The sequence below is a fragment of the Aythya fuligula genome, chromosome 4 (genome assembly GCF_009819795.1).
Source record: "Aythya fuligula isolate bAytFul2 chromosome 4, bAytFul2.pri, whole genome shotgun sequence".
Classification (NCBI taxonomy): domain Eukaryota; kingdom Metazoa; phylum Chordata; class Aves; order Anseriformes; family Anatidae; genus Aythya; species Aythya fuligula.
Genome location: NC_045562.1, coordinates 4,274,355 through 4,405,029, shown reverse-complemented (window position 1 = coordinate 4,405,029; position 130,675 = coordinate 4,274,355). Strand labels below are relative to the sequence as shown.

The following is a 130,675-nucleotide window of genomic DNA, read 5'->3' as shown; positions in this document are numbered from 1 at the left end:
TCCTGCTCAAGTCATCCAGACAGGCAAAAGAGCCTGAGGGACGTATTCAAACCTGTAAAAAATAAAAAAAAATAAATCACAGAGACATTTAAAAATAGTGCTATTGCCTACATGAAAGCACAGTAACAAGCCAAATGACAAAACTGCAATATATATATATATTTAAGTTGTTAAATCACATGAGGGTGATATCTAGGTTTCCCTTTGGCATTGTAACCTGTAATATGTTTCATATAATTTGCAGGAAACTATAACCAAGGATTTCTGCTACAGGCAAAACTTAGACAAAGACTCCCTCAAATATAAATGCTTCCTTTGGTTTATTATCAGAACTATTAACATGTCATCTGTCGTGTTATCTAACCATGTAAAGGCTCTTTTTAGTATTATAAATAGTTTGAGGGAAACTATGAAATGCTTTCATGGTATATTTGCAGGTTAATACAGAAGGGAACAAAGCCCAGCACTTTCCAACAGTTTTTTCTTCTATGTTCATAGAAGCACGTAGTTGAAGCTCACTTTTACCTGGCTTACCTAGTTGAACTATGATATTATTCTGCACTCACTGTGATAATGCATCATAGTTTTAATTTTAAGCAATGAGAGTAATTCAGACTCATTTCAATTCCATGACAGAATAAATTTCACCAAATTTGGAGGAACCACGAGTTCTTCAAACACTGCTTTGTAAAACTTGGCAGTAGCATGTCTCTTGCAGCATTACGTAGTAGTCACAAACACAAAAGCATGGCCAAAGAACTTGAACTTTATTCTGAGGCACTTACATTGCATCACGTACAGTAAGCTCTAGTGAAATACAAAAAAAAAAAAAAAAAAAAAAAAGCAAAAACATATAAAAGCACTTCCAGAAAGAAATCACAATCCACAAGTCAGGTAAATTTTAGGCTTTCTACACAGTCTCTGTTCCCTGTTCACCGATGCAGTATCATGATTTTCAGTCATCTTCAGTGGATTTCTAAGGCAAAACAGAGCAGGAGGACGGGATCCAATGCAGAAGTTAACGGAGGTCTGACAACTGGAGATTAGCAACAAAAGATCAGGACGGAGGACAAATCCCAAATATAGACATCTGATGATTTCAGCTAGAGATGTCACAGAAGAAATTGATGACAGAAATAAAGGCTCAGATGTTTGTCAGCCTCACAGAGGTCATGGGAATACACGACAGAAATACAAGCTCAAATTTCTGCCAGTGTCACAGCAGGCATTTTAAATAAAAAGGTTTGTTGGACATGCTGACCCTATCCATGGAACCTTCTTCTAGTTTTCAATCAGAACTAACTAAATGAAAGCAAAGATGAACACAGTAACCAAGTGGTGCCACAAAACAAATATAAATCAACCTCTTTGAACAATATATCCTCTCTATGCATACACTACACAACACGTTTTATTTGAAAAATAAACACTTGAATCGTTTTTAAAATTATGTAACATTACAAATACATTCCAGCAGGTTCTCAAATCAGAAGTATATCCTTAGGTCACAAACTGTTCATTTTAGCAGTCAAGCCTTAGAAGGATCAACTTATTTGATCTGAAAAGTGCTGCAAAAGTAAGTTTGATACAGAATCAGGTAGAAATATATAGTGCAGATATATACCCTTGCTTAGGGCGCTTTTTTTTGTTGTTTTAAAACAAACCCACAGGACAGAACACATCCGAAAGAACTGAAGGCAGTTGTACCAAAAGCATGGAAGTGTTGGCTATGCAAGATGCCATATTAACTCACACAAAACACTTTTTCCTGATAGATCTTATCAGAAGCATCAACTATGAGGAAACCTAACATTTGACCTACATTAAAAATCACCTGAGAATTCAACTCTTCTGTGCCTCTGATTTACTCACTGTGCATTTTTATTTTAATTTAAAATAGCACTGATGTTTTACAATAGCATACCCTCGGTGTACGTCCACCAAAGGAATCGAATTTCAGTTTCCACACTTCTAGTGTAAAGGGAAAGATAACGAAGACTTGATAATTTTTTTTTTTAAACATGAGGAAGAATATCACAGTAACTTTCAAACCAGTATATTCACATCAGCATTTAATGTATTACTTGCTGGAAAGTGTAAAGCTTTAGCCAAAGTCTTGCTTCATTCCAGCTGAGTCTTTTACTTCATTCTGAACCATAAGATGTCCGTGTCTTTCAGAGATCTGTCTTATCCTCATACCGACACATACAGGCAGCTCTCTGGCTGTCCAGGTATGGCTTACATCCTAAATGTATAACTGCATCAAACAACAGCTGGACAGTCGATTCACAAGCTGTAAACAAACAGAAGTTAAGTGAGAAGCGGTCTTTAGATAGAATATGAAACTATTAAACATGACTCTGGTAAACTGAGAAGGATTTTAAAAAGCAATCTGCTCTGGGCATAGCAAACCAAAGACTGAGAGTGTCAAACAAAGAGTGTCAAACCAAAGACTGAACCAATACAGGATCATTGACGTTGTGACTGAAGCTTTTACTTATGCCAATGAAAACAAGCAAGAAAGTTCATGGAATAGGGTAGGTTACCAGTGTTAGAAACATCATTTAGTTCTGGCAAGGTAAAAGAACTGTTTTATCCTTCGCTTTTTGCATCCCAATTTATGCAAAGGTTGCTACCTTTAACAGCAACTCAACAGAACCGAGCAAACATTCGTCAGTTTTGACACAAAGCACTAACATGACAACTCCTTTGCAGTTGTGTGAATCTGAGAAGTTCAAACAGCAGCTTGTTCTAAAAACTGATTGCTCTCAGTGGGACTACTTACTGTAAAAGTGCCATTGTCCACGTTAAGTGTGGTTATGTCATGCACTGATCAGATGCAGGCCAACAAGCAGAAGGAATCCAATCATAGGATTATGGGCTGTTCAGGAAAAACCTAAGATGTATGCACTAAGGGACAGCATTAACTGCTTCCGCTATAACAATATATTATTCTAGTATCTTATTTCATAAAAGGAGACAATTCAGTATTGTCCCACTGTTTACTAGCAATGACGTGTAGTAGACGTTTAGAATTCAGCCAGCAAAACAGTGAATATTGAGCTACACCACAGCAAATGCAACAATTACAGTTATACTTGTGTTTTGATCAGGTTGTATTCCCAGCTAGCTACTCCTACACGGGAATCATTATTTTTTCTCCATTTTCCCCTGATCATTTTCCTATGCTGTGTCATTGCTCAGCTGTACGAGTGTCTGGGCTGCATGACAGAGGGGCCGAATAAGGCATCTTTCAGCAATAGCTTCAGCTTAAGAAAACGTGGCGTTGCTGTGCTGCACAAAGAGTCTTTGCCAAACAAGCTCAGCTAAAGTCGGAAAAACAAAGGCATTTTTCAGGCTTACCCTGCACGCTCTCTGATATTCCAAGTGTTTTCTGCACATCTCTGCAAATTTTGGAGAGGCAGGACTGAAATTCCTCATCACAGTCATTTTTTTTATTGCCACAAGTATCGTAACATCTGTCGTGGTGGTTGCAGCACTTTGTCATCGAAGGGATCCCAATGTCAAACTGTGAAGAAAATCACATTGGTGGTACAATTAAGGCTGGAATCTTGAGATATTACATAAGAAAGATGTGGGCTATGAATCTGATAGAATACGAAAGTTAGAAATTAAGAACTAATGCAACCTATCCAGCTGTCATTCAGTTATCTCTGTAGTTTGTTGTTCACCACGAGTAAGCTGTGCTGGCTTGACCCCGGCCAGCAGCCAAACACTTACACAGCTGCCTGCTTAACCCCTGCCCCCTCGCAGGACAGGGGAGAGAATAGGAAATGCAGAGGCAAGACAACACATAGTTCTAGATAACAGTTTAATAGGTGACCAAAAGAGGGGAAAAAAAAAACAAAGCAGGCTGATGCCTAGCCTGTCCCTGAGCAACAGCCACCTTGGAAGGTAATTCCTTCCTCTTGCTCCCTTCTTTTTTCACTACGCCAGTTTTCCTGCTGAACACGATGCTGTACGGTACAGAATATCCCTTCTGAGTCAGCTGTCCTGGCTGTGTCCCCTCCCAGCTTCCTGCCCAGCTGGGCAGAGAGGGGAAAAAAGAGAAAGCCGTAATGCTGTGCAAGCATTGCTCAGCAAGAGACAGAACCAGTGGCCTGTTACCTATCGATGCTGTTGTAGCCCCACAACCCAAACACTGTGTGATGCAGGCTGCTGTGAAGGAAGTTAACTCCATCCCAGTCAGACCCAGTACAACCCAGATTTTCTTTAAAGGAAAATGGATTAGCATTGGTAAGGTGGGAGCCAAAACCTCCACTCTCACAGGGCTACTGTTCAGTTGTTCAGTGCCTTCAGGACTGTGAGAATGAAACGTTATTGGTTAAAAAATGAGAAGTTAATCATCATCACTATTTTATCCCTATAATATTTATGATGTTGATGAACATGTTTACGTTTTGTTCATTTATAATCCTACTATTTCCCACATGCTGTTACCAAAGCACGTGCTGGAGCTGATAAAGGCAGGGATGCAGTACATGGCTGATGGCTCACCCTTGGGATATGGGAGGCAGAAAACACCCGCATCAAGGAAAGTCCACGTGTGAAAATCCACATGCACAAAGAAACCCCAAAATGGACTCACCTGAACCCCAAACAGAGGGGATCCACAGCCATTTGGTGGCGAAGGTTTATACCCGTAGCGAGGAAAGGGCTTTGATCCTGCAAAAGGTGATTTATAATGCCTCAAATATGTTTTTTCCACAGAATTTTAGTGCCGCCAAAACTCACCACGGCCATCTGCTGGGCTTGAGACGGCTGCATTTTTGGCATAAGTATGTATTCAAGCACCAGAATATCACCAAGTCTTCCCAAATTGCAGTTTGGGAGCACTGAGCACTTTGTCAGCAAGGGGGGGAGAAGGCACCTGAGCAAATATTCGCTTTGGTTTCCATGTTAAAACAAAAATAATTTTGAGTCACCACAGTCGATGCACGACTTGTGTGCGATGCACGGGATTATATTTAAAAGGAAGGGCTCTCTGAAGCATTAATGAGCTTTAAGGTGCTCCACGCTTTGTACACAGCCAGCACCGCCGATCCTAAGGGTTAAACGACAACCAGGGACCCAAACGGACCCAACAACCCTCAGCGCCCGGGCGTTTGCACCCCCACAGCCCGCTGAAGCCCCGTCCCCCCGGAAAGGGCGCAGCCCTGGCGTCCCGACCCAATCCGGATCGCAATCCGGATCCCAATCCGGAGCCGGGAGGCGACCCTTCACCTCCTTTCGCTGCCTCGCACCAACGAGGGAGGCGAGGGCACGGCCGCGGCGCGGCGCTCCCAGTCAGCGCCCAGGGGCGGCCATGTCCCCCCCGCGCCCCCCTCACCGTCGCTGCACTTGTAGTGGCACAGCCCGTCCTCGCCGCCCAGCAGCTCCAGGGCGGCGTTGAGGTACACGTCGATCTTGTGCACCCCGTTGCGGATCGTCTTCAGCGTCAGCCGCCAGTCGGGGGTCCGCGGAGCCTCCTGGCTCGCACCCGGCCAGGCGCAAGCCAGCAGCAGCGGCAGCAGCAGCAGCAGCGGGGCGCCGGCCATGCCCGGGGCCGGCCGCTCGCCTCCAGCCCCCGCCGCCCGCCCGCCGCCATCGGCTCGCCGGGCGCCGCCCTGAGCCCGCCTCTGGGGAGGCGCTGCCAAGGCTGAGGCGGCGACACCAAACCTGAAGGGACACCTCCAAACCTGAAGGGACGCCCCCAAATCTGAGGGGACGCCCCCAAACCTGAAGGGACGGCTCAAAACCTGAGGGGATGCCCCAAAAGCTGAGGGGGTGGCGGGGTAGGGGTGACCGTGCCTCAGCGCTGAGCGTTGGGGCTGTGGCGCAGAAAAGCGACCCAAATGAGGCCGCTATATTTATATATCTCTATATTTCAATCCTACGTGCTCCTCAGAGGGGGTGAAGTGGAGCCGTGTGGGAGCTGGTTTAGTTTTTGTAGGGAAATCTTTGTTTTAAGGTGGCGTGGGATTGGCCCCAGCGTGCCAGCAGCAGGATCTCGGGAGAAAAGTAACTGTGGTGAAAAACGGGAGGTGGAGGGAAAACTCTCCAGATAGAGCGGGGAGATACACGGTAAATACTGTTTTTTCTTTGCAACCTCTTTGGATTTAGTATTAACCAGAGGTAACTGAAGAAAGAGGTGGAAAAAGTTGAAGTATGCTAAGTCAAACAAAAGAGGGAGCTCTTCCTACACCTGTCCTGCAAACAGCCTTTCCCTGTGATTACTTCATAAAGACCGTGGTTCAGCAAAGTATTTACAAGGAAGGAATATGCTTAAATGCTTTCCTAAATAGGAAGCTTTGTTAGGGGCAGATAAGAGAAGTAATTCATACCCTTAACTTCAGCTGTTGGTGACTGACAGGGTCCTTACTTGATAAATTCATGCTGATTTTTTCTACGAGACAGTGGAAGATAAAGAAAAGTCAGGGAAAACGTAAAACTTCTGTCTGAAGCAGACAGCAGTGAATTATTAAAAAGCATAACCACCACCAGCAAAAAATGCGATAAAACACACAAAAAGCACCTCCCTCCCCCCATCAACAGCTTGTGTGAACAAATGCTATTGATTCAATGGGATAATTCACTGAGAGAGATAAAGTAAAAGAGGTATTAAAACTCCTGTAAATTAGAATCCAGTGAAGTATGTTACAAAACTCGTGAGCGGTTTGACAGGACTGAGCTGGTCCTGAAGTCATTTAACAGTTCTGTGTTGAAACTACCAATCCAAAAAACAAATTCTGGCCCTTTTAAGAGCACAGTGCTAGTGTCTCTTCTGGTTGACTCGCAGCCTTGCCTACCTTCTGCATAATTCTTTTTGTGGATAACCCGTGCTGAATGTCTCAGCTTCCGTGTCAGTTCATGCAGTGGCACAATTCCCCCTGGCTGCATCATACAGGATCTGGCCCTTGTAAGGATGTGGTTTGGTGTTTTTGTTTGTTTGTTTTTCACATTATTGTTTCATGCTTCTGTATATTGCTGTAGGAAACTTGTGCTAATCTGAGAAACTTTTTTTTTTTTTTTTCTGGCTTTGAGTATTCATTTTAAGCTAAGGTCTGTAACTTGTTTGTGTAGAATTAAATCTATATGTGTAATGTACAGACTTTTTATGTATTTATATTTATTGTTTTATAAATATGTACGCAAGAAAACCCTATATGATGTCAAGAGTTTGTCAGATGTTGGAAATACACATACACAGGCAACCTAAGACAGTAAAGACACTTTTTATTTAGTTTATGAAGTCTTGAATTTCCTCTGTTCTTTGTGATCGGCTGTGGTTAAATTAATACAAAAATTGCCCTAAGCTAGATGATCAGACACAGAGTACTAACTATATTAAAAATTGTCTGTGTTTTTAGCTGAAAGAACTACCACCAGAGTAATCTTTGAGTAACAAACATCACGATCATATTCAATCCGTCAGTTAACAGGAGGTCTGAAGTCTGATTGCTCAGTAAGCCTACAGAATCGCCTGCCAAGCAGAGCAGCATCCTGAGGGTTTCTAATGACCTAGGCCTTGAGATGATGGAATTCCTTTCAAGTTCTGTGCTTGCTGTCCTTTCTGCGATGCTTGCATATTGCTGCTGCAGTTGTTTCCCAAGCACTGCTTTCACTATGGTTGTCCATTTAAAATACATAAATAAGCAACAACTGCAGCTGAAATACAATGTGAAGTATGGAGAGAGGAAAAAAATAATGACAAGAAGACAGACACTTCAAGTTCCCTGCAGTAAGCATGCTTTTATTTGAGAATTTTGCTGTGAAGTCATGTCACCATAAAATTCTTTTCCTACAGGCTTCTGCAAAATTGTGGTATTCACAGAGAATTAAGCATTTTCGAAACAGATTATTTCAAGATTTGTGCTCATAGTTGCTAAGGTACATGGCTGCTGATTGTAAAAAAGGCCTAGTGTTCATTATCGCGTGGATGACAACAAGGAAGTATTTCGTTTCCTGAGCTTCAGATATTGTACCGTGAAATGAGACTCCTTGTCACGTGATGGCTAATCCAGTCGTAATAGCTGGCGACTTTGGTGTAGACACCGGGGTGACCAGCCTCCCCGCAGTTTTCACCCCAGCTCACAACACCCCAGACATACGCCACGTTTTCTGCATCAAAGCAGACCAAGGGTCCTCCTGAATCCCCTTTGCAGCTGTCTATGGAGCCATCGTAAGTACCTGGAGCAAAAAAAAGGAAACAAAACCAAAAGTTCATATACAAGCGAGCACACAAAGGAATGCACAGGAGTTTTTTTAGGTCTGTGTCACTGCCTGACAGATATTTGCCACAAATGGTCACCAGTACTGGAGGTTCCTAACCTCTTTGGTCTATTACTTCTTATTTCTTTTCTTTAGAATTGTGACTGGCCCAAATGCTCATTTGCTTGGACATCAGTGATATGTTTTGTGGTTTACCCTGTGCAATAGAGAAGAATTCAGCCATACTGCATATTATATCATTAGAAGAAGTGCACAAAAAGTGGAGGAAAGCTAGAACAAAATGGCAAAAAGATTTGTAGGCTGATTCCTATGGAAATTAAGCTATCATGATGTGTGCATGCTGAGGTGTCTGCCGTTGGTGTCCTCTCTACCCAGTAATTCACTGGCCAGTTTCATCTGAGCTACACGGAGAGGTAGGAGCCTCTAAATTCATCGCTGTACAGGCTTTGTGGAAAGAGGTGGGCAGGCCAAGGAGAAACGTGAATGATGGGACGGGAGAGAGCGCAACTCTCTTCAACTGAGTCCCTGTTGTAACAACAAAAAAAATGTAAAATCTTTCTCAAATCTCTACATTGCCAAGAAAGAGCCTTGTGAATGTTTGAGAGTTGGAATGACTAATCCTATAAAGCTAGATTTTGTTGTCCTTACTCAGTTGAATTAATAACTTGTATAACTAGCTCCAGTGGATACCAGTCCTTAATTCCAAACTTTGCAGCCGCGTCAGCCTCATGCTGAATATATAAAAAACTAGATATAAAAGCCAAATCATTTGTGATTTTCTTTTTCTTGTTAAGTAGTTTGTTTAAACATTGCCTTTACTTTCAGAGTTAAACAACAGTTGAAACTATCTGTTTCAACTCTTTTGGAAGTGTATTTGTGCTCTTTTAGAAGTGTATTTGGTGATACCTTTTGTTACTTGAGAAGCAAAAACGTGTTCTCAAAATGCTTATTTTAGTACTAGGAATGACAACCGGTTTCCTGGCCAGACTAATCTTGGTTTGAGAAGTTTATAGGATTTTTCCTGGGGTGCAGTTTGCAGGTAGCAAATGTCCAAGCAGATCATTGGTCATATCCCAGTCAACAGAACTACGAATGTCCTCCAGGAAAGGCACTTGCTTAAAGATGTTCCTGGATCAGACTAAAATAAAGGTAGGAAGAAGTTTGGTGGGCTGCAAAGTGCTTTTGTATTTAGAAAACACAACTCCAACTGCAAGCTGAAATTTGCCCACAAGGACCAAAACCTGGCATACTGTCATCAAAACTGTTTCTGTGGAGCTATGGAGCAGCACTGCAGGTAGGCAGCAAGGGCTGGCGTTTTGCTAGTGGTGACACAGTGGCATTTGGTTTATTGTGTCTTCCAAGTCTAAAAGATTTCCCAGCCAGTCATGTCAGACCTAGAAAACTGTGGGTTTGATAGCAAAGAAATTATAGTAAGAAAGCTCATGCTTGCCTGCACATGCCATTTTCTGAAAAAATCGTCCTGGATACATTTCAGAACAATTGTGAAATAAATTAACATTGCCCCACTTGAGCACATACTGCTTGGTATAACCTAGAAAAGAAAAGAAAAACCTTTTCTAAGTTAAAAATGATAAATGCATGGGACATTTAATATCATAAGTTGAAAGTTACATATTTGCTTACCTATTGAATATAACCTTACCTATTATAGACCAGGTATGTTAAACAGCCACTAAGACTCACCCCATACGTCATGCAGTACCTTGGCCATATGTATCCAAATAAAAGCAGCGTGGTTTAATTGCAGCATTAAATACAGTAGTTTCATTTTGTTGTATTTTTACCCTTTCCCTTTTCTTGTCCTCATTTTTTTTCCCATGTTTTCCATACCAAGGTTTCCATACACCAGGAAACCAGTACATTGTTTTCTACGAACTGGAGAAATGCCTCCAATCCTCCTTGTCACCTTTTTTCCCAATTCTACTCATTCTTTTTGAGAAGAGGGGCCCAGACTTTGAAGATAGAGGTGAACAATACATTCCACGGTTAAGGACATTCTCTGTTTTGTTCTCTGTCTGTTTGCTCATAATTCCCAGCTCTGTGTTTGCTTTATGGACTGCTACCAAGTTTGGACAGAAGAAGCCCCACAAAGAGCACGCGGCAGCTCTGACACCGGGCTGCAATCGTTCTGTGACATGAGACAAATCTTCGAAAGTGCGACTGCATTGCACTGCTCCGTCCCCGTGCAGCCCTCTTGGAACTTGTACACGGCTAAGATGTGCTCGGATGTGCCAAGTTTTGTAACTGCTGGGATCTGGGGACGGGGCAGTGGCTGTGGGCCATGTGTTCAATGCCATTACCAGCTCTCCACAGCTAAGGTAAACCTGAGATCCGTGATTTCAGCCACCTCTGGGTGCCTACGAGGTACTGAAATGCTCTCATCTCCTTTGAGCAGTGTGTAGGGGATCAGCACAGCAGTTTCCTTGCTACGTGCATGTCCTCCAGATGCTGCCATCTGACTCCTGCCATCCCACTCCAACTCCCACGCTCCCTGCTCCACTCCCAACACCAGTGTATGCACTGCCAGGGGTCAGCCTGCTCAGGGAACTGAACGTTTCTTTTGGTCAGGGCAGTTCTCAAACAGAGGTGTTCTCCACAGCAATTTACTTAATAGTTGAGGCAAGAGAGGAAGCAGTGCAGAACGGAGAACAAAGTGGCAGCCTGGCGCCAAAGCACGACCGCTGCTCTCTGTGCTCAGCCTCCCGCGAGCATTTTCAAAATGAAAGCTGACCACGCTTTGAAAGACGGTGATAAAAGTAATACATTCTCATAGTAAGCACTAAATCCAATACCTTTCTCAAGTCCCCATCCAGAAACTTTGCATTTATCACCCGTGTTGAACATATACTCTGACCAGGGAATGCAGGCAGGCGTGCTGTATTTCAGGGAGCACTCTCCTGTCCCGTGACCTTTCAGCTCCATCAGAGCGATGTCGTTTTCATACGTTGCAGCATTATAATTCTCGTGGATTATCAGCTGCTTTAGCCTGTAGGTGTCTGTCTCTTTGTCGTACCGTATTGTATCCAACAGTCCAATCCAGACACGGTACAGGTGAACTCGAGTTGCTCTGGAAAAGAAACGATGAAATAAAATATGTTTTGGTACCTAACCCAGGCACTGTGTGCTTCACTGAGCCATAAACTTTTGCGTTTTATCAAAGTTTTTGTAGAATAAAAATTCATATTGCGTACAGATAGTTTCTTTCTGGACTTGATGTCCAGGTTTTCCTGAAATGTAGCAAACGCAAGGCTGATGACACTTACTGCTGAGTACTGCAGCTAATACAGGACAAAACCCCTAAAGGCCATCCTCTGTGTTTAGTGCTGTCTCGTTAAACTCATCAGTGCTTTTTCATCTTTCTACTCACAGCCAAAATTCTCTTTCTCTGAATCTCCCCTGCCAGTAATGTGAGCGAGCCGCTGTCTTCAGTTGTTTTATTCAACAGGCAAACAGGAATTAGCAAACAAGCAGCTGAGAAGGGCAATAATGCCCAAATTAATCTTTCTACCTTGCAAAGAAATCATTTCCCAGGTTGTTGTTTTTACCTGACACAGTGTGCAGCAGTCAGAACCCAACAGCCACCAATATAAACCCCTCCACAGTACACTGTTGCACCTTCAGTGCCAGTTTCTTTAATTGCCACTTGCCAAGGGAATTCACCCTATTCAAACAACAAAAACCCAAATAACGTGAAATTATAATTGCACTATTTTTCATGCATAAAGGGAAAAACAATCCTTTGTATCACCTCATCTCCTTGACTAAAGCTGACTGTAAATTCAAAATCTGCTGTTGAGAAGTTGCCCATAAATTGGGCTCTACACAATATACAGGGTATAATTGAATAGGATATAGTATAGGATATAAAGGGTGCATATTCTAAATTACAGCAGTTTTGCTCAACCTTCTGACTTTGTGCAATGCCTCCCTCCCCCCAGCTCTCTATCATGAAATTCCTAGTCAGAGGAACAGAGGTAGCATCTGATCTGGTACAATCGGGTACTTTTTTTTCATTTGTCTGTATTCTGTTTTGTAAGAATTGTCATTTTTAGCTACATTTTTAAATATTTTGCTGGATGCTGTAATGCTCCTTTTTGCAACCTGGCATTTTATGTTATAAATTGTGCTCCTCTTCACATTCATTCAGTGCAGCGCCAGTACTGCTGCAAAACATGAAGCCAGTGTTGTTGCCGATTTTGTTATTTCTACATATTTTAACAGAAGGATAATAATACCCATTTAATGTGATACTGAATGAATGCAGATGAGCACATATTTGTTAAGGTTTGCTTGTTGGTTTTTTGTTTGTTTGTTTTTACCTTGCTTGCAATTTCTCCACCTACGATTCTTTTCCGTCGAGTTAACGTGTGATTAACAACACCACAGTGTATTTGGGGAAGAAAGGTCTTTGTCAGTTTTCTTTCTTTAACAAAAAGGAAAAATGTGTCTCAGAATTCAGGCATTCATTCTCAGTTTGGAGACAGGTTTATCTTTGTTTTGAAATCACAAGTGCTGTGAGTATGCGAGTAGCTGAAGCAGCAGGAAAGCAAAGACCAAAAATTTCAGCATCTGTTTTTGCTTAGAAAATTGCTTATGTCTTAACATCACATTGTTTCTTTTTATTTTCCACTGTTGCTAGTGTTCAGGAAAAAAGAATTAAAGCAGTTCCCATAGATTTGCTTGGGGTTTACCTCTGTCAGCTGCCAAAACATGCAGATGTGGATCCTCGGCCAGGATAAATTATTATGGCATTCTTGAAATTAGTGGAAAGTGAGGCAAATGGTAAGCCCCTGAGTGTGTACTCCTAAATCATCAAGTCCACATATCTGAGTGTTCTGGATCCGGCCAGCTGGCTGGTAGCTAGCAAGCCACTAATAAGCAGGTTTGGGGGGTTTTGGTGAGTTACTTACCTGTATCCATACTGTAATATTCAACACGCTTTGGTTTGCCTGTGGTGGAATAATAAAAGACTAAAAATGTTTGCAAATATTTAAAATTGCTCTGTTACTTAAATGTAGGTTTGTGTGCCAAAATCCTGGTACACTTTTAAAACGTGTAGGTGTGCACTATTTCACATGGACAAAAACGTTGTTCAAGCACAGTGCCTGCTGTTTTCTTTACTAGGCACTCTTTGGCTGCCACAGCCTACAAGTGACCTACATCCAGCAGGCAGACACTTGTTTATAACTATACGAAATCTACTCTTATTTTCTTGCCTTCTGCAAAGGAACCCTGTGAAATGGCCTTTCTTTTCTGATCTCTAAAGCGATAGCCCATTCTCCTCCACCAGGAAACACCAGACATTCCTCCTCCTGCCCCATCAACTTTTTGGAGCTTTGTGAAGCCCAAAGGAGCGTTAGATAAAAGGATTATTTTTTTTTTTCTTTCTGATTTAGATGCTGCTTCTGTATTCTGTGTACCTCCTTTAATAGAGTAAAGGAGATTACTCAACACGAGAGGTAAATTAAATGCTTCCCCTATCTGGTTTGCCAGCTTTTATTCAAACAAAATGCCCACTGAATTCAGTTCCTAAATAGGGGCTGAGGATTGGGTCTGCTCTCGTGTTACTGACGAGTGTTTACCTTTCGAGTTCAGTTTACCTATTACCATGTACCAAAAATGTTTACTTTTTGGCTTTAGACTTTGTCTCTTAGCAGAGCAAGGAAAAACATCTAAGTTCAAAACAAAATCCTTTCGATGGTGAGGAGAACAGCACAGAAGAATCATTGTATTAACTGTTCATTACATGTGAGGAAGATATTCCTGCCAACTCTGTCTACATTGTCTTCAGAAATATGAGATATCAGTTTGATAGATGGCCAAATGAGCAAAAAACATAATCTTTATATAAGCTTTATATCTCCTAAAATGTCACCTGTTTCTTATTTCATTTAGCTTTCTCGCCATTCTATTCTAGAAGGAAGGCAAGGAAAAGTACCTAACCTTCTCTTAGTCTCCTAGTATGTAGAGCATACTGTAACATCAGAAAGACTAATTTTCACATGCGTTTCGATTTTGCTAATTGTTAAATGATTTAATAATACGCATTGTGTAGTCTCTAGGTGTCACTTAGCACAATGAAAGGAAAAGCAACAAAAACATGTCTCAAATGGAAACCTGAGCACAAAGCTTGAGCTTCATCCTCTCCTGTGAGGCAGTCGACTTCTTTGTTACAGACATTCTTGCTTGGAATACAGATATTTGACCGACAGTGGAAACTGCTGTTTCTGCATTCTGTAATATAGGAGAATTCCAACTTAAAATGTGAACACAATATAATATCCATGTTATGGGGGTCTCGGCTGTTCATAAACAGATCGTGAAAGCAGGCTCTGTAAGTGTGAAATGAAATGAATACTTGGCTCTCCTCGTTTTACTATCTTGATGTTTGTTTTAAGACTTAAAAACAAAAGTCTCTCTACAAGTTCAGTACTGTAGGTGTCACTCCTTACCAGTTTCACCCCCATGTGCCTACACTCAACCTCAGCCAAAAGACCTCCAGTTTTACCAGCATTATGGATCATCTCAGATGAGGAATTTGTGATGCTTGGGTCAAAGTTCCCTCCAAAATCAGAGGCCGAGTTAGGCTTTTGACTGAATGGTGTACATGTAGCACTAGGAATTGAGTCCTATTTTGAAATTCCTGGCTTTAGTAACTTATTTCTTCTAAAATTCTTCTTCCTTTTCTAAAATCCATACAGCTGAGACAGAATTTTGGTCAAATGGAATTTGAATAAATGTCCTCTAAATATGTGAAGCCACAGGTACTTACTTTTATTTCCAAAATTCCTGTCACTATGTTTTCATGACTACCAGATTAAATGTACTGACAACGGTAAAACTACAACATCAAGATTATTTAGTGATGGTATTTGTAGCCTGCATTACAGTTTGGCACCTGAAACCCAACTTCTGAATGTTTTCTCCTGCATTCAGATTATGCCAGATCTGCTTCTAATAAAAGCTGTTAGAGCTGGAATTGCAGGTGCTGAAAGAATGACACGCACGTGGAGGTGTTCATGAACAAGCTATGCAATGGGAACCGTTCACACACATTCTATGGATAATCTTGTATTAGTGAGAAATTTAAGAAAGATCTTACTTTGGTTTAGAGGTAGCTCATTGGAAACAAACAAACATTTTTGATTAATTACTATTAATTTTGCCTTCCAGAAAATACATTTCATTCTATTTAACACAGCTCTTCCTTTTTTTATGTATTTTTCTATACAGAAATTATGGTCTGGTTGCCTTAATGTAATGACTTTGCAAAGGATATTTTATTTTTACATCACTCTAAGTATTCTTTGGGTGTGGTTTTCTGCTGAGATGATTTTCCAATAGCTAAGAAAGGCAATTATTACCTTTACAGCACAGTTCGTCGCTTAGGTCTCCACAGTCATTGATTCCGTCACAGGTTTTGCTCAAAGAAATGCACTTGGCATTTGCACAAGTAAACTCATCAGCTGAACATTCTGTGCAGCAGGATGAAAGCAAAGTTAGTGTGGAAATGCCTGTAGGTTCACAACTGCCAAGGAAATTCTCAGCTTACATGTTTTATTCATTCAATAGTTTGGTCTGTCAACAGTTGGCGTTGTGGGACCTGGTAATGTACAGAGGAGTCCTTTTTTTATCCTTTTCATTGCCTCCTCTTCAAACTTTCAATGTGACCACTTATTTTCCACCTCCATCTTTCAGTGGCCTGGCAGAAGTGAACTTTATTTCTTGTAGACAGGGATTAAATAAGAGGCTCGAACCCCCTGTAAATGATTTATGTGATTAAGGTGATGCGTGCTCCCCCTCTTGAAGGAACTCATCAAGAGTCTCCAAGCTGCTTCTGTGGCACAATTAAAAGCTGAGACAAATCATAGCTCTTGGGCTGACTGATGCTTATCAATGCCAAAGAAGTCATACTACAGGGACAGGAAAGCTGTTAGAGGTCAGAACAAAGACTCGATTCCTGCTTGTAGCAGTGAGAAACCGAGGAGCCCCAGATGTGCCAGGAAGACACGAGCAGTTCAGTTCCAGTCCCACTTGTCTGGCTACATAGGACTGACATCCTAATTGATCTCCCTGATAGACCAAGCAAAGAGGAGGTCATCACCTGTCTCCTGACGAGTTAACCTGAGAGAGGCAAGACTTGCAGGGTATAATATACCTCGGTGCCTTTGGAAAGGATGGGGGAACAACCAGAACCATAGGTGAAATATGTCCACTTTGGAGCATCATCTGCTGAATATCCTAGGAGCAGCAGTGAATTATTTTCCAAGGTCACGAACTCAAGACTGCCTCAGTTATCTTAAATGTTGCAAAGGATTATTTAAAAAGGTTTCATTGCAGGTTTGCGGTGGCTGACAGTTCAACAAAATAGATCCTAAACACAAATACTTAAAATAACATGAAGAACCTTAAATACATTTTAAACCCCGAACCTACTAACCTCGGAGAGCTTTCTGGCACTGGAGTCTAACAAATCCATCACTACTACTCCTCAGTTTCCTCTTTATAAAACATTCGGCAAGACTTGTCTCTAGGCCCTTGCAAGTTATTCGGAAACAGTGTGACGCATTTAAGGTGTATTCTGTGATGTTGAAGAGGGTATTGTAATACTCAGCACCTCTGTGAAGATAGAAATAACAAGTTCTGTAATTTCACAATGGATTAGCCACTGCTTTTATGGTTTAGAATTTATATGATTTTCCCAATGGCTAAGGAAAAAAAGGAAGCATCCTGCATGGGACACCAAAAACCAATGGATACTGAGGAAGCTCGGGGCACTGCAAGATTGGCATTATTTTAAAAGTAAGATACTTTCGGCTTGAATAGTTGTTATTTGTGATAAAATAGAGAAATCTGTGGTTTAGCTTTCACTCTCAGGTGTCAATTTAAGAAGGTTTATTGTAGCCAATACATGCTTTCTGATTTTTTTGCCTTAACAGCTGGCTGTGACTGACCCTTATATAAGCATCACTACTTTCTCAAATCCATTGTGGTTACTGAGAGAGAAATTCCCCAGACTTACAATTCAAAGCCAAGGTGCCTGCAGGCCACATTTGCTTCATTCATAGTCCACTTATTGCCACATACAAACAGGTTCTCCATACTCACAGGTTTTACTTGAAGCAAACTTGAATTCTTATGCTCCGAGATTTTAAATGTTTCTACAAAAAAAAATAAAATCCAAAAAATCCCAAATAAAATTATCTTACATAGATGTATTTAGTGGAAAGACCACACAGGAATCAACGAGACATAAAGTATCCAGTAGCCACCCAAAGTTCAGGTGGGAAGACCAGTCGGTTGGGACTGAGGAGCTTGATTCTTGATTTTTCTGAGGGCTGACTTTATGACTTTAAGCCTGTCACTTTTTCAACATATACCAGTTTCAGGAGAAATGAGGATAATGGGTTGTGCCATGTAGGAGTATTGGAGCTCTGCTGAGGAGAGGTTGCGTCTTAGTCTAAGGCTTTCATCAGAGAACTTTTTGATAAGCTGCCCCTCCTGCCAGCAGGAGAGGTGGGGCTGGAAGATGGGTAGGAACGGTGCCTGCTGCTGCTGGCATTTGCAGAACCCTTTTTCTATGTACTTAGGCAGAGGCTGAGCTGACAAGGTCAGGGGCTGAAAAGCAGCTTGATGCAGCTTGCCAATCTACAGATCTGCTGGTTTGTAGGGGAACATCTTTCTGTTCTGATGAAATCTGCAGAGTGAAGACTGAGGTGACCGTGCCTTACTTTCTGCCCAGGTACCCCAGCCTGACCTCAGCAGCAGGACTCTGTTCCTCGGACTCTTCCTCCCCAAAATATACCCTCTCTGCTCGTGTGCTCTGCAGGCCCTCTCCCTCCATGCCTCCCACCATGCTCAGCACCCCCACTCGGAGCCTTTGAGCTCTTTTTCCTTTGTCTATTTCTTCCTACCTGATGATTTGAGCAAGCTACCAGCAGCAGCGTAACCTGGGCCTCTCAATCTCTTTATTTTTAAGGAAATCACCAGGCACCGTCAATTTTCAGGACTTGTCACTTCCTGTTTCGTATTTTTACTAGTGCAAGGAAATGAACAAGTTTTCTGAGCTGTGAAAAAGAGCAAAGCATCCCCTTGGCCAACAATGCCTGCTACATTTGGGAAGAGGAGATATTGGTACCTGTAGGCACGCAGCTGCCTTTGTTCAGAAACTTAGCTTCGGGACGTTGGCACTCGTAGCTCTTGAGGTGGCAGTACGTGCTGAACTGCCTTCCGTTGGTGGAACAAACCAAAGTGCCATTCTTCGGGCACTGGTAGGGAAGCTTACAGAGGCATTTTCCATCCACACAGCGTTCCCATGGGTGACAAAAAACTTTCGCACAGGACTTGTGCGTGTATTTGTTGCTTACGCATTCTTCTATGAGGTAAGTGTCCTGCCCAACTGGCTCAGCAGGCCCAACCTGTGGAAATGGCTCTTCTGTAGAGTAAGGTGTTGGGTTCTGCAAGGCACAAAATAAATAAAAAAAAACAGTGAACAGGACTAGGAATCGCACCAACATTTCTGCAGCCCCCCTACCGACATCAACAAAGCGTTTGTTTGTAAACCTTTCCCTATCTTATGAGCAAAGAAATGCTCAATATTCATTATCTCCTTGTCTTGGTGACCTCATCTTTCTCAGTTTTTCTTCCTTTTTTGGATCATTCTGCTGGTGCGACCTTCACTTCTGCTCATCTCCCACAGCCTTTATTTTCCTTACTCTTCAAACATTGGCTGAAGCACCCAACAGATGAAAAACATTTTAAGCTGGTGTTTTACAACACTCCACAACAACAGGATTGTAAACAACTTAAACATCAGGGGACTTAAACACCAGGAAAATAAATTTTAAAAAAGTAGCAACTTGATTTTTTTTAGACCTTTTCACTGGTCCAGTTGGCTTTGAGTTTAACTACCACCTATAAATATTTAGGAACCACTTAGAAGCGAATAAAGAAGTCTGAAATTAATTATTTGTTTCACGGCAAGACTGCTGAAGCAATAAGTGTAAGTATTGTCAAGAAATGTGAAAAATAAGTGCTCCTCCTTATCAGTTCCCTTCCTCTATCTTGCAGAGCAGTGGATTTGTGGTGGGGTTGTTCCTGGACAGCAAGCATGGATCCTGATCCTCCATCTGGCTGCCTATGGGAGCCATTGCTGGCCACGTGCTTTTGCTTACTAAGATCTATGAGTAGGAAGAATGTTGAAACTTGAAAAACGCATGGATGGACTTTGCATAAACGTGGGAGAGAACGCCAGTCATCAAATGGGATTTATCAGCTTTCGCTGTGTCCACCGAATCGATAGAGCTGAAGTTTAAAGTTCTCATGAAGAAATCCTGGCCTGAGTAAAGTCAGCGGGGATGTTGCTGGGGCAGAAATTAATCCTCCCCCCACTGCCCACCCGCCTTTAATGACTGTATAACCTCAATGCATTCTTCCTGCTCTCCTCGGGTGAGTAGAATCCAACGTGTTCTTGCTGGATTCTCATGGCAAACAGATCTGGCTTGGCACAGCTCCCATATCGCACTAGGCGTTTCTCCTGGGTCCCGAGTGAACGGCCACCCAAAAGCATTGCTTTCTACCTTTGGGGTTTCTCTGAAAGGCTCAGGGGTTGCTGAACATGGAGCCCACCCGGACTTCAGGACAGACTGCTGCTGGAAGCGGTTCCCCAGCACAACCTCAGGCGTTACAACACGTGGCGTTAATACCATGGAAGTTAAAGCTGTGGTCTCATTCCTCCCAAAAAGGGGGAAGAGGGGAAATCGCTGCACCTTTGTGTGGCCGGCCATGCCTGCAGATTGGCTTTGGGATGGGTTCACGGTTAAAACCTTTTCCAGCAGCCTGCTGGCGTAAACCCTGGTGGGATCAACATGCGAAAGAACAAGATGCAGATACACAGATCAGGCTGGAAATAAAGGTATGAAATAGAAAAAAAATGTGAAAGGAAACCTTATAACAACCCAGCTGGCTTTGTCTTCATAGCAATGGCCTCCTGACTGCTCTGTGAGTGCCACGGAATGGGGTTAATTAGGTTAATGAGGTTAATGAAGCTAATGGTCCCCCAGCAGACCCTTACCTCGGCTCCACAGCCCCAGAGGAGGCAGAAGCACGCCACCAAAAGCCCCCTCATGGCCCAGCTTCCCCCCGGAGGAGCCCTGCGGGTGCTGCCGCTCGCCCCCGGAGCAGCTCCCTGTCTAATTTTTAACCACCAGCCCCGTTCCTCGTTTATTTACTCATTTATTTATTCATTCATTCATTTATTTATTTATTTTGGAAAGCGGCGCATGGGGGAGAGAGGGGGGAGCCTTAACCATTAACCCAGGGCCCCGCCCTGCCCACGCGGGTCGGTTTGGGTCGTTTTTACATAAGAAAACGAAAAAAAATAAAAAAAATAAAAAAATTAAAAAAAAATAAAAAAAAAGGGTGGGGGAACAATACCAGGGGAGCCCCCCCTCCCATTTCGTGACGCTGTCGCGCGGCCCCGGCTCTGCTTTACGGCAGGCGGCGCGCTCGGCGGCCCGCCCTCGCAACGCCTCGCAGCGCCCGCGTGGGGCTGCCGTTACGGCCGGTAAAGCCGTTAGGGCCGGTGGGGACCGGCAAAACCGCCCCTGAGGTGAGAGGGGAGACGGCCCTGAGGGAGGCTGGGCGCGGTGGAGGGGCTGGGGAAGGGGCTGCGGGTGGCTGCTGCCGCCTCGTGTCTGTCCCGCGTGGTTTTAGCCGGGGTGGGGGCGGCAGCCAGCACGCGGGGCCGCCGGTGCTGGCCTCTGTTCGTGCCCGGATCCGTAATAAATGCCTTCTGCTCCTTCACCAGCTGGTGCCCTGCCGTCGCCGTTCAGGAGGAGGTAGAGGATGGCTTTCCGCGGGAGAGGAGGAAGAGGTGGCGGAGGAGGAGGAAGAGGAGGCGGCTTTAATCGCGGAGGAGGCGGCGGCGACAGAGGGGGCTTTAACCGCGGTGGGCGAGGGGGCTTCGGCCGGGGAGGCGGCCGAGGAGGCTTCAACAGAGGTGGATACGACCAGGGGCCTCCAGAAACGGTAGTTTGTAAGTTACACGGAGAGATTTTATCCCTTTAACGTAAAGGGGCTATTCGAGATCTTCAGCTTGTTTGTCGTTTATTGCAGTGTTGGGAGAGTTCATGCATCCGTGTGAAGATGACCTCGTTTGTAAGTGTAAAACAGAAGAGAACAGGGTGCCTTACTTCAACGCGCCCGTGTACCTGGATAATAAGGAGCAGATTGGCAAAGTGGATGAAATCTTTGGGCAGCTAACAGATTTTGTATCCTTCAAAAGTCTGTGTGACGTGGTGTTTGCTTTTTTAAGGGCTGATTGACCATTCAAGAGGTTTGATGTAGAATTTGGAAACGGTTCATTTTCCTGTCCCTCTCTAAATGGGGACTAAACACACAGGTTTAAAACCTTCTCACAGTCTGAATGTATTAACGTACAGGTTTGCTTCCTGCATCAGAATTGAATTTCAGAAACTTGTTTTCCTGTTACAGTGTACAAAGAAATAAAAAGGGGGCTAGAGTGCGTTTTGCAGCTCCTTGGTTCTCCATTTAATCTTGAGTTTTATTGAGCAGAGTTGGCCAGCAGCAGCTCATGGTCTTTGGAACTACACAAAAATGCCCTTACACGCTGAAGAGCCACAGGATAAGGACAGGGTTGCCTGGGGAGCTGCACAGTGTCCACCACATCCCTGTAGGATAAGGATGAGCTTGTGGTTGGGTCGAGCAGCCCCTGCTGCCTCATCTCATCCCCCAGCCAGGCAGTCATACAAGCCAGCACAGCGCTAGCAAAGGCCCTGCAGCATCTCTGCTGTTCCGGATACACCCTGTGGTCACCCTGGAGCTATAGAGATAGGTACTGGCCAAGCAGATTTGTTTCTTTACAATTACATTTTTATATACTCTTTTCACCAGTATGTTCTTTTTTATGCCTCAGTAAGTGGGAAGAAAAACAAATTTACTACAAAATACGGTGTTTGTAACTATGAGAAAAATTAGAAATGGTCTCTACCGATCTTTCGGTTGTAACTGTAATTTGTGGTAGTGATGTCTAGCTTCTTCTGTAAAATGCTAATTTATATATTGTCTGAAATGTCTAAATTCTATTGTGTGATAATCAAAAGTGCTATTCAAATGTTCTATTCCTGGTGTGTTCCTTAATGAAACTCACAGTATTTTTCAGTGAAATTGTCTGAGAACATGAAAGCTTCTTCATTTAAAAAAATGCAAAAGGTTAGCCAACCTCAATAACACAGTTCTTGTGTATGTTATCTGTTAGATATGTCATCAGTTAGATGATACTTTATTAAGAGTTTTTATTGACTTTTAAAGCTATATGTACTTAGAAAATGTTCATTTACTTATCGTTCTCAGTTTTGCACCTTTTATGCTCTTCCCTCCTAAAGAACAAAAAAGGAAGATAGATGTAATGAATGAAAGGCGTTAAATACAAATATCACCTATATTTTAATAATTTCCTAACATTTTATTATTCTAACAATGGGTTAAGATCAGACTGTGAGCGTTTGTAAAAGAAGAGAGATGTTAAAGTGCCCTTTAACCTCAGTATTCTCAAAGCCTAAAGTAACTCTTTTCCTGCAGTTTTACATTGATCCAGCAAAGCTGCTCCCCCTTCAGAGGTTTTTGCCAAGGCCTCCAGGAGAAAAAGGTGCTCCCCGCGGAGGTGGTAGAGGAGGACGTGGTGGTGGACGTGGAGGAGGAAGAGGCGGAGGCAGAGGTGAGATCCCAAAAATGAAAGCTGCAGAACATTTGCTTGTTTGCTTTTGGTAAAATTACAGTTAAATAGTTGAATAAACAGTTGTGTTCATTAAAGAGAAACATTATGCATTTTTCTGTTTGATAGCTCAGTGGAGGAGATAGTGACACCTTTCCATAGGCAGGAGGTTGTTTTTTGTAGCTAGCTAAGTAATCGCTTCGAAATGCAGGAAAGAGAGTACACTGATACATAATGAAGAGAGAAAGCATGAGCACGAATCAACTTGTGGTAAACGGTAGTGGATTATACCCACACAAACCAGCAAAAGCTGCATTCGTAATATACTCTAAAAATCTAGTTTGGGCAAAATACTTGAAATGCAGTGTTTTGAGAGAAGAGGTGAAGATACGGTAGATCTCATCCTTCTCTGCTTGTTGATCATGATCTGTAGTGTACTCCTCAGTTTATGCTGGAATTAAGCATTTTCTCTTATATTAGATTTTTTTCTCTTTCCTCCCCACCCTGCCCCCTTGTGTGCAGGGAGGCACATATACTTCAAAATTCTTTGATCTATTGATTTCACATATCACAGTTGTGGTTAACTTATTTTTCATGACAGCCAACAATTACCTTGGAGTTTCATTAGCGTGTTCAGAATTCTAGGCACTGGATACTCAACAACATCTAAAATGCTGCAGATCTTCCCTCGAAGAGAAGGTACCAGGATGACACAGTTAGCCATTTCTGGTTGGGTTTGGTTTTCTTTTCAGAAGCTGTAAATGAAGTAAATTGTTACACTTCTTAGGAGCGTGTAAATTCTTTATGTTTAATTTCTTTCCTCTCTTCAGGAGGAAGAGGTGGAGGAAGAGGAGGAGGATTCAGAGGAGGTGGAGGAAGAGGAGGAGGATTCAGAGGAGGAAGAGGTGGTGGAGGAGGCTTTCGGGGTAAGTGTGCAGTTCTTATATTTCCATAATAAGAAAAGCTCCCAATTTATAAACTTTTAAATATTAAACATATTTTTATTTCATATCGGTGTTCATAGTTTTATACAAAAAGGTTGCTGTGCATCACAGTAGCTAGCTTAAACCAAAGCTCAGTATTCTTTGTTTTTTTGATGCTTTGTAAAAACCATGCTAATTTCTGCATGAAAAAGGACTATAAGTTGAAGAGTTAACAATGAAGAATTATTTCACCAATTCATATAGTTTTGTGTATCATTTATTTGCTTTAAAAGCATTGAGGTTGTGTATTATTCAGTCTATTTTTCTTTCTTAAAATAGGGAGAGGATATTAAGAACAGAACAACGATTATCTTCCTGCTGTCTTACCGTATCATCTACAGAGGTGAAAAGCAAGAAAAAAAATCCTAAAGGATCCTGAAAAATTCTTTTTATAAAGAACTTGAAACTATGAAATGACCATTATTGTTAATGACTATTTTTCAACATGGGAAGAACTGAAGCTTGCTTCGAATATCCTTCAACATTTTAAACTAAGCCAAGATTCAATGTTATTCTTAAACTGTTTGCTTCTGACAAATGACTTAGCCAATGCTTGACTTCGTGTCGGAGTCTGGAGTAAACAATCATTTGAAATCTTTTTTAGAAAAAGAAACACCGAGCAGGTTCACCACATGCACCTTTGTCAGTATGAACCTGTTACCATGTGTGATTGATCCCTTGTTCTTATCCCCTTTTTACATGGAGTCTTCTGGCTTGCTCTAAAATGGACATGCCTTTTAAATAACCATAGTGAACTATTTTTTACCAACTTAAAAATGTTATGTCTACAGACTTTTTTTTTATGCGTAGTAACATATATGAGAAAAGGAAGATGGCAAAGAGTATTTTATGGGTTTTTATGTATGGATCTCAATGAAAGCCAAAGGCATTAAGACCTGTTCTTCTCAGAAGATACTGTCTAATGAACAAAACAAGGTTAATTCTATTCTTGTCACCTAATTGTATCTAATTACACCAATACTAAACGCGCTAAGGGTTTTTAACTGTCCTCACCTTCTTAGCCTGTTTCTCTCGAGGTTTTGATGTTCCAGTGCTCTGAGGTCGCGGAGGTGTGAGATTAAATAGCCCATCGCAGGGCTCCTCTGCATGCAGTGCTTTCAGTTAAGCATTGCTTTAAAAAGCCTTGAAAAAGGCTGCACAAGCCTTCAGTACAGATTTGGTCTTTTTAATCGGATGTATTGTGGGGGGTGTTGAAAAGCTAATAACTGTGTTTTCTTAGAGCATGTAGAAGCACCCTGATTCTCTCTATCCTTAGCTTTGGAAATTGAATATGAATAGAGAAGTAGAATCTTCCTCCCTGGATTTCATTTGGAGTGGGGAGTGTTGGCAGACCCTCATAGCAAGCATTTTTGAAAAGATGTCTGTAGAATAATCTAGGTGAAAAATATTTTGAGCACCATGCACAGGGTGGAAAGGAGTACATTTTGAAATTGAACATGCTGTTACACTTCCCAATAATGAACACAGTTGCAGGAAAATGAGTTCTAATAGCCTTTGTCAGTGCCAGAACTGGGCAAGACTCCTAGTTTTGAACCATCTTTGAAACAAAACTTGAAACAAGCTAGGAAGAAAGCTTCAAGGATTCAGTTACGCAGTCTGAACGCATGCTATGTAGGATAACAGATAAAAATGCTTTTCAGTAAAAGCAAAAATACATTGAAACTTCTGCTAGGTCTGCTTTTATAAGAAGAATTGGAGTCTACTATTCAACCACAGCACAATTGGGAAGTAATAACAACAAAATAGTCGGTATCCCTTACTACAGACCTAATTTTAATTGGGTCAATTAAATACAGACTTTTAAAGGTATTTAGACTGCTGTTACCATGTGTTGCCAGGCCTAAGCAACTTAGGGCTCTGACTTGAGGCGTGGTAGAATTAGAATTGCCCTTTATCCAGACAAAATCTTGCAGCTATTGTAAGCTCTCTCTGGGATACGACGTTGCAACTCAATGATACTGCCTCATCGATACTGCCTGCTCTCAGCCGGCTGCTGCTGTCACCTTCCAGTTGCATTGATGCGGCAGCTGGGGAAGTGCCAGTACTGCAGCACAGGGCACGAGGCATGTGCTTCGACTCACAGCAGGTGGAGCAGTGAGTCGTGCTCAAGTCTGAAGCCGTGTTGCAAGGCAAAAGAAGACTTTCATGTCAGAGGGTAAAGAGCAATGTTAGCCATTGTAGTTCCAGAGGAAAGATCGGGCTCTGATTGCAGAGAAGTGGATTACCTGCCTTACACCTGTAGGCAAGGTTGGATGGGATAAACGCACAACCAGAGAGAATTCGTAATCTTAAATCTTTGCAGAGGTTTTAGGACATACAAATGCTGATGGAAGAATATCCTTAGCAATCGGGTGTGAAATGAGCTGCCGGATGAGGAAGCAGTGTCTGGATTCCTGTGTTGATTTCTGCTGTGTGTCATACCTGTCTTTTTTACAAGGTGCTGGGTAAGAATGTATTTAGTCTGGCAGGGCCCATCCAGTCCCAAGTCTGCCTTGCCACCTCTGTGCTATGGCACCTGATCCCACCTACCCACTGAGCAGTTGCTAATTGTACTAGAGAAAAAAAAAATATTACTGTCTGTAAAATGTCATTTCTTGTCTGCAATGTGATGCTGAAATGAACTAAAATACAGGGTCCATGATTTTATATGACTCCTCTCCCCCTCTCCTGAGCCTTTTGTTCCAGTCCTGTATGTGGTTCTGTCGCTGTGCTCCTGATCCCAGTGTGCAAAGTGTTTGGGTTTTATATTTGTGCAAGTCACGCTGCAGTCTGAAAGTGGGTGCGGGGAGGGGTGGCTTAATGGTGCTGAAGGCTTTCAGTGACAGTTTGGTGCTCCTTAGATTTCTCCTCCCCAGCAGCAGCCTCGGGGGCAAATGTTCAGGCCACCTGAAGAGCCTCCCGAGTACCCCTTGCTCTGGCAGCGAGGTAGGAGCTGCAGAATTCCTCTGAAGCTCAGGAGCAGCTTCAGCATGCCCCGAAAACTTGGCTTCCCCGCCCAGGACCCTCGCAGTAGCGGTGTCCCCTACCTGTGTCCTTGCGTCCTCATCAGTGCCTGCACGTGCTGGCTGCTGGCTGGGGCAGCGCATCCGATAACCGAGCCCTGCTCTCCGAACGCGGTTGCAAGTGAGCGTGTTAGTCACCGCAGCATTTGACCCAGGCAGAAGGTTTAACTTTCAGCTGACTGGCAGCTGCTGAATCACTGGGATCAGATTGCTTAAGGTATCTTGAACCTGTTGGCTGTGCCGCACTCGACTTCTGGTTTTATATATGTATAATTTTAACGTGGGATCTAAATTTTTGCTGAACAGAATAACACACGAAGTGTATAGTAAAGCTTCCTAGCTATTAAGACTGAGCGTCTCTAAAAGTCATACCTGGAGGGATGTTTCTCGCCTTGTCTCTTCTGTAGTTGCTGTGGAAGGATCATTTGATAGAGCTCACAGATTTATGTTACTTTGACAGAAATTTGACAAAGTGCAGAAGATAATTGGGATGTTTTAACCCAGGGCTGCAGCACTGGTTGTTGTAGAACAGAACGATTCCCTCTAGCACTGACAAGAAGCCGTGGCCATCTTCCTGAGGCAGTACTTGACAGTCACTTTTACAGTGGTGCAGAGTTACTTTCAGTAGTGCCAAGTATTGTCTTGGCAAGAAAAGGTGTACTGGAAAATGGATGGTTAATGGATCAAGCATGACAAGTAAAAAGGTTTTTGGAGTCCCTTACATTTTTCAGGGTGTTTTGTTCAGCCAGCTAAAAGTCTTTTGCTTACAGACTCAAACTTTTCTAATCAGCAGTTTAAATCTAGAGACTTTGTGTGGGAAGTAAAAATATGATTTATTACATTGTTTGCCTTCAGTTTTGAACCATTTAAATGTTTATAGAAGTAAGATTAAAGGGAAGCACTGCCTTATACAGCCCTCTAGTGTTGATACACCTAATAAACATGAGGTAATTTCTTTTTAATGCAAACAGAAAATTTCTCTACTCTTACTACCTGTGGATTAAAATATGCTTTTGAATACTTTATATGTAACCGAAATGTTTGCAACTTGCTAAGCCCTGTAATGAGTCTTGCATTGCCCCGTATCTGTACAGGTGTCTACAAATTGAAGAATCGACTCCAATAGAAATTGCATTTTGTTCCTACTGATCTGGGCCAATTAGAACGGAAAAGCTCTATTGTTTGAGGTTATTTGTGTATTTTAATAGTGAATTCCTCTATATTTTGGCTTTGTTCTCTAAACTGTTACTTTTAGGTAATGTCTTTAATTTTGACTGTTTTCCTCTCAGTTCCTGTTACGTTAGTATTAGACAAATTTAAGCAGAGATGGAAACAGGATGGACTGCACATATTAGAAACTCTGATTTTAACCAACAGGTGTGTATAAAATCTGCATGGTCTCATTAACTCTGCTACCCAAGTCCGGAATCCGATCTGAATACAAACAGAGATGCTTTGCTTTTTGAGGCAGTCAGCATTGCAAGCTCCAAGTTCTGTGGAAGTTTTGAGCTTAGAGATGCTTTTGTAAACCTTGCCAAAGTTTCAGGGGAGGAGAGTGAAGGTATAAAATTTTCATTATGCTTTTATCTTTCATGGCAGGACAATGGGGCGCTAGGGAAGTAGCTTTGTTGCTGAACAGGTCATTTCCCCTTTTGATCCGCTCCCACCCTGATCCTGCCTAGTTCGTTTCTGACAGGAAAAATAGTGTATTGATACAATTACCCTGGGAAATAAGAGTGCATGAAGGTAGTTCTGTGCCATTAACACCTTCGCTGGTAGACCTGTGACTCGTGATCTTCTGTAGCAATGACAACAAATTGTCACGACTGCCCAAGTTTTAGATCAACGTTTACTTACCTTTGGATTGAAGTAGCCGAAAGACAGAGGATGTCTGCTTTGGAAAGCTGAGGAGTGGGAGGGAAAGCTTTAGGGGTGTTTCACAGGTTAGAGATGAGTAGCACTGGTTGGTTGTCCTTGTGACTTTTATCCCCACTATAAGAACAGAACTGTAAAGAGGAGAGCTGGAGGTAAACAGCTTTGATTGCTGAGACTGAAGCTGCATCTAAGCTCTGGGCAAGGGTTTGTTGCAGCTAATATTTGCACAGGGTTTTGCACAAGGCCTTGAGCATCTCGCTGGTGTGCTGGTGCCTCATCACCGAAGAGAAGAAAACAATCTCCCACTGCTCAACCTTTTGGAAAATGTCTAATTATTTTCTGCTTAGGAAAACTTGCCCAAGCCTACCTGTGTGTGTCTGGGAGAGGAAGTGTCTTCAGGGTTGTAAGGCGCGTTTAACACCTGTTCTCTGCAGACCCGGCTGCTTGAAAAATATAAAAATTGAATTTTCTGAAAGTCACGTTTTGCTTTAGGAAATACTGGGCTGTTCTTGGGGGTGTTGTCAGTCTGAGTGTTTAAATCAAACTAAGAGTCCTGAAGAGGAGAAAGTAGGTCTTTATGTATTTGAAGGGATGGACTTCGGAATAAACACACCACGCTTTTTAAAGAAATCACCATTTGTGCTTTTCTGCTGTGTGCTCTCTAGTGACTGGAAGTATTTCCGAGCCAGGCTGATGACCAACTGACCCAAGTCAATTTTTACTGAGGTTTCTGAAGCATTGCACAAGAGGTTTGAAGCAAAAAGTCTCGGGGCATGTGACACTTAATCTCTTTAGCAGTAAGAATAAAGTTTAAGTATCCTGTTGGAAATGTACGCAGTTCTGTGCTGTTCTTTGTTTTAATTAACGAGCTTTTCTCCTGCATAGATTGGGAGCGTAAACTTCTTTGCACTTTAGTCCAATTAAATCATTCTTGGAGGCTGTCAGTGGTGGGGCAGCTCTCCCCCGCCTCTTTTTTTTAATTGTTCAGTGAGTCTGTTGGATAAGGAAAGAATTTGCCTGACAGGGCTTTGTAGCGTTTCCTCGTCTTGATGAGCGCTTGCAGAGGACAAACGACAAGTCTTTTTTGTCCAAAATGCATTGGAATGATTCATCCGGTTCCTCACAAAGTGACAATGAAGCTCATTCAGCCTTTACACAGACTGAGCACAACATAGTTGCAGCTTACTTAATAACAGCAGGTATGGGCACGGGCAAATAACTTTATTTTTTTAAAATAGAACTAGATTTGAATGCTCATTCTGTGTAGTAGCAGCAACGGTATGTCGTTTTTGTGTTACACACCTCTGATTGCTTTTATCCATAATTTTCTGACAATAATCGGGCTGAACAAAGTGTGCAGAAACATAAGTTTTCTGGTCGGTGTTTGAAGGCAGCGTTGTGTGTTGAAAAATACATTTTGTTGATATGTAATTATAGAAGAGTGAGAATTAACTTCTGCCAGCTTGCAAAAGAGATAAAAATAGGACATAGCTGTCACATCTTGCATTTTTCTGTGATGTGCTTGAAGCTATCTTGAGATTTCTCTTGGGCCACATGTTCACGGTCATATACGTGTAGTCTGAGCATGTGAGGGGTGTCTCTTGGGGGGATGTAAGGGGAAGGGTTGGAATGTGACTGGGAGGGAGGGAGCTGGTCATTAATCAGGGAAGAGCAGACTCCACCTGCAGCTGTATTTTTCATTGATGACACGTTGGAAAAAGCCCACTGGAAGGCTTGACATTTTGTGTTGTCTATGACTGCAATGGCCTCTGGCTAAACTTGAATGATTATGGATTTTTTTTTTTTGAAAACATTCTTATTGTTATAGCTGCAACTGTTTCAGTGATGTTTTTTTTGAACCCTTGACTGCTGTAGCAAAGAAATATCATCCTGACCAAATGCTGAAACCTACAGTGTTTTTGAAAACAGGCCTTCTGTATTTTTATTATGTAAAATTAAATTTATAAATACTTTAATTATAGACTGTATTGCATCGTTCATTTTCTACATTTTAATGGCCTTTTGAATTCCTTTAAAATATTAATGTACTTGGGGTTTATATGAAATAGTGTTGATGATGGTCACGTTTTATTTAGCATATCTGTTTGAAGTGGGAAGTATCAAATCCCTGGTCTCATAAAGAGAATGTTTTTGAATGCAAAGGCAGTAGGTATTTTCAGATTTTTACAGAAATTGGTAGAGTAGTTACACAGCTCCCTAGACCTGTTGAGAAGCTGTGGAGATGGACGGTGGTGAAGTATTGGAAGACTCGATACACTCTGCAGTGCTACCATACTATTTGCAGGTAACTGGCTCTGTTAGCTGCTGCAGATATGTAGGATACTTGGTTATATTTTAATTACGATGGATTACACCGAATGTAACGAGGTGGTCTTTTCAGCTAGATTGACCATCTGGTGTTAACGATAAAAGCTATTGCACTGTTAGCAGTGGGGTTAGCAGTTATGGAAATTAAATGCCTTTAAAAAGTAAACAAAAAAAAACCACCTTGGGCTTATTTCGTATTATAACTGGGGAATCTAGTAAGTCTTTTGGCTGTGACTTGACCTTTGCTTTCTTTGTGAGGAATGTTTTTGACAGTAAGGTCTATAGCATCTTTGAAAGTCTGATTGTTTGCTTTTCAAATGCCTTACCATGGCAAATCTCACATCTGGAAAATGTGTTAATAAGGAGGTGTCCAAGAAAAAAGAATGAAGGACAGGTACAGTGTTGCTTTTTAAAAGGCTTGAACATTTCTTTCTTTGACAAGTAATTGCTTTGTTTTCTGAGAAAGAAGTCATTGCTAGGTACCGCAGTCTGCGGTGGTCAGCGTACTAATTTTAGTGACGACAGCAGGCATGCTCAGCCCGCAGGAAGAAGCTATGTGGTTATCTTCCACCTTGTAATGGTGAAGTGCTCTGGTGTCATTTTTAAATGCTAACTGGAAAAGTAAATTCCACGTCACATGTGGACCTAACCTAAGCTACTTTATTTTGATGCTACTACCCACATGTCCTGCTGTGCTGTTGGGGCTTGTATTTGCATGCAGTCTACCTTTAGTTTTCGTTGCTTCACTGGGAAGAGGAACAATAACAGAATTTTCTGTCCCTGATCAAGTCATATATGAGGTTTTTATCTGCATATTGAAAAAATCACAAGATTTAATGGGAAAAATATGGGAATAGTTGTCTAGCCCTAAGATATTTCACAGGCCAAATGGCAGCATCTGCATGCTGCTTCTGAATCCAATGAGTTTGTCGTGGCTGACAATATCAGGTTACTAAAAGTCTTGGGCTCGCTCTGTGCTCTCTGCCCTCTAAGAAACGAGCTCTCGTTAACTGCTGCCTGGAGAAACTTGGTTCTTCTATTTGACCTCTTTCTCAGAGGGGAAAAAAGCCAGCTGTTGCATATACATGTGTTTTCTTGCTTTGTTTGAGATTGAATCTTTTTTCTAGATTTTTTTCCTTGTCTTTTTCTTCTGAAGATTATGCTCTGAAGCACTAAATGTGTCTAGCAGGATCCTTCCTTCACCTCAAGTCTGAGTTTACAGTTGTATCCCTGATTTCATTCTTGGGAGATGTAAAATCTGTTAAAGCATGTCTTGTAAGAAGCCTGTACTGTTTTGTAAACTTGTGAGTCGTGTTCTTCCTATCTCCCAGGAGACAACGCTACCTGTCAGAAGAGAACTGGCAGAGCTGGCATTGGAGGTGCTGCTTGATTCACATCTGGTCCCTAGCTTCCTGCTTTTGTTCATTTTAGGGGCTGATGGCATCACAGTGTTCCTGGAATGTGTGAAATACAATAGGGGATGGCATCTGTGTGGCTGTGCACCTCCAGCATCATCTGTAACCTAGTTTTATGTAGGCAGGGGACTTCTACCTGAGAAAAGACATGCTTGTTTTTTTTTTTTTTTAAAAAAAAAAAAAAAAGAATGGAAAAGAGAAATAGCTGAGAATTAATTATAATTTTTCCACTTTTAATTTTAAAATCAAATCAACTGAATCTCTTAAATGAGCTTCTTTTAAGAATGAGCTTCTTTTAAGGGTGGGCAACAACTGAAAGAAGATGGGTGTGCACTTCAGAGTTGGAGAGGAGGTGAGGGTGTGAAACTCTTACCCTGTGCCTGTCACGGGACCTGTGAGAGCAGTGCAGACCTTATTTCATTCCTGAGGGCAAAGGTTGGGTTTCACTCTGCCGAGTAGCCTGCTGTTTTGATTTCACCGAGCCCGATTGTGTGTACTTCTCTATGTCTGCTAGGCTGTACAGCTGTGGGAATATGGACGAAAAGTTAAAATCCTGTGTAGAGCCAGATGCTGTGATTTTGTTTTCTTGCACTATATCCAGGGTGACAGCTATTCACTCAAGCTCCTTTCAGAATTACCCCTCCAGTTCTGTAAAGCTGAAAAGTACAGTGTTTTGCTTCAGGGGTGAAATGTTTTAACAAAAAAAAAATAAATAAAATAAAATTCTGAGGGGCATTTCCATGGATACTGTGTTGTTTGACTTTTACCAATGTAACATTCTTCTCTGCACTTGTAATGTAAGGTGCTCAAGTTATACAAGTGTTTGTAAGTTTAGTATTTGGTTCAGTGATATTGTGACTGCTGTATGAGACAAGGAAATCTATGAGCAACTTACAAATTCCTGTTACTATTTACATTTTTTTTTTATGGCCAGTTTTCTTGAACATTCTGGAATTCTGCTTTTTGGTGAGGTGCAAAATCGTATTTGTAACCTTATTGGCTCTTGTTATTAATGATGGGCTGGTACAAGTCTACAGGATAGTTGTTTGCTCTGAATGTTTCTGAGTCTAAAGAGAATGAAATCAGAACAAAAAAAAAAACCACACCCCATTTTGTGGGATTGCCATGTGAACTTATTTCAAGGGCCAAGCAGAAGGATTTGGCTAGAATAGGGAGGAAGAGACAGAGAAAAGAAGAATGTGGGGTTCTTAATATAGGTCACGAGGATTAGAAAAAGCTTGAAGGAGGGTGTAGATGCTAGCTTTAGTACTGTATTTCTTTATTACTATTCTTAGGCAACACAAGAAATTGCCAGTAGACAAATAGTAGTCTTTGGGCACAGTCCAACTGTGCTCAGTGCCACCTGTGTTGCACCTTTCTGAAGAATTTAATTGTAAAAGCACTTACATTAGGGATTGGAGAATGCTTATTTTTAACTTTCTGGGGCACATGGAGCTTGGGTTCTGGAGCCCTAGTTCAACAAAGAAAGCAGAGGCCTAACCTGTGCCAGAAAGGAAAGAAACAAGGTAACAAGACCAAGCCCTGCCATAAAGGTTTGCAATTACAGGGAATAGTGAGGCAGGAGGGTGTTCACAAGCTGGGCTTGTGCCATGGTTGTGATGCAGCCCTAGAGCTTGGAGCTGGTCGGGTGAAGAAAACAGCTCTTTAGGCCCAGCTAGGCCGCTGCGGCAGGCTGCAAGGATCATCTACGTTGCTTGATGAGGCTTAAATGTGTGGCTTGCAAGTTATATAATAAGAAAAGCTTTTCTCTCTTTCAGGTATCTTTCTGCTTTGCAAAACTGTACCTGACCAAATATAAAACTTCTTTAGGACTTAAATATTGCAATAGGCTGCCTTTGCTTTTGTAAGTGCATTGCTGGCTTGCCTTCATCTTTTGTAAAGTTTCTATTTCTGTTTCTACAGGAGTGATAAGCATTTTCAGTAACATTGTTGTGCTAGGGATCTTTGTTAAGTACAAAGAACTTCGGACAGCAACCAATGCAATTATTATCAACTTGGCTTTTACTGACATTGGCGTCAGTGGCATTGGCTACCCCATGTCAGCTGCCTCAGACCTTCATGGAAGCTGGAAATTTGGACATACTGGATGCCAGGTATTGTAATTCAGGCAGGGAGAAAGTTTTGAGCACTTCAACACAAACTGAGAAATGAATAATAGCTCTACTTGATAGTAGTTCCTTTAAGAGGTGGAGATGCAAAATTTGACTCTCAACCTGAAGCTAATGTTATGTGAAATGAACAATTTCTGCATGTTGAATCCGGTTTTAATTCCATTCCAAAATTATAATTTCAAGCCTGAAAACGTTGACGTGTAACCTTACATTTATCATCCAGAGATATTTTAAAATAGCTTTAAAAAAATCTTAGGACATGAAGTCCTGAAATGAAGAAGGTTGTAGTTTGACTCATTTGACTGAGCTGGTTGTTAAAAGACTTTGGATATGGCTGTTGTTTTGGTGGTGAGCATGACAGACCTTAATGGGTTTTGCTTAACAAACATATCTTCATCAGGATGGGACTAAGGATTTCCCAGGTGTAGGCCTGCAAGGCTATTAAAGGGCTCCATTATAGATCTGGCTTAGCTTTAATAGCTATCTGTTTCTTAAAAGTTCAGACTAACTGACAAATTATGCTTCTCTAGCAGAGAGTGCCATTTGCTCACCGTGTATTGTGATTTAAGTCTACTTTTAAACAGGCTGTTGGGCTTAAGTGCTCAGAAAAATTAGTAGTAATATGAAGGTATATGCTGAAAATGTGATTTGAAAAAAATATTAACAGCACTATATGTTTTTGGCCTGCATATAATAGGTATTTATAGCAATCTGACATCACCTGCCTGGGTATCCAATAATTTCAAGCTCAAAATTCTTTAACATTCTTTAACAGGAAGCGTTACTTTTAATATCCTTGGATCAAGACTCACAGTGGGTTGACGTTGATGTGAAATCTCATTTCCAAAGCTTTGGGAGTTCTTGAGGTCATATGAAGCACAACCCATGTCAACATAAACTAGATGAAACCTTCTTTAGGAATTCGGATGAGCAAATAGGAAGGTTGCTTATGAAACATTTAGTTTTAAATGAGCTACCTCTACATTGCCTGCATTGAATTAGTTCATTCTGTACTCTTGTTTACAGAAGAGAACGCTGTCTGAATATAATGTATCATAGTGCTTTAGATTCAGTTCACAAATTTATGTTTGTACCTTTGAAAGATTTCTCAGAAAGGATATGTTGCTTATTTATTTTTTAAATTTCAGATCTATGCTGCCTTAAATATCTTTTTTGGGATGGCGAGTATTGGTTTGCTCACTGTTGTTGCAATTGACCGTTACCTGACAATCTGCAGGCCTGATATAGGTACTGTATTTTTAGTCAAAAATCACTCACTTGCAGGCTTCTATGAACTAAGACTCAAACTGTATCATTTTATTGTGCGTGGCAACAGTTTGTGATAGTATGTGTTCCTTTGCAGGAAGAAGAATGACTACCCGTACCTATGCTACCCTGATCCTTGCTGCTTGGATAAATGCCGTCTTTTGGGCTTCCATGCCCACTGTAGGCTGGGCTGGCTATGCTCCAGATCCAACTGGAGCAACATGCACAGTCAATTGGAGGAAAAATGATGCGTAAGGTTCCTTCTCACCCTTTCTTTTAAATTCCTTCTTATTGAGGGTTCAGACTGTTTAATTTACTGCTGTATTAAAAAAACAAACAAACAAACAAACAAAAACACACACACACACAAAAAAAACCTTCTTGCTAAAGTATGAATCTAATTTATAAAAGTAATTTAAAAGCAATGGAAATAATCTAGAGCAACTGCAGAAAATAAGTTAAAATAAGAAAATGAGCCATGCTTGAAAACAGCAAGACTTGTAGCTGCTAATAAAAAAAAAAAAAAAAAAAAAAAAAAAAAGCTAAAGAAATTTTTCTTAATTCTGTAAAAGCTTATTTTGAACTTCATAATGAAATCAAAATATCATATTATTCAGTAACCTTTCACGGATGGATATTTGCAAGTTACTGTGTTTTGTTTTTCTGTCTTATCAGGTCCTTTGTTTCCTACACAATGAGTGTAATTGCTGTTAATTTTGTTGTACCCTTAACAGTCATGTTTTACTGTTATTACAATGTTTCCCGGACAATGAAAAAATACACCAGCACTAACTGCCTGGAGAGCATCAACACGGATTGGTCTGACCAAGTAGATGTAACAAAGGTATGGTAAAAGAGGGCATGTTTCATTTTAAGCATGTTTTTTTGCCCCAGAGTTCTGAGGGCAAAGGAACACTGCAGCCTCTTAAGCATTTCTGTTTCCTACATTCTCTCTTTTCCTTCTTTCTTACCAAATATTAACTGAAATTTAGCCTTGGTGAAAACTCCTGGTTTGACTTACACCACTAGATTCCTTACTCTTGGTGTAATACTCCTCCTGGACAAAAATAGCTACTTCGAAGGCTGGGAGCCATGTGAATTTGCCCTGCTGCTGTCCTCTGTCACTGCAGAAAATTGTAGCTCAGAGATGTCCTAGGAGGATTCTCTAAGATAGTTTTACTCTTTTTGACTGCGCAGTCTTTAGGCTCTCTGCCAGGTTCACAGGTGTAACCGGTCAGAAATGGATTGGTCAATGCTGATTTACACTTATGGCCTACAAATGAAAGCACATTTCTAAGCTCACAAGCTGTGCAATTCCCCTTGTTCTTTTCAGTCTGTTGAGTTTATCTCTTTCTTAGGTAAAGAGTAGCAAATGTGAATTATGGCATAGAATGATACATCCTGCCTGGAAAGTTAACATTCTTTTAACATTTAAGAGTCCTTGAGAAATCTTTAAGTGCGCTGGCTCCTTTGGTTTTGTGTAAATATACGGTTTATGGTTGGAGACAAGAAAAAAAAAAGAATAAAAAAAAAAAAAAGCCAGAAATTAGGAGTAGACTGAAAAGAATGTCCTTAACGTTAAAAACTTAACATTCCTTGGAAAATGTTCTCATTGATAAATTATGGAAAAAAAAAATTGACAAGTAGTATTTATGAACATCTCACATTTCTGAAGAAGTTTCAAAATGCTTTAAACTGAGGATTCAGTTATAAGTTTACACTGACATTTGTGAAGAAGATGCATTTTTCATGCTTTACCATTGACCAGGAGTTACATTAAAATAAATAAATAAATAAAAAGACTAAATAAAATAAAATAAAAAGACTGAAGCTTTGGAGTTCAGCATTATCCTTCTTTGGAGCTGGATTGCTTTTTTTTTCACAATTTGGCATCCTTTAAGCTTTCTGTGCACCAAACTCTTCTAAATGAAAGTGTTCTTTCATGTGAGAGTCGCTATTCTTTTGTAATTATCTGTAGATATTGTGTTTGTGTTTAAACAGGAATCTTCTGTGGAGAGAGTCACAGCTTACTTGTTGGCGATACTCTAGAACAGCTTGCACAAAATAGTTGTTTATTTCTTGTTTCTCATTCTCCCTCACTGATGGCCAGAATATGGGTGTAGGTAAACAAAGCTAGGGCATCCAGTGCATACAAGGAGCCCTGCTGTTTTGTTTGGTTTCCTGGTGATTTGTTTTGTCATCTTGATTAATTTGTGATTTCCATTCCAGTTTCTGTTACTGATTTATGTCCCTGACAAAAGCCAGAGAATCAAGTGTTCCAGTTGATTCCACTCTTGTCCACTTGTGCTCTCCAGAATGAGCAAAATGTTGTATTCTGACCTCTTTTTCTTGATGTGTATCTCAGGTCTGTTTTGAAGGGGAACCTATCATTTTGGCAGAGCCTTTTATCTTCAGGAAACAACTTGTGATATTCTCTCTAGCAAGGTTAGAAAGTAAATTTCAGGGTACCTACACCTGAACAGAAAACAGAGGTAGTGGCTGGAAAGTGGTTAAATGAGGGTGATTTATGCAAAAGTTGGTAGCTTCGGTGACTTAGATAATGTTGATTACTTGATCATTTTTAAACGTGGCATTTTATTTTCATAGATACCTACCCACTGGTGGATATTGGGGCGCACCTTTTTCCAGATATATATGAGAATGAAAGCAAGGCTACAGTTACTGTAACATGTATTTTGGAGTAGAGGATTTGCTGGTATCATGCAGTGCATTGCCACCTCTGAAGTTGTGGCCGTAATTCATGTGTGAAGTCTTCTGTGTCCCTTTAATTTTTTTGATGGATGAATTTACATAATCATTAATGCTAACAATGAAGAAAAATTGTATGTAACAAAACAACAGTGTGGCAAAATACAGCATAATGTGCACTTAAATCCCCAAAGTGAGATTTTATTATATGTCAAAATTTGTCAGATGTGCTTATTTACGTGTCATTATTTGGTTCTGGATAGCTGCATTTTCACACAGGTACATATACTTTTGTAGTTAGGTTGTAAGGTCTTAATATTCAGGTTATGTGTGTATTCCTCTTGTTTTACAGATGTCTGTTGTGATGATTGTAATGTTCTTGGTGGCGTGGTCTCCCTATTCCATTGTGTGTTTATGGTCTTCTTTTGGAGACCCAAAGAAAATTTCTCCTGCAATGGCCATCATAGCTCCTCTATTTGCAAAATCTTCCACGTTCTACAATCCATGCATTTATGTCATTGCAAACAAAAAGTAAGTGATCCTAAGTTAATAATGGTCTATTTCATTATTTTAGCATACCATGTAGCCATAGAAAGATCATCTGTAAAACACAACAGATTGGTGAAGAGGTGAAAGGGTAAGCTGCTGTTGATTTACCAAAGATGACCTTTTGTACGGGCAAGTCTAAAAAGAAATTGTTTGGATCAGCATCAGAAGATAATAATTGATACAGATTTTTGAGAATGCATCATTGAAGATTTTGTACAGTCATTTTGACCACAACTCCTTGTGGTTTCTCAGAGGGACTCATTGTGGAAGTTGGGTTCATCAGCAGTAGACTCCTTATTTTAAGGATTATGGTCAAAAATTGTAACATCTCAGTGATGTACAACTTCTAAGGAGTTCCTTTCTTGGTTTGGGATGTGCCCCATGGTGATTGATTAGGATGGATTGACACTTTCCAGTAAAGTGAATAAGTTAAGCCTATTCTGCTGTTCTGAGCAAGTATATCAAATGCTCTAACTAAGCCATTGCACCCAAGTGGGAACTGGGTTTTGCAAGAAGGCGTCCTTCCTTTCTGTACTACCAGCCTACAAGCAGAGCTTGTGACCTCTTTCTAGGTTATCTGGTCTGATTCTGCTGAACCAAATAAATTACATCATCTTTTTTCCTCAATTTGTAAGTTTTCCTTAGTTGTAGCTATACCCAGTCCTGGGATAAGCAAAAGCTACTTAAGGCCATCTTATCCACTTTTTATTTGTGCTTGTTTCTCCAGCTAATGACCTTTCTGATTTCCCTTTTGTCCTTTGCAGGTTTCGGAGGGCAATCCTGGCAATGGTGCGGTGTCAAACAAGACAAGAGATAACTATAAACAATGCCTTGCCTATGAGTGTATCACAAAGTGCACTGACATCGTAAAACTCATTTCATTTGTCTGCATAGATTATGTGGAATTGAGTCAAATCTGGGTTATAATTAATATTCTGGAACATCCGTTTGCCTCTTTCATCCATTGGTTTTCTGTTAATCAAATTTTAAAGTGTTTTTTAGATAGGTTAAAAATAATAATAATAAAAAAGAACAAAACAAAGCACTAAGGCATTAGTTTTCAAGAATTAGGCTTATTGGCATGATATTTCAGGCCCAAACAGAAAAGGAAGGTCAGCAAGGTGTTCAGTGTGACTCTTACAGGGTTGGACAAGGTGACATGGAGCAGAGAGAAACTGAAGCAGGAATTGCTTAGGTTCAGTAGCATAGATTTTGCACCTCTAATTCCTCTTGTAAATGACTTTCAGCTTCCCTTGAAAATTTCCAGATTTGAATTGCTGTGGATTCTCCATACTTGTATTTATTTCTATATCAAGTATCTGTATTGACAAGCCTTGCAAAGTTTTGTTTCTGTGAACATGTTAAGTTTATCAGAATATCTAGCTAAACCTGATGTCAGCTTTCAGGATTTTGAAAGAGTTTAATGACATTTCATGTATTTTTGAAATTTTGTCTCAGAGAATCAAATGAATTTGTGGGAATTGAAAATGGAAAATGAATTTGTAGTGCTTGTGACTGCATAGCAAATCCTGAAAATGAGACAAAATGCACTCTTAAGCTTGACACTCAGATGGCACATAAAACTGAATAAATCTGTACGGTGATTTCTAAAATTTCTAAGTCAATCTCATGATTGTATAAGTCTGTTGTATATTTTTCAAAAAAATAACTTGCACAGTGAGAGCAATGAATTTATTCAGGATGACTGTGTATAGAGTTATTTATGGATGGGTATTACATGCATTCTTGATGATTCTCAGGTTTTGAGAATAAATATCTTCTCAATGGCCAATCCGAAGTCTGTGGTCCTTCAGACAAGTCTCAGCCACTCTGACTTTATGCAGCTAGAATTAGTTTCCCAGGTTCTTGTTCTTCTAAGAGCTCTAGTATCTGTCTGGTGAAGCACCACGTTAAGTGATACAGTCATTCTGGAAAGCTAAATATTCAATTAATGAATTTGCATCAAATATAGAAAAACAAAATCCAATGACATTATTTTTTTGAGGCCTCCAAAAATGGTGGGAAAATGAAACTTTTTAGAAAGTGTATTTTAAACCTGACCACATGAGATTTAACTTCACAGGACTTTTGAGTACAATTTGCACTAACAGGTGATTCATTTTTATCACTTTATTTTGATATTATTATATATGCATACACTTAATGGTTACACATTTCAAAGCCACACTTATTTAAAATATATGTGTGTTGTTGTGAAAACCCATCTCTACAAGATTTTTAGGAAGTTCTACAATCTAAGCTTCCTTTTAATTTGTACTTTTTAGTATTAAAATAAATGTCATGCGATATCCTCTTGCTGTACTAGCTTTCTTCCTGGAACCTTGTGGCACCTGTATGGACAGTAACTCCTCCAAAAGGAGCAAAGGAGTATTTTACGTACTAACCCTGCAACCACAACTGCATATTAAAATAGCCTTGAAACATGTCACATATAATCTGAAATGGAGTGCCTTCTTCTGACATGGTAACGAACAAGCAGGTTCAACTGATCCCTTTCAGGATACGTTTGAAGGTTAAGCAACTTCAGATCTCAGCTAATCTGATGTAATCTGCTGTTACTAAATGGATGTCTACATTCACATTTCTAGCACACTGCACATGAGTGCATAGGAATAAAGTTTTCAAAAATTTTTTTTGTGTGTCAGTTCTGCTGGGAAGAAGCCATGTATCTGTTTTTTTACTTACACCTCATAATGAGCTTTCTTGAAGAAGCATGTGGTTTTTGTCCTTCACAATGCACTTGCATTTACCATGGCCGAAGTGATGGCACTGGAACAAGGTATGCATTTTATTATTTGTTATACAAGGCAAAAGGATTGAGGACACTGGAAATAACATTCTCTTGTACACTGCAAATTACAGTTTAGCATAGTTACTTAGAAATAATGGCATAATTTATTTTAGTGTTACATGGCTCCTGAATAGATCCTGAATAGGAGCAGATGGTCATTATGCTTTGTTTTAATGGCTTTGTTTTTAACAGCTAGCTACTCTAAATCTTCAGCTTTTGCACAAGGCAATTTTTTTTTTCTGCTCATGGATTTTCCTACTCCTGTAATGTCCTTTCTATTTCTACAAAACTGCTTGTCTACTGTGAAGTGATTCTGGTTTAAATAACGACAGTATATTCTTCTGTTCTTAATCTGCAGGAAAATCATATAACTGGGTAATGAGGAATTAGGTTAATTTGATGATATTGATGTTGTCATGTCAATTTTGTGAGATACTGTTCCACCTATTTATTGTCACAACATATCTAGTATAAAGCTGCAGGAGAAGAAAGTAAAATAGAAGAAGAATATAGAGGAAAAGGTGGAGAAAATTAAAGATAGATTTCTTGACGGGATGAGAATCTTTAAACTAATTGTGTGCACACAACATACCCGAAAGGAAGGGAAACATCCTGACTCTTGAAGATTCTGAGAAATCTCATTTCACTGAAATCATGGGAACAGAACATCCTTAGAAACTCTGAAAAGCAGGTTGTTTCTATTAAGACACCAGGAATACAGCTAGAAATCTCTCATTTAGAGAAATATGCTAACATTCTCAGGTTTTGGTCTATTCTGAAAGGTAAAGGAAGGTACGCAAATACTTTGAGTGTTCACCATGTGGAAAAATTAGTATCAAATAATCTTAATTTTAGTAAAATATGTCAAGTAGCTCCCACTTGAGGTACATACATGTATTATTCCTTATATAGTTTCTTCTACTTTTCAGTTGCCAGTAAAATGATAGAAGATGGTGCTTATGCGGTTTAGAATAAGACAAATCTTGATTTCATATAGAAGTATCATTGCTATTTATATTCATTTTTCTCCTTAGAAAATCCACATTTGTCATCTTAAATTTTAAATGCACACTGTTCTTGATTAGGCACTTCTTAGTCTGCCGGTAGTGTTGCAGAAATTAATAGCACTTGCATTTAAATCAGAAATATTATTTGTGGTAAAGAAATGCAGAACCCTCTTTCTTATTTTTGTTGTACAATGCTAGGTCTGTGCTCTGCAATGACCCTGACATGTTTGAGATCCCCGTGAATGTTCCTGTGGACACTGTAAAACTTCGAATAGAAAAAACTGTCATACGAAGGATCCCGACCGAAGCCTTTTACTACCTAGTAGATCTCAAGTACCTGTGGGTAACTTACAACTGCGTGGCCAACATCGATATCAGCAGCTTCTACAACTTGAAGCAGCTGCATGAGCTACGGCTGGATGGTAATCTGCTCTCGACTTTCCCCTGGGAATCTCTGGCAGAGATGCCCAACCTGCGGACTCTTGACTTGCACAACAACAAATTGACCAGCATCCCGGCCGATGCTGGCAGGTACCTGAGGAACCTCACCTACCTGGATATATCCAGCAACAGGCTGACCACCTTGCCGTCAGACCTGATGGACGTTTGGCCCCCCTTCTCAGAAGCTGTCCCCCGCAAGAGCACGGATGTTCTGCAGACCCAGAGGGTCATTTTGGGTATGGTAAAGAGCCCGTCTCGTTCCTTCTTAACATGCTCCTAAATGTTATGCAGCAAGGGGACCCACCTGGGATTCAGGAGGGTTTTAATCCAGGTCATCCTTCTGGTTTGCTCTGCAATTAGTTTATTTTCTGCTGGTGACAGAAAATTTTAAAACGAATTTTAAAACACTTGCAGCTGTTTTTTCCAGTGGCTCACAAGCCAAATGAGTAGCTAGAGTCAATGTATATATGAAATTCAGTCCTGAAATACAGTGCTGCAGAGAGTGGTGGCTTGAGAGAGGGCAGCTCTGCGCTTCCCATGACTCGTGTTGGCTTTGAATTGCTTGCTCTAAAGCTGGCTGATTATCCTCAAGTTTTGCCAGTTTATGTTGTGAATACAAGAGGAAAAACAGGACTCTAGTGCATTCCACTTCACAGTACTTTCTGTAGTATTTAAGGTGAGGGTTTAAGAATAGTTTGGCCAGACTGTCATGGTTCATAATTTTATTCCATCTCTAGTTTCTAGTAGACCACCCCATCAGTTCTTTTTTTTTTTTTTGTGGCATTGTGCTCTATCTTACACTTTCTGCTCATTTCCTAGCCTTTCAGGTAACCCTTTTCTCTTCAGTTTTAGAGCATGGCTGGATGAGGTCCATCAATAGCTTTCTTTTTCTGTCGTGTAAGTGCATGTTTTGGCATTTTTGTAGTGTAGTGTAGCAGGCAGAAGGGAAAACCAGTGCCAGGTAATAGCTGGCTCCCCACAAACTAACTGCAGGAGTGCTGTACCCATGGGTAGAGATCTGCCCTGCCCTGTGCTGCCCAGTAGTCCCACCTTCTCGATCTGAAGCCACTACTCAGCGTTCATCTGTTCAGCTGCTTTGTTTCACAGCAGAAACTGTAACTCGAAGCTCTTTTTCAGAAAGGATTGTATGTAATTTACTCAATAGAAGTACGTGGGCTGAACAGGTTCCCCACATACATGGAACTGTAAATCTGCAGCATTGAAAGGATCTTGGTTTATGCAGTTTTTTTTTTTTTTTTAAAAAAAAAAAAAAAGCTGTAAGTCCAGCTCGATGTCCCTGTCCCCACACTGAAGGCTAAAGGAGGCAATAGCTTCGAAGCTGACTGTGCTGGATCTAATCCTCCTGATGATCTATATCCTCATGTGGGAGTCCCAGAGGTTATTCAGCTGCCTTTTCTTACGTAGCTCTCGCTGCTGCTGCTGCTACTACTACTAAATAAATAAATAAATATATAAAACAAACAAACAAAACACAATAAACCACACACTCTCCTCCCCTTGCCTGCCTGTCCTCCCCCTCTGCCCACACATCTGCAGGCTCTGTTTGTGCGCACACTTTGCCAGCTCCCTTTAGTCCTGGCAACGCCTCTGGTACAAGCACTGCCTTTTCCAGAGACTTAGGGTGCAACCTTTGGATCATTTTCCTTTATGAACTGCAACTGGGCACAGCTCCGCAGAGAGGAATGCGTGCCGGGCACAAACTGAGCCTTGCTTCTCCTTTTTTAATATTACACTCAGAGGGAGGCTCTGTGCAGTTATTATAGATTTGGATCTGAGACTATGGTTTGGTGGTACTTCCATTGTCCATGCGCTGAGTCAGCCTACCTCAGGCAAGCTGTGGATAACTTGGTGGTGGTGTATAGCCTTCATATGCCTGCTTCTCAGTGCAGACATACAGAGCTTGCTGTGTAAGAAACGCTGTAGTGAATTAAAAAATACGTTCCCCTCCTCTGGAGATTAGGAAGTGTGTAATGCTTTCAATGTTGCTGGTTATTTTGACAAGTTTAGTCTTGACTGGGTGTAAGTTTTATTATCTATATTAATAGATAATAGTTTGCAAAGGTGCAATTATGCCGCTCACACCCATAGCAAGAGGTCCTTCCTTAGGTTGTTGTCAATGGATGGTTATAGAGGAGTCAGTTTTTTGGAATGTAATGTTGGGGAAAAAAAACAACGAGAAGGTTGCCCTAGGAATCGAGGTGTCTCTGTAATGCTCCAGCCCTAGGAGATGTTGGCTGAGAACAACTGGAGCAAGGTGTGACGTGGCTTCCTCTCGGACACCCCTCACGCCTCTGCAGGACTGCTGGAGGCTGAGGGAGGAGGGTCATACCCCACAGATGCTCCTTCCCCCCTCTGAAGTGGAGGCAAGGATCACAAGCACGCAATTAGGAAGGATTTCAAAAAGGCCTCTGTCCTGCTGGGGTGCAGATCCAGGTGAGCTGAGCTCTTGCTAACCTTTGGCCAAGCCAGTGCTGTTCTCCAAGCCTGCCGGCAGACCACTCCAGAGCCTTCTCTGGTAACCTCATCCAGTGCTTATCTAGCAGCACAGTGAGAAAGTTTCTCTTAATATCCAACCCCAATCTCCCTTACTGCAAACTAAGCTGATTACCTCTTGTCCTACATGAGATGGGAATGCAGAAAAACAAACTGCCTTCTCTTATGGTAACCTTTCAGGTATTTTCCGTTCCCATTTGCCTTTTCCTTTCTCAGCTAGTCTCACCATTTCTATCAGCTGTTTCTTGTCGACAACTGTGAGATTTTTCATTTCTTACCATATTTACTGATTCCCTCTAGACTCTTTTTTAAAACTTTCTCTTAAAAACGCAATGCCCACAATTGCACACGGTGCTCATTTTGATGTTCAGGAGTGGTGCTCTGTGGGAGCGTTCGGTCTGGCCCATGTACCTACCAGGAATGGTAACTGCAGCCAGAGCTCTGCTAGAAGCTGGAACCCAGAGCAAATAAATGCTGCTTTTGTCTAGTCAGGAAAACAACAGTCAGATTCTGCTTAGTGCAAGCAATTATGGCTTGAACTAGCTCCTCTCCTACTTCTGGCAAAATAAGATTGTCACTTGCATTTAATTAACAGCATCATCAACTGCAAAGCCCCCAAACTCATTTGTGCATACGTATTTTGTAACACCAGGAGGCAATTTTATCTGTAATGTCTTGACTGAGCATCAAGATTTGCATGTAAGAGAAAGTTTATGTTCCCCTGTGTGCACTTCGAGGCCTCTTGGAGAAGCCATGGGCTGTTTTTGCCTGGTGACTGGCAAATTAGCACCTCCTTGTGCCAGTTCCTAACCTCTGCACTTCAGGGTGGTTCGATTGCCCCTCAGTGTGGGCACCGTGCTGTGAGGAAGGGGCTCGAGGAGTGATTCCTGGCCCCGTGGCTGGGTGGTTCTCTCTGGCTCTCATCCTTAGGGCCGGCTCTGGTTTTAAAGCTGGTTGGCTCTTCCATGTTTTGTAGGAATTGCCCCTTGGTTTTCTGTGGGCCTGATGGGATGTTTTGGTGTCTCTGAAATGTAAGGGGGTGGTAGTAGTGTCTTTTTCTCAGCTCAGACTGGCTGAAGTAAAGCATGAATGGCATTGCAAACCACAGAGCCGTGCCCTTGTACTATGACACAGCACCTGTGTTACAGGCCTGACGTGCGCCTGCCAGTCCAGCATAGTTTGAAGGCTCAAAGCCTGCTGGGCTTGCACTGGGAGAACGAGCAGGATGGAGGGAGCCGTTCTGGATGTGGTCTCACCCATGCTCCCTTCAGGCAGCAGTCCCCAGAGCATGCTCAGTTCCTGGTCTCATCTTGGAGATCGCCCTTTGGAAGAGTTCAAAACAAAGCTGTGGAATGAGCTGACAATAAACAGTGGAAACGATCAAGGGAGCCGGGTGTGAGTTCATCTGGCCCTCTCTCGGTTAGCACTGGCACTATAAGCTAATTCTTTGATCCAAATCACAGCTAAGTTTCAGCATTGGCTGCTGTACAGAGATTGATATTTCTGGCGTGAATGATAGTAGCAGCGTTTTCCATATGGAAAATTACATCTAGTGAGTCACTGGGAGGAGCGGAGGGGTCCAGGATTTGACAGAGCAGCAGTTAGATGAAATCTTGCCTCTGTTATGTGTAGAGGTGCCAAAAATTGGGAACTCAGCAGGTCCATCAGGATCCCACTGGTTATGCTGGGCTATGGGGTAGATGCCACTCTTCCCAAAATGAAGCAATTCCCTAGCAATTACAGTGTGTTGGATGCACTGGGACACAGTGAGAGGAGTGGGATTTACTGGTTGGAACCATGGATCAAAAATTCTGTAGCTTCAGCTAGAGGATAGCCTTGGGTAGCTTGGCCCAAGCTGTGGTGAATGTTTCCATTGGCCAAAAACGCAGATATTTCATGTACTCCCATTTTGCAGCAACCGAAACACAATCTATTGTACGAGCTATGGTCTGAGACTGGTTACTGATTTACAAAGGAAATTTTGCTCATAGCTGTTTCAAATGCTAAAGTCCATATTGACACAGCGTGGGGAAATCCTGCTTACTGAGAAGACCACAAAAATACGCATGCAGCCACATGTATATACACATACTTGCCCCTGTACAAGCAAGCATACATATAAATCTGGGAGCAAATTTAAAGTATGCTAAACCTAGATTAAAGGAAGGTTGTATTTTTTTTTTTTTTTTAGTAGATTGATTTATGATCCTTATTTGATGTTAACATACATTGCGTTGGTATATTGCAATGCAGAAATATTTATCAACGCTTGCTTTGCCTTGGTTAATATTTCTTACTCAGGTCAGTAAGCTGCCTTAATATTTCTGCAAAAGAAGCCAGAATTTATAAATACTTGGTGTTCTAACAGATACACATGCTGCTGGGGACTTATAGTTATTTTTATAGTCTCTTCTTAGAATTCCCTCAGGGAAATAATTTCCTATTTCATTTCTTTATTAGAGCACCCAATTTTTTTCCCATTTTCTTCAACTTTTGCCTTTCTGTAACCTTTTCTTTATTCTTTCATGTGTTCTTTCTCACTTCTACCACCTTGTAAACACAAGCTGTGAAGTTGCAGAAGTTTACGTTCCCATTTGTTTTCCCTTCAATAGCTAGCTGAAGTGTAAGCAAAATCAGTGTTTTATCCTTGCTTCCAAGTCAGTCGTGCTTTTATCTTTTTATTTTGGGAATTTACACAATTCGATGACTTACAATGGCTGTGTATGTTTTACAGCAGATAACGTGTATACTGCCAGGTATTGGCAAGACACAAATAAATAGAAGGAATGAGCCATGGAGGCAAGGAAGGAATTCCAGTGGCTGTTGCATATTATATATTTATATATGTCCTGCTTCTTCAGCCAGTTCCAGCGGGCAACATGATGGATGGGGAGATGAGACGACTAGCTTGAAATAGCTCTTTCTTTGCACCGAAACACAAAAGTAGTATCTCCTCTGGGATGACAGCTTTCTTTGTCCACTGAAACCAGGCTTTCAAATGATCTGAGATGATCAAACCTGTATCTTAGACTAAACGCCCACCTATTCTAATGGCTTTGCTTTGCCATGCCTTCTATTTTGTCTGTTTCTGTTACTCTGTTTAGATTGCAGAAGCTTTGATTCTCCTCTTAGACACTGGGAGAACACGAAAGCCATGTATTTATAGCTTTGAAAGATCTTTCAGCACTGCATTAGTATTAGAAGCAATAATAATAATAAAATCCTTTCCTGTAGCAAAGCATGCAGGAGACAGAAGGGTAGCAGAAGAAATATTTTTAGTATCATTCACTGGAAGGGAAAGCCTGCTGCCTTGCATGTGAGATGCGATTCCCTACCAGTGCTGCAGATCAGTCCTGATTAATGCCGTGGACCTACATTTTCCTGCCCTGCCATCCACTTGTAGCCCAGCAGCCCCATGCTTCTGTCCTTTCCAGGCAGTACCAAGGATGTACAGGAGAGTTCCTGTGCTTTTCCCATGTATTTGTTACAGAGGACTCTCAGTTGAGTCCTTGTTTCTGGGGGATCTTGTCTCCCTTCTGATACCTTAAGGGGAGTTTCATTTTCAAATGCACTTGGTGATGAAAATTGGCCCCTAATAAGCAAGTGAGAATGAAAAAATGTTATCTCTAGCTTACAAACTAAAGCTCCCCTAACGTAAAAGATGAGCACAAATAGCTACGCGCATATGCTTGATTGAAAATAATTGATGTGCTTAGACATATGGAAGACATTCGGATGAGATCTCTTTTGCTTGTGAATGTTTGACATTCACAGGAAATCAGTTGTATATTTTGGAGATTATTCTCTTACCTTTTTTTTTTTTAAAGAAAAGTGGTTGCTGATACAGTTTTCTTGATTTCTCCTTCTCCGTTCCTGAAAGCAGTAGGTGGTGAATAGATGGATGTAAAATCTCCTGTGTCTGGAAGGGGTGAAATTGGATTGTGACGTCAAAGTCACGGAATCCCTTCAGGTCAGGTCTTGTTTTAAAGAGCGGGGATTAATCGGGGTTTACCACTGCTTTAACCAATCACTGCCGTGATGCTTAAAATAAACTAATCTTGGTCAGGTGATAGAAGGAACTGCTAGTTAATTATTCATGTCCTCTTTCATCAGTAGGTTTCTTCCACAATGAAAAGCAGAGTTTTCCCATTAGCTGAATTGATAATTCCTAGAAATACCCTGAACAATATTGGCAAGTGTTTCAGTTTTCTCTTTGTTTTGAATTATTTACTGTGACTTGTCTCTTGCACCAATCAGTAAATTCAGTAGCAAAAGGCTCTTGCATACCATCCCTCATTTCAGTCTGTAAGTTCTGCTTATTGTTAATGCTAGAATAAAATGAAGAAGTTATGCCCAAAAGCAGAAATCAAATGAGAAAATAATTGAACTCCTGAGTGAGACACTGGGTGGAGTTCTACCTGGTAAATTGGGTGTTGCTCTCTTGAGGTCAACGTAGCCAAGTAGTGGACACCAGCTGAGGCTTTGGACATATTTCTCAGAAATAGCTACCCTGTTTTGCCATGATAACTTCATCAAGAGGGGAAGCCTCCTGTTCATAGATGTTGGAACTAAGAGGCAAATGTTATAGCCTATAACAGAAGAAAGGGATTGTTCTTGTATGCCATCACAAAAATGTTATAGCTGCCAACTTTTTCCAGGGTCCTTCCTATTTTCCTCTGTTCTCCTATTTTTTTTGAATGTATGTCAGAGACTGTCCTAAACTAAAACCAGTTTTCTAAGAATATCGGTATGCTTCAGAGTCAGATAAGAATGTTATTGGCCTAAAGCTTTTTCTCCTTAGCCCATATCCTTTTTTTTCAAAGGGCAAATATATCCGTGTAAGCCCTAAACCCTTAAATCATCATGTTCTCTGCAAGCATGGAAGAAAGGGCCTGAGAAGATCAAACTGTAAGAGCCCAAAGAGGCATTAAGAGCAGAGGGGAATGACAAGGTGCAACAGCCTGAGAATCTCCCTCTTCAGAAGCTGCAAGCAGGTGAAAATGTATCATCAGTCTTAAGACGTCTTTTCAAAGTGCTTTTTTTCCTAGAAAAATAGGAAAGTTAAGCAAAGGTAGTGCCATTTTATTACTACGCTCCTGTAAATTTATGTGAATAAAAGGTTTAGCTTAATAAACATCTGTAATCTTTTTCATATCTGCAAAATGTGCCCCACTAGCTTATGAAAAAAAAAAAGAAAAATTGAAAAAGATTGATTCAGAACAGGCCTATGTCTCTCCTTGATTATACTTGGTGATAGTCGTGTGTCATACTATAATCACAATATTCAGATATTGCTTAACAACAATTTCGGTTTTTGTTTTTGTTTTTTTCCACTCCCCTTCTTCCTTCAGGTTTGCAGGACAACCCATGGTTTTGTGACTGTCGCATTTCAAAGCTAATTGAATTTTCCAAAATCGTGGACACCTCAATTGTCCTTCTTGATCCACTGGTTTCATGTAGCGGACCTGAGAACCTGGCAGGGATCTTGTTCCAGAGAGCAGAGTTAGAGCAGTGTCTTAAGCCATCCGTGATGACATCGGCAACAAAAATCACCTCCCCGCTGGGAAGCAATGTTCTGCTACGCTGCGATGCAACCGGGTACCCAACGCCGCAGCTTACATGGACTAGGTCAGACAATATACCAGTGAACTATACAGGTATAATAGCTCTTTTATAGGAATAGCCATTTTATAGGAAATGGGAGAGCCTGAAGTTACTGGGTTGCTTGTGCTCTGAGATTGTTATCTTAAGTGACAGTGGACCAGGTATCGCACCATACTGGCAATTCTTTGTCTGGGTCCAACAGACTGTTCTGATTCTGGTTGTGGTCTGTAATAACAGCAGTTTGTGTTGGGAAGAAATGGATGAAGGCGGGGAGAATAAGGGAAAATAGAGGTTGGGATAGCTGGGTACCAATTCAGAAGCTGAAAAGCAGAGAGGAACATTCATTACTGAAATCTTCTTTTTGGTTCAAAATGTTCATGATGATAAAAAAATAAAATAAAAAAAAATAGTGAGGCTGTAACTGAGCTACTTAAAACACAGAACTGTAAATGTGGGATTTTCCATAAACATGTTTTCTATGTTATTTGCAAATATTTATTGCTTATTCACAGTGCCTACCTGGAATGCTAATGAGGCTGTGATTGTCTAATACTATTCTTGCTGTGATGTACTGTGTTGGATTTATGCAGTAACAAACAGAAAAGTTTCCTGTTACGGCAAAGTAGTTAGCAGTTATCTTAACTCTTCGTTCTGAAGAGGGTAGTAGTCCAAAGTATTGAATTATCTTATGACAGAGGTAACTTCCCAAAATTCTTTAAATAGTTAGTGTGCTCGGTGTTGCTTGTATTTACTCAGTGAGACTTGTATTTCATAGTTAATTGGCTTCAAGTCATTTTGATTTCTCCGTATTTGTTTTTCTTTTATTTAATAAAACTGCTTACTCTCTTGTAATTCCTCCTGACATTCTATTCCATTCTGACCTAAACTGAGCACTTTTCTGCAAGAATATAATATGGCAGGGAGTTCCATAGTTAGTGTAAATTTGTTGATTTTTAAAAAATGTTTAATATATATGATTCCTTCTGGTAGAAATAATTAATAGAAAAAAAAATAGTTGAATAATGTTTACTTTTTTCTTTATCTCCCTTTTTATAATGTTTTACTCTGTTTTTTCTACAGTAATTCAAGAAACACCTGGAGAGGGTGTCAGATGGTCCATAATAAGCTTGACAGGGATTTCATACAGGGATGCAGGGGAATACAGATGTAAAGCGAAGAACTTGGCAGGAATGTCAGAAGCTGCCGTCACTGTCACAGTGGTTGGTGTAGTTACTACAACTGTGTCGCCACAGAAGTACGGAAGGAAGCAGGAGGCAGAGAGACAGAATGCCACAGTGGGGGAATCCAAGAAGGGACCTGAGAGAACCACCACACCTCTTCTCACCACGTCAACCACCACAGCACTGATTACCACTGAAAGATCAACGAGTGCCAGGGTTACTGACAAGAAGCAATCCAGGCCCGTGGTTGATGGAAAGAAAATTTCGAAGGCAGTGACAAGTGGAAGCAAAAAGCAGAGTGGGGAGATGAGCAAGAAAGGTGAGGAGACAAAGCAGATTGAGGAGGCAAATGAAAAAGGTGAAGAGAAGGCAGCAGCTATGGCTGAGCAAAATGTTACTGTGAAGAACCTAAAAGTGATCAGTGAAACAGACGAAAGAGTGACCCTAACTTGGAAAACTGTCAATGCCTCAAACAACGCTGCAGTGACTGTGTTATATTCAAAGTATGGCGATAAAGACATGTTGCCTCTGAGCACAGATCCTAGTAAAAACAAAGTCACAATTGAAGGTTTGCAACCTAGTACTCAGTATATGGCATGTGTCTCACCCAAAGGAGTGCCACCTACAAAAGAGCAGTGCATTATTTTCACTACTGATAGGTTAAATGATGAAAGCACATCTCAGTTTCCTATTTTGATATTGGCCAGCAGTGCAGCATGCGTGGTTGTTTTACCTTTGATAATTTTCTTACTCTACAAAGTTTTAAAACTCCGTGTGAAACCCAAAACTGCTAAGGAAGCTGACCTTGCAAAAGAGACCTATGTAAAGTTTGAAACTCTCTCTCTCAAGCCTCGAGCAGTGAATGCAGGAGGGGAGCTCTGGGCACGAAGGTACACCAATGAATCAGAAAGACTTCTCCTCTGTTCTAGGTCAAGCATGGATTCTCAAATGACTTTCAAAAGTGAAGGCTCTAGATCTGAGTACCTCTGTTGAACACGGGTGCGGATGGAGGGGGTAAAATTAGTCCAAAGTGATGATACTGCATCTGGAAGTGGGTTGGTGCCAGGTGGTGGTCAGAACATGCCATCTGATATCACGGACTCTACTGGATGGGTAGAGGGGTGGGCAAGAGGGGGAACAGAAGGAAAATGTTGCCTAATGATTTTTCTTTTTTGTTTGTGACTTTGGATGCGGAGGAATGACATTTTTTGAAAGATGAGTACAGCATGAAATGTTTACTTAGTTAAAGATATTCTATTTCATTGTTTCATTAAAATATTGTTCTGTTTTCTCTCATTTCACTGTATGATGTGCTCATTTGAATCAAATATTAATCACAACTTTCATAAAAACTATGCATTTTGAAATAATAGGAAAACAGCTCAAAGAACTTTGAGGTTGAAGCTTTGTTTAAAAACGCCATGCAGCTCTGTGCAGTACATTGAATCGGAAGTGATTTTGGGCTAATCAAGACTGAAAGTAGGTAGCCGCAGTTCATGAACTTTTGGGAGTTTTGATACATACATCATATCGTCATTTTGGAGATGCTGTGGTGAAGGAGCTTCTTTTAGTATTCTGAAGCTCAAGTAAGCTATCATTATGAGTGACTCTAGGAGAGATACTAGATATTAATTGTGTGAATTTACGGTAAATGATCTTGTTGCAAAATCTCAGCCTTAGAATTTACTTGTATGCAGATGGCTATATACAGCAATTTCAGAAATTTCTGTTGAGAAAATGTTGTGACATCGTGTAATACAAGACAGACTGTTACATGGCTCTATGTTATGTAGATATTGCACAGTATTACATACTACACTGTAGTATTACAGTGTCCTTTGAGATAGAGTAGGATGATGTCGTCAGGTCATGTTGAACGTGTAGCAAAGTTTAACAAGCATAATAAAAGTTAATTATGAGCATGCTTCCCAATCTTTAGAAAATCCAGTGTTAATATTGATGATGATAATGAATACAGAATTGCCCGTTACTGATAATAACGGACTGTCTATTCTGAGGCTGCTTTTTCAATGCCTGAAGTAAATAACAGGATTTTGTTATTTTAGGTTTGGGTATTATGGCCAGAAGTATGTGTGAGCCAGGAACCACGGTATTTCCTAAAAATGAAAATTGTACTCTTTTCTTGGATTTTTTATACCTAGAAGAACTGTTTATTTTGCTTGGAAATTGGGCATTCCCTTTTTCCAGAGGGAGAAATATTGTTTTAAAGCTGAAAACCAAAGCTTAGTTAGTTAACTTCAAAATATCATTTGTTGGTATCATTGAATATCATATGTTGGTATCATTGATTTAGGATTAATTTTTGCCTGTTGGAATATTGGAGAGCATGACTTGTAAGGCATAGTTTCATGAGGGGAAAAAAAAAAAATCCATAAACCCATGGCAGAAAATAAACACACTCAAAAATCTCTATAACATCTACATGTTTGTGCTCAGTAGTCAAGGGTAATAGAATGAGTATCTGAGACCATGGGATATGCAAAGGAAGAAGGTATGGTATTTGAAAGTGCAAAATTAGTTTGTGTGCCCTTTTAGGATTAACCTAGATGTTTCATTCTGTGTTATTAGTATGTGTGTTTAAAAAGTGATCTATCTTTTTTTTTTTTTTTTTTTTTTTTTTTTACTTATGCATAATTTTGATTGCAACAAAAACCTTTTTAGTTTTCTGAGTGAAGTATTTTGACATCGGCACTTTTCTTGAAATTAGGGATTTTTTTTTAAGGGAAAATAAATTCTTCTTGTGTCAAAAACGTAGTTTAGTTTATCACAAACAGTTTTTCAGACAAATTTTAAACAGGAGATCTGAAGTGTTAACCTGAAGTGTTACACTATTTGCCTTCTATTCTCCATATAGATAGTATAGTTGGTAGTTGTTGCTGAAGGTGTTCCCCATTAAAAACACTGTGTCATAAATAGGAGCAATTATATTTACTTTTTAAATTTCTAGAGAATATTTGATTTCAGGTTTTAAAACTTTGCAAGAAACTTGAATCTAATTCTGGAGTTCAAAAATGCCATCACCTGTTTTTTAGATGGTGTGTATCAATATATCAGACTGAGGCAGTGCAAAGCTCATTTGAGAGAGCTCATTTGGTTTGAGAGCTCAGTTGGTTTGACTAACTAATCCTTGTGGAATTAATATGTGCTGAAGTTAAGAGTGGATCTCTGTGGCCACATGTGCTATCAGTATATCAAAGATGGAATATATCATAGAAGGCATGTTCTTTCAATAGAACACCATATACATTATTTTTTCCACAGTCCTTGAGACAACGGAGTTAAATAACCTGGATGTGCTTCTGTACCTCATGTCAAAACAGCACTTCAGCTGGGGAATTTTGATAAAAATTGAGTACTTAATAAAGATACGCACCCTGCATTACCCAGAATTGGTGTAATTGAAGAGCTGAAGAAATACTTCTGGTAACATGCAAATATTTATATTATAAGTTCTTAAGATTCATAGAACCATTATGAGACAGATTTTTTGTTACCCATGATCAATTTGTATAATGTCTTTTGAAATGCAATACTGACTGATGCATCATGATGAATAGTTGAGGATCATAATCTATGCTTGGCTGGTAGGAATAACTGGAGAGGCATTGACCAATGGTTGTCTATCGCCTTTCATATATTTTTGCACTTTATTAGCTCAGTTCATTCTGTGTTTCACTAAAAAGGCTAGATCTTTTTTTTTTTTTTTTTTTTTTTTATACGTTACCTGCAATGGGTGTGTCAAAATTGGATGGTTAATCAAATAACTGAGCTGAATTCTGAATAGACCCCATTTTTACTGAAAACTTCAGCGGGTCTCAGCACTTAGAGTTGACCACAATCACTTCAAGGTGCACTTACTAAGCCAAACTTTAGGCGCATCTCGTTTAGTCCTTGCTGTTGCTTGCAATTGATTCTGCATTTGTATTCCTTGCACTATTGTAAGATTCTCATGCTTTTTTTCCTAATCTCCCACCCAAGAAAACTCTTTCATGTATACTGTGAAAATGTAATGGCAAAACAATTCAGACTTGGGCTGTTTATAATAGATTAAACAGAGGACACTTTAAACTCATTACCTTTTCAAAGAAGTAATTAAAAAGGTAGTTGTTTTGATGTGAAAATAAAGCATTGCTTTTATATATGACCGTGTACTTGTCTGACCCTTCCTTCTTCATTTGTATCTTTAGACTGTATACTATGAGGGTAGCCGTTAAGTATAAGAGGAAGTCGGAGAAGAAATGAGAGAAAATACAAAAAGAAGACTGAGAAACTTGGAGGTGTAATACACTAAGGAATGCTGGTACCATGTATTACAAACTCTTGCTTGCAGTTCTGCTACATACACGGCAAGGGTGTGTGGATATCTGCAGACAGGTAACGATAAAAATACGATGAGGATTCTGCCTGCATATTATGAGTGGAGCTCCATATACACACACAGTTCTGACAAGGTGGGGACAGCTATAAAATTGTAGCATGCAACAAGGGCACTGAGAAATTTAAAGAATTTACTTGAAGCTGGTATTAAAGCCTGTGTCCCAGTGAAAGTTGTGAGAGCTTCTTGAAGTGTATTGCCTATCAACTGAAAAGGGGAGAGTAATTTATGCTTTTTTTTTTTTTTTTTTTTTTTTTTTCTTTTCCCCTCAACAAAGAGGGGTATGCATCAGTAGCAATTCTGGCTGGGGTACGAATCCTAGATATGATGTACCACAATAGTCTGTTGTGATCTATGATTTTCTTTTAAAATTCAACCCATTTGTTAGACTTGTGGCTAGAAGGTAGGCCAATTTGAATTTCCTACATGGGCACAGATGAAATGTCAAAACAAACCCTTTTTAGTTACCTAATTGGTTGTGGACTGCTGACGTGGATACCTTCTCTCACAGAATGCATTCCGCTGTTTTAGGTGTTCAAGGCAGCTGCAGAAGCTCCAGGCTAGTGCTGTCACTTTCTTTTGCTGAAAAGTAAAGTTTTCAATAGAATAAATGTTTTCAATTTTCTCTTTAAATCAGTGAGAAAAAAAAAAAACGCAACACCACCCTTGAATTTCAGAAGATCAGAATTTGTGTCAGAATGGAGGCATGATTGTCTCATTTTTTATAGAATATTTTTTACACATCTCAGAGGCTCCCTTGCTAAACAATGGCAAATCCAAGCTGAAATATCAGTCTGAAACAGTGAATGGCAAGGAGAGAAGCCTCTCTAGAATGCTGTGTACTTTTCTTATCAACATTCAGTATGGGATTTTATTCAATCAGTAGTGCAGAAAGCAACTGTGAACAAAAAGATATTGTCTTTCCCAAGACCGCATAAAAAAAAAAAAAAAAAAAAGATATATTTAATGAAAGAACATCCCAATCTTGTGTTTAGAAAAGAATGTGAAATTGCTCCAACTACTGCAGGAAGTTTAGTAGCACTTGTCAGGTGTGTATGTTTAATATATTTGGTCTAACTTAAAGTCTGGTATTTTTGAAATACACTTGACTGACTTAAGAGTGTTATGGAAGGAGCTGACTGTACAAACAACTGTAACCTCTCATAACAGTGGAATACCAGTTTACCCACAATGTGGTAATTAACACGTTTTGTAGAAGACACTCTGACAAGAAAATATTTTATTCTGGAAGTGATGAGTAATAAAAGATTTGGCACATCTTTTTAAGGAGGGGTGAAAGGAATTTGCTAGTGGCATAGGGTTTTTGTTTTTCTTTTAATGGAAAGGTGACTGAGAGGACTTGGTAAAATATTTCATGTCCAGAGAAGGCTAGAATGGAATGTTTTTGTCTCTCTTAATACAGGAGAGGAAGGACTTTATGCATGTGTGGATTGAGAGCAGGAACAGAGAGTATTCTAGTGTTGCCTGGTTCAGAGCTGAAGTAGTTTCTTCTGAGGCCTCTGCTACTGGCTGTTGGTACCTGGGATGTGCTACTGGACTAGATGGAAAGTAAGAACAATCCAAAATGACAGTTACTAGTAGATTCAGTGCAACTATGCTGTAAATTCAATGGCTTGCTTATTCAGTAATCCAAACAAGTGTTTCATTGGTATGTTTTTAGTTTTTCCATTCCATTTAGACAAGCAGTAGTAGAAATCCTGTGGAGTCTTCACACAGCTGTTTCTCTAATCATTCAAAAGGTAAATTCGTAAACAAATCTCAAAATCATGTTTTTGCTTAACTCTCTCATGTTTATTCTCCCAGTTTAATATTGTTTTGGTAAACAGGACCAAAGCAATATGTGCAGTCTGCTTTGTAATATTTTCCAGTCTCTGAAACAATTATACCTTTGTTGAAGAAAAGGGAAATTAAGTCCAATACTGCTAAGTGCATTTTTCTGTAAGAACCTGATTTAATTATTGACGCTCAAGTCTAATGCCTTGGGCTGATCGGATCAACTTCTGAGTCATGTGTCCTGAATTTTATGCTGCTAAAATGTGGCCAAGCATTTGAGCCTCCAAAAATAACCCATACCAATTATATTTTTTTGTTTCATAGCCCAGTCTCTTGTGGTTAAGATCATGTGGAAGTTTAAATCATGGAGGGAGAAAGAGGTCAATATGAGAGTACGGTAAACAACCAGCTAAAGGCATGGCAAATTAAATTCAGAATAATATCACTCTTTCCTGAAATTATCTCAAATTTTATCTTTATTCGACCTTTTATAGAGTATTCCATGTTAGACTAATCCTGCAGTGTACTGCTAGCTTCAGATTACACATGAATGACATTGTGGGTGTTTTTGCAGAGCACGCTCTTAGGTCTTGAGAAACCTGTTCTGTTTTCTCACTGATTGATTTAGAAAAGGAAAATACTTCGGCATTTCTTGTTCTTTCACATGAAAGTGATGTGGTGGAGCGATTTCCTTCCTTCTGAAGCAGGAGGGTGAACACCAGAATTGTAACACTCCTGCTTGTTCTGGAACTCAAACTTCATGGCTAAGAATCACTTGCACCTTGCGGTTGCAGTGCTTGCTGCCCTGTCTGCATTGCATCAATATGCACAAAACACTCAGTTCCTAGAGGTCTCTGCCAATCATTCTGAATTATACTAAAAAGAAAAAAAAAGCTCATATTTTAGGCTGATCAAGCCAAATTATTTCTCAACATCAGGAAATAATTTCCCTAGAGGGGTACAGGCACATTTTTCTTCACAAAAGTGTTGCTTTTTTGTTCCTTAGCTTGCTTGAGCATTCTTTACGCTTTGACCGAGGAGCAGACATTCTCTTTGGATAGGGTAATCATCAGCAGAAACAATGCAAGCCACGTTTTTCACGAGCCAGAAAAATAACGTTCTTTGTTTTGGTCAGGCACAATGATTGAATAGACATTGTCCAAAATCTACACGAACTATTTCTTTATAACAGGGAATTCATGAGGAGAGGTTTGGAAGGAGAGCTAATAAAATTCTTTGTCTCTTGATAGAAAAAAGTGACATTTTCCAGTGTATCCAACAATGACTTATTTCTATAGATTGCCTCAATGTGAAGTGTTTCAAAGAAAAGTTTGGCTTGTCACAAACTGAATAAAGTTTTCAGTATCGTATTAATTAAGATTTGCGTAGAAGTGAAGTGTGTGAATCAAATGATATTGGAGAAGAAAAGTTGATTCTTAAAGCTCTCTGGCCTTCATAAAGAAATGAATAGGCATGAATTTTTTTTCAAGGGTTGATCAGCATTGTGATGCCAAAAAAACAAGGAAAACCACCAAAAACAGAGTAATGGTTAAATGATTACTTTTTTTTTTTTTTTTTTTTTCTTTTTTTTTTTAATAAAAGACTGGAAAGGCCCAGAATCAGTACATAAACCTTTGGAAAGGAGCTCAGCACAAGCAGAACACACAAACAATAGTTTTGGTGGCTGGGATATGAAACAAGAATTTATGATATAGATACTTACGTGCAAGTCTGCCCTGGAAGAGAGCATTAAACTGGCAACCTGATCAAACAGATCCTAAGCAAAAGGGCTGTGCTGAAGGAGAATGCATGAGTAGCAAATTAAAAATTCCTATAGGAAACACAGAAGTGAAATCAAGTAGAAAATAAAAACACCCTGCTGAAGAGCACTCAGTTCTCTGTGTGGAAATACTTAATATGTCAGTCTTTTGGCTTATAACATTGCAGGCAAGAACTGCAAGGAGGACGAATACTGAGAATGAGCCAGTTCCAATAAAAGGATCCTCTGTGGAGCTGAAAGAAATTTGGTATAGGGGACAAAAGACAGTTGTCTTATACAAGACCTGTGCAGTACATTTAATATTAAATCAGCAGGTGAGGTGACTGCTTTGTAGAAGCAGTCTTTCCTTGTGGAAGGGAGAGCCCTAAACTTGGGCTGAAGGAAAGAAAGAAGTTGGCTACTTGAATCTGATGAAGCTACATAGCCAAAGATCTGTGTGATTGACATCTTTGCCATCAAAGGAGCCTAGCAGAACTAAGACAAATGAGATGGACCACACATTAAGTTAGAACAGCTAGGACAGTATTCAACAGCAACTGCCAGCCAGCCAGACAGCTGGAGTGAAAGTGGACAGCGCTGTCTGAAAGATTTTCAGTCTTACTGAGACTGAAATTGCTTCAGCATTCTTACTAAAACAGAGTAGAGAAATAAACTATCAAGGTGATGTACGTCTAAAGGACCTTTTAGAGTCAAAGCGTATCCTTTTGTATATTCTCATCCTGCGCACTGATAGGAATTCTTGTCAGGGTGAATTCACCAAACTTTTACTTTAGGAACCCTGTTACAGTTTGGATAACTTGTGATTCATCAAAAGGGCAGGGGGACAGGCCTGGAGGAAGTTGAAGTCAAATATCGCCACCTAAAAATATATCTGAAGTGGTGAAGTTTCTTCCTCTGATGAATATTTGGAGTAAATTCCACAAAAGGCCATGCTCTTTTTGAACTGTGTGATGCCGACCTTGCGTGGGCTGGGGATAAAACAGAGGAAGGGGTTCTGAAAAGATGCTCTAAATAACTTATTGACCACATCCTGGGAACTGGCATTTGATGATATTTGTAAGCCCACAGCCATTTCAGCTGCCATTTCAGCTGATGCCAATAGTTCGTGGAGCAATATTCCAGTTACAGTGAGACGAATCCCTTTGCGCATTGTTTCAGGCAGCATTCAAACACCAAAAATAAATACACACAAATAAGGAGAGTGCCTGCCGAGATGTTGGGCCATGGGAGATTCAGAGGATGCTTCCACGTCTCGATAATTTCAACATTGTGACAAGTAGATCACAAGCCACTTGCTGCATTGATGGAATAGCAATAGTTAGACAAAATACTCCTTACTAATGGGTTTAAAACCCATCTCAGAAAATGATGATACCAGGAAAGTCTCCAAGTATCACTGACCATCTATTAAGGAGGCTGTAGATGACCAAGATTTTTCACGTGATAAGGGAGCCTGTGCAAATGCAACTGAATGTTGTGTTTTTACCTTGCTGTAAAAATCTGATGTGTGAAAATAATCACTGATATTTACAGACAAATAAAATTATTCACATTTTTATGAGCTCGTCTAGGTACTTACCAGGAACCTGTGTTCTGCCTGGTGTTTGTACAAAAGCATGGAGCTCTTTGTTTGTCTGCAGTTCCACCATCCTCAGAGGTCAGCAGCTTCTGAGAAACACTTGGGGCACTGCCACAAAGCTGCTACTCACAGAGTTTGACATGTCCATTGCCTAAGTAATGAGGCTGCAGAAAGGTAAAGCAACTGCCATTTACAGCGTACCATACCGTTTCCTTCTCTGGCATTGGCTGACTGCATTTTCTAGTTTTGTGGAAATTCTGCTTCTCAGTAACAGAGCTGTTCCAGGGGATCTTAGAAAAGCAGTTGCTCAGGGTTCAGCATTCAAATCTGAAGAGTATTGCTTCAAACCCTTACCACTTTGCCTGAGCACTGGTAGCCAAGGACTTTGCTGCATCAGAAAGACTTGTTTTCATTTTCTAAGCTAGTAAAAGTTGGCCACTTTACTTCGAGGAATAGACCAGCATGTTATTTAGGAGAAGTCGCCACAAATTTGGAGGTAAGTTTTCATCCTAAATTAATCTATATTAACGTGTAAAGCTGAGACGTGGTAGTCTTCTATTTGTGCATTTGTCTGAATTTGACCATGCACTTAAACTGATGGGTCCTGATGAAATCACTGTGAAGTGAAATATTAATGTTACCATTTATTCCTCTCGGGTGCAGCTGTAGCAAGTGCTCTTAACAGCCATGCAGCCGTACAGGCTTTTAATCTTAAACATTTATGATGCTTTCCTCTTTTGAATCTTTCTCCACTTAAGAGATCTTCATCTTCTGACAAAAGCATTAGTAATAGCGGAGTACCTGATCCACACAATGCTATGACTTGAAGAGTTTTTAATGACTGATCATTTCTCAAGGTGTAATTGCTTTGTCGTGTAACTGAACAGTGTCTGTCAGTGGTAGCAGAAGACAAGGAGCTTTGATATTGATTGCTGGTTAACGTGTGTTGCTGGGACCTCTCTTGGGTACAAGCTTGAGAAAAGAAAAGTCCGTTTCATACGCTCGCACAGTGGCAATGTGTTTGGGACAGGTGTAAAATTACATAACCTGAAAATCATATCCAGAGACTTAATCAAAAGCTCCTTTTATTTAACCTTTAATCTTGCTAATATTTTGTGAAATATGTATTAATATTTATGTTATTTCTGAGTACCAGGGTTGCGGTACATTATACAGGTCTAAAAAATACTTCAGTGGCTGATGGAGACCATACAGTTAAGATATTCTCTTACCCAAGGCCCTGCTCTCTTTTGATTTCTGTGGGAAGAAAAAGGAAATGTGCTTATTTAGAGCTGTGTGGATGTTTTAGATGAGAAACTGGCCCTTCTGTAAAGTATGTTTAATCCAATGGGATTTTAATGCAGTCTATGGGGAGTTTGATATTGACTTCGGTTAGCTCAGGATCAGTTTCTCCTCAGTGTCTGGAAGCAAAGTGCTGTCACCCTGGGTATTTAATCCTGGAACGTAAAGATGAGCCTGTGATCCAAGAACATTTGAGGAGAGTCCCCGCCCTTGGGCCGCATGTTTTGCAGCACTGAGCAGCTAGGAGCACTGAGAATTTATGCAGGAATCAGCCTCTCTGACTTCTATGCCAACATCCGTAAGGTAGGTCCTTCTATAGGTCCGTCTAGAGATATGTAGATGGTATTACAATTTTACTGCTTGGCACAGGTATTTTAGGTATTTAAGCTTCTTCATGTGATGCATTCTGCCTTGCCCATCAGCCCAGTTATAAATAAGGCAGCCAAACGCAAGGGCACAAATGGAGAGGTTTCTTTAGCGTTGGGAAACACATGCAAACTCTCAGAATAGAATTCCCGTGCCCCTCTCTCCTTACTAGAGTCTTGTTTCTGGCACCTACGGCTAATTTTCAATACTCTGCCCAAGGGGTACATCAAACCTTTTCATACAGGCGTTACTGAGAAGGACTGGGTGGGTACTTCATTTTGTAATTTTGTCCTAATGCCCAGTTGACCTTAACTGCAGTAGGATTTTAATATCATGGAGAGTGGCCCTAAAGCTCTTTAGTTTTTAATAAAGATGCTATAACAAATTGGGGTAGATCTTTAAAATGGAGATTTTGCATTAATTACTCTATTCATTATAATTGTGTTTTCAGTTTGGTAACTTGTGAAATGATTTCAGAGAGTGAAGCGTTTTTTGGTGTCATGTATAAGGCAATGAGTCTCAGAAACACTCCCTAATTACTTTCTGCAAGCCATTGTATTGCTACTGATGTGGCATGCTAGCTCTAGTAAAATCACAGAGGGCTTCTCTGGGCTTATCTCTTAGCACTAACAGGAATTTTATTATAATAAAACAACTTTGCACTTTGAGAAATAGAAGTTTCTGCAATAGTGTGATGGTTTTCAGTAGAAATGAAATATAAGCAGTTACCTCTCTCCTGTGAGGAGGAGTATTTTTTCATACTTTTCTATATAGAAATAGACTTTCATTTGTGCTAAGAGTAACAAATACATGATATTTAGAAGTTTTCAGTACTTTGCAACAAAACTTGGGAAGATGGTTATTTCTTTATTTCTGATTCAAAAAACATACCAAACCAAATTATTTTTTTTTCTTCTGTTTGATGACCTAATTTGTTCTGTTTGTGATCTTAGCAGTAATAAACAATTACTTTACAATTTCAAATACTACCTTACATACCAGGATCTCAGGGTATTTTATAACAACTATTAAATTACAAATATCCTTCCTTCAAGCAAAAGAGAAGCATAGATACTTTTTACTACAAAAGGGGATTAGTGAAGCACAGAAATCATACTCAGTATGCTGAGAGCACTCAGGAAAGCAGTGGCAGGGATGTTGATGGGATGAAGGAATCTTGCAATACCCTGCACACGTGGTTACAGCAGGCACACAGTTTGTCTGTACATGCACAGACATTTTAATTTGCAAAGTCTAACTGTGCATGATTGTACCATTGCTTTTTGTGGCTTGCTAGCTGACAGCCTAGCGTAAGTCAAAGGCTACCCCAGCCAATACGTGCTGGCAGCTATGAAGGAGGTAGCTGTATCTTTCAGCAGCCTGTTTGCTCACTCTTCAGCTAGGCAGACATTGCTCGTTGCCATGCTGCTGAGTAGACGTTTTGTAAGAATGTATGTGATTGTTAGTGAACACTTTGCTTGCAGTCCTGTTTGCTGGTTCTGCAATCACTGGTACACCAGGCTGTTGCAAAATTATTTTCCCTGGTCCTTAATGCTTAACCCAGTGTTCAGTGGTCTCAGTCCCTAAGACCAACCCTCTCCTAGGTTGTGCCATTTTTCTTCAAAAATGATTTTATTGGAAATAATGCTCTCTCTGACTCCTACAGGTACTTTCAGGGGATTTCTGAGGAGCAGAAGAGTTTAGCAGGACACAGGCAGCTAAGCAATCGATGCTAAAATATTTTTTCCCCCTTTTCTGAAATAACCCTTTACTTAAGTCTGAGCTGGAGCCTCTGTGTTCACAATCCTACCAGCAAGACAGGATCTGCTTCTGGGGAATGGACAACCACTATCTGAAACTTTAATATAATGTGGGCTATTGCTTGTGCTTAGTGCCCCTGCCTTTTTTTTCCCCACTGCTCTTCTCTCTGTGTCTCTGTCTAGGTGGAGAATTGACAGCTGTGGCCTCGAGCAGGGTGTGTTTGGTAGCTGCAGGATTTGGATGCCAAGTTCTGGGATATCATTCGCTCGGCGGCATTTGGGTCAGCGATAGGCTCTGGCGCTGTGCTCCCCGCAGCTGCGAGGCTCGCTCTGAGGTGGTGTCGGGTCAGGCTGCCTCCTCCACAGCACAGCCCCATGCAGATCACTTGCCTCTTTCTCTACCAACTTCTTCCTCATATGGTATAAGAAATCCACATGCGGGGCTCTTATGGCCACTGTGAGTAGGGTCTGACATAAATATATATATGTTTCTTTTTTTTTTTTTTGCTTTAAATCTTCAGAGTGCCTTTTAAATTTTGCCACACAGTAAATGCCATTGTATCAAGAGCTAACATTCAGCAGGCTCTGGGCAAATTCCTTGGGAGATTCTGCTACTCAAATATTTATTAATTAGGACATATTTGTTTCTGGAGATCTCCCGAGATGTTCCATGAACAGCAGGGAAATGAACGTTCCCAGCAGTTAGCAGTGTGTTTGATTATACCTGCTCTTGGACACCCACCAATTCAATGACTATCCCCTCTGGCACCACCTGAATGGCCAAACACAGGAAAATGTTAAATTTTTATAAAGGGAACCTCATTTGCAGAGTGCTCAGGAAGTTACCTCCTTCAGGCCAGCCATGCTTGAGGCAGAGAGCTTCCAAGTCTGGCAGCAACGGGGAGCATCCTGCAGTCTGCTCACAGGAGCTCAGTGCCAGGCACTGAGTGCGTCTCTGGTAATTCCAGTCTCTTGAGTTCATCTCAGGTGCTTTTGCTGTGGAAGGCTGGGTATAGCACTGCCTGTTTCTGCTTCTGTTTATTATCCATCTTGTTGGATCCTGCCTTTGTGTCAGCGGTGTGCAGATGCAAGCTTATACAGCTGTATGTTTATTCAGGCACACCAAACAGAAGTGAAGGTGAAGTTGAGTTAATCTAACAAAGAAAGTGGATTAGATTGGTAAATTGCAGTGATTTTATTCCATATAGCCAGCGGGGCAGCTATAAAACAAATGTATAAACTGTTCCCTGGTGTATTTGCTAAAAAACAGCAAGATCACAAGAGGAGTGAACCAGCTGAAAAAGTCTGTAATGTGGATATGAAAGCTGACTGAAATAGTCTTTTTAATTATTCATCTTGACAGCCAAGAACTCATGGGATAAAAAGAGGAGGCAAAAGTAGCAATATTTCTGATAGATAGGCTTCAGAATAAGAACCTACAGGCTGATATTTATAATCCTGGTCTCTTACTGCTATCACTGGAAACCTTAAGTGCTCAGCAGCTCTGAAAATCAGCGCCAGATTTCAGTGAGTGCCTTTGTTTTGAGAGTTCTGCTGGAGTGCCTGCTCTAATGCATGCATGAAAAATCATTTTGCTGTGGGTGAACTCTCTCTGGGATGGAAAGTAGCTGTGAAGCAGAAAACATGGGGAGGATACATTTTTTTTGGCCCTGATAGTGAAGTAATGCCATACCTGTTACTAAGATCTTTTAAGTGTTCTTACAAAAAGCTGCATAGACCTTATTCATGTTAACTAATGACTTGCTTTATCTTCAGTTTTATCTCCACTTCAGAGAGCCAAATGACTCTTTCAACATGCTATTTTAACCACTCCTTTGTGTCTGCTAACATAGAGGCCTAATGTAGTCATCTAACATTGATAAATGTCATAAGTCAGTAATGTGCTATGTGGCTTCCCCAGAATGTTTCGCTGTTGTTCTTTCTGTCTGGATGCGAGAGAGAGCATATTTAACTTTCTTTCTGGATCCTTCTGTGGATGCCAGTGTGGTCTATCTGGTGAAATGAATATTCACAGCACAGCAACTGGTGAAAGGTGCCTGTCAAAACGTTAAATGTAAAAGGGCTTTAAAAAGATAGTATTGGTTATAGTAAACAGTAAAGTTTCAGTGAGCCTTTTTTTTTTTGTCTTTTCCTTAAGATCAGATTGTAGCTGGAAAATGTGTAACCCTAGCAGAAAAGATGTGGAATTCTAACTGCCAAAAAATCCAGTGGGTATTTGTTGTAATTTCTGCTGTGAAATAAATTGAGACAACTGGAAAGAGATTACCTACAATAGCACTTGGTTTTCGTAATGCTTTCATGGTTAAAACCCTGCTCTTCTATTAATTTTGCTAATAAATTAAATTAAAACGTTCTGCCAGCCAAATATCATCTCCAAATTGTTGAAGAGAACAATGAGTGACATGCCTGAGGCCAAAAAAAGAATGGCCGTCATACCTCGGGAGGAGATTTCAGGCATTCCTGGCTTTTAGAGATCACTAGAATATGCTGCTCTCTCCCACTGGGCCTCCCTCCCGCCCTGCTTGACAGGCACTTTAACGTTTCTTAATGTCCCTTTTGTCAGAATTATGCACCATGTAGGCTCAACCTGCTGAAATGGTGTTAGCAGTACTGGATGGGGCACTACCATGTCAGAGGAAGGAGGGTGGTCAGGGCAGACAATCCCCAAACTGATACCGAGGTCAGTCTTAGGTAAGTGCAAGGCACGGCTGATAAAAATGTGGGACGTTATTTTTATTTGTTTCTGGGCCTGTATGTCTTTCTCCTTCCTGAAGGCTGTCAGAAATCCCCAATGTCATTAAAAGCAGCCCGTGTCCATCAGCTCCTGCTGTGGGGGAGATACCCCTGCCGAAGGAGTCTGTGTCTGTGGGTGCTGTGACCAGAGCTGGCGGATTCCCTGGGGCCATTGGGACAGATCTGGGGTCTGGTTTTGTGGGGATCCGAGTGTCCCTCTCTGCTCTGCCCTCTTGGTGTAAGGAATAGCCCCTACACGTTTCCTATGCGATTTCAGTGAACTCTCGCATAGAATCGTTAACCTGTATTGGCGGTAATTGGTATTGTGATGGCTATAAAATATAATCTTAACCAGATCAGAATATGCCTGAGGCCAGGATCAAACTTCTAGAGGCTGACAGGAAAAGAAGCTCAAGTGCTGACAAGCTAGCATAACGTCTAGTAAGCAAGAATAAAAGCCAATATATGATTCAAACAATGTGCTAATTAAGACAATATAGATACTGAAAGCCCTGGAAAACTGAGGGAGGGCTCCGTTTCCTTCACAGCTTTGGAACAGCCAGAACATACCGTCCTTGAACTCGGGAACAGCAGCTTTTTGCCAAGGTAGGGGACAAGACACTCTCCAGTAGGATCACTAGCTGGTCTTTACCAGCTGTGTTAAAGCAAACCCATCAAAGCTGGATGAAACAGTGGAAAGTCCAAAAGAAAGGAAGAAAAGAGCATTTTCTTATTGTTAGTTCATCAGTCACCAAGTCAGCAGGCCAAATTAAAGTCACTTCTTTGCATTTGATGTACTGGGACAGATGATTATAAGATCATTTGGGCTGGTTGTGTGTTGAGTCTCTCACAAGAGACACTACCCTGTTATTTCAGTCTAATTTATTGTATGAATGCTAAGCTGAAATAAACTTCTGTAGTTAATGCCTGTAGGTGGGCACAATAGCTTGCTTTATTATACCGTATTTGAAACGACTTCTTCATTGATGAATGACTTCAGGTGTGAAGGAATCATTGCGTGTGGCCTGCTAAACCACTTGGTGAGAAATGGTATGTTTGAAAAGTTTAGCTGTGGTACAGCTGGATGGATTTCATACTTTGGAGAGAAGTTTCTGGTTCGATCTAAGGGGAGGTGGTCAGCTCTATCTACTTTCAAGTAAATTATGCACATCTTCAGGCCTGGATCATATCACACAGTGGGTCTGGGGGTTAGGTTTGGTTGGAGGCACATTCATCTCATTAAGGTTAAAAAACCAGCTTCCCCTCTTAAGAGTATTTTTCTGCCTGTTTTTAAACCATTCCTTTATTTCTAGGATGGTGAAGTCTATGACTTTACAAACCAATCTTCATCTGACTATAGAGAAGGGATCTCTTCCAGAAAAGCTCACCATGGTATTGATGTGTCAGACAGTTCTCTCTTCGCTGTTATTTAGAGAAAAAAAAAGAGCAGTTCTGGGACATGCTTTTGACCGTGTTTTGAGTAAAGGCAAAAAGAGGAACTGGATGGCGGGGGGAGAGAAGACTCTAGGAGATGTTTGGAAAAGACAAGACATGTAAATGAGAAACTAAGAATGTGAGAGCTTCTGGAGTAACACAGAAATTGCTTCTGGGTTTTAATACGAAAGGGAGATCTTTGTCTCTTTCAGTGCATTTGCCTGGAAGAGGTCAGAGCTGTGCCAGGACTAGCAAACACTCTGCTGGTGGTTACTCACAAAGAAGTGAGACATTCCTTCTGAGCTGTCCAGGTTGCGTGCTCCCTGCTTGAACACTGAAGAAAATCGTGTTGGGAGGAGCCAATTTAGCAAACTAGACTCAAGTGGCATGTCCATGGTTCCTGGGCAGGATCCTGTAATCCTAGATGGGATGGCACTGCTGCACTTTCCCGTTGGTTGCCCTTTTGTATTCCAGGGAACTATTTGGAGAAGCAAATATTGTTTGGCATGAGTCTGGCCCTGCATAATTTACATTACTATTATTGGATTTTATAGCATGCAGAATAGAGACTCAGTTCTGAGCAGAGTATATGAAAACGTGGCTTCCATTTGTCAGTCCGGGTTTAATTAGTTGCATTAGCTGCAGCAGTGAAGATTGAGCAAACAGAAAGTGGCTACACACAGACCCAAACCATCAAGAAACAGTTGCTTTTAGTGGAGAGCGGCCCAGTTTATAATCAGGTTTCGTGCTTCTTATTTTCTTTCAATGTAAGTCTGGACTCTTATCAATTCAGACCAGTATGGGGGGGGTGGGGAATTCTCAGGGAGGGAGTTTGCACAGCTGCAGGTTACTCTCTGTACTGTCTGATGCTGCTGTTCCCAGCTGTCATATTAGCATTTATCCTAGTGCAATACTGTGGAACTAATTAATAATAATAATAATAATAGAAGCAAGAGAACCAAAATGCATTACAGTAGTTAGTGCAACAAAGCCCAGTGGAGTCAACTACATAAACACCTGCTTAAATCTCAGCACATTCAAAATTGGGCAAATTACTTGCATTAGTGCCTGCTTTGGGAGACTGATGCTCCTGGAATTTCTCTAGTGCATATACATTAGCAAAACAGGTGTAAAAAAGCATTACACCACAGCAGTAGCCTCCTACAACATTGATGTCCCCATACAGATGACTGGGCTGTGGGTGGAAGTTGCAGGCTCATAACAAGTCACCTTGGTCTCTGGCAGCAGGTATTTTCCTGGAACTGCAGAAAGGCCAAATTCAGACCTGAGAGAGGTGGCTGCAACTTCTTTGATATCAGAATCACAGACATGTACCCTAGATCTGAATTTGACCTTAAGACAATTTGTATTTCCCATTACTGAAGAAACTGGAAGGATTATTTTGTTTTCCTTTTTGCATAGAATATTTTAAAGACAACACTTGTTTCTGGTGGTAAAACACAAGATGATATTAAAATCAGTGCAATCAGATGATATTAAAATCAGTCATGATTGAACAGGCAAAGTATAAATTAGGCTGCAGTCCATGAGAAATAAAACTTAGCTGTCACGCTGTAGGTACTTCTCAAGCATGAGGGGCTGCCTTTCTAAATAGACTGTATTTATTATGGGTGGCTGGGTATCAGCATTCTGGCTCGGTTCCCTGTAGTAAGGAACTGACCACATTACTATTTGCAAACACAGGGTTCACTCAAGTGGTACTAAAAAGAGAAGAGGTGGGGCAAGCAGAGCTTTAAAAAGCAAAGAGGAGTCCGTCCGAGCTGGTACGTAAAAAGCAACTGCATTTTGGAGGACGGTACCTGGAGATCTCACTCCCTGTACTTCACTGAGAGCAGCGGTGAAGTTTTCTAAATTCTTTGCTTTTAAGATTTAAACAGCAGCTTTGCTTGTTGGGAGGAAAATCACAGTGATCCTTGCGAGTGTTGCTTTTAAGCTGTGTTAAATTTGTGGCAAGAGTGTCAGGCATTTCATACTTGGCTTCCAAAAAAAGAAAAAAAAAAAGAAACAAGAGAGAGAGAGAGAGAAAACGACGTGTGTGGGGAAGAAATCTCCCAGGAATTTCTTCAAGGTTGTAGTCAGACACAGTAAGGACTAAAGTGACAAGAAAAGCAAGGCAAAGATAAAACTTGGTATTGTGATAAGATGTCTGAGTGTAAAGCGGGAGATTGCAGAAACCTTTTGGGATTACACATGTTCATTTTGTCCTGGATATGACTGCGTACAAGCTAGTTCTTCTCTAGTGACAGTTTAAAAAAACCCTCAAGATTATGTTTCTCTTCCTTGTTGCTTTTTTGCCAGTGGTTTTTAAAATTGGTTTTGTCAGCCTCTCAGCTCTGCAGCACTGGAACTGTCCTAATGGATACAGATTAAAGACTGAAAACTCTGCCTGTATAGGTAAGTAGCTGACCATTCACAGATAAGAAAACAGCATTTGTATTCTCTTAATTGAATTTCATAATTGTTTTATTTTTTTTTGTGTTATTTAACCAGACTGCTTGTGTGTTGTACTGGCAGAATTGATAAAGCAACTTTTCAGTATCCCTTGCTTCTCATAATGAACAGAACTCATTTTATTTAGTTTGTTATTCAAAAATCAGTCGCTTGTGTGTCGGTTTTACTATCAGAAGGCAGGATAAAGATTTATATGATCATTAAGAGATCTGAACTGAATGCTAGTCACTAAAATTCCTTTCCATAACTTTAGTGTGTCTTTATTTTTGACACATCCACACATGTATTTGTGCCTTTATATGTGTATAATTTGTGCATGGGTGTATTTTATATTTCTATATTTATAAAGAAAGAGTACTTTTAAATATTTTTATATGTATATTGGGATATGCTTCAATGTGGGCTTGATAATTTTAAAAACTACTTGTTCTGTGCTCATACAGGTAGGTGTAGATGTGTGCTAATGTATAATGAGGTCTCCTACAATACGTGAAACACTGATGTGTTTGATACAGTAGTGCTAAAATCTGAGTGAAATGATGTTATTATTGGTATAATGATCCTCCAGTGACTCAGAACATGTGAAATGCAGATCTTATTCTTTACCAAGTGTAAGACAAAGCATGACAGAACCTTTCTGTTCACCCTGCTACCTTGAAGGCCAATTTTTTTGTATTTATTTATTTATTTAGAAAGCCAGGGCCAGTGAAGTTGTGAGCTTTTGGGGCAGGAGATGAGGAAATTCCCTGGAAGCCTAGCAAACAGACCTAATACTTGGAGTCAATGCTTTTGCCTTAGTTGCTTGGACTTCAGAGGCCCTGACTCAGTTCTTGACATGATTCCAGTGATTTAATAACAGGTGCCTCCTCTGTGCGCTCTGCCAAGAAATACCAGCTTGTAAGCAGAAAATAGAAGTATGCGTGTTAAATGCCCTCGTATTGAGAGAGGAGGAGCTTTGCATTTTTTGTGTACAAATGACAAACCTGACCAAAGGTTTGTCAGAGAGCCAAACACACCTAGGGTACTTCAATGCTGATGCTTGAATTCAAATGAGGAACACCCTCCTGAAACAAATCTCTGTACTGCTGCCTGTTACTAATGCTTGTGTTAACATTATGGAGTAGTCTCAGAGTGCATGGACTGGGTTCCCTTTAGACCAACATAAACCAGAAGGTGTACCCTAGGAGAGCATCTATTCCCATGGCTGTTGATAGCCATTTGGTCCACAGGACCGGGCTAGACCTGGTTCTCCATAACCCTACACTGAAACATATGCAGTCTGTATGCCAGATCCTCAACAATTGTTGCACTTTACAGAGCCTTTCTATAGGTCCATGTTATTTGCTGATATGAACCTGGTTTCCATGAACTAATTAGGATGTACATTAGTTATGACTTCTACATTATTGGGTTGCCCAGCTGACACCTCATGTAGAATAGGACAGTCCTCCTGAAATGAAGTATATTGGTTGGCTTTTTTTGTGGGTCAAAATGAACTCTAAATATTGAATTTCAAAGAGCTACAGGATTATTATTATTTTTTTACATTCAGTTGATTTAACTTGCAAATTAATGTGCAAGTTAATGTCTTCCATTAATGGAGACAAATTTTGTTGAAAATTAGATATTTCATTTGCTCTACTAGTCTTGGGGGGGATTCTAGGCAAAGCACCAAAACTGAAGAGACAGTAACTCAGCAAACTGTGTAAGAAATAGAAGTAGTCTTTTGAGTAAGAGCTGACATTGCTACGAGCTACTTTGTGTAACATATAATAAATGAAAAATGAGGTGTGCTAAGGTATCTTTTTATTAGAGATTTGCAAGGGATTAAGAAAAGGTTTGAAATGAAATATCAAACTTAAGGGATACTTTGATGGCATGGATTTCCCCTCTTTCTTCTGTGTGCTTGATGTTCAAGTTCCCTTCTGACCAGAAGACCGGACGTATGATATTCTAGTTCATTAATTACGTGAGATGGAGGGTGTGCAGTGGAAGCAAGTGGTAGGAAGCTGGGGGCAGGCTTTGAAGGTAATAGTGGGGATAAAAGTGGTGAGTGGGAGACATGACTCATAATACTGAACTGTGAACAATGACAGCAAGCTGAACTGTGGCTTGGCGACCGTTCTCGGTGAGCTGTAATAAGTATACCAATTGTAAAGTGCTCTGTGTCGTCCGTGACCGTGGTGGCATCCTGCCAGCCCTAAGGGCTACCCTCAACTGAGAAGGTGCCTGCTCCCTGTAAGAGAGCTGTTACAAGCAACACTTGCTGTGAAGTGTTTTTCTACCTTTTCTAGATTTGTTTTTCCATACTACCACTACAGATGAAGGTCTAGGCTTTGCTCCTCTTACGTTGTTAAATATCTCGCTTCTTAATTAGTTCCTTTTATTTCTAGGGGTATTCAAAGATCAAAGGCCTTCTCATCCTGTGGAAGGATAGTGAAATCCAACCCTAAATGTTTCACATAATTTTATATAGTTATTTTAAGAGAGATTATTTGAATCCTGACTTGGTATGCCAAGAGAGGAAAGGCCTTGAGGGGGGGGAGAGGGGCACGTAGCCCAGAACAGCACAGTTTATAAGAGACAAAGTATGGGAGAACAGATCATGAGGTCAAAATAAGGCTAGTCTGGTGCATGAGCATATCCATTTATCTAAAATTTATGATACTATTGGAAGCATTTCTGCAATTCTTGACATTGTCATCTTGATTTAATCATTTATTTTAAGCTGATATAAAGACTAGGGACTCAGTTACCATTCAATGACTTATCTTCCCTAGACTCTAGTGAAAATAGGACCTTCTACCTCTAAAAGAAAAATAGTCTTGGCCACACAGTTGTTCTTCCTACAAGGTAAAGATGCATCCACAGTTGATACTGGGACAGTTTCTGTTTCTAAACTGTTTGACCATCTAAGCATAAATGGTACACCAGGGGATGGGTCTTATGCCTGTTGGAAGTAGTTGATTGTCCCTTCCTGATGTACTGCTTTAACAACACTATATTTTGTACTGGTATAAATACCAGTATATATATAAATATACTTCATTCATGGTATATAGATGCTTTCCTTACTTGAAACAAAAAAAAAAAAAAAAAAAAAAAAAAATCCCCAGATGGCAATGTTTATCTGAAGACACCCATAGAGCAGCCCCTCGCATTACTGATTTTAGATTAGACACTAGTGCCTGTTAGTCCTGGGCTACCCAAGGTAAATATATTATTTTCTGAATACTGAAAGGCAATATATAAAAACACTGCACCTTGGCTTCAGGGCTGACTTTAAGTATCCCTTTTGTAAGCTTTCATGGTGAAGAAAGATAGTTATTTAAAAATCAGAAAACAAAATTGTAAAAAACAAACAAACACAACTCACATTAGTAAAGTTGTACCCAACCATAGATCCTTAAATTCTGCAGGTCTCTGCTAACTTCTGACATAATCTGATCAGCCCTTGTCACTTCTTCAGGGCTAGCATGCTACACGTTCCTACAAAGCTAAAGGCTGCAATTGAAGGTGACAACTGCAGCTAAGGTCTACTCTTCTAGTCAGATGCTTCTTTCTGTGTCTCAAGCTTTCCTCCTTTCTTTCTTGCTGTTCACCACTCTCCTGTCATAGGACACTGGTTTTATGGAATATTAAATTATTCATATTTGTATTACGTCTTTAATTTCACCTTAGTTAGCCAAGTCCTGGTTTTAGTTTGCTTCATACAGCCTTCTGAAGACACACTGCTAAGACCTCTTATGTTGTATTCTGAAGAATACGAAATGTCAAAACCTTGCTGATTCACAGCTACCCTTTCCCTCCAAGTATTGCGTAAAGAGCAATAAGAACCAGTGAAATGAGGAGCTGTGTTGTCTACCCCTGTCATGACATAGCTTTAGGGATAATCCTTTTGAAACCCCACTGTAACCCTGTTTTTCAGAAGAGCTGCAGTCGAGGCACGTCTGCTTGCTTGTTTTCAGTAGTTGTCTTCCAGCTAGCTCACTTCGTATTCCATTGCCTTGGGGAAAAGAGGGTTGAAAATATTGTTACCAAATAACAGAAGGGAATTCTTCAACATGGGTCTGAGCCCAAAGGCCAATTCATGAGAAGATTCCCACTGAATTCTCTGGAAATTGGATCCAGCTGAATGTGGACAAATACTATCCTTAGCTGTAAAAAATTGCATCAAAATAGAAAGGGGGTAAATATGTCACAAGAAATGACAGAAATGGCATCATACTACACATGAAGTTTAATTGTGAAGTGGGCTGAGGAGTAGACTCCAGGGCCAGTGACTAATACTACAAGACTCATCAATGTTCTTCTCATTGGAAATGAAAAAAAAATGTCTTTTTCAGTGGAAAATAGCAGATATTAATCTTATGTTCTGTTTTGAGCAAAACCCATCTACTTTCTAGTATCTAATATGAAACCTGCTGGAGCTGGATGACAATATTTGCTGATGCCTTTCAAAAAGGGACAGATAACAGCATCATGAAATTCATCTTTGAAAGGCAAGCCAATAACACTATGTTGAAAGGTGAACTACATGATCTGGGAAGTAGCGGTCCACTAGAACTACATTTTTTTTTTCAAATTTTTGCCTTGGATATGATTGAGTAATTACTGATTTATGCATGCAATTTATTTATAAGGTAAAGCAACAGCAACAACAACAACAAAAAAGTGTATTTTTTTCCCATTCTAGTGGCCAAACTCTTGAGATCTGAGTTCAGAAAGGTAGAAAACTAATGATATCATAGTACTTTGGGATCTTTTTTCCATTTTCCTTCAAAATGTTTACAAATGGTTTCTGAATTTGAATTCAATTCTAAATTTGATTCTGCTTTATGCAGACTGGAAGAGTTAAGGAGCTGATAAACACCTTATTGCATGCATATTATATTTCTTACCACAGTATAGAAGCACTCCACAATCTCTACCCTAGCAAAAACCAAGAGTGATTAGGTTGTACTTTAAATCTCATTTAACTTGGGAGCAGAGATACTGAGCTGTGCTATTTCTATCTCATTGTGACCAGTTGGTAGCCAGAGCATCTTTTTCCATTTCTGTCTCTCTTCTTTTGTGTGAGCTGTCTGTCATTAACAGAATAGATGGAAGGGGTGGGCCGCTTTCTTTGTAACCCAGCTGAACTTTCGTGTTCAACCTTGTTGAAAAGATTATGGTGGTGGCTGGGTATAGCAGATTGAGTTCATTCCCAGTACAACTCCACAGGAACCACGTTTGAGTGAGGTTGTTCGAGTGTGTGTATCTGCATGTGTATATTTTATGTATATAATCTATGTGTTCGGGGCCAAATGAAAGGTGGCCTCTGGCTCCCAGTGGTTTCTCTGTGTCCCTGCCAGGCATACTAATGCTTCACCTTCTGCAATCAGAGCATTTCTCAGGACTCTCAACAAAGTGGCATATTTGTATGCAAAGTCATTGAGGGCTGCCAACATCATGATGACATGATTCATCGTTTTTGCTGATTCTCAAGGCATTTTCTGCATAAAGAAGCCTTTGAGAACTGAGCAGAACCTCATTCTTCCTTTCAGAACTGGCTGTCAGGGCACTGCAGACAGCTTTTGTGTTCCCTAAGCCGATTTCTTTCACAGGGTAAAGTTCCCACTGGGGGAAGTGGTTGCCAGGAGACATAAAACAGCCACAGCAGGATGCAACTGTGTGCCTCGCTTTGGCACAAAGAGTTGCATGCAGGTGAAGGCATTGCTACTATTGCTACTTTCACCTGATGGATGGTTTTATGGTCAAGTTCTCCTAAGGCTTTTTTTTTTTTTTTTTTTGGCCTTCACAAAATGTTAGTTTCGTAGACTCATATAGCTTAATGCTGGAAAAGCCCTCCCTGTAAATCACAGGCCATTGCCCAGTTACCTTGGTACATAGCTCAGTAACTTGTGGTTGGTTAAAACATGTCTCCCCATTCTGGCTTTGCCTGGAGACCATCCACTGATGGTTTTCACAACTTCACAGTTTTTCTTGGTAGCTAGTTCCCTTAGTGAATCACATTTTGTGTTAAATGTGAATTGAATTTCTAAATTGATTTCCCAGGCTTCAGTGCTCAGCCATCAGTCCTTGTTAAGTCTTTCCTGCAGAAGATTAAAGTGAACAAGCCCTCTCCCAAAGTTGTTTTTGATAAACTAAACAGATATTTGTGTCTCACTGAAAAGTTATTTTTCTTACCCTCAAATCATGCTTTTTATTCTTATTGTATCCACTTTCTAATTTTTCAAGATTCTTTAACAAACTGTATCTGAGAAATAGAAGGAGCATTCCAATATAGTCTGACCACTGCCATATACAGAAGTAAAATTATTTCCCCACTGTCATTCATTTCTCCTGTGTGTATATGTATCTTGATTTGACTTTTCTTGTCCTGTAACTTGCTAAGCAGTCAGACGTTTGTCTAGAATGAATGCAAATCCTCTTTAGAGTAAGCAGCCTTCCAGATACAATCTGCAGGTCAGGCCTATCTTTTTATTCTTATTTAATGTACTCTTTATTGTGACTGAATAATAGTTCTTTCATTGGTGCTTCACATTGCTTTTTCAAATAACTTCTGTCTTTAATAATCTTACATCTACACCATTGCCTTTAGCACCCATAATTGTGATTTCCTCAAAGGAGTAACATCAGCTTTATTTAACAGGCCGCTATTGCCATAAAAGTTATATTGACTGACGTGAATTATATTATAGCCTTCATCAGCTGAGTCTTGCCCTTGTTCATCCAGCTTGGTCACCAGTTATTCCTTTCAAAAACCAGTGCTTCAGGGCGAGATGCGAGCCGTGTTCATGCCCATAGACTCCTTCACATCTCTGTTAACACTGACAGCAGCTGTGACAATGAGCTGAGGTCACCAAAGCACTCCTGTATAAGCTATCAAAGAACTCTTTGGTTTTAATGACATCCAGGCAATGTCAGCTAGGAGTGGCTGATTTTAAACTGGCAACCTAGAACTCCGGGTTTCTGTAGCCCATTGGCAAACTTCTAAACCATTCAAACCTTTCTGGAGGGCATTTGGAGTTACTCCTTTAATCCATGGAGAATGGCATGTGCAGCCCTAGTATGTGTGGGAAAATATGCTCCTGAAAGCTGATTGTGTGAAGAAGATTGTGGTTTAGAATTAAAGTGCTTTACGGAATTAAGTTGTTGGAAGTGCTTCTGCTTTACCTTCGTATTCTGATCAACAAAAATCAGTTGGACGTGGTGTGATTACATCTTGTATGTTGCCACATTGTTTTGTTAAGTGCTATTATTTACATATTGTTAAATTACTGTTGTTATCTGCTATATGGAACATACATTGTAGAAAAACTCTGAAAATGCCACAGAAACATTCCCTAAACTGTACAGATACATTAAATGGTTGTAAAACATCCACAATCTTTAACAACTTTGATATAAGTCTTCACCAGGAATGAAGACAAAAAATATTCTAAGCTATACTTAGAATAAGTCAATACATATATGTAGTTCTCATAACGATCTGGTGTCATCTAGTGACTTAATCAAATGTGTTTCTTGAAAAGAATTCATTTTGGTTCCTTTTTTCCTGTATGTACAAATGCAGATTTATGCTAATGACAAAACCCATAAGTAAAGCCACTGACATCAAATAGATCCTGGGCAGGGGAGAAGCTGCTCCTCGGAGCATCCTTCACAGTGGTTGTCCAAGAAATACACAAGGGTATGGTACTCCAGATGCCAAGAACCTCAGGAAGCTACTATCAGATCCATTCGATTTCAGTTGGATGTGAAGTTTCTTTAAGCCTTCCAGGCCAGCCATCTGTGGTGCTGAGTACTGCCAAAGGAGTCAACTTCTTTCTCCCTTAGTGTAAAATGTGCTCCTCAACGGTGACATTTTTTGGAAAATGAAGTCCTTCCTTATCATATGTATTGTCTCAAACTCTAATAAAACACCATAAATACATCAAATATCTTCTAAGTTCCAAAGGCTTTAGCTTAATCTATCAGTTAAAAGTCAAATTTCTAATTTTTTTTTTTTTTTTTTTTTTTTTTTTTTTTGCTATTTGTTTGCTGCCTCGGGCTTACTGCTCTCAGAATGTAGCGGTATTCTTTTATTTATTTATTTACTGTTTTGAATGTGTTTTTGAAACTTAAACAAAAGAACTCAGAAATGAGCTCCAGGTGGAGCTCAGTGTTGTGGCAGTCTGTTTGCAGCTTTGCTGTTTTGCAAAATTTGGTAATTATTTGCAAAAATGTTATTGTAGAAAGAGGGACAACAATAGAAGGAAGCAGCTGCAGGCAGCATTTGCATAGGGAAGGATAATGCAAATAACAAAAATTGTGTATGAGATAAGTCTGTTTCCCATGTTTGGGCAATCAGAGACCATTTGTATAGAGTGTCCAGACACTAGGGAGAACGGTAATTTCTAAAAAAAAAATTATATATAATAACTGTGCATGTGACAACAAGCAATGCAAATAATCCTGAGACCAATGCATAAAGTAATACAGATATTCTCCTTTCCTCTTTTAATGATGAGAACTTACATTTTCTAACCAGATGGTTATCAGCTTTCTATGCCAATGGTATTCCTTCTGTTTACTTTGTACTGTTTTTGCTCATCAAGTTGTCCTTATTTGTTCAAAACCACTTTTCAGATATTGATGAATGCCTTGAAGGTGGTTTGGGAACCTGTGGCCAAACCTGTATCAATGTGCCAGGGTCCTATATCTGCTCCTGTTTGCCTGGCTACACCTTGGATATTGACAAACGGTCTTGCTATGCGAATGGTAAGGTCATTTTCTTTTTGGCATTTAAAACAGAGCTTTAGAGTCTTAGATTCATTTAGCAGTTGGCATTATATTTTGAAGTGAGCCATGCCTGTCTGGTCCCAACTCACAATGGTGGGAAGAAGAATGAACAAACAAAACAAAACCAAATGAAGACTTCTTATTCAGTAAAGCTATTCTCTCTCTGTGCTCAAAACTGAAATCTCTGAAGTCAAAACTGAAGTCCTTACTACTTCCAGGAACAGAGGGCAATGCATAAGGTTTTGCTACTGTTGCCTCTTTTGGGTTGTTGGCGTTGATGCCTGTCTAGTGTATTTAGGTTAGGGACAGTGCTGTGAAATGTTAGGCAGGAAGCTCTTATTTTTGGTTTGGTCCATAGGAAATAATCACAATAAACATGGGTGCTCCTCTGAGGCCTTTCCTATTGTCCCAAAAGTTTAAACTGATTTTTGAACACATAAGCTGCATCCAAATTTTATAAGCTTCTAGCCCTTCTGAGGGGAAAACATCCATAGTTATGGTCTCTGAATAACCTTAATTCTGTCCTCCACTGATGCTACTCATAGAAAAAAGATCTAGTTAGATTTTATTAATTGTTTTAACCTTATATTACATCTAGAATACGAGGTGGGTAACCTTATATTACATCTAGAATATGAGGTGGGAGTGCTTTGAAGTTCACCTCTCCATTTTGGTTTCCTGAATGTCTGGTTTTGGTTCCTGTCTGGATATGCTAAAACTTTTTTTCTGGTCCAGGAGTTCAGGTTTTCTTTTTCTGACTAGTGTTTACCTGGAACTCTCCCTAATGTGGAGATGGGATATGGCAGCACAGATTTTTGACCCAAGGAGATGAACTAGAGTCCCTCTGGGTGTAGCCTCCGGAACCATGTACAACAATCAGAAGTATTCAGTGCAGCTCCCAAATTTTCACCAACACAGTTACCTCAGTCAGCTCCTCGAATCACTCAGTGCTAGCAAATTATGACTTTTTTTTTTCAGTCCTGCCTAAACTATAGTTACTTAGTCCTTTAAATAGTTTTTTTTTTTTTTTTTTTTTTTTTTTTTTTTTTTTAAGAATGTTTTCTAAATATTTCTGCTCAGTTATCTAGTTATCTTTCAAAGCACAATCCTATTTTATACATTATTGGAGGTTTTCAACTTTTATTTATTTATTTATTTTTTTAAAGTTATCACTAATCTTTATAGCACCAGAAGTGATGGATCGGGAGCTACCGTGATGGATAAGGAACGCTGTCCTTATGCTATGTATAAATCTTTCTGTTGGAGGTATACAGAGTGCTATGTCCTCGTGTTTTAAAGACTGGAAGATCTTTTATGCAGGTGTTGTTTATCTGATCATTAAACCCCTGATAAAATTAAGTCCCAGATCTGGCTGGCCCCTCTGCAGTCAGATTTGTTCAGTCCTCATTCACAGGCTCCTGGTGGGAAATTCAGAGAGCAGAAAGGGAAAAAACAAAGTATAAAATTGTTCTTGGTCAACTAATTGGCAAAAATGCTGGCAGTACAGCTGTCAAATTCCTGAGATAAATCAACCTTGCTACACTTCACCATTCATTTACGTAAAACAAGTCTTCGTAGTTTAAATATTCTCACATGGGGTTGCTCAGAACAAATAGCAGCAGAAAAAGGGAGACACTAACATCCCAGAAGCAGCTGTTATAACTGGGTAATACCTTGAAAACTCCAAATGAACACCAGTGTATTAGTATAGAAATCAGAAAGCTGATCACTGTCCTTGTGAATAGCAGTAAATCACATCCTGGGTGCTTGTCAGAACTTGCTGTTCTCCAGAGAAATCAAACTTGGTCCCTTTCCTCTGCTGTGAAGTGGGTTGCTTCAAAGAACCTTGCAACCATGGTGAAGGTACGGCACCTGCCTAAAATTTGTAGAAATGGTGTCAGCTGAGTTTAATGTTTCATGTTAATAATGAAGGTACTTAGTTAAAAGGTTGCAAAACTGATTCATAAAATGAGTTTAGTTATCAAAAGTATATGTGCAAGGAAATTGATTTCAGGGTCATCAAGGATGCAGGCTATCCCTGGTAAGCAGAGAGTTACTTCTGCATTCCTGGAAAATCAATTCAACAAGTGATTAGATAAGTTTTAAAGCTGTCATTCTGTTGGATCTATATTAATAATTGTATTTCAAAGTTGCCTGACTACAGCATTTTTTGTGTGCCTTGATCTGTTGTTTCAGGCAACCAGGTTATAATTCCCCACAATTACCAACATAATGGGACTTTCTTCTTTGAAAGTGGTTTTAGTGGTAAATTAAAGACTGAGCTGTGTGTTCTGAGATATAATATTAGAAAAGACTAAAATGTGGCTGGCTACCCAAAAACTCCTTTCCTCTGCTACACACCATATAGTTATCCACGATATTCAAATTACCTAAGCAAAAAACATTCTGTTTTGGAAATGCAGTTAAGTTTCCCTGGATGATCTTAACCCTGTCCTGTGGTGATACCCTAAAAAATAACAAATAAGATGATAAAATTGGTTTAGTGTAATCTGCAGCCCCACCAACGAATATAACCCACTAACTCCTTCCATAGTTACCACCTGGTTTTAAGGCCATGTTAAGGCTGTTTGGCCCATCCTAGTTGCTCATCACTCCAACCTTAATTTGATTTATAGAGTTTGGGTCATAATTAGATTGAGTTTTTCATTTTAAAATATTTCATGTAAACTTACTGATATGTCTATACCTTTCAGTCAGTGTGAATACAATTTTTGTTTGTAATGAGTTGTTGCTGTTGAGCTGTAGGAGTTTCAAGTAAGGATCTTTTGCTTTCCTCCATCCCTCTATGTCACAAGAAACCTCCACAGTTTGTAGCTTCTTCCTTTGCCCTACCTTGGGATCTTCAGTTTCCCTGTTTGGACAGTTAATGTGAGACTCCAGCCCATCTCTCTGTGAAAAGTTCCTGCTACGGAGCAATAGTTGGAATTGGTCTTCATCTTGGAGATACATCCATGGCATAATTTTTCCACCATCTGCTGGCATGCATGTGATGGTTCTTCTGGCCTCTGACTAGGCTATAGGGTTTGGAATTAGTGGTAATAACTTTTTTCTGCAGTCTCAGTTACATTACTCATATTTTTGACCTAAAAAATTCTCAGCAATAAATGTGAAGGGACCACTATGTTTACATCATATTGACACTCGGTGATGTGTTTGGAAAGTCATCATTAAATATGGGAGAAATGGTTAGATCCTGAACTTTGCCTAGTATAATACTGATGAGAATTTAATGTAATGTAGCAGAAGCACAACTTCTATCTATTATTTATTTATTTATTTATTTTTCTCCACACCAGACCCTGTACCATTCCTACTTTTCAGCCATGGAAGTGCCATCTTTAGAATTGACACTGAAGGGACCAATCACGAAAGATTGGTGGCTGATGCTGGTCCATCAACGCTTATGGATTTTCATTATACAGAAGAGAAAGTGTATTGGGTAGACTCAGAAAGACGACTTCTGCAAAGAATTCACCTCACTGGCGCAAAGCGAGAGGTAAAGTTATCAGTTCTCTGAAATTTTCCGAGCTACTGGGCATAAAACCCTGTAAAGAAACTGCCTGCTCTGTAGGTACAGTTTTGGAGTTCCTGTTCATTGGTTGTCACTTCAGACTAATTAAACAGGTTTTGGTGTTGTAATAGTTCTAGTCCTGAGTCTATGCTGTTTTACTCACATTCACAATACACGTAGTGTTTTCCGTGGATCAAATGAAGGGGAAGATATTGAGACAAACCCAAGCTTTGAAGACAATAAAACTTCTATTAGGTTTAAATTAATTGTTATGGAAATTTGTCTTCCAGATTACTGTAACTCAAACTGGCACAAATGGCATGAGTGGAATGTGCTTGAAATCCTACTCTTTTTTTCTCCAATCTTTTAATGGTTTCTATGGTTGCATAAATGCTTCTTTTAGTACTGCATCTTTTGTTCAGAAAAAACTGTGCAGTTCATTGCCTCTGGCTGATTAAAAGGGAAGACAGGCTGTTGCTGCACTTTAGTGCTGTGAGAGCCTTCTTTTGTTGGAGAGAGTTTTCAAGTGTTGTTGTACCCATGTGGAGTCTTAACTGATATATTTGATGCTGATTTTTAAGAATCAGGGTCCAGCACAAGTGTGTTAGGTTTTCCCCCATCTGTAACAGTGCAGGTCTGGGTACTTCCTAGTTTGTGAAATGCAGGAAGAAGTTGTAGCTAAAAGATCAGTCCAGTGTGTCACTGATGGAGAACAGTTTTCCCTTTTTTAGGGAGTTACACGGTTCAGAAGGGGTATGTATAAGTGCAAAGACCAAATGAAAGTGATTAAAGAATAAGAAAGAGAAATAACTACAGGTCTGAGAGAAAATGAAGCAGGCAGTGGAATGAGATGGGAAGCCTCAGTCTAGCACAGTAGTCCCTATACTGAAAGTCAAGCTTAGATTAGTACATATGCTTCTTGCAAACTTGCTTTTTGCTTGTTTACAGAGACTGTGTTACATAGACAAAGGCATTTCAGGTTTTGCTATTGACTGGATAAATCAAGACATCCTCTGGGCCAACAGACAGAAATCAACCATAGAAGCGACAGACATGAATGGGAAGAAACGCAGAGTTATTCTAAGAAATGTTGGTCGTCCCACAAAGATTACCATTGATGCAGAGCAAAGGTAATTTTAACTAGGTTAGTAATTTCATGAAAATGGTCTCAAAATATGTTAAGTAATATGATTATTGTTTCTAAGGTTACTCTGTGCAGTGTGTTACCTGTATTCCAATACCTCCTTGACCATTGACAAAGTAGGCTAAAATATTAACAAGTTATGAGAGAACCAGAGAAATGTGTGAGAAAAGCCCACAGAAGTCTAATGCAGAATCTATACCTATTGGTCATCAGGGAGAATTTTGCTAGTGAGGACAGCTGAGGGAAAAGAAGCAGTGCTGGTCATTTCTCAATGAGAGGAAAGTTTCAGGGCAACAGAAACAAGAACTGGAGCACCAGAGGCTATGATGCCTGCAAATGCTGGGAGTCCCTTGTGCTCCAAATGTGGCATGCTTAGAATGTTATTTAGTGTATTTTCAGGAAAAACAAAGTTCCTATTTCCTTTGTTCCTCAGGAGCTCTGAATATTGATTCTGATTCTAGAGTTGCTGTTTTGTGTTATCAGTAATTTGACCTTCATAAAGATGCTTTTTTCAGCTTCAAGCCATTTGCAGTGACAACCATGGCTAAATAAGAGTTTTTGCATCCTCAGAAGTTATTAATATGAATGTTCACAGTGGTCTCTCCATGCTACTTTCTCTTGACATGTAAATCTCTTCAAGTCTGTGAAAATAAAAGACTTTGAAATGCTATGGTACAGCAAAATCACATTTTTGTTGCCACTTTTAACTTGCAGTAAGCTTGTTCTGCACTGTGTAAAAGTATTTTAATATTAAGACGTGTATTTTCATATTGCATTTATACATAAAATAGTTTTCTGATGATAGTAATATTAGTAGTATTCATTGGAGTCTTGTCATTTGGGTAGGCTTTAAAGACCTGAACATCAGCCTTTACATATATACACATTATTGATTTGCTTTTAATATAGTACTTACCAGTTTTGGAAATATTCACAGGTCCTTAATCTCACTGTCAAATGCCACAGAAAGACCTGTTACAAATAGCATTATAAGAGTGTATTTGCTGAACTCATGCAGAAGTTTGTGGAGACTCAAGTGCGTATATTCACCTAGGTGTGATTGACCAAGCACTGAAGCTGTACTTATGTGCTTACTAAAAGACCAGTAAGCCAGTAGTGAACTGTAAAGAAAGTAGGCTCCAAGGAGTCTAACATCATTTTTATGTCCTAGTGCACTTTGCCTGTATGCAAACTCTAGTGGCTCTATTTTTAATGTGAAGTGAATTTAAAAGATAAAAAGCAGAAGTTTTATCCAGCAGGTATAAACCTACACTAAATCTGATGACAACAGTGTCTTCCCTAAAATATGTGCAACTCTTAAGTAATGAAGGTCAATATGATACACCCTAATAACAGTTTTTCTCAAAGAATGGGTCTGGATAAGACTATTAGCAGTGATAAGATTATTTTGCTACTAATAATGCAACTATAGCTGTAAGATTTATATATATATATATATATATAGAGAGAGAGAGAGAGAGAGAGAGAGAGAGAAAGAAAGAGAGAGAGAATGGTGTTTAGGAATGCTGTAAAGTTAGGATTCAAAATAAAGGGAAAGAGAGGGCAAAGAAGATAAATGCTGGCAATTACTCAAGCTGGTTTCTAATCTTTTTTCTTCTGTCTTTCTGTTTGTTTATACCATTTTATGTCCACATGCTGACTTGCAAAAGATGTGCACAGAGACTATAGCCACCTTTGTTTCTTAGTTTCATTATTAATAAAAAGTGAATCCTAGCATTTATCCAACCTTCCCGATCACTGAGATTTCTTAAATAGCAGGTGTTACAGAAATGTAACTAGATATTATTGAAGTGCTTAAAAATGGCAGTAGAAAATTGGACTGTTCTTGTGGCCAAATATTTTTTCCTATACATTAATAATAGATGATAATTGTAGGCTATGTAGAAGTGAGGAAAAGCCATGGACAAGGACTGATTCTTCCTACTCGTTTAGTATAGTCCCTTACCGGTGAGATCTAATCCTTTTTTTGGCCTTATAACAATAGTTTAAATAAACATAGAAAAACTGAATTTATGGCACACTGGTTCATACACATAAATCTTTTAATTTTGTGAAGACAAGGCAAAATCATAAAGCTTCCTGGAGTTTTTGTGCAAAAGTATAAGAGACTAAAGCAAATAATCTAAACCCAAACCTTAAAAAATAAAATATATGATAACAATGGATAACCTGCCATGTTGGAAGGAAGAACTGTTGCTAACCTTAGTCACACCAGTAAATCTGGGTTCTGATCCACGAATAACCTGAGCTATAAGTAGCTTCAGTGCATAACTGATTTGGGTATTGGAGCTGTATTTTGACTGTCTTAATTTAATGACAGCATAGTCTGGCTGCTATAACCAGCAGGAAGGTAGAAAGAAATGAAAACAATAATAGACATGGTATTTTTAAGTTAAGTACCACTGCGTGACATGTTGGACTAGAGTTTCTGGAGATGGATTCCTCCCCAGAGGCAGAGGGCAATGCATAGCTGCCTCAAAGACGTGCCTTTTCCTAAGTTTGCAGGAGCCCCCTGCAGATCTGAGAGGTTATTCCAGTTTCCTTCACTGACTGCATGGCTGAACAAAGCAGAGGGAGAGACAATAGCACTTCATGGTTAAGCTGGGCTGATTCCTGCTTGACCTACATGAGATAAATTTCAAGTATCTCATTGCTTCCTGAACAGAGTCACAGAGTCCCTGATAGAAACTTGTTTGTTAAAACAAGAAAACAACTGTAGCAAAATTGTAGTGGTAACTGTACTTCCATTAAACAGACAATGCTTTGTTGTCAGACAAATTCTTAATTCATTTCCATTCTTAATAGAGTTATGTTAAGGGAGAGGTATATGGGGTTTTCCTGAAATAGGTCAATGTGTGTTGAGAAAGCCTTTTGCTTTCTGATTAGTTTTGGTTATGGGAGCTCTGTGGTAAGACTGAAAAATGCTGTATACAGGAGCAACTAAATAAGGAATGTGTAGCAGTGATCACTGATCTTGTAAACATATACATATATTTTTTCCCAAACATGCCTGCAGGTTGTTATTTTGGTCATCTGACGGCACAGTTTCCAGTATATACCGAGCATCTCTTAATGGAAGTGATGTGAGAAATATTTTAAGAACAACAGAAAAGATAAAGACCATCTCACTAGACTTGGTTAACATAAGGCTCTATTGGATCCAGCATGACCATGGGAAGGAGATTTCCCATATTGGATTGTGTGACTATGATGGGGGAGCTGTTCATTTGCTTCAGAGTTCTGGCCGGTGAGTTTTTCTGAGTTTGTCAGAAATAAAACGCTCATTTCCTTGGTATCCAAATAAAAAGAAGACTTTTATTTTTCCATTTTATAGCACCATGAGGAGTACAAAGTGTAGCAGAAATGACATGTAACTGTAGATCTAAAACTGCAGACTTGAAAATGGAAAAAAGACACTGTTGCAGGGATAATACTGCCACTCCATACTCCATCTTCTAAGCTTTTAGCAAATGATAACCACTTAATCCTCAGAAATCCTCTCTAAATGTTTATTAGTGGCCTTTTTCTGCAGATAGAGAAGCCAAAAGCAGAGAGATTAAATGATTTGTCCAAGGTCACAGTAGGTCAGCTCAGGTGTCTGAGCTGTGCTCAAGAGCCTGAGCTCCACCAGGTCTTTCCTATCCTTCCCTAAGCCTGTTGTCCTCCTCAGCTGCTGGTCAGGGAGGCTTGGAGAATGCCCGGTGCTCAGGCTCTCCAGTAAACGTCAGCAGATGTGGTGAAAATGCCCTATACAACCTTCGTGTACCCCTCTGCTCCCCATTGCCTGGCTGACCGCGCTCCTGATGGGAGGGATGCCCATCAAAGAGGGCACTGAAAACTGAGAAACAGGGGGGACTTACCTGGCCTAAATCCTTCAACAAAGCAGGTGACCATTTTAGTTGCTGGGTTCAACAGGCTGCAGGGTGATACCTAGGCTTTCTGTGTCAGTTGGGTCAGTCTGGAACACCAGTTCATGTAACTGGTGAGAAGTGCCCACCATTTTGCAGGTGTTTCTTGCAAATCTGCAGGATTCTGGGCTCTGGGGCTGTCTCTGGCACTTCATCTGACTTTCATATATGTAATTCATATAAGATGACATAAGATATATATATAGGAATACAAATAAAAGGTATTGACAGCAAATTGACTGAACTCAATGATCAGAAAATGTATAGTGAGTAAATAGATGGGGATAGGTAATGTGCCATCTCATATTGTTTTCTTTCTGTTGTAGACATCAGTTGCTTGGTATGTCTCTCTTTGCTGACCACCTGTACTATTCAGAGTTGAAATCTGGTATGATATGGAGAGCCAACAAGTATACTGGAAAAGTTGTAGTCACAATTAGCCTGAAACCGTCATTTTTTCCACCAGTGGAGATAAAAGTGGTGCATCCATTTCAACAGCCAGGTGCAAGAACAGATCTTCAGGATTTTGGTAAGTAAACTGCAATGATACAGCTATATTTGTGAGAATAATAATGTAATGCACTCTGATCTTTTACAGTAATATTTTATTTTCAGCAAAATGTGTGCTGAGCATGAACTACTCATGACATTAATCTGAATACATGTGTAGATAAATGTGTTTTTCTCCTTGTCTTTTCTTTTTTATTCATTTTTCCTCACAAATGTTTTTATACTTTGCTAGTAAATGCACAGAGAGTACAGCTTTTTTTTTTTTTTTTTCTTTAAATTTTTTATGCAGATTTGATCTTCATCAAATGTCTATTCAAATGTCTATTCTCTTCTGGAAGTTTTAATGCACTGCACATCTAAATACCTCTGATTGATTATTATGGCACTGAAGTTTTTTAAGAAGTATGTGGTGTGCCCTGCAAGTGATAGTGTGAAAGTCTCAGCTTCACTTTGAAAAGACTGGATTAAGAGTCATCCTGTTTAAAACAGACCTGAAGTTTCCATAGTAACTATCAAATGAGAGCCTTAGGTGTCTTTAATTGCTATCGGTTGCAGCCTACACTGTGAGGTGTCCATGTCACTGCATTTCACTGTGGGATCAGGAGGTGAAAGTACTTGGCTATGGATAGCTTACCCTGCTTGAGTATTCCTGCTGAGGCAGTAGGAAGTGGGAGGTGCCCAGGGAAAATAATGTCTTGTTCTCTGGTCTCTGAAAAGCAGATGTAGAGTATTATTGATTTAATTGAACAGCCTTTGTCACCAGTTTTGCTTTGACATGAAGAATTGAGCAAACAGAAGGCAGACATCTGGGAGTGTCAAGCAATGATTGCAGAACTCCAAAGTGAAAAGAGTCTTGGGTTGCCAGAGGTAGAGGTGGTATAAAAACATTAGAAGAAAGCAGTGCATGTTTGTATGAGCAAAAATGAAACTGTGTATGTCTTGCTTGAACAATTTCTAAATATCTACCATATAATAGGCTTCACCTTCCTTCATGCCAGCTGGCAGCTTTATATGATACTATGCTGTATCTCCTTCCTCAAGTTTGGTCCGAGTGGGAAAATCAAATCTTTAAGGGAACTTTCCCTTTCAAATGCTTTGTTTGCAGTGCAAAGATCTGTTGACATGAAGAATAAAAAGTGCTCTTGGAAATCAAACTTTTGCTTGTAAATGCAGGGAGCTTTCATTCAGAGACAATACCTATTCTGTGCTTCATTGGAGGAAAACAGTCATCTTGTCAAACTAAAGCACTTTCTTCAACTTACACCCTTGGTGCTCTCCCACAGAGAAACTAGGAAAGGGTGCGCATGGTGACGCCCACACAAGGCTTAGGGTTGTTGCAAAGAGATTTGGAAGGCCCCGCGTAGTCTCAGGAAACCCCCTTGGTTGTTGCCTGTCACCATATTTACAATTACAGGAAGATGGGGAGGGAGAAACAGTGACCAAGAAAGGTAATTCATGATAGCAGTCTCCTGAACCTCAGGGTCATGTTTCATATATTCTCTCCATGAGAGTATGTGTTGTATTGCTCTTTGACTATGGGCACTTAGCTTTTATTCTTCTCCCAGAAGATTAACTCCCCTCTTTCCTCCAGAACGTGCTGCTTTCCAGTGTTTCTCTTTCCACTGGAAAGAGGTGTTCCCCACTTTTCTTTAATAATTTAATTACTAGTGTTTTTAAATGCCTTGCATTATTTAGCCCCATATTTCTAACATGTTTTACAAAGTATGACAGTAATTGTTTTCAGCAGTAGTTCTTTTTTATTCCAAGTACCTTCTTGTAAAAATGTCTGGGAAGTGATGGAGTAGAAAGAAGCTTAACGGGCTGAATCCAGATGAACCTTTTGGACTTCGCATGTACATTACTTGGCTTATCCAGTGCAAGAACTGGGATAAAAGGAGGACTAATGAGCCTGGAGTACAAATGAGATTTATAGCTGATCTTACAACAGAGAAACTTGGAGATAAAAGCATACCTCAACTAATTGGATGCTCTGTACAAGCTAAGAAAGTGTATGTTTCACTGTAGTGTCAGCTGTGAATTATAAGGCCTTCTTTAAAACAGATAAAAAGTGAGCCCCTTCAGATAAAAAGGAAACTGACAAGAAGTGCTCAACTGACAGGACTTGATTTTTGACAGGAGTTTGGATTATTTACTTTACTACTTAAATTCCTCGTGTTCTCTCTTCCCTTTTTCTCTCAAAAGGCTTTCCTGAATTGATCAGGGCCAATAAATAGATAGAAGAGCATTAATTCTGCTACAGGTTTTCTATAACCCCATATAACTTTGGTATGGCAATATCTGGAAGATGGTCTTCAATTTACCTCAAGTCTCTTCAATAACTAACCCTAGATTTGAAGTCAGTATGTGTATTTATAAATGCCTGCTGGAATACTCTTCTCACTTTTATTAATGGCTCACAAGACACCTAAATTACCTTACAATCTAAAAGCCTGCCTCTAGATTTTTTTTTAAGCTTTCTCTGACAGGGTAAAATTAAGAGGAAATGACATTCAGAACACTCAGGATAATATTGTTTTGTTTTGTTTTGTTTTGTTTTGTTTTATTTTATTTTATTTTATTTTATTTTATTTTATTTTATTTTATTTTATTTTATTTTATTTTATTTTATTTTATTTTATTTTATTTTATTTTATTTTATTTTATTTTATTTTTAACATAAGGAATTACATTGTGTTTCTTTCCAGTATGAGATACTGGTATCAGACCATCATTTGAAAATACCCATTTCCATTTAAAAAAGGTGATGGAGTGGGTGGTAGTGGAGAAAATGTTTCATAGTGGCTGTTCTTCCAGAAAAGATTATCTGAAAGCTTTGGTCAATAACTTAGTCACTGTTCACTTCTAGTTTTGAGATGTGATAGTTTCTTTCTTCTTTTTCCCTTCCCCTTTCCTTCCTTTTTTTTTTTCTTTATTTTTTTTCTCTCTCTCTTTTTTTTTTCTTTTTTTTTTTTTTTTTCCCTTCTTTTTCTGACATACTGCTTTGGCAATACTGAGGTCTAAAATTATTGTGTTAAAGAATATCTTTCTGAGATTTCTTAGATTGCAAAATTGTTTGCTGTGGTATTTCCATTGTAACATCCAGGTTTATTAGGTCTCATTAGACCAATAATGGTACAAGTAAGGAACAAGAAAACATACTGGTGATAAGCATAAGATGATCTTGGTGCTCGTTTGTATTGTTTTGAGGTTGCATGTACTTGCACTGCTGCCTCTGTAATGAGTTCTGTATTTGAAAGTCAGACACCCCGCCATGGTATATGCTTAATTTGGCTACAACAGGGACAAAGATTAAGGGTCCAGTAACATAGATTCAAAACTGGTTCTACAAAAAGAGAAGCAAAGCTAAAACTACATAAAATTCAAGTCTCTGATAGCCTAACATGCTTAGTGACACAGATAATATCCATCTAATCATCCATTCATTATTTTTCATTCAATTTTGTTAGAGAAAAGTCAATCAGTTTCATCTAAATAAGTCCAATGTTGATGCTCTCTGCTGAAATTGTCTCAAAATTATGTCTAGGAAATTATTGCACTCTTCTGTAGATGTGATCTGTCATTCCAACAAATGGCCAGCATTTTCTCCTCTGCGGCTAGCAGAAGACTAAGCACTGAACTCATATATTATGTTGCTTTCTGTCTCTTCAAATTTAGAGGGTAAAGTGGAAATAGTACAAGAAATTTGTTTGCATAAAAATGTTGTCCCTGCCTGTATGAGCCTATGATTTCCTTTGTTACACACACAGCAGAGGGCAAATACAGAGTTGTGTGTGGGTGGCTGCATACCCACGTCCAGTAGCAACAGTTCATCTATTCTTAGCTTGGAAAAGGGGCAAGCAACCCCAGAAGAAGATTAGGAAGATTAAAACAAAAATAATAGTTTGTGAGACTAAAATAAAGACTGTGAGTGTTGCATATCTATGAAAGCACCAGCTGTGAAAGACAGCCAAGCAGAGACACATGGCTCTTCCAGTCCTTCCCATGGAAGATGTTTCAGTACCTATTTGCCTTATTCTATGAAGCAAGAAAAGCAGGAAGGCTTCTGAAAACCTACTGAGTGCTCTTTTCTGCTTCCTCTGAAGAAACTTTGTACATAGCTTTTAGGGCATCAGAAACATTTTGAATTTTAAATTTGACTACAAGATTTATGAGGTGCACATTTCTAACAGTCAGGAACCCAGGATCCATTTCAGTACAAAGATTCTCTAGGCTGTACTAATAATTTTAAAATGAAAAATATGGTCATTGTCATCTATCCAGGCTTTTTTTTGTTTGTTTGCTTGTTTTTGTTTGTTGTTGTTGTTTTTCTTTCCTTCTTTCCTTTTTTTTTTTTTTTTTTTTTAAAGTAATGTAAGACCTAAGCCCTGCTTTGTCCTAATTTCCAGACTTTTTCTTTCTCCACTCTTTTTTTTTTTTCTTTTTGTGTGCTCTGTCTTCTTTCTGAGTGCTTTACAGAGACTGATAGCACAGAATATTGTTCATGACTGGCTGCATATGAAGCCTGCTACACAGGTTTTTCCCTTTCATAGCCACTAGAGTTACTCACCCAAACCAAGCCATCCCCTGCTCCAAGGCTCTTTCCAGATCTGCCTGTGCTGATGTGGAGCTAGAAATGACCTTTCATAAAAACCTACTCTTATTCCTACAAGTACTTTAATTTTATAGTGACATTTTGGCCCGATTTTACCAATCAAGATTAATAGAGATTGTTTTCTAATAATAAGTTCCTCAGGTTGAGCAAATAGCTGTTGAGAAGGAGAGGACATGTCACTGCATCTTTGCTCAAAGTAGTTCCTCCTTGAGCAGAAGATTGACATGATAAGAACTCCATTTTATTTAAATTTACATTTACATTACATTTGTTCTTCCAGAAAGAGGAGTCTGTGATATGACAAAAGAAAAGTGCAGAAGAAGAACCTGCAGGCCAGACTCGAGGACTCATCGGTGTAAATGTTCTAGTGGCTTTATTTTAAGTCGAAATAAGCAGTATTGTGAAGGTAATATATGGATCTACTGTCAGCTTTATTCCATCAGACAAAAAATTTCTTCTGTTCTTCTATTTTATTTATTCCTATCTTGAGAAACACTGAGAGGTCTTAAAAATTCCAGTTGGTGTAAATGTTTAATGGGTATAAATGGTTTAATGGGTATAAATGGTTTAATCTGGATTGCTTTACTCAAAATTTAATATTATTATTATAGTTACAACTTTTAGAAGCATCTTTTTCACTACAGAACCAGATTTGAAAAGATGCAGAGACATGAAAATTACGAGTTTATAGCATTTAAAACAGCCATCCACTTCAGGATTTTTTCTCAGGAATTTAGCCAGTATTGTTTTCTGAAAGGAAGCTTCTAATCCACTTCTGTGGATTTGAGAATTTTGCTTAAGTCACACTGGAGCCTTTAAAAAAAAATATTGTCTGAATAAAGTGTCTAATGTGGATTTTTGGAGTGTGCACAGGATTTAACTGGCATTGGATTCTCTATAGGATGGTATACTTTGCTTCTGGCTACCTGTGCTGGACTCGTACGTAATGAATAGGTTACTTGGGATTTTTTTGAAGCTTATTTGAATGAGGTCTGCAAAGTTGATTTTTTTTGGCATTTGCTACTGTCAATATATTTTGTAAAATGAATGGGTAAAACAGTCTGGAAGACTGCTAGTTTGCTTCATTAATCCAATTCCCTGATTCTGGTTGATGACCTTATTCTGACACGGCACATGTTTCTTTTCTCAGATATCAATGAATGTGGCTTCTGGAATCATGGCTGTACTTTGGGCTGTGTGAACATCCCTGGTTCCTATTACTGCACCTGCCCAAGAGGTTTTGTTCTGCTGCCTGATAGGAAAACATGTCATGGTAAGTAGCAGTGATGCAAAAACATCTCCAGTATGATATTGGAGATGGTTCTCATATAACACCAAAACCTCTGCAAGTTTTGTGTGTTGCATTGCTCCCTTCCAATCCCTTATTATGTAAGTAGGATCAGCTTAAACCAAGTGAACCAAAGACAGATGACAAGTTTAAGAAAGTGTAAGTCATACATAAGTAATCAAGTGTGAGCCTCTTGGGGAGCAAAAAGGAGTCAGGTTTAATGCATCCGTGTGTCTGGTTCTACATGCCTGCATGCAGTCCTCATGTTGAATTACAGGCCTAAGTTTTATGGTGTTTGGGGAGTTGTTTGCCAGCTAGCACCCTCGCCTCTGGGGAGCTTGCACTCTGTCAAGGTTTGTCTGTACAGTGGCATGGCTTGTGCACTGACTTTTCAGCAGCAGCAAAAGTTAGCAGCACAACTTATTCTGGTATAATATTGAAACATGATACGTGGAGCAAAGAATACAGACTGTCATTTTCTTGATCATCGAGTCATTAGGGATAACTGGACAGTAGACCATTTGGAGATGCTGATAATGGGTGATAATTTGATTAGTCACATACAAGTAATGAAAAATCTGATTATGGTATGAATGCACTTGTAAGTAGGTATCTTATGGGCCTTAAACCCCAGACTAGAGAGACCTCTCTGCTCAGATTCAGCTCTGTGGCACATTCCAGGTGCATAAGCAATTACATCATTTTAAATGCAGTCTCTGAATTTGGCTCACTGTCTAACCTGTATAATGATTTGCATAGTCTCTGAATGAGCAGCACACAGCACCAACTTTTTTCTTTTCAGGTCAGGGTTGATAACTTAGCTATGTGCATGAAATCAATAAAATTAAATGCATAAGCAAGTTTACAATGATCAAGACACATCACAGTGTTCATTCTGGGTGGCTGCTGTACTTTGGGAGTTTTTTTTCTTTTTTCTTTTTTTTTTTTTTTTTATCAATTAAAATGTGTATTAAAAATATACTTGAGAGAACTTACCCATATAACATAAGTGTTTATGAACTAGGAGGCTGTCTAAACCTGGACAAATGTGGAAAAACAAAATGCAGAGAACATAGACAATTCAAAGGAAAAAACAAAGATCTGTGTTTGAGCAAGCTTCAAGGACCATGTTTTAGTCATAGTAAGAGTCAGAGGTTAAAAGTTTTGTTCTTTCATCAATTTTTGTTTGAAACCTCGAGGAGGCACTTCTCTTGCTCTGTTAAGGAGGATCCAGGAGCAGGATTTAGCATTTAAGCATGGGTGTCCAGGGTGTGGGAGACAGCTGCACAAGGCAGCCAGATGTGACAAGGACCTATAGGAGACCTGCAGCCAGAGGCTGTCGGGTGGTGGGATATTCCTCTGTGTCCAAAACACCACTTAGACGCTGTGCAACTTAGTCCTATTCTGGATGACTAGATGAACCATCTGCCTACATTTTGGGTGCCTCAAATCAGACAGAAAATAATGTTTTTCTAACACAGGCTAGGGATGCAGCATGGACAGTATAACTCTGTAACTACTGCAACATAAGGCAGATATGTCACTATCAATGTACCTTGAGAGAGAGAGAGATGCAAGGTGAGAAGTCCACGTGCTGACCAGATATTGATGCTTTGTCCCCCAAGTCCTGTACGAAGCTTTTCATCCAAAGCCACAAGCTCTGGTCAGACAGAAACAAACAGTCCATTGAGATCAGTTTCTTCACCCCCTTCACCGTGTTTAAAGGATTAGAGCAACCAGGTTCAGAGTGCAGCTGCCTGGGAGAAGGCAACAGCTACAAACCATTTAAGTTGGTGTATGCAGCTGATTCAAAAAAGCAGCCGTGGGAAACCTGCGTTTATTCCAGTCTGCCAGGGGGTGCTGCCGTATGGTTCTGCAGGGCACACAAGGAGATGCAGCACTGCAGGGCAGAAGGTAGAAGGAGGATATCCTATAGAATTGCATAAAAGAGAAATATAATAATAATAATAATAATAATAATAATAATAATAAACCTTAAAAAAGTGTTAACACTACAACTATTATAATAGAAAGTAAAAGGAGACTCTTCCTAGGTCCATGGATGGTTTTGCCCCTATAGCCTCAAAAATTACCACTAAGGAACATGGTTGTGTTTCTGGAAGGTTCATCTCCTATTTTTATTGGTTTTTAACTCAGTCACCCTGGGAGAAGTAGGAAAGTAGTTTTTCCTTATTGTCTTTCCATTTAGCACATACTCTTTAAGTCTACCTTCCTTATAATTTTGGATGAAATGTAAAAATAAAAGTTTTGTAAATTATTTCTATTTTGATAACGCTCCCTCATAAAAATTTGGAAAATTTAAAGCTGATCATTATAATGACTTCATGACCCAGCAACAATTTCAGATTTTTCCTTTGCTGTAATTAAGAGAGGGTGGACAAAGAAAGGAGGAAAAAAATACCATCAAACAAAAACCAAAAAAAAAAAAACCAGCAAAGAAACAAAAACCCAGAAGAAAAAACAAACAAAAAAACAAACAAAAAACAGAACTGTTGTTCTCTCTGCTATCAGTTTTTCTTTTCCTTCCTTCCTTCCTTCCTTCCTTCCTTCCTTCCTTCCTTCCTTCCTTCCTTCCTTCCTTCCTTCCTTCCTTTCTCTCTCTCTCTCTCTCTCTCTCTCTTTCTCATATATAAGAAAGGGTATATATGAAAGTGTTAAGAAGTCTTTTATTTTTTTTTGGTGAGGAGTAGTGAAAATGTTTCATTTCTGATTTTTTTCCCCTCTTTACATTACTGTAGAGCTAATTTCCTGTGTAAGTAACGACACTGAATGTAGCCACGGTTGCCTTCAGACATCTAAAGGGCCTGTTTGCTTTTGTCCTGAAGGATCTATACTCAAAGTGGATGGCAAAACATGCACGGGTAAGTATTTAACATTTTTCTAGCTGTAGTGACTGCCAAACTCTGTTTGTTCTTGGCACTGAGAGCCAGAAGTAAATGATGGCATTTTATACTCATTTTGCACAGCTGTAAATGATTGTACAAGATAGGAGGCAATGGAATGTCAGGCTCTTTAAGTGCTGAGATGTGCAATATTCATCTTCATTTTTAATAGATGTTTCTTAGCAACAGCATCCAATATTTACAAGCCAAATTCTTTTGTAGTTTGCACAGACCAAGGCATCTCCCAGATGTTTGTTGCAGAAAAAATCTACCATTTATATTTGAGAGGAATCATAGGACAGATGATACAAAATTAAGGCTTGGGTATAAGCTGAAGACGACTTTATCAACATCACGAAACCCAGGTTCTGACTCACTCTAACTTGCAGCAATTTCATGTAACTACCCACAAATGGAATTTTTGCAGCCAGAGCATTTGGAGCAGTTCCACCTACTCATCTGTCATTCCACATTCCAGCAAGCTTTCCAAATTCAGGAAGCTGTAGGTTTTCAGTTGTATTTCTTCAATCTGTGGATCATGACAGCTCCATTGATGCCAGCCTTATGCCTTGACAAATCCCCTTCCCCTTTTACAACCCATACATGCTTTGGACTGCACTGTATACCTGGATTCAGTCAGTGTTGCTGTTTCACTGGGGACACTCCACTGCGTAAGTTCAGGTTGGCATTGCACAACCCCAGGAAGAAAGAGTGATTTCATTTCACACAAAATCTTGGCTTGTTGTATTAGAAAGTCACTGTATTTCATCATTTCGGCATCCTATCCTAATCAACTTCTGGGGAAGAATAGCATTGCCTGGCTGCTGCTTTGCATGGAGTGCAGTCTCTGATAGAATTTTTGTTTTATATTGGATGAGATTTCCATGGGACAAAGAGTTATCTGGGAGAATCAACACATGGAAGCCCTGGTCATATATTCCACTTTCTCTGCATTCTCAGCTTTTGTTATGAATTTTCTGTAAAGGCTCTGGACGAAGCTGAAATTAATTTGCTTTCATGTCACTAGACTTCTGCTTTCAACACGAGACCTTTCAAGAAACCTCTTGGTCACTGAGAGGCTTTACACTGTAGAAATCCTAACCAGAGTGGATCATTTTCTTGCTTATGCTTATGATTTTGTTGTATTTTTTTCTTAGGATGGCAAAGTTAAAATTTTCAAATGCTCTGTTTAAGGTTGCACATCTCCAGATAATGGTGGCTGTAGTCAGATATGTTCTTCTTTAAGCCCGTCCTCCTGGGAGTGTGCTTGCTTTCCTGGATATAAGCTTCAGGGAGACAGAAAGCACTGCACTGCCATAGGTCAGTATCTTGATATGCCTATATGTTACTATCATAAAAGCAAAAACATTTCAGAGGCTTTCAAAGTGGGTAGCATAACCAGGATGCATTTTTGTACCAGTTCTAGGTTTCTTTGTGAAACTTGGGAAGTATTTTTGTTTGGAAAAATAACCTGTTTTAGAAATGTGTTAGAACAAACACTGTAAGTATACAACTCAGTCTCCCTCACACGAGATTCTGTCCGTTATCCAACTTCTGCATTTCACTTTGAGCTCTTGTACAGCAGGGGTGTATCTTCAGTAGTCAAGTGGTTGTGCATTCAAATAAATGTGGGTGTAATTTCTGCCCAGTGACAAAAAGCTGGGGTTGAAGTGTCTACATTCGGAGAACAGGACAGGCAATAGGCTGTTGAAGTACCTTCCCTATAAGGATATTTCTCTCCCATTGACCCCAGAAAACCCAAGTATTTAACATCCATGTCTGAATTCCAGACCCATCAGTTCCTTCTGAGATAAGGTCAGACCCTGGTGAGCACCACGATATATGCAATTTCAGGAGAGAGAGGATGAAAAGAGAAGCTCGTGATTTGTTTTAGCAATAGGAGAAAAACTTTATTTGTTGGGAGACAGCAATTTTCTTGCTTTTAATGCAAAAACGCTTCTCACAGACAATAGATGGGTGTTCTTGCATTTATGGTGATGCTGTGAAATGCAAAGGGATGGCTGTCTTGATGCTAATTCCCTGAGTGTGCCATGCAGTGGAGGTAGAGACTGCCTTTATCACAAATTTTGAGGATGATCTTGGGCAAGACATTTGTCCTGAAAGCCTGTACACACATTTTTCTTTGTCAGAGGCAAGCAGGATATAGGGCAAGGGTATAGGGCGTTTCTTCTTGCTTCTGTTCCCCTTTTGTCTTCTACTGTTACCTGCTTACAATGCTAGCTTTCTGAGTTGAGAACACTTATGTTATATTTATACTGGGTACAATTAATCCCAAACTTGCCTTTAGCTTAGTTTTAAGAACAGAAAAAATGTTCTCTTGGGAAATAGTTTTAGACTGCCAAATTAACAAATTAAAGTGATGCATGAGGTTATCTCAGATCTGTGTGAGATTTAAATCTAGGATCCAAAGGTGATAAATCTAATACAATAATATAAAATACTACCAAATTCATTTTGTCCTTCTCTGTTATATGCTTAAGACATTTATCTGGCATTGGAGATGGGAAGATGGCTTAAAGTCTGAATTTTACTTTCAGGCTTTTAAATTTTCTTTTTGTTTCTTTGTTACATAAATCGCATCTTGGTTTGTGTGGTTATTTACAGTTTCACAGAGTCAAAGCTTCCATTAGCTTGCTTGGGGTTTGCCTCCGGTATTTACTATAGTTAAATGAGGATGAAATTAATTTGATCTGAAAAAATGTTCATGGTTATACAGAACAGAAAAAAAAATATGAAATAGGAAAGAAACAAACAAAAAAGCAGCACCCAGAATTTTCCTTCTTCAGTAATTAAGACATTGCTGATTATATTATTAAAGCGGCAAAAAGAACATGGAGTAGCTGTCTGCAGTAGCTGTCACTCCCACTCAGAGCATCCCTGTGTAGCGATGCAGAACAGAGATGACTTTGAACCTGGTGAGGCTAATGCATGTGCAAATTTTCACCAACAGGCCCCAGGCCGTTCCTGCTGTTTGCAAATGGCCAAGATATCCGCCGGATCAGTTTTGATGGAACGGATTACACAAGTTTACTTGACTGGCAGATGGGAATAGTCTTAGCTCTGGATTCTGACCCAGTGGAAAATAAGGTAAGGTATTAAAAATGAGAGGATTTTGAAGTGTTGCAAGGACAAATGGATTGGGCTTTCGTATGCCTTAACCTTTCTGCTGTCAGTGATCCAGATTACACGTTGTGCTGCGTGTTGCTCTTTTGCCTGTGCAGGAGCACTGCTGGTACAGGATACCAAACACTAGCTGAAGGGTTTCATCCTTTGCTTGCTAATTTAATGTGCTTTGTACATTGACATGGCTAATTCACAGGAAATTAGGACTTCTATATTCATTCATGACTTAAGTTTTGTGTGATTGATTGTTTCTGCCTTAGGATTTCAGTACTGTTTCCTGGAAATATACTGTTTCTTTTTCCATCGGGTAGCTGTAAAAACAACAGTGCATTTTGTTCTGTACAGCTCCTTGCCACAATCTCTGCTAAACCTAGATGCAATCATAACAAGAATTACATCCTTATGTCCCAACACTACTGAACAAATCTGCTGAACACTTGCTGGGTTTATTTTTCTTATGAAACGTATTCCTCATATTACAAGATATTCCTGTTGGAAAGAGGAGTCTTCTCTGCAGAAAGAGCTCTTTGAATGTGTGGCCACTTCCCAGTGCCATGCACTCTGCCTGCAGAGTTTGGAAGAAGAGCTCAGCTAAACTTTGCTAAACTTTATGTGGCAGATAGTCATTTTTTCCAATGGTGAGATTCATTTACACTGTAAAAGTGATTAAAAAAAAAAAAAAAAAAGGTACCGGGTGGTAAAGTGAAAGGCAATGAGGAGCTCAGTTAAGCTGCTGGAAATGTCTCAAGGCCTGGGTGGACACAGCTAAGCACATGGGAATGTCACCAGATCCACGTTACAGGAGAATCATTTCAGGCTCTGCTGGAACATGGCCACTTGCCCCTGAAACAGGGCCCTGCTGGGGAGCTCACAGTTGTTCTGCACTGTACTGAGTGTGAAAAAAACACTGCGGTGGCAGGGGAAGTGCACATTTGTTGCCCTGTGAGGTCTGCAGTGTGGAGGTGAGGGAATCCAGCAGTCCTGTCCTGGCAGTGCAGGGTCGAGGTTCAAGGTAAACTTGCTCTGCAAAGCTCTGTTGCTCCCATGGTAGTTAACTTAGCTGGTTTAAGGCAAGAGACTTCTCTACTGCTTCCTTTGGCCTCATGTTTTCTCTTTGCTTGTTACTATTTGCAAAGAAAGCCTCAGCATGGTTTTGTATGTGGTTCTGCTGTACAGTGTTTGGAACCCTCTGGATATCAAATACAGGACAAATTTACTTTTTTTCTCACTGGAAAATGTGAAACTAGTTCTCCCCCAGTATAAATCTTTTATTTTAACCCAAACCTGAGAAGGCTCCTCTGGAATAGTTGGGGCTTTACAGAATCAACACCTGGTAAGAAATGCAGATATACGCCGCCTGAAAGAGACAAAACAGAAGCACACTATATGACTCCCTTTCCCCTTCCACCTCCCTAACACATATACAGTACTATTCCCTCCTCTGACCCCCTTTTTCAAAAGAGCAGGCAGTGAAATGGTAACACGCTTCCTTTGGCTGCTCCTGCTTTTGCTTTCTCAGTGGTTCTTCATGTGAGGTAGCTGCTCACTACAACAAAACCATAGGATATTTAAGGGACTGTATGTAGGGCAGCCAGGATTTAGAGCTAAGCACAAGCAGCCTGTAGAAGTCATCCTGGCTGAAGGATATATGCCCTTTATTTGATCAGGGATCACAGGTTACCCATGCAGCTTTTCATGAATAAGCAGTTCAGGGAACTTCCAAGATGAAAAAGTTCTTTCAGAAGAGGAAATATGAGACAAGGAAAATAAAGCAGAAAGTGCTTTGGGAACTAATCATACATCACCTGTTATTTCTTCACAGATTTACTTTGCCCACACTGCCTTGAAGTGGATAGAACGAGCTGATCTGGATGGCTCAAATCGTGAAAAAGTTATTCAAGAAGCTGTAGATATACCCGAAGGCCTTGCTGTTGACTGGATTAACCGTAAATTGTATTGGACGGACAGAGGGTACAAGCTCCACTGTGCATTTATGTCAAAGCATGCCATAAGATATTTGGAATAAATGACTGGTGATGCAGGAATAGCTGAGATATCAAACTAAATTCAGTAACGCTTCACATTCTGACTGGATAGCTCTAATCTCCAGTGTATACAGTTGGAAGGCTCTCTAAAACTGAAATGCTGGAAGTTCACTTTGTCTGCTATTGTATTTTTATCTTTATCTTTCCAAGGAGCAAGAGTTTAGACTCAGCTGCAAGGAATCTAAAGCATGTACTGTATATATACATATATGTATGTGCAGATGCATGTGAATGTGTGTATACTCTCAGACATACACACTGTGTGTCTGAGTGTATATATATATAGATATATAGATATATTATATATACATATATACTATGAGTATTATTGCACTGAGTACATCTTGGACAGAAGTCAGCATTGTTTACAGCCAAACTCATGCCCCTTAAAGCTGATGGAGAGTCTTTGTCAATTATCTCTTATTAAAGGGGAATGACCACTGACAGACAGTATGACTTCATGTTTCAGTCGGTACCTAAACTTACATGTGGAGAGAGAGAACCAAAATTCACTTTTGATGAAAAGGCAGAGTCAGATAAGGACATGCAGTGATGACTCCTTGAAGAGCAGTCATGATGCTTCAGTATAACCCATATTTTATCAGTTAATAAAAGGTGATTTTAAAAGTCCCGAGTGCCTTCCCTCTCCTTGTTAGAGGTGCTGCTAGGCCATTTCCTTGCTGTTAGGTACAAACTTCTCTGCATGGTCATACTCCCATATAAAAGTGAAATGGGAAATTGTGCTGCTCACCTCCATAGGACAAGAGCCAAGGAAGGAGCCATGAATCTGTATCTGCCACTTTTCTTTTCACTCTCTGGGTTTGCTTGTTTGTATTACACATATATAGAAAATGTGTGTGCGCGTGTATATGTGTATGTAAATTTCTCCTTCCATCCTCATGTGGATTTTCTTGACATGGAAAGCTATAGGCTAGCTTTCAGGTAGAGGCTGATATTTATTCAGCAAGGTGAATTTTCTAGCAATGAGCCTATACAGTTTTCTGAAAAAAAAAAAAAAAATGGATTGGGGAACAGGCAACATAGGTTCTGTATTTGACTGCTGTAGATTAGATGAGTGATCATAAGGACCTTTGCTTCATTCCTCCCTGTAAAATAGATATGCTATGTAAATTGTCTGGAGATTTCTGGATGAAAAATGCTATTGAAAACAAAAATTCTTTACACATTTGATAATGCTATTTAGTTAGGAGCTGGTTTTCTTCTTGACTCCCTTTAAAGCTTAGATTAATCTATTAGTGATCATACTTCCAACTCATTATTTGCCCAAAATAGGAGAACTTCAGGTCCTTGGTAGAATAGCAGGTATTTTATCATCATGCCCTGGACCAGATAATGAAGCTGTAACATGAATTACTTGTAGATAAAACAACTGGACACTCCACAGCAGCAGGATTACTTACTGTCTTTGCAAAATTATTTATTATAGTTTTGTGCTAAATTAAAGCAATGCAAAAACTTAGTACATTCTGCCTGAGAAGGTAATTAAAAAGATATCAGGGAGGACCTAACAGTGCTCTGTGTGTTGCAGGAAGGCATGCATTGAAAGGAGCAATTTGAATGGAATGCAAAGAAAAATGATCATCTGGGAGGATATCTCCCAGCCCCGAGGGATTGCCATTCACCCATTTGTGAAGTAAGGAGTGATAAACGTGTTTAATTGTGTAATACTTAGGGAGGTTTCTTCAAAATGAGCACACCAGCCTTGCCCTTTTGGCAGACAAAAAATGCATTAAGCCTCAGGTTCAGACAGTGGAGTAATACGAACTGCAGTGCTTTATTGCTAGTTTTTTGTTGTGGTCTGGGACATGTTCATTTCCCATATAGATTTAAAAAAATATCAGAATGGAAACAGAGAAGGAAACATCACTAAAACCTCCTTTATTAGAGTGTTAATGGCAAAAGCAGCAACAATGTCCGTAATAGTAAAGTTCATACTAAAGAGGAATCTGAGACAGATGCAAGACTATCAAGAATACTGATCCCTGCACTGGCTACAGCAAAATTACTTCTGTAAACAAAGCTAAGCAAATCTATGGGTGTCCCTGTAAACCTGACAAAGACATCTAATGCCTTGGAAGGCTGGAATCCAAAATTCAAAAGCAATTTGTGGTTTTGGCTATCTATGATTTGAGCTGCTATCTTGTGTTGTTCCTTGAAAAATATTCAGTGGGATTCAGCATTCCTTGTGTAATACTGATGACTCTAGAGGGAGACCATGAGAAATGGGATTTTATTAAAATAAGAGGTGAGACTTGTTACCGTTTTTTTTTTTTTTAAACAAAAAAAAAAATGAGGACTGTTGTTTGCTTTCCATAGGTGGTGGGTAACTTGGGTTGTGTTTGTGCATTGCTGTCGTTCAGCCAAACAGCTGGCTAATGCAAGTCCTGTATGAGGAGTTGGTAGAAAGTGTGAGTTGTTTTTCAAGGGCTTTGTGCCAACAAACATAGTGGGGATTCTGCAAAAGTTATGGCAAATTTTAATAGATCAGAAGCTAATATATTTGCTGGAAGCACATACCTTTTCTCCCATGCCTCAGGCCTGCATTGTGCTGTTCTGATCTTCCTGCTTTGAAAGAACTCAGTGGAGCAGATGACAAATATTTCCTTACTGACTTCTTGTGTGCATTTTGTTTTCTAAAGGAGATTATTCTGGACTGAAATGGGGGTCCGTCCCCGGATTGACAGCTCTTCATTAGAAGGCAGCGATCGTCGAGTTATAGCTGGCACTGGGCTAGCATCTCCCAGTGGGATAACTCTTGACTACTTAGCCAACAAGTTGTACTGGTGTGATGCTAAGCTGTCGGTGGTTGAAAGTGCAAACCTGGATGGTTCTGATCGTCGAATTCTTGCACAGAATGATGTAGGTGAGGCTTTGAGGTTGATAATTACCTACTGCCCTTGTCGGTATGCCTGTGTGTGTGCTAATGTGACTCTGCACATGAATTACCCATCACTGGCTGTGCTTGCAACCCTGTGTTAAGGTTAATGGCATCACTTTATTTTCCATTCTGTCACCCAGATGACTTTTGCATATTCATTTTAGCAAAAGAACACCTTTCTAACACTCTCTGCTTTTACAAATCAGCCACTTAGCATTATACAGAGATTTCCTCTGCCTTCACCAGAGAAGTAAAAAGAAGGAAAAAATTAAAAACGTGTTTTGCTTGTTCCATGCATGACTGCCTAGTTTAATTCAGTTTTTGCAGTGTTTATTATGCCAGCGAGTTATATTGACGTAAACTGGAAGAGAATTGATCTTGGCCGTTAAGGTCCTTGAGCAAAGAACCTGCATCTGCACAGTGCTGAACACTGGAACGATTCTAAATACACAATAGGCATTGAATGGAAAAGTGATTTATGCAATATGCTGGTAGTTGTTATTTCTGATATTGCTATTGTTTGACATGTAATTGTGTTTTTTTGGAGCAAGAAAACAGAAGTATTAGCAATGAAGAACTGATGTTGTATCGCATTTTAAGTAAAACATGTTTAAGGATCTCATACATAGTAAATTAATTTCTGGAGTGGTTAATTCCTTTTTGTGTCTGACATCTCTTTGGGGACCAGACTTGTTTTGTAGGTGTACTTACAAAACATGGGCAGAATGAGGACTCTTGGCTCAATATCATGACTGGCATGGGTAGAAACTTCACAGTTCCTGTTAAGCTGATGCTGTTCTAGGCTCTGCTTTGTGAAGGACTGTGTTCATCTCCTGAGCCAGATGCCCCCTCACTTGTTTGGAGGTGTGCAGAGTGAGATTTTGGAGGGATTATGGAGTGTTCTGCAGTCCATAAGACATTGAGAGCCCTGAGCAGTGACTTGACACACTCCTCTTCCGCTGCTGCACATGCTCTGGTGTACACTCTGCCTTGCAGCTGACCTGTGAGGAGGACCTGGAAGCCTGCTGAATGTTTCACTTTGTTTAGGAATAGGACAGTGTCTTATGGGGAGAGAACAGAGAAGGAGAGCTAGGAGCGCTGGAGAACCACAGGGTACGGGAAAGGTGTAGGTTTTGGACAGTGATGCATGGATGACTGGAGGTGGGAGAAAAGGACATCGATGCCTGTATGGAAAGGAGTGAAAGAGAAGAAGTGAAAACCAGCAGGGGAGTGAGTTTAGAGAGGCAGAGAGACTTGATACCCTGAAGTTATGCTAAAGTTGTTAGTGAGACCAGAATTCAGCTTGTGTTCTCTGACAGCTTTACCCTGGAAGAAGGGAAAGCAGCACCTGTTCATACACACACTGCTGTAGCACCAATTTTACTACACCAGCTCCCTCTAGCGCCCCTGTACTGAGAATTCATTCAGTATAACTACATGCAAAATAAGATTAGTTCTGTTCTTCTCCTAACCCCATTTTTAGCTATAAGTAAAACAGCTTGTAAGCACTCGTCCAAGGCATTAAACAACACAACCATTCTTTTTATTTATGTAATGGCTCAGGTTTGCATTGTTTTGGAAAGGATTCTGCTTGCATGTGACTATTAACTCTCCTGTTCCTTCTATTCCATTAATGACATTGCACTTTTTTTTTTTTTTTTTTTTTTTTTTTAATCCTTAATATATTTATAAGTGGAGAGTTTAAGGAATTCCTGGTCAAAATGGGGTGTTTTTTGTTGGTAGTGCAAGCTATAGATCCTCTGAATGTGAATGAATGTTTGGACGGAGACAATGTGTAGATCTTGGACTAGTTGCTCAAATTTAATGAAGAGCTAAGAACCATGACCAGTAACCAAGCACAGTTCCGTGGAGGTGGCGAAGTGCTAGCAGAATAAAAATATGCTCTTAAACTTAATACTTAAGAACATTTAAATAATGTCTTAGAACTTTTCTTATGTAGGATTGTGGTATTTTATCTCATTTGTAGTTTATTTAAAATATACCAACGCATACCATTTCTCCAAGGTTCTAATTTATCAATTTAATTTGTTTTGTTTATTAGCTCTGTTTTTTTGTTTTGTTTTGTTTTGTTGTTTTGTTTTGTCTTTCTAAAAACTAATACCTTTTAGGGTCTCACATTCATTACTGAGGTTAAATATCATCTAGTTGACACCTACATCCAAATATAAAAGCACTAATCATACCATCATGTGTCTAAAAGACATCTGTAGATTTCTAGTGCAGATAATGTTAGGTTACCAAGGAAAAATTGCTGTACTCTGTACTTGGGGCCTAAACAGGTGTCTAGATTCCCTTAGTAATTAATGAAAAGTAAAGAAGCTTCCCAAATGATCTGCTGCATCCTATGATTTGTATCAGCTGCTGCTGTTAGCTAGCTGACAGTGGCTAACAAGTCACAGCCTACTGCTGCTAGTGGGCTGAAGTAAGGAAAATGAATTTCCCTCTTGAATTTTGCTCTGTGATGAATTTGCTAGTGAACGTGCATGGTTATGTGTATATGTGGACCTCTGTCTTGCCCTTGCGCGTGCTCTTGGCACTTGCAGAGAAGACATACTGGCATACTGGCTACCTGAAAGCTGCCCGTGGAGACATGTACATCAGCAGCTCTGAGCTGGGCCTCTTGTTGGCAGAAGAGGGAGACACTCCACTTCTGAAAGAACATCCCCAATGCTACTTCAAGAAATTATGTCTGAAATAGAAGCATGCTGTGGGTTTGGTTTGGTTGGAGGTCACCAGCAGTCTAGAGAATGGACTGAGCCAGGCAGGTATTGCAGTCTCCTCTGCTAAGAGCATGAGTGATGCCCATGGTCCTTCATTCATGGATGCTTATTCCTCCCCATGAGACATCAAAGTAGAGAAGCCACTGTGATAGAAGTAGATACTGATTTTATTTACGTGGTTTCTTATGTGTGTTCTACAGATGTGGAAATGAAGAATCTTATTTCTTTGTAGGCCGCCCCTTTGATGTAGCAGTGTTTGAGGATCACCTTTGGTTTTCTGACTGGGCTAGGCCATCACTAATGAGAGTGGACAAGAAGACCGGCCAAAACAGGGTACGTCTTCGAGGCAGCATGCTGAGACCCTCATCAATGGTTGTAGTTCATCCTTTGGCGAAACCAGGTATACTGCAAAAATTAAGCAGTCATTCCCTTCCAGCCTCCTCTTGTTCACTGATGTCAGTAGAATAGATGTTCTCTTGTCCTTGGGAAGACAATAATTTTTTAGCAAGTGGTTCTTTAAAGGCTTCACGTAGCTCTGCCAGCATTCACTGAAAGCCTCACCTGGGCATAAGTCCAGGAATACAAAAAGATTTTATGCATTTATAATCACGCTCAAGAATATACACTGACCAATTTCCACAGGCCTACCACAGTCTTGTAATTCCTATTTATCCTACTTTACTAGCACCCCTCTCATGCATGAATAATAACAAATGACATAGGGAAAGATTTTTGTAAGATACATTAATTTGGGCCAAATTATTTGATTTTCTGTTGGGAACAATCTCCCAGTAAGCAGAAAAAAATCAAGTAATTCAATAGACCATGACAGAGAGAAGGTAATCATGGGCTCCCTATGTCCTTGTAATGTTCTTTCAGGGAATGCTAGGACTCTAAAAATTAAAGGAGGGATAAATAAGGAAATTAAAAAAAAAAAAAAGTGATACATTTATTAGATGAAGGGTATGCAAATCTGCTTTCCTGACAGAGGGTAGGTTATAACATTTATACCTTACTATACACATCTATTTTTAATTAAAAAACAAATAAACTAGAAAACTTCTAGTTTTTGTCAGTCCTTATTGTTTTTCCAAATGCTCCAACTTGACTGAAGAATCCACTTGTTAAATTTCCTGTTTTTCTGTGCTAGGGACAAATCCTTGCCTTTATCAGAATGGAGGTTGTGATCAAATCTGTGAAAACAATTTTGGAGTTGTCCATTGCATGTGCCATCCAGGATTTGTGAAAACTCAAGATGGAAAAACCTGTCGTGCACTGGATGCTTCCAACACAACAGCAGGTACAATCCTCCACTTCCAGACAAAGGTCCCTTTAAGGACCCTGGCAGATAACACTGAAAAATATTCACCTTGTTCTAGAAAATGAATGAGAGCTTCTCTGAAGAATTATAATATTATGTATTTTCCTTTACAGTCATTAGTTTCACACTGCTGCTTACCTTCTTTTTCTTTCCCTCCTTTCTTTTTTTCCTTTTTTTTTTTTTTTTTTTCATCTCAAGGCTGAATTGTTCAAGCTCTTTGACATAACTTTCCTATGCATAGATGGTGTCACTTTCATATCCTTGATTAGGATGTCATAATTAGAACAATGTCTGACTTTTACAAGAAACTTCACAAGCTCCACTCGTAAAACAGACAGCTAATTGATATGATATGGCTCAGATGTACGTCCCTTGAGTTTGTTTGGATGTACATACTACAGGAAGAAGAATAGAGCATTTGATGAAGTGATAAAGCTTGTGTGAGGGTAGAAATTGCTTTACTCTTCCTATGTAGATCTGTCGGAATGAACCACCCCTTCCAACTCTGTCTTTGTACTTCTGTGTTTTTGAACCACAGCCCTGGGCTCACAACTGGCAGCTCTGCTTCTGCTGTCCACCTCTGTCTCCTTCCTGTTGCCAACAGCTGATGCACTGGTTGTTGTCTGAACATGCCGCTCCTTCCTGAGGGACTGTTGCATCCAAGATGCTTTTTCATGAATGCTTTAGTGTGTTCACCAGAAGCAAATAGAACAAATCTCCTGTAAGAAGCACTGGGGTGTTGTTCTGGGGCAATACCATGTAGTCTGACTATTTCGTTTTTCCCTTGACACTGTTAGTGAGAAAGATACCTGCAGGGCTGACATGAGTTGCCTTCCTTTTCCTTTGCATTTGAGAAAACCCACCCGTGAGTGTTTTCAGGAATAATTTGAAGCCAGAAACAGGCTAGACTGGGAGGAAACTTTTTTATTTTAAAATGAAACCACTGTGATTACTGGAAAGTAGATCATAGAGTCACTGAAAATCAAAATGTTCGTTCAGTAGATTTAAATAGTCTGTGTCTTCTTTTTCTTGTCTTTTTCAGGAAGTATCTCTGTGCAGAAGGAGGCAGGGCCAGTGCCAACACCAGAGACCCTGCTCCAGAACACACGAGGCAATGCAATTTTCAAGGATATTGACAGTGGGGAAAAGAAGAAAACCAACATTTTGTTGATGGCTGAAATCATGATATCAGGTAGAGTCTGATGATTTCCTTCCTTCAAATAGAAATTGTAGGTCTCAAAGGAAGAAAGGCTCAATGTCAAGACTGATGGCATTCATTTTACTCCTCTTACAACTTTGGTCTATGTAATTGTGCCAGGTAGAACTGTGTTTGTTTGTTTGTTCCCGTGTTGCTTTGCTTTGTCAACAAAACTTGTTATTATTATCCAGGCCTAAAGAACAAACATTTCTATCCTATAAAAACATGTGAAAGTCTCTCCTTTACAAGTATGTTAAATTCCTCTGAAAAAAAAATGCAATAAAACCTTTTGAATTCTACATATGTTCAATGACACTAACTCATAAAATTGTACAATAGGTTTTGCATACAATATTCAGAAATCCCAATACTAAATGACACTTCAACTCCGTCTATCCAGACAAAGACAACAGCCTGATGATTGTAGTGGTTTGTCATCATTAACCCTGGAGAGCTATACTTCAAACTAAGACCCTATACTCTGTTTTTTTTATTGATTTTTTTTTTTTTTTAATATAGTACCTTCTTTGCTCTGTACAAATACATTTTTTATCTTTGTGCTATAGATCAAGATGACTGCACTGCACTGGAATGTGATGTCAATGCACAGTGTGTTTTGCTAGAAGATGGTGCTGTGTGCCAGTGTTTGAAAGGATTTACCAGGAAGGGCAAATCATGCTATGGTAATGAAAAACATAAATAAAACCTTCAGGAAAAATGTAAAAGTGGGAAGAGAAAGAAAATCTATCTTTTTTTCACATTGGCAGCTTTGCTTCATGAGCCATCACAGAAAGGTCAACAGGATTGCTTGTTTTGAAAGGGATGATGAGCAGAGAGCATGTGAGATGAAATGGCTGATTATCACATGGCTTATTTTCCCTTGAGTCATAAGCATTAATCTTATTAATATTAATGAGCAATAATGGGATAATAGAAATAAAAGCATAAAGTATTTATTTGTAAAAATTGTCTTATTATAAATGCTCAGTCCGTAGACCTGATAGTTGATATATAATTTAGAAGTAAGTACTAGGGAATCTTTTAAAGTTAGTACTCCTGCTGTAATAATTATATAAAAGGGCTGCCTTTTTTTTTTTTTTTTTACTAGCACTTGGAAGAGACTTTAACAATCAGACAGCCCTTTGCTTGGAGTGGTCTTTAAAATAACTTTTTGTTAACATAACATTTACATACGGTGTAAATGGAAATGCTTTGTTCTCTCATAGTAATGACCAAGAGAGAAACGCATGAGAAAGAACAATTTACACTTCGGTGGCTAAGCATCAAGACTCACAGGAGTATATGTTGTCATGGAAAGGGGGTTAAAAAAGGAAGGTGGAAGGTGGAGTTGGTGTAAATTTTATTTTCCGTGAGCTGTGGTACTTTTTTTTTTTTTTTTTTTTTTAAACTCCTATTCTTGCTCAGTATGAAATTTGTCTCTGAGTGGGGTTTAAGATGAGAAGGATGTAAGACTGATTTTGAACAGGATAGTTCCCTTCAAACAGGGGGTACTTCTAATTCTAGGTGTTTTTTGTTGTTGTTTTCTGGTTTATTTCTAGTGATTTTTTAAATTATTATTATTATTATTTTAGAAACCAAATAACTTTTGTTTCTTTTTAGTGATTTGTCTGATGGTTTCATGTGTCCCTTTTCACAGATATTGATGAGTGTGCTGCGAATACGGACCGCTGCAATCGAAACGTGTCAGGCTGTATCAATACAGAAGGGGGCTACGTCTGCAAATGCCTGGAGGGCTACACGGGAGACGGGCTCCATTGCTACGGTATGGGAGTGTGTGAGGGCTGTGCTGCCTCTGGGAGGCTGTGGCAGGAGGAATGAACAAGAAACACAGCTCATGATTTGGGCTAGATCTGCATCAAGCCGTGGAGCTGACTCGTGTCCACGATGATCTGTCTCTTTTTGAAATATTGGTAAGGGCAGGGATCCTAACAGTGGCTCCCCCAGACAGCTGACATTTAGCATTTCTTTCTTTTTGATCCTCTCCTTCCTGTCTGAAGTGTGGCAACCTCAGCAACTGATCAATATTCCGAGCCTCTATTTGTCAGTGGATACTTTCTCTCCATGTTTGCCCTCTTTTTAGTAGCTACAGCAGGAGAGAGAGGATGAGTAAAGAGGAGGAGGGAAATGGAGGTGAACCAGTAGAGCTTTATTGGAAATCGTTGCCATGAATATAAACGAAAGCAGGTATTGAGTGTGTCATAATACTCATCAAATAATTACAGGTTGGTTTAATAGGCATGAGGTTCAGGGTGTTGACACTTACAGCTTGAGTACATTTAGAGTCTTGTTAATAATTCGACCTGCTGATTCTCCCATCCAGCTCTAATGCCAGGTCTTCAGTTCATTCCCTATGTTTCTTATTTTTTAATCCGTTTTAGCAGCAAATGTGAAGGAACAGGAATCTTTTTTTTTCCTCCAATATTTGAGTAGCACGGTATGTTCAGAGCTTCGTAAGAGTCTTGACTTCTCTTTTGTCCTTTTCTTTTTTCTTTCTCCTTTATAGCCCAATTCAAAGCCTGTAAAATTTGACCCAATACTTACATAGTCTTTGCTGGACTTTGGTTCTTCGATGCAGACAAGAATGACTGAAAAATTAAGTCCGATATTATTATGGGCACAATGTTGGAAGTGTCAAAGACAGGGGGTCTGCCTCCAGAGGTCAGAGACAAGTCTTTGGGGATGTTCGGGAGTGCAGACAGAAGTCACAACCTCCTATTGCTGTCCCAACGACCTACAAGGCATGTCCCCAGGCAGCTGTGGGCTCTCACTGTCTGTGGTTTATAGATGATCAGCTAGAATGATTGTGGTACATACCACTATTACTGAAAACCAATCCATTATCTTTAACTCCGGGATATGGTCAGATATGTTTTAACAGCATTTTAGGAATGATGAGATTTGGCTGTGATGTAAACAAAACTGAAACTATTTTTGCATTTGGTGAATTGGAATGTGCTGTAAAAACCAAAACCTGATGTGTAAGGGGTTTTGTACTTCAGTTTTAGATGCCTGCTAGCATGAACAGTGTCTATAAATTTATTGGTACATCCAGAGATGGCACAGGATGAACTCATTTTGTGTTTCATCATTTTTTTAAAATTCTTTTTTTTGGAATATACTTCAACAGTTTTGTTCCTCTGGTTTTATTTTTTAAAGTGCTTTGAATTTTTTGTGCTGTTTTGAGCTGGATCCTAAAATCCTCCTGTTCTCTTAATGCAAGAATGCCAACTGACTGTACTCTAGTACACATCCAGGGTGCATGTTGTGACTAGAAATGTCAGGAGAATGCAGATGATTCACAAGTGAATCTTCTCTTCAACTCCTCTGTACCCATTATATTTTATGGTGTGGCTTCTCCTTGCCCTCTCCCTACAGACAGCTTTTGCAGCAGTGCAGCGTGTTCTGAGAGGCTTGGTAGGCTGTGATCACTTGGTGTAGAAAGCATGCTGGTTACTCTTCTGTTACAATTTCTACCAAATGTGCAGAGGGAAGGTCTATGGCATTCTTCCCCTCTGCCAGGAGGCTGCAATGCAGCTGCTGCTGCTGCCACCCTTTTAAGCGATGCTCTGAGGTGTTTCGTTCTTCTAACTGCAGACTGTTTGGGTGACAGATATTGATGAGTGCAAGATGGGAACCCACACCTGTGGAGAGAACAGAACCTGCACAAATACAGAAGGAAACTTCACTTGCTCCTGTGCTAATGGCGCTTCTGGAACTACCATGGGTTGTGGTGAGTAAATGGAGTGAGCAATTAAAATAAAGTGGATCTTAGCTAAGATCTGTGCCCTCAGCTGAATTGTTATACTGGGAAACTAAAGAAAGACCGTGTAGTGACATACCGGGCAGCTTGTGAATGAATTCAACATTACCTTAGGAGGTTGTTTTCCAAGCAGCTGTTCTGAGGTGGGTTAATGAGACTGGATCTGAGTTTAGTTTGGAAATGTCTACGTTAAGTTTCAGTGCTAATTTATACAGTCTAAATGTAGTGACACATCTATCTAATGGCCTTTGAAATCAAGAGCAGAAGTAAATGCTCCTTGGGGATGATGTTTTGGCGCTGATTTCGGGCTGTGTCATTCTTCAAACTTGGACCACACATAATTTAAGTCCCATTTCATTCCTCAGAATAAGCTAGTCCTCAGATCCAGTAGCTAATTTTTCAGAGTGTCTCTGAAATGCTTCAGAAAATCTGGTTGCTAATACAATGAAGGGAGCAGCTGAAGCTTCAGTACTCATAATATCTGACCCCTGTTTCAGTGCCTCACTGTGACAGCAGCGTTCTCTGAAAATTCGGAGCCGTGACACATCATCTTCCTCTGTGTCAGCCCTCGTCATCAGGGTGAATTTTACTCCAGATCAAGTGACTGTCTGATGACAGAAGGACACTGTATGATTGTCACAGATATTTTTCTGCAGAAAAACAGATGGAAATTATGGTTTTTCAAGTAGAACATCTATCAGGATCCTCACCCTCCTTCTCAGTCATTTAAGCTTTCAGTAGTTTCAAGTGTCACTCAGGAAATGATGATTTTAAATGATGTATGTCTTGGAAGTAATGCCTTATAGATCCCTCAGCTGTAAATATGATCCTAGACATCTTTGTGTGTGCTAGCACACTGTTTTAGTTCTTTGCCTAGTAAGCTCTTTTAGCAGTCTGAAATTTTCCTTGCAGAATGCAGAACACCCAGGCTTCACTGAAATCACTCAGTCCTTTCCAGTTTGGGCTCTTTGCCTGACAGTTTTCCTGCAAATGACATTTTAAAAAACAAATGTCATTAAAGGTCATGTTGCAATAAAACTGGTGTGAGTCATAAAACTGATCCCATAAATGTGTGGGAGCGATTAGGTTTATTGCTGCTAAGCCACACTGCTAGAAATTCTTTGCCATGTAGATGCGGGGTTCTGGCCTGACGATTCGGTAGGCAAAAAAGTGCTCCTGCTCTATAAAGGCATCTCTGCAATGCAGGTCATGTTGTGCAGAGATATCAGGGCTACCTGTAAAACTAGCTTGTTTGGATGTTTTTGTAGGCGACAGTGTGTGCAATTCAGAGCAGGCTGCACAGAAGCCTTTGAGGAATTGGGTCAATGGAGTGCTCTGGTTGCCAATGAAGCTGTTACCTGTACCTTTAAACAAGCTAGATCAAAAATGTGGTCTGCACTCATGCACAGGTGCAGTCAACTGGGTGGCAGAAGAACAGAAACATCTGTGCAAAAATGTCCGTTTGCACGTGAAAACTTTTCAGGCCAGGATCCAGATGCATGAAGTGCAGTCACCCTTCACCTGTGCATCTGACTCTGACACCTTGTGAATGGTAGAGAGTTACTGTACCCTAAAATTGCTTATGTTGCAGAAATAATTCAATTATAAGCAACTAGACAGTCAATATAGTTTCATTTTCCAGAGCTGTACTCACGCATCTAAATAAACTGAACACAGTTAACCTCTGTGTTTTTCACTGTGTATCTAGAATCAACCATATTTACTATTTTAATCTAAAAACCTGTGTGCTGAAATTTGATAAAAAAAATAGAAATTAGAAATTCTTACCTACTTTCCTATCTTGGACTGCTGGAAATCTTTCACAAGATCACATTGCCAATGCAGCAAACAGTTTGAGATGTCCTTGTGAAATCCTGTGTTTCAGAATCTACTTTGTCCCCTACTGCTGTCAGCAATGAATACTCTACACACCCTGTGCAAGGTGATTCCATGGGATGCCCTCCTTCCTATGATTCATACTGCCTCCATGGTGGAGTGTGCAATTATGTTTCTGACCTACAAGACTATGCCTGCAAGTAAGTACAGAATTTTATATTGTCTGTGCTGATGAATGGTGTCCTTAGGGCACAGTTGAGTGGAAGCAATGAAGTACTTGTTCATAAATTTTCCGTTCATCACCCCCTGCTGGTAATTATCATTAGACTTTGGTCTTTTCTGTAAGCGATCACTCCATTCACACCCAATGCAATTGATAGTAAGATTGGATTTGTTTCCAGAACACTTGATTCTTTGCTTTGGAAACGGGAGGTAAATTGTTAAATTACTTAGGGCTCATAGCATTATAGGTTTCTGCTCTCTCTCTCTCCTGCATGCCTCATGCTAACTTACTCCTCCCTGTTGGCTTTGCTGCTCATTTATATATATTATATTATTATTTATGTGTCACCTGCTGAAGCACTCAGTGGGGTGGAAGAGGACACCACTGTCCTGTCTTTTCTGTCTGGGAGCAGGAAGGTGAAATCTGGTGTTAGCATTTTCCCTTACAGTTTGAAGAGTCTTTCTCCCTGGCAGAAAGTGCATAATACTGATGGTCCTCTTGAAAGCAGGGAGAATGGCAATTAGATCTGAAAAAGATTTCCTTCCTCCTGAGGATGTTTTGTGAAGCCTAATTCCCTGATCCTTGAATGTAGTTACTGATAAAAGCAAAGAAAATCTTATGTTTCCGAAAATCAGCCTTCAGCTGGTCAATGTCACAGCCTAAAGTCATGGGGTAATCATTTCTTCAAAGCCATTGTTGCTGGAATTTAACTGATTATATCTCAATATTTGTTACACATTTCTTCAAAATCCAGCATAAGTGCTGTGTTTACAGTGGGACAAATCCAGTGGCTGCCCCCTTCCCTGGGGTCTGACCGGGTATGTGAGGACCTGTATAGGGGATTTTCTGTGCTAGGGAAACCTTCCTTTGTGGCTCTTGTGTGAGGAGAGTGAGCTTGGTGGGGAGACGAGAAGTCCTTCATCACAATTCCCCCAGACCCACCTTGTTGTTCCAGGCCGTTCCTGCAAGCATCATCAAATCTGAGGCTTGTATTTAATTGATTATAATTGTTATTATTTATTAATGTGAGTGATTTCCCCTGCCCACAGACCTCTGTACCCACAGGAATAAGTGGCGAGTATATTTTTATGTGCATGCAAAGTAGATGCTTTGTGCTGTGGACTTGCTAAGATCAACACAGCCATTGTAGGAGGTCGTATGGCTTATGTTTATTTCTGGCATGTGTTGTGCTTTTTTTAGAATAAATTGTAGAGTCATCAAAAGCTATTTTTTTTTCTCATTGAGTTCCTCATACTGAAACTGCAGAGTCTACCACTGCAGAACTTTTAAATTAGGGTCTATCCATGTTTTCTAAATTTTGTTAAGTGTTAGTCCATAATAAGAACCCAAATTTCCATATTTTTCAGTACTGGAAGTGGAAGCTGTTAAATAAATTAAAGCCTAACCTTGCTTAGCTGTGATCTGCCAGAGAGATTTGTGTTGAACTATCTGATTCCTCACGGTGTGCACTAGATGGCAGCATTCATTCGTGTAGGCTGTGATATATTAAAATAGCAGAAGGAAGTCATGGCAAAACTTTGTTTTTCACACATTTTCACACATCGCCAAGTGTATTAATTAATCAATAGTTTTATGTGGTTTTTCTTGTGTTTTTTTTTGTTTGTTTGTTTGCTTGTTTGTTTGTTTTTTTTTTTCACTTTATAGTCATTTTGATACATGGGTTTCATGCCCTGAAATTATATTTTAGTGTTGGATTTTTACAGTGTTAAGAAAAACAAAAAAACTGAGAGAAGTAATTTGTAATAAAACTAAATTTTGAAGATATTTCTAACCCATACAAGTTATAAAAACACCTTTGTTCCTCTTAGTAAGGATTCAGATTAAAATTTGTTTCCTTTAACCAAATCACTCTCAGAAAGTTGATAAATTGTATTTTGTCTCGTTCAAAGAAACGGGAACCTTGCTGCTGGAAAGGGTTAAATAGAAAACCTGATGGAAACAGTCTGTGGATTTGTTCTTTTTTTTTTTTTTTTTTTTTTTTTTTTTAATGCTTTATCTACTGATATCTGGGAAGTATAATCTCACTGTATAATTCTGTAGAGTGCTTCAATAGATTTACATTTTAAAAGCATTTAATAGTGAATTTTACAGGATTTGGCAGACATTCCTTGAATGCCATTTTGCCTTTACGCCCAGACAAATTTAACGAGATATTTCCATAGGGGTTGCCAATGACAAATCAATACTCAAGGTGACTGCGGCGATGATTTGGGTTATTTTCTCTGCTGCCAGTTACAAAGTGCCCGTGCTTCCTTTTGGCAGCTGTGTGACGGGCTACGTAGGGGAGCGGTGCCAGTTCAGCGACCTGGAGTGGTGGGAGCAGCAGCATGCCGAGAGGGTGAAGGTGCGGAACATCACCATCGCCGTGTGCGTAGCAGTGCTGGTCCTGCTGCTCCTGCTGGGGACCCTGGCCGCCTACTGCTCCAGGTACTGCTCCCAGACACGTGCTGGGAACGCGTGGCAGAGGGACCGAGGTGCTGTCACAGGTCGTTCATGGAGGAGAACATGTGCTGTCCCTCAGCCGGTGGAAATTGCCATCACATCCTCGCTCCTCTTTTGCTTTTCTGTAATGGGGTCTGTGAATAATTCACAAATTTTCTGGCTTGTCCCTTCCCTGCAGTACTCACATGGATGTTAGAGTGACATGTGCCTGAGGAGAAGAATAGACCTGATTAGGTTTGAAGAGGAGCCATAATTTGTATTGATGAGAGAGTTAAAGAGCATGCTATTTACTTAGCTTCCCTTAAGAGAGCTAGATGTCTGAAACTGTTGTGGTAAAGCTTTCCTCTTCTCTGCTAGCTATTATCATCAGTTTTGTTTTACAACCCTTTCAGAGTAGAACTGTACCTGAATGTTTCTTTGCAAGGGAGAAAAGCAGAGCGTTACCCTTCCAGTAGCACACTTCTACATGTACAGTGATGTCTGCAGCAATGAATGTGAAAGCAGTTTTCCTGGTAGTAGAAAGTAAAATCAGGGATGTGAGTGTAAGGCACATCTGTTGTAAGAGTACTCCCTGGCATTTTCCATGGCTGTAATGAATTGTGCAGGTTTGAGATTCTTCTCATGGCAAAAAGAATGCCCGTAGTCACTATTTAAGAACCCAGCCTGATGTGAAATTTAATGTTGTTGATGTCCCTTGGACTGGAAAGTATTCAGCATTTAATAAGTTAGTCTTTTGGCCATGACCTTGGCAGACAACTGTTCCCAGAGGCTCTTGTTTAAATGTATATTTTTATTTAACAAGTAACAAAGTAAACAAACAAAAAGCCAGAGAGCAGCCAAATTTACAGTTTCCCGCTGCATGCCTACCTGCCTTCAATATGCAGAGGTTTTGGTTGTGGTTTAGACTAATTTTAACATTAGAATCTCCTAGGCAAAAAACGTTAAGCTGAAAAAGAAGTTAGCTATGAAAGCTAATACTTTCCACTCTTATTTAATGGGTCCTAGCATATTTAGCCCATAAAAGTAGATAAGCTGTTACTTTTCTGGTTTTCTACTAGCTAATGGTAGAGCTCAAGAGTTAAAGCTAAGTGCAAGCTGGTTTGTTCTCATGACCTGGGATTCAGAAGCTAATCACTGGAATGATATATGTGGAATAGACAGATCATGAGACTCTTGTGTTTCCCATATTTGTCTTTTGAACTGCCATGGAAAATAGCCACAGTATGTCGGGTTTTAAGGTGTGAAGATATTCATTCTCTTCCCTTCCTCTCTCTTTTGTCATTTCTCCCTGATTTACTTTTCTTTCTTGCCAAATGCTTTTGATCAATATAACTATTTACCTCAACAACAAGTTTTCAATTACATGCTCGACTGCATTTGTACTGCAGCTATTACTCTCCTAACTAGATCAAAATGAAACCACTGATCTAAAATCCCTATTTAACCAGAGTCTGGAAACCAATATTTGGCTTGAAATCACTCTGCTGCTTTCCCCCCCCCCCCATGATCTACTGTATTTTGAAATGTACCAATTAAGCCTATAACAATCCTGTTCCTTCCCCTGCAAGATGCAGGCTCCTATCTCCTTCTAACTGGAGGAACTGACGTTGGTGAGCTACACCTACCTATTCGAAAGCTGCATGAACTGGAGGCCAAGGGTACCAGAGTGTTGTGTTTGTTCAGTGGCTGTGGCCTGCTGAAGGGCATTGTGTTAATCTTCACGTCAGGTTTACACAGTCTGAATGTACAATATGCCACGTTTCCTTTCTTACTTGGGATGGAGGGAAGCAATTTCTCTTCCAACAAAACAACAACAAAAAAAAACACAACACCCTGAACCACAGATTTAACACCCAGAAATTGGCTGAGGTCATGCAAAAATTAGCAGTAGAGCTGGGATTAGGATTGAGAAATTCTTGGCCTGTTGCCCGTGTTCAGTCAACCGGATTTCACCGCGGCCTCCCGCTTGTGCTCATGGAGACCCCTGTGCCCGCCGTGTCAACCTGGCATCTGCTGTTCTGCGTGCTCTGAAGTAAGCCCTGGAATTAGAAGGATCCTCTGGGGCAGGGCATCCTGCTGAGGACAGTGTCTATGTGCTGTGTGGAGGGTTTTAACCATTGAGTAATGGGCTGGAGTTGGGTTTTGTCAGTGCTCTGAGCTGCAGTACCAAGGGGGCATATCCAGGTGAGGGTTAAAACACAAACAGGAGACATGCTGCAGTGCCAGGAAGGCCAAAATGGAGTAACTTAACCTTATGGCTCAGCGTTCTGTTCTGGGGACTTATCCTCAGATCTGACACCTACCTGATTTTGTGTCATCAGTCCCAGTCTTACGCTCTGCTGGGAACCATGAGAATCGTTCTTTCTGGTTGAAGGCATAGGAAGGAGTGTGTTATAGAGATTCTGGGGAGAAAATCCATGGTGCAGACAGGTCTTTCTTATTTCTTACAGAAGCCAAATCTTGTTTCTGTTGGCTTTTCTCTAAGGGAATAAGATATGATAATTATGGCATGATATATATTCCCAGTTAGTGTATGACTGTGGCGCAGGAATAAAAGGAAAATTCCTATTTTCTTAGATAGATGTCGATTGAATTTCATTTAAAATAGATCAAGTAAAAGAAAGTTATAACTTGACACTTCTGGAATTTGAAGAGTGAAACATTACTTTTGTTATCTGATGTCTAAGAGATGAATAATTGTGTGTGTGATGTCAGTAAAAATGTACTGATTTGAATCTCAAGAAGTGTAAATGAGCTCTTTTTCTTATGACTGTGTTTTCTGTGTAGGGGCCTAGATCGGATTTTAATACTGCCTTACAAGTGATCACTGTTTAACTTCAAAAGTAACAGATTTTGATTTTATGGAACCAGCCACTTGGAGCTAACTATTCACAGCCTTTTTCCAATTCAAGATTGAACTCTGGCTTTATTTCCCCCTTGTTTGAGCTAATTGCGTTAGTCATGCATTTTTTTTTTTTTTTTTCGAGGAAATATCTTAGTTACAAGCTTTTTGAGGACTTCTATTTATCTATTTCATAGTATTTTCTAAAGTTGTCTTTTGCAAATGATGCAGCTGAATGCAGAAGTGATTTTATAATTGTAATTACCAAATGATGTACAAAAATACAGTCACATTTTTATTTCTGAGCTTCACCCACACTATTCATTGTATTGGTAAAACTTAAATCTTTGTAAGGGGAATGTATTATAGAGTGAATAATATAAGAAAATAGAAGGGGTTATTTAAAATTAAATTTAATTATTTTATTTTCCTAATGAATGACCCTTTACAAATGGCACATTAAAACAAGTATTCACTTCTTACTGACTTCTATTTCTGGCAAGCTGTTTGTTTTAACCACTGTGCTGTAATTAACACTAATACAGCCTTTCAGAGGAATGAAAGAAAAGAAAATGTATGTCCCCTCTGTAAATACCTACAGAATGAAGTGTGAAAAGAAGCAGCATCTGTTTCTCCTGAAGTGAAATAATTTGTTTCAGCTTTTGTTCTGTTGCAGGAGTCAAAACTTGTATAAGAAGAATCTCTACGCAGAAGCGATAAGAGATGCCAGCAGCCACACTGACAATGAGAACGAGACACTTACTTGCAACAAGTCTCGGGTAAGTATATTAATGTGGAGTGGAAAGGGAAGTAGGAAGGATCAAAGAGCGTTAGGGATCCACTTGAGATTATCCATCAAATAATTCACATCTTAAATACATTAAATAAGTGCTAGAGTCATCAAGTGCTTTGCTGTGAACCCTAGTTCATCTTACCTCATTGTTATCCCTCAAAGTTCACAGCTGCCTGGATGTATTGCACCCATTAGCTGGTGTTATTGTTAGCTTTGAACACAACAGTTGGGGAACTGTGTTCTAAATTAAGGAAATGGCAATGTGATGACATGGCATATCACAGAGTTATTTTCACAGGAAAGTGTGCCCTCTGTATAAAAGGTTTCTTGGAAGCCAAGTGCTGTGTGTGCTACCTGAGATGCCGAACTTTATTTTTGGGGGTGGATGCAATTAAATATCTTGGTATTAGAAGCTGCTGCCTTGTAAAGAGAACCTATCGGGATGTTATCAGGAAGTTTGGGAGGGAATTTAAAATACTAATTGTGCACTGGTGTAGGTAGAAGAGCCATCATGATCTGCTTGCTCTGGCCTGTTTCTATTGTCAGTTTTGAATTTGCATTAGAGATTTTGGCCCCATGAGATCTGATCAAGGGACTTGATTTTCACTGGCATTAAAATGTCATTATGCTGCTTGGTGACTGCAGTTGGAACCTGAAGTCAGCAAAAAGGGCGTAGTGAGCATCTGTGGCTACTTCTGTGCCCAGACTGAAGCTGCTCTGTCAGAATGGCACTGCTTACCCTGAGATCGTCTGTACACTCGCATCATGCAGCACTGAATAAGCTGCTGTAATGCAGGTGTCACTGTACATGTCTAAGTAGCATCATATAAGCTCTCCATAATAAGCACAGTTACGTCAGTGGAACGGACTTCTGGAAAAGTCTATACTTGCACAGGATTGGAGTTAAACTCCAGTGATGCACCTACCTTTTTACTGTGGTAACTGCATGCACGTTTTTCTAGCATGGGTATTACTGCAAGGATTTAAAGCCTTTCACAACCAACCATAGCTGGAAGGGTACAAAAACCATGCACAATAGTCAGGGTTGCAAAAGAATTTGGCTTTATACATTTACTTTAATGATAATGGATACTTTAGCTTTAAATCTAGATTTTATTCATCTATGCTTAAAGTTCAACTCTGCTCCAGATCTTTGGGTCCAGAAAGGGATGAATTTGCTCTGCTTGGGGGTGGCTGTTTGAGGGGTTGAATATCATGGAATATCCATAGTGCAAATTGAGCATTTTTAAATCAACCAGAAGAATGCCTCTCAGATGGTTTAGATTGAGTATCTGGCAGGATTTGTGAGTGGGTAGCTGCTGAAACACACTATTAGACATGTGCAGGGAATACTGAATTGACTTGACCCCAGATATAACATGAAATAGTTCCACTGATGGTCTGCCACATGGTCTTGTGGACCTTTTATTACTAGCTGCTGACCTGGCCAGCACTTGTTCCTCCAGATAGTAAGCAGCAAATGTGCTGAATCTTAGCGATGCCATCATTTGTTCACAGCAGAGGCAAAAAACATGGTTTGCAAAATATCTGTGGCTGGCAAAAATCAGAAACATTTGTTGGGACTGAGAACAGCTTGTTGCCTGGGAGCAGTGCTCTAGGAGGCCTGCAGCTCATCACTTCTGTCCCCACCTGCTGGTGTCCCCACAGTTAATGCTAGTCGTTAATGACATTTTTGCTGAATATAGGACTAATTAGACAGCTAAGCAATGGACTGAGTCAACAAAAACAAATCCTACCTACTCATCTATTACACACTCGGGTTGAATTTCACCACGCATTCTTCTGCTGGGAGACATCAAATACATTAATAAAGTAATTCATTGCAAATGGCTTGTTGCAGACTGGAAGAGGAAATCAGTGACCCTTTGCTAATTATTGCTTCTCACACAGTAATGGATTCCTGTGGTTTCATGCATGTGATTTTCTCTGTGCTGATGCAGCCATGAGTGTTAAGTTCACTGGGGCTTCATTCATGCATGCACTCAAGTTAGAAACTGTAGAGCTGCCAAAAAGCAGCAGGAAGTTGTCTACTACTGTTCACTTTAAGTGGAGATTACTGGGGAGCTTTGTGATGGAAAAAAAAAAAAAAAAAAAAAAAAGAAAAAGAAAAAGAATATAACATCATACTACATTGGGGCAGAAAACTGTAGCTCCTCAATTCTTACGGTACTTGTGTAGGTCTTTGGGTGCTATTGATGTACACAGCATTAATAATTGTAATGAAGGATTTCATACAGGACTGGGTGAAGTAACTGGAAAGAGCTCATTAAATTCTCTCCTTTTGTAACCTGTAGTATGCTTGCTCATTTGTGTAGCTAGGGAGAAGTGCAAAGACTTCTTTATAGTGCCCATCTAGGCTGATGTAGAGGATAATGAATTTTACCCTATTGCACACACCAAACGCCAGGTATCATGATACCAAAAGAATACCTACAATTTGCCCAAAGGTCATTCACTTTTTAATTTATTTCTATTTTGCCAAAGGAAGCTACATTTGGGTAAGAGTATGTGTGGGTATTTTTCTCACATTTGTGTTAGAAATCTGTAAGCAAGGCTAGGCTTGTCCCAGGAATACAGAAACCTTGGTAAACTTTTGCACATGCCTCAACCATTGGGAAGTGGTTGAATCACCATCCCTGGAGGTCTTTAAAAGACATTTAGATGTAGAGCTCGGTGATATGGTTTAGTGGAGGACTTGTTAGTGTTAGGTCAGAGGTTGGACTCGGTGATCTTGGAGGTCTCTTCCAACCTAGATGATTCTGTGGATTTTGAGGCTATTCTGAGACTTGTCACTCAGCAAGTGTTGAGGTTTGCATAGTCAAAGATATTTTGCAGAACTGTGTGTAGCTGGATCTCCTCTGGGGGTCTGCCACATGTAGGTTAGCAGCTGTAAGCATACAGATTTTATGCAAATGAACTGATACCTAAATATTCACAGCTGTTACATGTGTGGCCTGTTCATACTATTCCCCGGTTCTCCACCTAGACCATGAGTCTGCCAACAGTCTTCTGTTGGAACATCTTACTTACGGACATTTTCTCTTCTTCCTTGTGTTTGCTCTTTAAATGCCCCCTTTTAACTATTCCTTAGCTGGGTTTCTCTGTTCCCCTCTATCCTATTTCAGCACATTGCTTTCCTCTTTTCTTCTCTGCTCTTTTCAGCACAGTCCCCCAGAGGGTGCTGGCTTCAAGGCATGGTGTAGCTTGTCTCCCACTGTCACCATGGGACGATGGAATTGCACCCCTCAGGTGCTGCTCAGATCTGGGAAAGGGAAGCTTGCTTCCTTCCCCGTGTCTGGCAGGCTTTCCTGCTGTCTGGTTATGGGCCTCTTTAATGCTTTTAAAGTGGCCCAGATACTGTGGAGAGGGTTGGTTTTCATGTACTTTTCTTCTTGCATCTGGAAAGGTTGATTTGCAATGCAAGAGTGTGGGTGCTTCTTTACTAGGCTGGGACTGCACGCTTTCCAAAAAAAGACTAGGGCTGTCATCAACTGCAATGTTTCATTATCTGCAGGGGAAGGGTCATCCCAGAAGCCAGGATGACCTTTTTCCCCCTCCTGTGGTTGGAGTGTGTGGCCCTTCCAGTCTGCCTCTTGGTTTTCATAAAACTGGTTCATTTTATATTAATTTGGGCTCTCTGTGTTTTGTGCATATTGTACATATTTGCAGTTTGCGGTTGTCAAGGAGTGTAACAGTCCTCCGGAGACTAAAGCGGTTGATCTAATTGAGTGTGAGACAGCAGACCCTCATCCTGCCTGTCCTTCAGAATATGGTGAGTAGGATTTCCTTCCCTATTATATCTCTCCTCACTTTTGCACCAGAAGCAGTGGTGGCTAGTCCAGGAGACAGAGAAACCAAAGGATACCACTGGCTTGTTTAGAGCTCTGTGCAATGCAAGAACCATGTCTGCATTGCTGTGAAGAGACCATTCAATCCTTCATTTTGCAGATTATTCATGAGAAATTACAGTACTACAGTGCTTTCACAAACATAAGGAGCCAGATGCTTCTCATGATAGCACTAATATCATGTTTTTGTGTTTTTGTAAAACTTCTTTTCTTATTTTTGTCTTTTTTTTTTTTTTCTTCATAGCAATGAGTTATGTGTATCATACTGATTGGAAAAGTGTGTCCCTGAGAAGATATACTTTGACAGTCCTTATGCATTCAGGCAGGAAAACTGTCAGGGTGTGAAGAGTCCAGACCTTTTGCCCTGTAGAAGCAACAGCAATTCTGCTTTTTCATTTTTTTTTTGTGTTAAACAAGATGTTTGACTGCCTGGGGAGTGTTTGGTGCTTAAACAAAGAAGAGATGAGTGAAGGAGATATTCCTCCCACCATTGATGCAAAGTCAGCAGGCAGCACAGGAACACACAACAGGCTTCCCTGGCCCACAGGTTACCAGCTGGATCACTCTGAGTTTTAGCAAATCCTGCCTTGTATAGAGGCAGCTGAATTTCCTAATGGCTCACATGGTGAGAAGTGATGGGGAAAGACCGATATCCTTTAGCAATTTGTCTTTAATGTGTTTACTGCCTGTTCTCAGAAGTTACCAGACAGCCTGGTTTGCATCGGCCATTTAGAAATACCCAAAGACAAATGTTTAAGGATATTGAAATGGGCAGGCATCTTGCAAGATTTTCATAATTGCCCATCCTGTCCTTAGATATATGTTGGGAAATCAGTTTATTCATCAGCAGAAAACATGCCTCACGTTTACTTGGTTGAACTAATACTGTGAACATGTGCAGAACCGTATTGCCCAGTGAAAGAAGCCTGATGTTTCCCATTAGGAGACTCTGTTCTCATTTATAGGTTTATCAGATGCAGCTTTTGGAAGAGAAATTTCCCCTGACAGGTGTCTTTTTTTTTTTTTTTTCCCTAATTGAAAATTTTAGTGAAAGTGGTTCAACTGCCTTAGAGAACAAGACTAGTAGATAATCTGACATCTTTTCTAAGATGTCAGTGAATAATTCTAAGACCTTTGACTTTGGAGCAGGGAATTTAATTTCACCAGGCAGGTGGTCTTCCTGTCTCGGGCATGCCTTTTTCTTGTTCTTAGGTGTTAGAATAGAAAAACATGACATTTTCCTTGGACAAGTCACTTCTTAAAATCTGAAGCAAGTTCTGTACTGTCTCTTTCTTTCCTTTTGACATAAGCTGTTTTTGTAATTTTCTGTGTTTGATGCCTTGCTTCCTTTCATAGCTTTCCTCTCAAAGCTGTCATTAACTTTCCTTTAGCCTAGTTGTTGTGAAGCTTCCCAGATGGCTTTCAATAACATATATCCATTTTGTTCAGCAGAAGAACAGCCTATAACATATGACAAAGCGGCAGAGACTTTGGCAGAAGAGGAGAAAGAACAAGGCTGCCGACAAGAGGTTCCTGGTGGTGAGAAATCATTTCAGCCCCCGGGAGCAGAGAACAGTCCCCCCCAGGCTCCTTGGGGAGCCCACCCCAAGCCCCTGACGGGAAGGGAGCCCTGCCTGCCTGCCCCAGCCAGCCTGCTAATGCAGCCGGACTAGAAGAAGCTTGGGCTGAGCAGGAATAAGAGGAGGGATGAAGTCAGTGGAGAATGGGAACTTGCAAAGCACTGAAGCAACCCTCATTTTTTACTTCAAGCTATGCACTAAAAAAAGAAAAGGAAACAAAAAACACCGAACAGAGCAGGGAAGATCTTGCCACTCCTTGCCTGCCATCTCTGCTTGGAAGAATGGCTGTGAGCAATGCATTAACCACCACTACTCTACAAGTATCACTTTAAGGGTCAACACTGCGAATTTCATCAACTGGCAGCTAAAACGACACTGAGGGAAAACAGACCAGTGGGTGGTTTGTTAGAGGTAAACATTTTCTAAAGGAGTTTATTGCAAGTGATAGTCTTTACACATAGATGAGTCCGAAAAACTGCCCAGAAAGTGGGTCATAAGGGACAACTGCAGAGCAACTGGAATGGAAGACGATGCAGGAAAATGAGTTCAAATGAATCTTTTTGTTAAAATACCATTCATGGGCACTACAAGCCTCTCCCCAGCACTGCTGTCAGGCCAATGTAACATCTGGGACTTCAATGGGGTTGTTCTTGTAACTGAAGTTCTTCTGTAACTGAGCACCAGATGTGGGCCTGTGTTTCTCAGATTTGGTGGGTTGGAAGATTGTTTATAAGCTCATGATATTAATGATAGTCCCATCTATAGCAATTTA

At 40.0% G+C, this 130,675-nt stretch overlaps 6 protein-coding genes and 1 long non-coding RNA gene across 8 annotated transcripts; 5 read left to right on the top strand and 2 right to left on the bottom strand.

Moving 5' to 3' along the window:
• Nucleotides 1–2,040: 2,040 nt before the first annotated feature.
• PLA2G12A (phospholipase A2 group XIIA) lies at nucleotides 2,041–6,395 on the bottom strand. Its single transcript, XM_032186189.1, has 5 exons — nucleotides 6,345–6,395; nucleotides 5,351–5,699; nucleotides 4,610–4,686; nucleotides 3,364–3,529; nucleotides 2,041–2,293 (listed from the first exon to the last, which is right to left on the bottom strand). Exons 1-5 carry the CDS (start codon nucleotides 6,393–6,395, stop codon nucleotides 2,175–2,177), a joined length of 762 nt encoding a protein of 253 aa, XP_032042080.1. The 3' UTR covers nucleotides 2,041–2,174.
• A 1,577-nt stretch (nucleotides 6,396–7,972) lies between these two features.
• Nucleotides 7,973–20,039, bottom strand: CFI (complement factor I). The gene is made up of 12 exons (XM_032186188.1): nucleotides 19,656–20,039; nucleotides 18,392–18,710; nucleotides 17,276–17,414; nucleotides 16,694–16,872; nucleotides 15,618–15,728; nucleotides 14,371–14,487; nucleotides 13,164–13,202; nucleotides 12,573–12,676; nucleotides 11,799–11,914; nucleotides 11,046–11,320; nucleotides 9,683–9,784; nucleotides 7,973–8,190 (listed from the first exon to the last, which is right to left on the bottom strand). Exons 1-12 carry the CDS (start codon nucleotides 20,037–20,039, stop codon nucleotides 7,973–7,975), a joined length of 2,103 nt encoding a protein of 700 aa, XP_032042079.1.
• Nucleotides 20,040–20,789: 750 nt separating this feature from the next.
• Nucleotides 20,790–23,431, top strand: GAR1 (GAR1 ribonucleoprotein). Its single transcript, XM_032187096.1, has 5 exons — nucleotides 20,790–20,863; nucleotides 21,062–21,289; nucleotides 21,370–21,524; nucleotides 22,426–22,485; nucleotides 22,855–23,431. The coding sequence occupies exons 2-5, from the start codon at nucleotides 21,100–21,102 to the stop codon at nucleotides 23,041–23,043; spliced, it is 594 nt and encodes a 197-aa protein (XP_032042987.1). The 5' UTR covers nucleotides 20,790–20,863; nucleotides 21,062–21,099; the 3' UTR covers nucleotides 23,044–23,431.
• Nucleotides 23,432–23,882: 451 nt separating this feature from the next.
• Nucleotides 23,883–26,642, top strand: LOC116489038. The gene is made up of 2 exons (XR_004253240.1): nucleotides 23,883–23,913; nucleotides 24,250–26,642. It is a non-coding gene; the product is annotated as an uncharacterized LOC116489038 (long non-coding RNA).
• Nucleotides 26,643–29,901: 3,259 nt separating this feature from the next.
• RRH (retinal pigment epithelium-derived rhodopsin homolog) lies at nucleotides 29,902–41,264 on the top strand. The gene is made up of 7 exons (XM_032186831.1): nucleotides 29,902–30,067; nucleotides 34,535–34,725; nucleotides 35,892–35,991; nucleotides 36,107–36,260; nucleotides 36,685–36,853; nucleotides 39,071–39,249; nucleotides 40,032–41,264. Exons 1-7 carry the CDS (start codon nucleotides 29,962–29,964, stop codon nucleotides 40,135–40,137), a joined length of 1,005 nt encoding a protein of 334 aa, XP_032042722.1. The 5' UTR covers nucleotides 29,902–29,961; the 3' UTR covers nucleotides 40,138–41,264.
• A 687-nt stretch (nucleotides 41,265–41,951) lies between these two features.
• Nucleotides 41,952–53,819, top strand: LRIT3 (leucine rich repeat, Ig-like and transmembrane domains 3). The gene is made up of 4 exons (XM_032186187.1): nucleotides 41,952–42,067; nucleotides 43,285–43,763; nucleotides 51,393–51,698; nucleotides 52,726–53,819. The coding sequence occupies exons 1-4, from the start codon at nucleotides 41,952–41,954 to the stop codon at nucleotides 53,817–53,819; spliced, it is 1,995 nt and encodes a 664-aa protein (XP_032042078.1).
• A 17,849-nt stretch (nucleotides 53,820–71,668) lies between these two features.
• On the top strand, nucleotides 71,669–130,315 carry EGF (epidermal growth factor). Of its 2 annotated transcripts, none has more exons than XM_032186084.1 (25): nucleotides 71,669–72,406; nucleotides 81,098–81,229; nucleotides 84,568–84,767; nucleotides 85,731–85,912; nucleotides 88,964–89,194; nucleotides 90,182–90,384; nucleotides 95,258–95,383; nucleotides 96,128–96,250; nucleotides 99,025–99,147; nucleotides 100,363–100,488; nucleotides 102,140–102,276; nucleotides 104,135–104,283; nucleotides 105,907–106,011; nucleotides 107,018–107,241; nucleotides 110,230–110,397; nucleotides 111,148–111,297; nucleotides 112,361–112,510; nucleotides 113,083–113,199; nucleotides 114,174–114,299; nucleotides 116,148–116,267; nucleotides 118,183–118,333; nucleotides 120,640–120,804; nucleotides 124,338–124,440; nucleotides 128,145–128,247; nucleotides 129,773–130,315. In XM_032186084.1, exons 1-25 carry the CDS (start codon nucleotides 72,280–72,282, stop codon nucleotides 129,994–129,996), a joined length of 3,765 nt encoding a protein of 1,254 aa, XP_032041975.1. In that variant the 5' UTR covers nucleotides 71,669–72,279; the 3' UTR covers nucleotides 129,997–130,315. The 2 variants fall into 2 exon arrangements, with proteins under 2 accessions (XP_032041975.1, XP_032041976.1); XM_032186085.1 differs by having other exon boundaries at nucleotides 71,670–72,406; nucleotides 129,776–130,315.
• Nucleotides 130,316–130,675: the final 360 nt, after the last annotated feature.

Excerpts from the sequence above, each read along its gene's own strand:
- PLA2G12A (XM_032186189.1), bottom strand. The coding sequence starts at position 6,395 with ATGAATTTATCAAGTAAGGACCCTGTCAGTCACCAACAGCTGAAGTTA. Across the intron at positions 5,700-6,344 it reads ACCAACAGCTGAAGTTAAGG|GTTTGGAGGTGTCCCTTCAG; the intron begins GTATGAATTACT and ends GCGTCCCTTCAG. Across the intron at positions 3,530-4,609 it reads CCCCTCTGTTTGGGGTTCAG|TTTGACATTGGGATCCCTTC; the intron begins GTGAGTCCATTT and ends TTTTCTTCACAG.
- GAR1 (XM_032187096.1), top strand. The coding sequence starts at position 21,100 with ATGGCTTTCCGCGGGAGAGGAGGAAGAGGTGGCGGAGGAGGAGGAAGA. Across the intron at positions 21,525-22,425 it reads TTGGGCAGCTAACAGATTTT|TATTTTTCAGTGAAATTGTC; the intron begins GTATCCTTCAAA and ends TGAAACTCACAG. Across the intron at positions 22,486-22,854 it reads CATTTAAAAAAATGCAAAAG|TTTTACATTGATCCAGCAAA; the intron begins GTTAGCCAACCT and ends CTTTTCCTGCAG.
- RRH (XM_032186831.1), top strand. The coding sequence starts at position 29,962 with ATGCATTGGAATGATTCATCCGGTTCCTCACAAAGTGACAATGAAGCT. Across the intron at positions 30,068-34,534 it reads AGCTTACTTAATAACAGCAG|GAGTGATAAGCATTTTCAGT; the intron begins GTATGGGCACGG and ends CTGTTTCTACAG. Across the intron at positions 36,854-39,070 it reads ACCAAGTAGATGTAACAAAG|ATGTCTGTTGTGATGATTGT; the intron begins GTATGGTAAAAG and ends CTTGTTTTACAG.
- EGF (XM_032186084.1), top strand. The coding sequence starts at position 72,280 with ATGTTTCTCTTCCTTGTTGCTTTTTTGCCAGTGGTTTTTAAAATTGGT. Across the intron at positions 84,768-85,730 it reads TCACTGGCGCAAAGCGAGAG|AGACTGTGTTACATAGACAA; the intron begins GTAAAGTTATCA and ends GCTTGTTTACAG. Across the intron at positions 106,012-107,017 it reads GCCATTCACCCATTTGTGAA|GAGATTATTCTGGACTGAAA; the intron begins GTAAGGAGTGAT and ends TGTTTTCTAAAG.
- LRIT3 (XM_032186187.1), top strand. The coding sequence starts at position 41,952 with ATGTATCTGTTTTTTTACTTACACCTCATAATGAGCTTTCTTGAAGAA. Across the intron at positions 42,068-43,284 it reads AGTGATGGCACTGGAACAAG|GTCTGTGCTCTGCAATGACC; the intron begins GTATGCATTTTA and ends GTACAATGCTAG. Across the intron at positions 51,699-52,725 it reads TATACCAGTGAACTATACAG|TAATTCAAGAAACACCTGGA; the intron begins GTATAATAGCTC and ends TTTTTTCTACAG.
- CFI (XM_032186188.1), bottom strand. The coding sequence starts at position 20,039 with ATGGCCGGCCACACAAAGGTGCAGCGATTTCCCCTCTTCCCCCTTTTT. Across the intron at positions 18,711-19,655 it reads AGGTTATACAGTCATTAAAG|AACCCAACACCTTACTCTAC; the intron begins GCGGGTGGGCAG and ends TGTGCCTTGCAG. Across the intron at positions 8,191-9,682 it reads TCAGAAAATGGCATGTGCAG|GTACTTACGATGGCTCCATA; the intron begins GCAAGCATGAGC and ends TTTTTGCTCCAG.